This window comes from Labeo rohita, chromosome 23 (assembly GCF_022985175.1).
Source record: "Labeo rohita strain BAU-BD-2019 chromosome 23, IGBB_LRoh.1.0, whole genome shotgun sequence".
Classification (NCBI taxonomy): Eukaryota; Metazoa; Chordata; class Actinopteri; order Cypriniformes; family Cyprinidae; genus Labeo; species Labeo rohita.
The window spans coordinates 1,651,175-1,795,353 of NC_066891.1; the positions used below are offsets into that span (position 1 = coordinate 1,651,175).

Genomic DNA, 144,179 nt, shown 5'->3' on the forward strand with positions numbered 1-144,179 from the left:
GATGTTTAAATCTCTTAACTGAATGAAACTGAATGTTTAAATCTCTTAACCTGAATAAAATAGACAAACATTTAAATCTCTTAACTAAACAAACCAACTAACGTTTAAATCTCTTAACTGAATGAAAACTGACCAGTGTTTAAATCTCTTAATTGAACAAAACCGACCAACGTTTAAATGTCTTAATGGAACCATTAAGCAAAACAAAACAGACTAATTTCTAAATCTCTTAACTGAACAAGACTAACCGACGTTTCAATCTGTTAATCAATAGACGTTTAAATCTCTTAAACTGAATGAAACGGACCAACATTTAAATCTCTTAATGGAACAAAACTGACCAATGTTTAAAATCTCTTAACCAAACAAAACCAACTGACGTTCAAATCTCTTAAAGCGGTCATCGGATCGGTCAAGTTCTGTACCTGTACTTGTAAATATCTTAACCAAACGAAACCCACCAACATTTAAATCTTTTAATGAAACAAAACAGGCCGACATTTAAATCTCTTAAAACTGGCCACAGTTTAAATCTCTTAATGGAAGGGAAACTCACCAATGTTTAAATCTCTTAAACGAGCAAAACCGACTGAGTCTCTGAATAGAACAAAACTAACCAAAATTTAAATGTGTTACTTAAACGAAACCGACAAATATTTGAATCTCTTAACGGAACAAAACCAAACGACATTTAAATCTCTTAATCAAACATAACCGACAAACATTTAAATCACATAACAAATGAATCGGTTGGATAATCAAATTCAAATCCTCTTATGTGTCGTTCATCAGATGATTGAAGTAAACTGGTTTGTGGAAAACATTTCATGCTGACTTTGAGGCCTGCGTCTGCGTCACGAACGATAACAATCCGTCTGTCGGCACGTCGGAGATAGAGAGACGTGTAAAGATAAACATGCCATCTCAGTGGCTGTGATCACAATGTGGCCAGGGGTTACATTCGACCTTTGACCTTTGACATTTAACCGCTTCCACAGTATTGTTCACTGAGATGATGTTGTGATGGTGACATGTGTTTGACAGACCAACAGACCGCCAGTGGTCGTCACACACACACATCTGTGGCAGAATAGGAATTAAAGGGATCGTTCACCCAAAAATGAAAAAAAAAAAAAGTTGTTCTGCTCTGTGCGTTTTCATGTATCTTCACTATTTAAGTGAGGTTAAGGGGGGGTTGTGGTTGCCGTGGCGACATACCTGGATGACCTCATGCTTGGCGACAGCCGCGAGGGGAAGCAGAGTCCGCGGTGACCTCACCGCCAGATATCGCCGTGGAAACACTGATTCATGCTGTAAAAAAACAGAGCCTCGAGCGCCGACCCCCGAGAGCCGCTAAAACAGCCCGTAAACCTCACGCACGCACACCTCGCTGTCCGCCCCGCGCTGTTTTCGAGCGTTCATCTTATCCAGCAGGTCACTTCCTCTAAATCTTTTCTCCTCATAAAAGTTTTTACGTTTCCTTCAGCATTACATCACCCTCGGCCCCTGCTGATGATGTCATCCACGGGTCCTGGCAGTGTCTGAAATGCACTTTCTCCTTACGGGCCAACATTCGCCTCCTGGACTGGATTTACAGAAGCACTTTTACTCTTACGAGGGCAGAGTTTGATTTTACGCAACCGTGATCACTTTTTTTTCCACTATTACTCAATAAATTCTCATGAAAGTGACTCAGATTGTCATTTCGAGTTCATTTCCATTGGGATGTGACTGAAAGTGGTGTGTACTGTGTAATTAGTTCATTTCCATCAGTTTGACATGTTCATGTCAGTTAGAGGACTGATTGTGAACATGATTGGCTGGCATTATCAGATTGACAGGCTGATCAGCCAATCACAGCACACTAGACGCACCGCATCCCATTTTTAATTGATTCCTCAGAAACTTTAGAATTAATGAATGTTGTATTTGGTTTATTAAGAAAAAAATGATCAGAATGGTGTAATGCACTACTGGGAGATATTTTGCCCTCACGTTGTAAATATCTAGAACATTTTTTATTTCTTTCAATGGCATTTTTCCCTTTAAATCCTTGTTAATTTCTGCCCCTGGTTCTTGGACGGGATGAGAGCATGTTGTAATTCAGAGAAACTCAATCCAGGTCCGGATGTCTCTCTCTGACTCTCTCTCACCTCTATAAATGTGTAATGTGAACACAACTGTTGCATTTAGCTCTTAAGTGACTATAAACACGTTTAATTATTGCATCATAATGTTTGACCACCAAGTGTCAGACAGCCAACGGCTCTCGCTTCAGATTTCAATTTTAAGCCAGTCCTCTCGGTTTAAAATTCCCTGGATAAATTTCAGTGGTGAAGTCACATACTGTTTTGCTGTACAGTTGCTAGGGTGTTGCTAAGTGGTTGCTAGGGTGTTCTGTTTGGTATATTCTTTGCTATATAGTTGCTAAGGAGTTCTGGGTTGTTTCTAGGGTTTTGCTATATCATTCACATTGTGTTCTGGGCAGTTGGCAGGTGTTGCTATGTTGTTGCTAGGGTGTTCTGATCGGTGTATACTTTGTTTTCAGTTGATATGGTGTTGTGGGTAGTTTCTAGGGAGTCACTATATTGTTGCCAGGGTGTTGCTATGCGGTTACTAGGGTGTTTTGATTGGTATATACTTTGCTACAGTTGCTACAATGTTCTGGGTAGTTGCTAGGGTGTTGCTATATGGTTAAAAGATTGTTCTGGCCAGATGCCAGGGTGTTGCTAAGGTGTTCTTTATGGTACATACTTTGATATATAGTCATTAAGGAGTTCTGTGTAGTTTCTAGGGTTTCTATATGGTGCGTGAGTGTTCTGGCCAGTTGGTAGAATGGTTTGGCTAGTTGCCAGGGTGTTGGTATGTGGTTGCTGGGGTGTTTTGAATGGTATATACTTGCTGCAGTAGTTGCTAAGGATTTCTGGGTAGCTTCTAGGGTGTCGCTATATCATTCAAATTGTGTTCTGAGCAGTTGGCAGGTGTTGCTATGTTGTTGCTAGGGTGTTCTGGTCAGTGAATACTTTGCTTAGCAGTTGCTATGGTGTTCTGGGTAGTTTCTAGGTTGTCGCTATATTGTTGCCAGGGTGTTGCTATGTGGTTGCTAGGCTGTTCTGATTGGTGTATATGTTTGCTACAGTTGCTAAGATGTTCTGGCTAGTTGCTAGTGCATTGCTGTGTGGTTTAAAGATTGTTCTGGTCAGTTGCCACGGTGTTGCTTAAGGTGTCTAAATAGTATATAGTTTGATATACAGTTGCTAAGGAGTTCTGGGTAGTTTCTAGGGTTTTTCTATGTATTTGAAATTGTGTTGTGGCCAGTTGCCACAACACATTAAGGTGTTGTGATCAGTGTATACTTTGTTTTACAGTTGCTACTGTGTTCTAGGTAGTTTCTAGGGTGTTGCTTTATTGTTGCCGAGGTGTTGCTATGTTGTTGCTTGTTTTGATTGGTATATACTTTGCTACAGTTGCTAAGGTGTTCTGGTCGGTTGCCAGGGTGTTGCTATGTTGCTAAGGTATTCTGAGTGGTGAATACTTTGTTGTTATACAGTTTCTAGGGTGTTCTGGGTAGTTTCTAGGGTGTTGCTATATGGTTGAAGTAGTGCTCTGGCCAGTTGCTATGGGGTTGCTAAGGTGTTTTGAGTTCTATGCTCTTTGTTTCTATACAGTTGCTAGGGTGTTCTGGCCAGTTGCCAGGGTGTTGCTAAGGTGTTCTAAATTGTACAGTATATAGTTTGATATACAGTTGCTGTTGAGTTCTGGGTAGTTTCCAGGATGTTGCTATGTTGCTAAGGTATTCTGAGTGGTGAATACTTCGTTTTTATACAGTTTCTAGGGTGTTCTGGGTGGTTTCTAGGGTGTTGCTATATGGTTGAAATAGTGCTCTGGCCAGTCACCAGAGTGCTGCTATGGGGTTGCCAAGGTATTTTGAGTGGTATGTTCTGTTTCTATACAGTTGCTAGGGTGATCTGGCCAGTTGCCAGGTTGTTGCTAATGTGTTCTAAATTGTATATACTTTGATATAGAGTTGCTAAGGAGTTCTGGGTATTTTCTAGTTTGTTTCTATATGGTGCAGAAGTATTCTGGCCGGTTGCCAGGGTGTTGCTATGTTGCTAAGGTATTCAGAGTGGTGAATACTTTGTTGTTATGCAATTTCTAGTGTGTTGCTATATGGTTGGAGTAGTGATCTGGCCAGTTACCAGAGTGTTGCATTGGGGGTTGCTAAGGTGTTTTGAGTGGTATGCTCTTTGTTTTTATACAGTTGCTAGGGTGTTCTGGCCAGTTACCAGGGTGTTGCTAAGGTGTTCTAAATGGTATATACTTTGATATACAGTTTCTGTTGAGTTCTGGGTAGTTTCTACAGTGTTTTTATATGGTGCAAGAGTGTTCTGGCCGGTCGCCATGGTGTTGCTATGTTGCCAAGGTATTCAGAGTGGTGAATACTTTATTGTAATACAGTTTCTAGGGTGTTATGGGTAGTTTCTAGGGTGTTGCTATGTGGTTGAAGTAGTGCTCTGACCAGTTTCCAGAGTGTTGGTATGGGGTTGCTAAGGTGTTTTGAGTGGTATGTGCTTTGTTGCTTGGGTGTTCTATGTGGTTGCTAGGGTGTTGTGATGCATTTTTATGCAGTGTTTTTTTGTAAGTGGCTGCTAAATGAATAAATGTAAATGTTTTTCTGTTTCAGACAGAGGCCATGAAAACTGCGTTGACTGAGCTTGGCCTCAATATAGTGGAGATGACCGATGAATCGGCCACGCTGGATGGAGGAGACGTCCTGTTCACAGGTGCCAAATTTAATGCCTTTGTTAAACATAGACTGCCCTATTTGGCAGCAGCAGCCAAATCCATATGAGTACAGACATACAGACAAACCATATGAGACAAGCCAATCACAGATGATCATCTAGCAAAATATGTACAGAGGAGTCTGAAAGTCTAAAATCACTCATAAGAAGGTCTCTGTTTTGCATTTATTTATCTTTTAATGCCATATTATGTATACAAATTTAAGCAGCAGAACAATTTCGCAACAAGTTGAAACCTGATGTTCTCCAGCATGATTTTAAAGAGCATCTTGAGCATTGTTTGGTTAGTTTTGATTAGTCAACTACAATCAGAGCAGAAAATTAAATATTTTACTGTGTCTCATACTATTTGACCCCACTGACCAAAGATGCATGAAACTATGATGATTATTTTTGCCTTTTAACTCTTTTCCACCAGCATTTTTTAAAGACTACATTGATTGAATTCTGAACGATCAGCAAATCATAGATGGAGTAGATTGCTTCCATCAACACCCCCAAAGCATCACAGTCCAATGGTCCTGATGGTGGGGAAAGAGTTAACTATCAAAACACACTCATTCCTCTATGTTTACAAAAAGTCTCAACTGCACTTTTAAACAGTTCTTTCTAAAAAATCTGCAGCTGTGAATCAGCTTTACTTGCTGTGGAAATGTTCCTCCTACTAACGTTCATTGTGTCTGGTTGGTTCCCTGAATTCAATGTGGGTCACCTTTAGTGGTGGCTGGAAAACTGCAGCCGTACACCTAATTGGGTCTGGAGACGTTCGGCTGGAGTCGTTCCCGGCCAGAAACATTTCTTTCTGGCGTCACGAAGCTCGTATCTGCTGTGTAAAACGTTTAGTGGCTACTGTTCTGGATTCAAGCATCACGTTCCACTGTTCCCAGATCAGACCAGAGCTAATGATGCACAAACTTAAAACCGTTACACCAGAATATGTCAGAAATTGATTTCAGATCACTGTTTAAAAGAAACATACATTTTTACAGATAAATGTTGAAGCTTCTCACTGGCCTCAGATCAGAAGGTTCAGTGGCGGTGATATGGAGTTAAACCCAGTGAACTCAAAGTCATTAAGAAGCTTTAACTAATGTCTCTTTGCAAATTAGTTTGTTTTCCTTTGATCAGTCACGGAAACTAGATACAATCCAAATTGTTGTCTAGACCAGTCTCGTTAATGTCAATGAGCAGATCAGCTGCTGCAGATTCTTCTGGAAATTAATGTAAATGTTTGTCTGGTGTTAAGGTAGAGAATTCTTTGTTGGATTATCAAAGAGGACCAATCAGAGAGGAGCAGAGATCCTGGCCGACGTGTTTAAGGTGAGTCTGATCTATCTGTCTGCCTATATTATATCTGACTATGCCCATTTGTCTGTCTATATGTCTGTCTATACATCTCTCTATATGTCTGTCTATCCATCCGTCTATACATCTGTCCATCCATCCGTCTATACATCTGTCCCTCTGTCCGTCTGTCTATACATCTGTCTCTCCATCCACCTGTCTATACATCTATCCATCCGCCTGTCTATACATCTGTCTATCCATATGTCTGCCTATACATCTGTCTATCTGTCTGTCTGTCTGCCAGTACATCTGTCTATCAGTCTATCTGTCTATCCATTCACCTGTCTATACATCTGTCTCTCCGTCCGCCTGTCTATTCATCTGTCTCTCCGTCTGTCTATACATCTGTCTATCCGTCCGCCTGTCTATACATCAGTCTACATGCTGCCTGTCTATACATCTGTCTGTCCGTCCACCTGTGTGTACGTCTGTCTTTCCATCTGTCTGTCTATACATTTGTCTCTCCGTACACCTGTCTATACATCTGTCTGTCCGTCCGCCTGTCTGTACATCTGTCTACATATTGCCTGTCTATACATCTGTCTATCCGTCCGTCTGTCTGTACATCTGTCTCTCCGTCTGCCTGTCTATACATCGGTCTATCCATCTGCCTATCTGTACATCTGTCTATCTGTCTGTTTGCCTAGACATCTATCTGTCTGCCTGTACATCTGTCTATCCGTCCACCTGTCTATACATCTGTCTGTCTGTCCACCTGTCTGTACGTCTGTCTATCCGTCTGTTTGTCTATACATTTGTCTCTCCATCCGCCTGTCTATTCATCTGTCTCTCTGTCTGTCTGTCTGTCTGTCTATACATCTGTCTATCCGTCCACTTGTCTATACATCTGTCTGTCTGTCCACCTGTCTGTACGTCTGTCTATCCGTCTGTCTGTCTATACATTTGTCTCTCCATCCGCCTGTCTATTCATCTGTCTATCCGTCTGCCTGTCTATACATCTGTCTACATGCTACCTGTCTATACATCTGTCTATCCGTCCACCTGTCTATACACCTGTCTGTCCGTCCACCTGTCTGTACGTCTCTGTCTATCCCTCTGTCTGTCTATACATCTGTCTCTCCGTCCGCCTGTGTATACATCTGTCTCTCCGTCCCCCTGTCTATACATCTGTCTATCCGTCTGTCTGCCTAGACATCTGTCTGTCTGTCTGCCTATACATCTGTCTATCCATGTCTGCCTAGACATCTGTCTATCCGTCTGTCTGCCTATACATCTGTCTATCTGTCTGCCTAGACATCTGTCTATCCGTCTGTCTGCCTATACATCTGTCTATCTGTCTGTCTGCCTGTACATCTGTCTATCCGTCTGTCTGTCTATACATACATGTCCATCCGTCTGTCTATCTGTCTGTCTGCCTATGCATCTGTCTATCCGTCTGTCTGCCTAGACATCTGTCTATCTGTCTGCCTGTACATCTGTCTATCCGTCTATCCGTCTGTCTGTCTATCCATTCACCTGTCTATCCGTCTGTCTGCCTATACATCTGTCTATCTGTCTGTCTGCCTGTACATCTGTCTGTCTGTCTGTACATGTCCATCTGTCTGTCTATCCATCTGTTTGCCTATACATCTATCTGTCTGTCTGTCTATACATCTGTCTATCCGTCTGTCTGCCTATACATCTGTCTATCCGTCTGTCTGTCTATACATCTGTCTGTCTGCCTGTACATCTATCCGTCTGTCTGTCTATACATGTCCATCCGTCTGTCTATCCGTCTGTCTGCCTATGCATCTGTCTATCCGTCTGTCTGTCTATACATCTGTCCTGTCCGTCTGTCTGTCTGTACATGTCCATCCGTCTATCTATCCGTCTGTTTGCCTATACATCTGTCTATCCGTCTGTCTGCTTGTACATCTGTCCTGTCCGTCTGTTTGTCTGTACATGTCCATCCGTCTGTCTGTCCGTCTGTTTGCCTATACATCTGTCTATCTGTCTGTCCATCTGTCTGTCTATACATCTGTCTATCCATCTGTCTGTCTATATATCTGTCCGTCTGTCTTTATATGTCTTTCCATCTGTCTGTCAGACAGACAAAGAGACAATTAAATAGACAGATAGACAGATACATCTGTCTACACATCTGTCCATCCATCTGTCTATACATCTATTTATCTGTATACCGTATCTGTCTATCCGTCTCTCTGTATTTCTATCTGTCTATTTATCTGACTCTTCGTCTGTCTATACATCTGTCTGTCCTGTGTCCTGTGTTTGCTGTCTGCCTGTTTGTCTGTTTCAGGGCGTCTCTCTATCCTGTGTTTCTGTCCGTCTGTCTTTCCTCCTCTTCTCTTCGTTCCCAGTGTTTAGTGTGGATCAGTTTAAGCTCCGTCGAGGATGTTTATCTTCTGCAGCGCTGCTTCCACAGACCGAGAACCACGTCAGCCGCAGGCTTTGATTTCTGAATGAAAATCAAACGCTGGTTGTAAGAACAGAACATTCTTTGCTAATGTCACAGATGCTTCTAACGTCACAAGTTCGTAACGAGCCACAAACGAGCTTGAGGAAGCCTGCAGCTCCTTATAGTTCACATGCTGATGGTTTATGGAAACTCTTAATCAGTGCAAAATCGCACAGGTCGCTAAAGTGAAAGCAGAGCTGCTTATCGAAACGTGTTCATAGTACAACGGACAACAATGTTTATAAATACGTCCATACTTTCCACAAAAACATTCCCTTGTTCTCTCCTCAAGAATCTCTGGGCGCATTTTCTCCTCCCATCAAAGTCTGGAGCCCTTTCGGTGTCTTTTTCCAATAAGCAAACCATTTTTTCCTTTTTGATTACCCACTGAGCCAATGCGCTAGTAGTTTATTTGGAGTACACAATATTTTCATTCTGTTTTTATGAGCAAATGTTTCTCCAGTCGGAGCCAAAATGCTTTTGTGCTGATGTGCGTCCCAACTGGACTCTGTTGTACAGGACTACGCCGTGTCCACGGTTCCCGTTCAGGACAGACTTCATCTGAAGACTGTCTGCAGCATGGCCGCACCGGGTCTCATTGCCATCGGATCCAGCGAACCTGCGCAGAAAGTGCTGAAGGTATAAACAAACACAAATGTGTCCGAAAACCTACAACCCAAAAATATTCGTCAGAATTGCTTTCAACATGCTTTCATGCATATTAGAATGATTTCTGTAGGATCATGTGACACTGAAGACTGGAGTAATGATGCTGAAAATTCAGCGTTGATCACAGGAATAAATTACTTTTGAACAGATATTCACATAGTCAACAGTTATTTTAACTTGTAAAAATATTTAACATTTTTTACAGTTTTTCCTGTATTTTTAATCAAATAAATGCAGCCTTGGTGAGCCGAACAGACTTCAAAACCATTAAAAAAATATTCTAATTATTCCACACTTTTCCACAAAAGAAAACTCTTTTGCGTGCATTAAACATTCCAAAATCTGAATTCGACTTGATATTGTCCAGTAAAAGCAGTGAACAGTTAAATGTAATGAATCCAAAGTCTTGCTCCATCATTAATGCGCTTCATTCCTCCAGCGTGCGGATCTCCGGGTCTAATGATAACGGGCTGTTCTGTGACGCTGGTTCTTGCTCAGATTCAGATCAACAGTTGGCACTGGAATGCCTGGATTTGGTGGGATCAGGATAACTGCGAACTGCACAAACATGAAAAACTTCGTCATGGAAATCGGTCACATTGCGCCAAAGTTTCATTATCGCAAAAGCCGCTTCATCCATCCGCCTTTCTCTGTTGTTTTGGCTCATTCCCAGATTCCCAACAGGGGTTCTTAGCATTTTCCCTTCACGTTTGCAGGGATTTGGATGTGTGTCACCACAGTGTTTAATCACATGTGAATTTGGCCTAAATTTACAGAACCATAAATGAATATACATGCACATATGTAATGCACACATGCTAGTGATTTGAAATGCATAAAATTAATATCGATTTAACATAAGGTTTAACATAAACTTCATGTGATGAATATGTTTCATTCACACAAAAAATAAAAACAGATTTCTGCATTCAAATAAATCATGTCTATTTTTAAAATTTAGTTATAATTTTAATAACTATTTGATTTTATTTAAACTGTCATATATTTTTATATTTTTAAACATTTTATTTACTTTTTTATTTTCATATGAATTTGTATATGTTTCTTTATTTGTTTGCATGAATTTATGAATTTGGCATCTATTTTATTTTTAAATAATGATATTGTTATAGTTTTTGTTGTATTTTTAACCATGTTATTTAAATATAATATAATATTAATATTAAATATTTTAATATTGTTTTATTTTAATATTGTGTCAATCACACAAAACATAATGTTTCCATTAACTATGTTTGATTTTATTTAAATAGTCATATATTTTTATATTTTTAAGAATGTTATTTATTTTTTAATCCTTTATTTTTTAGAATTTTATTTTCATACTTTTATATGAATTTTTTTTTTATATTTTTTGTTTTTTTATTTGTTTGCATGAGTTTAGGAATTTGGCATCTATTTTATTTTTAAGTAATGATATTTGTATTTTCAGTCATTCTATTTAAATATTTATAATATAATATTAATATTAATTATTTTAATATTGTTTTATTTTTATATTGCGTCAATCACACACACACACACACACACACACACAAAACAGGCCAGATTTCTGCATTCAGATAAATCATGTATATTTTTTAATAATTTTTTCCATTAACTATTTGATTTTGTTTAAATAGTCATATAGTTTTCTATTTTTAAGAATGTTATTTATTTTTTAATTCTTTATTTTTTAGATTTTTATTTTCAGACTTTTATATGAATTTTTATATATATATATTATTTGTTTGCATGAATTTGGCATCTATTTTATTTTTAAATAATGATCTTGTTATATTTTTTGTTGTATTTTTAATCATTCTATTTAAATATTTCTAATATAATACTAATATTAAATATTTTAATATTGTTTTATTTTTATATTGCGTTAATCACACAAAAAATAAAAACAGGTCAGATTTCTGCGTTCAGATAAATCATGTCTATTTTTTAATAATTGTGTCCATTAACTGTTTTTTTTTTATTATATTTAAATAGTCATACATTTATTTATTTATAAACATTTGATTTATTTTTTACTTTTTCTTTATATATTTTTTTTCAGACTTTTTTTTTTTTTTTTTTTTTGCATGAATTTATAAATTTGGTGTCTATTTTATTTTTAAATAATGATATTTGTATTTTTAGTAATTCTATTTAAATATTTGTAATATAATATTAATATTAAATATTTTAATATTGTTTTATTTTCATAATTTTAAATATATTTTTCTATTATTTTTAGAATATATATATAGTTATAGTTAGTTCTATTTTATAAATATTTATAATATTTCTAATTGTATGTAATATGTTTATTATTTTATGTTAAACCTGTGAAATCCAAAAGGTTGGAAATATTAAATATATTCCAAATAGATAAATCTAGTTCTTTTTAAAATGTAGAATGGATACTATTTCTTCCTTTATATTGCAGAAAGAGTAAACACAATTTGCTATTCTGAACTCAAAACAGGGGATTCAGAGTTCAGTGTAATCAATCCATTGTGTCGTTCTTCTTTTTTCATGCATCACACAGACTGTTGTGTGTTCAGTGTCGCGTCGCCCTCTGCTGCTGTTTCAATGTATTACTGAGGGCATTTTTGACCGGTGACGCATTTTGGGCGGCAGTAATGCTTGTGGTTTTCTCCTCTGCGGTTCCTGCTTCATTCTCACTCTAAATTTAGAGATTTTAGGACGGTCATTTACAGACAATACAATAGTTCGCTGTTAAACGCTTCATTGTGTGTTGCGTCAGCCTCGCTGTAATTATGCTTGATTTTATAAGGCTGCAGATGGAGATTCGGGCAGATTTAATGTGTTCTGCTTTACTCATTAAAAGAGTTGCTTATTATAGATTACAGAAGAATTAGACGGAGAGCTGCGAGTGTGTGTGTGTGTGGTTTTGAACAGACGTGAGTGTTATTATGAACACTATTGTGTGTTTCTCTGTGTCAATCACAGGCTCAGCTGCTCTCGATGAACTCATTCTTCTAGAATAAACCAGTGTAGAGACCAAAAATGAGAGTTTCTTAACTTTTAGTTTAACATTTATTATTTTATTTTGTGTCAAAGCATAAATAGTATTTCATAAGTAGAAATAATCCGCTTCTAAATTCTCATCTAAATTAAATGATTCGCGAACCCACTGATCTGAATCAACCGATTCACGCTCCGAGTCCCGATCTAAATAATGATTCGCGAACCAGAATTTTGGATCAGGACTCGTAGCGCAGATCGCGAATCTTTCAGTTCGCAAAATGATTCGCGATCCCCGCTCCGAAACCCCGATTTCAATCAAAAGATTTGCGAACCCGAAGTCTGAATCTGGATAATGGATCGCGAATCATAATTTCAGATCATGACTCGGAGCGCGGATTGTGAATTATTCAATTCTCAAAATGATTCGCGAACCCGCTCTAAAGTCCCGATCGAAATCAAATGATTCGCGCAACGCGATCCGAAGTCCGGATCTGAATAATGATTCGCGAACCATAATTTCAGATCTTTACTCGAAGCCCGGATCGCGAATCTTTTAGTTCATTCGATCTAAATCAAATGATTCGCAAAGTTCCGATGTAAATCAAGTGATTCGCGAAGTTCCATTTGAAATCAAATGATTCGTGAAGTTCCGATCGAAATCAAATGATTCGCTAAGTTTCGATCGAAATCAAATGATTCGCACAACGCTATCCGAAGTCCGGATCTGAATAATGATTCACGAACCATAATTTCAGATCTCGATTCGAAGCGCGGATCGCGAATCTTTTAATTCATAAAATGATTAGTGAACCTGCTCCAAACCCCCCATCTAAATGATTCACAAACCTCCGATCTAAATCAAATGATTCGCTAAGTTCCAGTCGAAATCAAATGATTCGAAAAGTTCTGATCTAAATCAAATGATTCGCGAAGTTCCGATTGAAATTAAATTCTGAGTTCTAAATCAAATGATGATTCCGGATCTGAATAATGATTCGTGAAGTTCCGATCAAAATCAAATGACTTGCGAAGTTCCGATCAAAATCAAATGACTCGTGAAGTTCCGATCTAAATTAAATGATTCGGGAAGTTCCGATGGAAATGAAATGACTCGCGAAGTTCCAATCGAAATCAAATGATTAAATGAAATCAAATGACTCATGAAGTTCCGATCTAAATTAAATGATTCGGGAAGTTCCGATGGAAATGAAATGACTTGCGAAGTTCCGATCGAAATCAAATGATTCGCTAAGTTCCGATCGAAATCAAATGACTCATGAAGTTCCGATCGAAATCAAATGATTCGCTAAGTTCCGATCGAAATCAAATGACTCGTGAAGTTCCGATCGAAATTAAATGATTCGGGAAGTTCCAATCGAAATCAAATGACTTGTGAAGTTCCGATCTAAATAAAATAATTCGCTAAGTTCCGATTAGAATCACATGACTCGTTAAGTTTCGATTGAAATTAAATGATTCGGAAAGTCGAAATCAAATAACTCGCGGAACGCGATCCAAAGACCTGATCTGAATAATGATTCGCGAACCATAATTTCAGATCTTGACCCGAAACGCGGATCGCGAATCTTTCAGTTCGTAAAATGATTAGCGAACCCGCTCCAAACTCCCGATCTAAATCAAATGATTCGCGAAGTTGCGATCTGAATCAAATGATTCGAGAACCCGCTCTAAAGTCCAGATCTAAATTAAATGCTTGGCGAAGTTCCGATCTAAATCAAATGATTCGCGAAGTTCCGAAATGAATCAAATGATTTGCGATCCTGTTGGAGTGCTTCGAAACAGTGAATCGTTTGCTATGCAACTCCGTTTCACCCATATATGTGCATTTTAAAATCATTACAAGCGATGTCGAAAATGAACGGCTCTTTCTGATCTGGTTTTGGCTAGTGAATCGCTTGAACTGAATGATCGAAGGCATGTTTTTGAATCAGTCGGAGCGGTCCCAGCGTAAATGACTCACGCAATTGATTCGGTTTGTCTGTTTCTCTTTTCGCGTCTTCCGCCATGTTTACACGACACAGTCAGTACTACAACTAGCTTAGCTCGCTAGTTTTATGACATAAACTGAAATAAGCGAAAAAAGTATTATGTTTGCGAAGAAAATAACAATATTTCCACTCCAAAGATAATAGCTGCACAGCAAAATACAAGTTAGAAGGAAACATCGTGCTTTATGATGGAGTTTGTAGCTGAATTCACTATTTTTTAAATAGTTTGAGATCAATTGAATAATAGGAGATCAGTTGAAATCATCCAGTCATGTAAAACCATTGAAGTGAATGTTAAATTTATCAGTATATTTTGTAAAAAATATTTGAGAAATTATTGTTATATCTGATTTTATTGGTCTAGATAGAGTAATAGTGTGTAAAGAGCAAATAAGAAAAGCAGATGAACACAAAACAGCATAACAGTATAAAGTTAACAACATAAAGATGTAAGCCTTATCATTCAACTGAACTGTGCACATATTTTTAAAACACTTCGGCCACCTTATCTGTTCATTTCTCAGGTAATATCAATGGTATGAAATGTTTCAGATGCAGCAGAATTTACAACAACACTGTTTACATACACATATATTTAATTGTCTAATCAAATCTGCTCTAACTTTTGTATTTTCTGTCTGTTTCTGTAGATCATGCAGCAGATGAGTGATCATAAATATGATAAACTGACGGTTCCTGATGATTATGCTGCAAACTGCATCTACATGAACCTGCCGGGTAAAGGAGACGTCCTGCTGCACTGCACACCGGAGGAGTTTCCTGAGAGCGCCAAGGTCAGAAACACACAAACACACACACTCATGCACACATGATTATATAATTATGTAATGTTACTAATATCTAAATGTTGACAGCCATATATGAATGATTGCATTAGCAAACACCATTAGAATAGTGTTTCTAGTTATAAATACTTTAATGATATCTCCATGTGTCAGTCATGAGGTTTGGTCAGATCTCAGATTTTTCTGGGCACATCCTAAAATCTTGTTTTTTATCTTGTGTTTTGTCATATGAAGGACAGGCTGTTTACGGCATAGCCCTTTAACCTTTAAAATAAATCTAATTATATATTTATTAAAATAGAATATAACTAATATAATTATAGAGTTGTATAAAAAATAATTTATTAAAAACACACACATATATATATATATATACACTACCGTTCAAAAGTTTGGGGTCAGTACATTTTTATTGTTTTTTTTTTTTTTTTTTTTTTAAAGAAATTAATACTTTTATTCACCAAGGATGTATTAAGTTAATAATTAAAAGTTTCTTAAAAGTTAATAATAAATAATTTACATTGTTATAAAATATTTATATTTTGAATAAACACTGTACTTTTTAAACTCGTTATTCATGAAAGAATCCTGAAAAAAAAAATCACAGGTTCCAAAAAATATTTGGCAGCACAACTGTTGATATTATCCAACATTGATCATTCTAATAATAAATCTGCATATTAGAATGATTTCTGAAGGATCATGTGACACTTAAGACTGGAGTAACAGCTGATAAAAATTCAGCTTTTCATCACAGGAATAAATTCTATTTTAAAGTATGTTAAAATAAAAAAACGTTATTTTATATTGTAAAAACATTTTGCAATATTACTGTTTTTTTTCTATATTTTTAATCAAATAAATGCAGCCTTGATGAGCATAAGAGACTTCTTTAAAGACTATTACAAGTCTTACTGACCCCAAACTTTTGAACGGTAGTGTATATATATATATATATATATATATATATATGTTTGTTTTTTTGGAGTATATTTGCAAATGAAGAGTTTATCATATTTTTATTGTGTTTGTGTTTTTTTTTTTTAGTTATTTTTTAGGGGTTTTTTAACCTAATCAAAATGACCCAACTGCATTTTGATTGAGATTAACTGAAATGCACAACTTTTTTTTTTTTTTTTTTTTTTTGAAAATTGTTAAAAACTGAGTTATCTGTTTTTGCAAATGAACTCTTCATATATAGTTTAAAATACCAGTCTATCTAAAAATACTTGGTATATCGTGAAGTTTCCTGGTTTTTATATTTGTATTTTATAATATGAAGGACAGACTCACATATAGATTAATATAATAATAAATCTAAATTATTATATAAATAAAAATAAATTATTACATATTAATATAAATGATCGATTAATGCATTACGTACACTACCAGTCAAAAGTTTTTGAACAGTAAGATGTTTTAATGTTTTTAAAGAATTCTCTTTTCTCACCAAGCCTGCATTTCTCTGATCCAAAATACAGCAAAAGCAGTAATATTCTGAAATATTTTTTCCATTTAAAATTCTTACTTAAATTCTTACCATTTAAAATTCTTCTTAAAATACTTTCTATTTGAATATTTTTAAAAATGTAATTTATTTCTGTGATCAAAGCTGAATTTTCAGCATCATTACTCCAGTCTTCAGTGTCACATGATCCTTCAGAAATCATTCTAATATGCTGATTTGCTACTCAAGAAACATTTTTATTATTAATATTATTAATATTTAAAACAGTTGAGTACATTTTTTTCAGGATTTGTTAATAAATAGAAAGATCAGCATTTATCTGAAATAAATAGAGTCAGTGTAACTTATTTATTTATTAATTTATTTATTTATTTTTGGGGGAACGAAATTATAGAAATGAATACTTTCAGCAAGGATGCTTTAAATTGATCAAAAGTGAAGATAAAGACTTTTACAATGTTACAACAGATTTCCATTTCAGATAAATGCTGTTCTGAACTTTCTATTCACCAATGAAACCTTAAAAAACTTTCTACTCAGCTACTCAACATAATAATGAATGTTTTTTGAGCAGCAAGTCAGAATATTAGAATGATTTCTGAAGGCTCGTGACACTGAAGACTGGAGTAATGGTGCTGAATATTCAGCATTTCATCACAGAAATAAATTATATTTTAACAGATATTCAAATCGAAAGCAGTTATTTTAAATAGTAAAAATATTTCTCAATTTCACTGTTTTTGCTGTACTTTGGATTAAATAAATTTAAATAAATGCAGGCTTGGTGAGCAGAAAAGAATTCTTTAGAAAACATTTCTGATCTTACTGATCAAAAATTTTGACTGGTAGTATGTGTATATATATATATATATATATATATATATATATATATATAATTCGGTATAAGTAATTATTACTGATATTACTCAAATAATATCAGTTGAACTGTCTCTTTAAGCTCATGCGCGGCGTCTCGCGTTGATGTTGGCGTCACGCCGGGCTGTAATAGTTGAGCTGATTATCTGAAACAGAAAGAGATGCTTGCGGTTATTTTCAGACTTGTGTGCTGGAGGACTTTCAGGAAAACATGGCTGGGCTGTTGGAGCTCCTCCATCAAATGACACACATCTCTTTATGAGGCTTTTTTGAGATGGTGTAATGTTGCTCTCGCTTTTTTTGCCCCGCAGCGTCTGAGATCTGCTCGCGCGTTTGGATGTTAACGTCATGAGCTGTGGATTGCACAACACTTCTGTGTTCATTAAAACTAAAAAAAAAGTTAATGAAGAGCTTTACATTTCTGAAATTTTAGTTGATTATTTGGGTTTTGTTTCTATTTTCTATTAAATATAATAGTATTTTACTTAAAAAGATATAAAAATTCATGAGGTGCTCAGAATTTAGATTTTGTTTAGTAATCAGTAAATCATTATCATTAAATCTCATTAAGTATACATACATTCAAACTGTAGGTAGTATCTAATTTGTGAAATAATGTGTATATAATATTTATATATGTACAGTATTTCAAATGAAAAAACAGGTTAGTGTGCTCAGAATTTTGATTCAACTCATTTTAATTTATTATTTCTAATCATATTTATTAATTTATATATATATATATATATATATATATATATATATATAATATTATTTAATATATTAAATTTAAATTCTGAGCACATCATGAAATTGTCCCTCTTATGTGGCATTATATAATATTTGTTGATAAATATTATGTAAATATTTCACAAATAATGTGAAATAATATTTCTATAAATATGTATATAAAATAATTTAAAATATAACAAAATAAATAAAAAATATAATATATAATATTCGCATTTAAATATTTCACTAAATATTAATGCATTTAATAATTATAATAAAAATATAAATAAATATATAATAAAAATAAAATAATATGAAATGAATTACTTAATTAAATTGAAATTAAAACGAGCACATCATGAAATTGTCTATCTTATGTGCTATTATATATTTGTTGATAAATATTATATATGTATATATATATATATATATATATATATATAATTTTACAAATAATGAAAATATTTCCATTAATATGTATATAAAATAGTTTAAAATAGAATCAAATAAAAAGTCTAATAAAGATTATAATATATAATATTTACATATAAATGTTATTTCACTAAATATGAGTGCATTAATAAATATAAATAATATAATATTAAATTTAAATTAAAATTCTGAACACATCATACAATTGTCTCTGTTATGTCACATTATATAATATTTGTTGATAAATATTATATAAATATGTATATAAAATAATTTAAAACAATAAAATGAACAAATAGTCTACTAAAAATTATAATATATAACATTTACATATAAATATTATTTCACTAAATTAATAAATATAAATAATATAATATTAAACAAGTTACTTCATTAAATTGAAATTAAAACTTGAGCACATCATGAAATTCTATCTTATGTGCTATTATATAATATTTGTTGATAAATATTATATATATATATATATATATATATTATTTCACAAATAATGAAATAATTTTTCCATTAATATGTATAGAAAATAATTAAAAATAGAATTAATAAATATAGTCAACTAAAAATGATAATATATAATATTTACTGTAATATTATTTAATTAAACATGAATGTTTAAATAAATATTAATAATAATATTATATTAAATTAATTACTTAATTACATTTAAATAAAAATTCTGAGCACATGAAATTGTCTCTTATGTGACATTATATTTGTCAATAAAAAATTACATAAATATTATTTCACACATAATGTGAAATAATATTTCTATAAATATGTGTATAAAATATTTAAAATAGAATAAAATAATCTACTAAAAAATATATATTTACATATAACTATTTTACTAAATATGAATGCATTAACAAATAAAAGTAATATACTAAATAAATTATTTATTTAATTAAATTTGAAATTCTGAGTACATAAAATTGTCTCTTATGCGACATTATATAATATTTGTTTATAAATATTATTTCACAAATAATATGAAATAATATTTCTATAAATACTATGCATATAATTTAAAAGAGAATAATATAAACAAAAAGTCACCTAAAAATTATAACAAATAATATTTACATATAAATATTATTTCAGTAATAAAAAAGAGAATTTCAGAATGTGCTCAGAAAATTTTGTGGGTGGGGGGGTTGGATTTTTTGGGTTATGCTGTGAATCGCCTGATAATGATGATAAAACACTTAACACCATCACAATTATCAGTTTCCATAATAAATATCCAGTTTTAAATGTTAAATGGCCCTTTAGAGGTTTGATATCTGACGTTATCTTGCTCCACTGCAGGTGTTTGAGAAGCTGAAGGATCACATGCTCATCCCAGTGAACAATCAGGAGAAGGCAAAGGTGGACGGAGGGCTGACCTGCCTCTCAGTGCTCATCAACAAGAAGAACAACATCTAAGAGACGTGCAGAAACTTGTGTGTGTGCCCCACTCAAACAAAATAAATCAGATTTCAGTTTCATTTGCAGGGAAGACAATATAAAAACTTATTTCAGGTCTCAAACCAGATGCTTTATAATATGTGAGGAAAATAAAATACATTTATTTTTCTAACCACCAACAATGACTGGTTAAACTAGTCTCCAGGCCAGCCATCCTGACTAGTTCAACCAGTTCGGTCATGGTGGCCGTCCATCTATTGACCTTTTTTAGAAACAATCAGTCTTTTAAAAGTATTACAATTTTGATTGTTATAAAATCTAATTTGCGCTAAACCTCAAAATGTAGCTCTAAACTGCTTAAATCATCTGGATCCACTCAGAATGCCTGAACCGAAAGTGTTTATCACATTTAGCGTCTATCAAGCCCCATAAATGCCTGTTTTTAAACAATGAATGTTGATTTTGTGTTGCCTAGACTGCAGAGCATCACCTTCATAAATAGATTTATAGAGCATTTGAATTGTATTTTCTGCTGAAGCGATGGAATAAATATATTCGCCGACCGCGCAGTTGTGATGTGCAAAACAAGCCATAGTGAAAAGTGCTTTTATTGAGTAAATGAAGCAAAAAATAGTGTTTTATGGATTTATTTTTAAGTACAATTCGTGCATGTCCTGAGAACCCAGATAATAATAATTAAAAAAACAAAACAACTATGTGACCGTTTCAGAAAAAAACACTTCACTAGGGGAAAGTAGCGAACATTTTGGAAATGTTATTTTTGAAACTTCTCTGAAACTATTAAGTTGTAACATTTTAAAAAATGCCTAATTGAATTTGAATTCAAATTTGACTTCAAATACTGTTAATGTTACCGGAAGAACATTTGTTTGTAACTTTAAGAGAACCTTGCCAGAATGTTCTAAAAACGTTCTCTGTTAGTTTGAAAAGTGTTTGGAATAGAATACTAGTCAGCGCATATTGAATTTTTGTGTTTTAACCTAAAAAAAGAGGTTGATGTTGACAATCACCATTGATATTATTTGGTTAGTTTGGTTGCCGTTACAGGAAATAGAAGGTCAGCTGATGCAAAGTGCATTGTGGGATACAGTATTGCAGATGTAGCAGGTCATCCAGGTATTCCATACATGCAGAACATTTGCAGACTATGCAATCTTTACATACTGCGGAAGTAGAGTAGTACACCACTCGATTCATGATCCTCAGGTGCTGATTGGATGCTTTTCCTCACTGTGACATCAATCTAAACTGTGATGTCCAGTCAGACGTTTGCCAACACTTACACTATTAAAAAAAAAAAAAATTTGTTGAGTCAACTTAAAATATTTTGTTACACTGCTGCCTTAAAGGAGAAGTCCACTTCCAGAACAACAATTTACAAATAATTTACTCAACCCCTTGTCATCCAAGATGTTTACAAATAAAATTTGTATACTTTTTAAGCATAAAAGCTTGTGTGGCACAGGCTCTGGGATGCACTTCCACGGGTCGTTCTTGATCGATTCGTTCATTTTGAACGTGACTCGGGAAGAACGACTCATCTCGGGAAGTGATTCGTTCAGTCGCGCATGCGCAACAACCTGTTAGGTTCTGTACTGGAATTAGTTCACCTGTTTCGAGTCTTAGGGTTTTTCGAGTCATTCATTCATCTTATGGGGCTGTCACATGATGCTGATTTTGCCAAAATTAACGAAATGACTCAAAAAAAGATTTGATCCGAACTTCCCATCACTACTACGAATCACGTCTAAGTTCATCGTCTGTGTACTCCGGCTCAAAAAGGTAGAGTATGTCAAAAAACTTCATCTTATTTTCTCCTACAACTTCAGAATCGTCCGACATCGTTGTACCTTTTTGTTTGTAAACAGCATTTGACTTACGTGTACTTTCTTAGTCTTTGTACATTCGCTTTGTAAACACTGAGTCTGTGGTTCCGTCTACGTTCCACGTGACCTTTCGACGTGATTCAATAATAATACGTGAACGCACATCCCAGAACCTGTGCTACACGAGCTTTTGTGCTTAAAAAGTATACTAATTTTTATTTTCCAAAAAAAATGAGATCGTTTCGCTAAATATGACCCTTCTTCCTCGGCTGGGATCGTTTAGAGCCTTTGAAGCTGCATTTAAACTACATTTTGGAAGTTCAAAATCGGGAGTCCATTATGTTATCTGTATATCCATTATATGGAGAAAAATCCTGAAATGCTTTCCTCAAAAACCATAATTTCTTCACGACTGAAGACAGAAAGACATGAACATCTTGGATGACAAGGGGGTGAGTAAATTATTTGTGAATTGTTGTTCTGGAAGTGGACTTTTCCTTTAAAATTTTAAGTGAAGTCAACTTAAGTTTAGTCAACTTGAAATATTAAGTTGTACAAAGTCGCAACTTAAATATTTGAGTTCGCTAAAGTAAAAATTTGGTTTGTTCAACTTAAAAGCTGGGCTTGTTACCCAGCTGCCTTAAAATTTTAAGTTCAATCAGCTTTTTCTGAGTTGACTGAACTTAAAATTTTAAAGGCAGCCAGGTAACAAATTATTTTAAGTTGACTCAACACATTGTTTTTTACAGTGTATGTAATTAAACAGCATGCCAGTATTGGTGCATGCAACCTTGACACAGTGGATGGCTATGTTGTGTATTGGTACATTTGCATAGTATTAGCATACTTTAAATTCATTATTAGGCTATTTCACTTTTAGCTTCATATATTTAAAACCTGCTGTGGTGGCAGCATTGTTCTTCACAACTTTTCTTCAACTGTAAAAGTTTGTAAACTTGTCAAACACAATGAATTATGGGTAATATTCGCTTAATGGACAAGCACGGATGCGTTGTAGGATGATTTAAGACACTTATTCATAAACAATTCCTGTTTTTAGTTTTTTTGTGGGTTTTCTATGGAAGTGTTTCCTCCACCTTTTGTCTCACAATTTTTACTTGTCTTGCAATTTTTTGAAAAAAAAAGTCAAAATTGTGACATAATTCTGAAATAAACTCAATTGCTATATAAAAACGTTGCAAAATATAAACTCGCGATTCTGCGAAGTCAGGTTTAAGAGAAGTAAACTCGTAATTTGCAAGAAAAATGTCAGAATTTTGACTTTATAAATAGATTTATAGAGCATTTGAACTGTATTTTCTGCTGAAGCGATGGAATAAATATATTCGCCAACTGCGCATATGTGATGTGTGAAACAAGCCATAGTGAAAAGTGCTTTTATTGAGTAATTGAAGGAAAAAATAGTGGTTTTGTAGATTTATTTTTAAGTGCATTCGTTTGTCGTGCAGTTGTGAAAGCAGTACCCAGATAATAAAAAGAACGTTTAGCTAACATTCTCATGAAGTTATTAAAAAATATATTTTCTTTAAATGTTATGTATAAAAATATGTGAAAGTTAGAGAAAACATTAGGGGAAAGTTACACTGCGAACATTTTGCAAACGCAGTTTTGCTAAATATAAACTCGCGATTCTGAGAAGATCGCAAGAAAATGTCAAATTTAAAGAAAAAAAAATGGATTCAACTTCTTTATTTTGTGGAAGAAACAAAAAACAGAATAGCAAGATATAAACACTGGATTGCCAGAAAGTCAGAATTATGAGTTTATATTTAGCAACTTTTCTTCTCATAACTGTGAGTTTATATGAAAACAATTCGAAGAGAATATAAGGTAAAAAGAAAGAAAAGAAGTAGGCTATGTGGATAAAGCAGCGATTACCTTTTTTAGTTTAATTTACCTCAGTAGTTTTCCTGCCTGTGACAATTAGCTAAAGTTGCTAATCCACCTAGCTGTACCTTTAGATTCGACAAACAGCTCCTCAGTTTAACGGTTTTCAAGTGTTTTAGGATTCGCCGAATTGAAGAAACAGCGTTACTCTGTCGTAATGGTTGAGTTTATTTCTCCTCCTGAGGAGAAAATGAAGATTTAAGGTTCTGAGACGCGGGCTTGCGCCCATCAAACAATCCCCCCTGGTGAAAAAACCAGCATATGCTGGTAGGTATGTTTTGATGCTGGGATGCTGGTTAGGTAGGTTTTGATGCTGGTTTAAGCTGGTCCTTTGCTGGTTTATGCTGGTCCTTTGCTGGTTCATGCTGGTCCTTGACCAGCAAAAACCAGCAAAGGACCAGCTTAAACCAGCTAAGGACCAGCATAAACCAGCAAAGGACCAGCTTAAACCAGCATCAGAACCTACCTAACCAGCATCCCAGCATCAAAACATACCTACCAGCATATGCTGTTTTTTTCACCAGGGCCAACACTTTAATGATGTTCACAGATAAACACATCAGCTGCCTTTTATAACAAAGTGAATTATATGAAAGCGCAGGGCTGTCATTATTTCATATATCTGTCTCATTCTTCGTGTCCTGGAAGCTTTGCAAAATACCTTATCGTTAATTCTCTGCCAGAAGGACACTTGTAAAATATCCTGCACTTGTCGTAAGTCCCACTGTATGATATCACAGTCATAAAGAAGCCGGTGTTTACTAGCGATCTGCTCATCCAGAAAGAATGCCGTGTTACATCATGAACTTCAATTCACCCTGAGTTTTTCCTCTTATCATCTCACCAAATTCATGCCGAAATCTGTCATCATCCTAAAACAGAAACCGTCTCAGGTCTCCGGGATTCTTCTACCTGCAGTATTTTCTTTCTACTCTTGTATTTACTAAAAAGTAAATGATTTTTAAGGCGACACACTGGACTGGTCAATCAGTCCGTTGTTTTTTGTTGGGAAATGTTTGGTAGATGTGACTCAGGACTTTTTTTAGATGTGATTTGTATGTGCCATAATTCCTTTAAAACTGTGTCTTTGCTCTTTGTAATGTTTTTGTTGGATTTATTAAATAAAGTAGCTGGTGAATAAGTGTTTTGTTGTATTATTCTGTGATTGTGACTTGATACGTTCGCCATTCACATTCATTCAACCCCGTTTACATACACCTGCCGCTTATTTGTGTCGAATGCAGATGGAAATGAATTATAGAAATGAATAGGCTACTTTTATTTAGCAAGAATGCTTTCAAATGATCAAAAGTGATGATAAAAGCATTTATAATGTTACAAAAGATTTCTATTTCAAATAAATGCTGTTTTTCTGAACTTTCTATTCATCAAAAAAACCTGAAACAATTCTACTCAGCTGTTTTCAACATCATAATATTTTTTTAGCAGCAAATCAGAATATTATAATCATTTCTGAAGGATCATGTGACTGGAGTAATAATTCTAAAAATTCAGCTTTGAAATCACCGGAATAAATTACACTTTAAACTAGATGAGTAAAGTTTGAGAACAAACTTTAAGTTGGCTTGAGAAAGTCTAGCCTGAAAGTTTGAAGCAGTTGTAAAAGTATGAAAGCACCTAGCATGATTTAACACACTGCTTACATTATTTAACATGTTGTTAACATGTTTTAGCATGATTAGCTTGTTGCTTGTATTTTTATAGGCTGATTACAATGTTGTTAACATAATTAGCAAATTATTAGAATGTTGTTAGCATGATTAGCAAGTTACTAGCGTGTTTCTAGCCTGATTAGCATGTTGATAGCATGTTTCGCGCATGAGTAGCATGTTACTAACATGTCTCTAACATGGCTAACATGTTACTAGCTTGTTGTTAACATGTTTCTAGCATGATTAGCATTACTAGCATGTTGCTAGCATGTTTCTAACATGGTTAGCATGTTACTAGCATGTTGCTAGCATGATTAGCATTATACTAGCATGTTGTTAGCATGTTTCTAACATGGTTAGCATGCTGTTAACATAATTACCAATTTATTAGCATGTTGATAGCATGATTAGCATGTTAGTAGCATGTTGCTAGCATGATAGTGCTAGCATGATTAGCAAGTTACTAGCATGTTGTTAGCATGTTTCTAACATGATTAGCATGCTGTTAACATAATTAGCAATTTACTAGCATGTTGATAGCATGATTAGCATGTTACTAGCACGTTGCTAACATTTTTCTATCATGATTAGCATGTTGCTAGCATGATTAGCATGTTGATAGCATGTTTCGTGCATGAGTAGCATGTTACTAACATGTCTCTAACATGGCTAACATGTTACTAGCTTGTTGTTAACATGTTTCTAGCATGATTAGCAAGTTACTAGCATGTTGCTAGCATGTTTCTAACATGGTTAGCATGTTGCTATCATGATTAGCATTATACTAGCATGTTGTTAACATGTTTCTAACACGGTTAGCATGCTGTTAACATATTTAGCAATTTACTAGCATGTTGATAGCATGATTAGCATGCTACTAGCACGTTGCTAGCATTTTTCTATCATGATTAGCATGTTGCTAGCATGATTAGCAAGTTGCTAGCATGTTGGTAGCATGATTAGCATGTTACTAGCATGATTCGCAAGTTACTAGCATGTTGATAGCATGATTAGCATGTTATTAGTATGCTGTTAGCATGGTTCCAATATGATTAGCATGTAATTAACATGTTGCTAGCATTATTACCAAGTTACTATCATGTTTTTTAACATGATTAGCATGTTACTAGCATGTTGCTAACATGATTAACAAGTTACTAGCATGTTGCTGACATGATTAGCATGTTGTTAGCATGTTTCTAACACGATTAGCTTGTTACTAACATGTTTCTAACATGATTAGCATGTTGCTAACACAATTAGCATGTTACTAGCATGTTGTTAGCATGATTTAGATAGCTAGATAGGTTAGAAATATTAGAGTGGAAGCTTAAATGAGTTGATTAGAAATAGTACATAGAAGGGAAGCTTGATTGAGCCTCAAGGGATTCTGGGAGTTTAGATTTGAATTTTGTCAGTTGGAGTTTGAAGAGTGTTGCTCATTTGAACATTCCGTCAATGCAAGTCTATGGGATTTTTGGTGGCTTTTATAGTCTGGTTTATGAAAAACGTAAACCGGATCAGTCTGAAAAGATACAGCACACCGAGTCAGAGCAGTCTGAAGGTCTGGACCGAGTTTGGTGGTTCTAGCTTGAAAGCTCTAGGAGGAGACAGATACCGAAATTTGGCTCAGAAGAAGAAGAATAATAATATTCTTAAATAGTAGATCAGTAAGTTGGCTTTCTCAAGCCAACTTAAATATATTCAAATAGAAAACAGTTTTTTAAATAGTAAAATATTTCAAAATTGTACTGATTTTCCTGATTTTGATTACGTTATTACTGACCCACAACGATATAGTGCAGTAGACATTAGACATATTAATATACATTTTAAGTATCGTCTGCGTCCAAATACATTTTGCAGGATAGATAGCTATACATAAATAGAAGGGTAATTCAATGTAATGTAACTTTAAAATTAAGATGGAAAGCTTCGGATTTAGTTCAACTGGAAAGCGGAAAACTATTTCCGGTTATTCCGCCAGAGGGCGCGTAGTGACTCAAAAGCTGAATTCACCATTGAGCCGCATTCAAATCTTACGATGTGTTTTGTCTTAATGGAGATACTTGTACACTAAGAAGCATATTTGTTTAAATGCTTTAATTCCGCGTATTAGAATGTGGGATACACATCAAAATCCATCCAGCCATCTCTATAAAACGATTCATTTAAAATACCTCATCCAGTGATCGCAAATTATTCTGATTGGTCCGACCGACGAGCGCTGAGAAATGTAACTGGTAACACATGACATCGCTGTCTACTACAAAAGCGTTCTGAATCCTAATACTCAACAATAATACTATATCATGGCTCCTGATTTGAAAACGCACCGAATGGTAAAATTAAATTAAATATATGCATTTAATTAAACAGACAATTACCATTCACGCAGTTTGATTTAATTCTGCGATCCCGTTGTTTGGAGTATTGATTGGCCCTTTATACTTTACGTTCCGCCTGCGTTTACGTCATTAACGCGCGCCGAGTTCAACATGGCGGGTGTTGTTTAGTTGTTATTGATCTGCGGTTCCGAATAAACCCACAATCATTGAATCCGGTAGCCTTTCTCATCTCTATTCAACATGAGCGATGAGAAGCAATCAGAGGGTCGCAATTTCTTCATGGGTTATGATGATCTGAGCGACAGCAGCAGTGATTCGGACAGTCATGAGTCTGGTAAGAAGAACCAAAGCGCATCGGAACCCTCCGGATCATCTGATCCGCAAAGCCGCAAACGAGCCGCCGAACCGCTGCCGAAACCCGACGATCTGTTCCGATCCGTCAGTAAGCCCTCGTTCCTCTACAACCCGCTGAACAAAGTCATCGACTGGGACAGAAGAGCCGTCAAAGCGCCAGAAGAGGTCAGTCGACTCTCTCACACTCTCAATCGCTAGTCTATATTTCATTATTATGAAATATTAAAAAATAAAATAAAATAAAATAAAATAAAAAAACGTAGGCGCCAGAGAAACAAGTGTAGCCAAGTGAAGACTAATTAGCTGGTGATTAGCTTGTAACAAGTGTCACTAGATGGGGAAGATATTAAAAGGAGCAGTTCATTCATAAATTCGTACGACCTAGCCTTCTCGCTGTAGAAATTTTATACGGAAGACAGAAGACAACGAGCGCAGTACTGAAAAGGGGCGGGGCTACGTAAGGTTTATATAATAATTACATCTATTCAAATTAATTATTAAATGATACAATCTGAATAATATATATATTATTTGTTAAAGTATTTAATTTGTTAATTATCATATCTAAATGAATAATTTATCAAGCAGTATTTTTTAAACATATTTATGATTAAGTGTAACTTATAGGCCAATTTATGAAATGGTTCAATCTGGAAGATGTTTAGCGCTTACACTGATTGTTTGAATTTAAAACTCTGAAACGTTTCAGCCTCCAAAGGAGTTTAAGGTGTGGAAGAACAACGCCGTTCCTCCCCCACAGACGTATGTGACGGAGGAGAAGAAGAAAGGAGCTCCTGATGGAATGGACATGGCCATCAAATGGTCCAATGTGTACGAGGACAACGGAGACGACGCTCCTCAGGCCCACCGCGGCCCTGCCCGATTCCTACCAGAGGAGGAGGAGCAACAGCAGCCGCACTCTGGTAACATTCAACTCTCTATCTATCTGTCTATCTATCTGTCTAATTACTTACAAATTGTTGTCTGTTACTGATTTCTGATTAGATTACAAAAATCTATCTATCTGTCTGTCTATCTGTCTGTTTATCCATCTGTCTATCTATCAATCAATCCGTCTGTCTATCTATCCATCTGTCTATCTATCCGTCTGTCTATCTATCCATCTGTCTGTCCGTCCATCTATCTATCTATTTATCCATCTGTCTATCTATTTATCTATCTGTCTATCTAGCCTTCTTGCTGTAAAAATTTTATACGGAAGACTGTCTCTCTGTATATCTATTTATCATCTGTCTCTCTGTCTATCTATCTGTTTCCCTATCTATCTGTCTGTTTATCTATCCATCTGTCTGTCTATCTGTCCATCTGTCTATATCTATCTATCTATCTGTCTGTCTGTCCGTCTATCTATCTGTCATCTATCTATCCATCTATCTATCTGTCTATCTTTCCATCTGTCTGTCTGTGCCTATCTGTCATCTGTCTGTCCATCAGAATCCGTCTGTCCATCTGTCTATCCGTCTGTCCATCTGTCTATCCGTCTGTCCATCTATCTATCCGTCTGTCTGTCCGTCTATCTATCCATCTGTCTATGTCTATCTATCTGTCTGTCTATGTCTATCTGTCTGTCTGTCTATCCATCCAACCATCTCTCTGTCTATCTATCCATCTATCTGTCTGTCTATCTATCCATCTGTCTGTCTATCTATCTGTCTGTCTTTCCATCCATCCATCTTTCTGTCTATCCGTCTATCTGTCATCTATCTATCCATCTGTCTGTCCATCTGTCTATCCGCCTGTCCATCTATCTATCCGTTTGTCTGTCCGTCTATCTATCCATCTGTCTATATCTGTGTCTATCCATCTATCTGTCTGTCTATCCATCCAACCATCTCTCTGTCTATCTGTCTATCTATCTATCTATCTGTCTGTCTATCTGTCTATCTATCCGTTTGTCTGTCTATCTATCCATCTATTTGTCTGTCTATGTCTATCTGTCTGTCTATTCATCTGTCTGTCTGTCTTGAGGCTGTTTTGAAGTGTTTGACACTCTTTATCATCACAGATGACGATGACGCATCAGAAAAGCAGCAAAGGTCTGCTAAGAAGCGTCGCGTGGAAACGTTTCAGCAGAAGGAAAAGAGAAAGCGGGACATCGGACAGGCCACGTCAGATAAGAACTTTGTGGAAGAGGAGAAGCGAATCCTTCGCCAGTCTATCGAGTGAAGCGTCCGTCTACCCGGTCCGTTTGTTTTAACCCCCAAATCTTTAGCAGTCTGTGGATGTTGATGGGAACGCCACCACGAGTCTGGGACATTTTAAATTTAATATTCCAATATCACGTCCACGTAAAGGGAGAGAGTTTAGGACGATTCCCTGCAGGTTGCTTTACTGTGTGTTTGTGTTTGGACTTACTGTAAGTATGACTTCAGCTGTAAATTTGCAACCTGGAATATTCTCCATTGTTGTTTTGGTTTGATGTTTCTGATCATTTGTAGCTTCCCAAATGGATAAAGTGTTTCTCTCTGAGTCTCTGGTTGTGTTTATATCTTTCATATGTCTGTTTGTGTTTGTACAGATGCTGTACTGTCACTAGGTGGCGACACTTAATAAGATTTGATCCAAAGTTGCTTCGAAAGCTCATGGAAAACCTGGAAGCAATTTTAGAAATATTTAATAACATGCAGAAATTTCACTTTTTGTTTAGTTATGCTCTAAAATATTAACTTTCATAATACTGTATCTGGTTATAGTGTTTTTTAGTAATATACCATGGTAATATGATGGTTTTTAAACACACACAATGGTAAATCTGTGGTGAATGATCATTTGGTACATGCATTATCATAGTATATAAAGCTATAGTACTTTTTACGAGCTGTGTGATGTTTGAAATTAATTTTATGTCTCCATCTCATCATATCTTGTGAAATGTGTCGCTCCAGCAGTCATCCGAGGCACTTCGTGCAGCTGCGGCCACGGATCTGTTTTCCCGCAGGTTGAAGGATGTGAAAAAGTGTGTGTAATTTTTCTCCTGGGAGCATGAAATGATCAGAGGGATTCCAGGGAATTCTGTCGTCTCCTGTGGACAAGAAACAGGTAAAAATGCAGATGATAAGATTCCAGCGTGCAGGTATGTGCCCGGCCTTGTCTCGGAGCTCTGTGTGTGTTTGTGTTATCCTCACGCCTCGATGAACATCAGGAGATTCCAGCGGTGCGCTGTGATGCTGCAGCATTCAGAGGGATTATAATGCGCTTCATTTCCAGGACCTGAAATTCAGTACAAATCTGGAACATCTAGAACTTTTAAAAAAAAAAAAAATTTTTATCACTTGTTATTGACAGTTATGTGATCGTCTCTAATGTTAAGTATTAAAGTTTTAGTGTTTGTGTTGAATGATTCCTCAAAACATGACTATTTATTACTCTGTAAAAAATTATTTAATTTAATTACATTTTTATTTTATAATTTCTGTTTTCATTTTAAACGTATTATTCGGTCGAAAGAATTTTTATTTAATTGTACTGTTGGAAGAACTTCACTAAACCCTATGTACTATACTATATATTTGTGTGTTTATTAATATTTAGAATGTTTAATTTAATTTCATTTTAAAAATTTATTTTAAATTTTTTTTTTTGTATTTTTAAAAGTTCATATATGAAATAAACTAACATTAAATGAAGAAAATTATTTTACATAAATTGTTACTTAATTGTTAATATACATTTTTATTGGTTTTAATTTTAGTTGACTACAATAACCATAACCCATTTTTTGCATTAAACTTGTTATATTTACATAGTATATTAGTATGTTTTAGATTTCATTATTATTAATAATATAAATAAAATCTAAAATATTGTATAATATATTATTAAAGCAGTATATTATAAATATTATATATTTAATTTAATTTGATATAATTGTTATATTTATATGTAAATAAATAAATAAATAAATATATATAGATATATATATATATATACAGTGGGTACGGAAAGTATTCAGACCCACTTAAATTTTTCACTCTTTGTTATATTGCAGCCATTTGCTAAAATCATTTAAGTTCATTTTTTTCCCTCATTAATGTACACACAGCACCCCATATTGACAGAAAAACACAGAATTGTTGACATTTTTGCAGATTTATTAAAGAAGAAAAACTCAAATATCACATGGTCCTAAGTATTCAGAGCCTTTGCTCAGTATTTAGTAGAAGCACCCTTTTGATCTAATACAGCCATGAGTCTTTTTGGGAAAGATGCAACAAGTTTTTCACATCTGGATTTGGGGATCCTCTGCCATTCCTCCTTGCAGATCCTCTCCAGTTCTGTCCGGTTGGATGGTAAACGTTGGTGGACAGCCATTTTTAGGTCTCTCCAGAGATGCTCAATTGGGTTTAAGTCAGGGCTCTGGCTGGGCCATTCAAGAACAGTCACAGAGTTGTTGTGAAGCCACTCCTTCGTTACTTTAGCTGTGTGCTTAGGGTCATTGTCTTGTTGGAAGGTAAATCTTCGGCCCAGTCTGAGGTCCTGAGCACTCTGGAGAAGGTTTTCGTCCAGGATATCCCTGTACTTGGCCGCATTCATCTTTCCCTCGATTGCAACCAGTCGTCCTGTCCCTGCAGCTGAAAAACACCCCCACAGCATGATGCTGCCACCACCATGCTTCACTGTTGGGACTGTATTGGACAGGTGATGAGCAGTGCCTGGTTTTCTCCACACATACCGCTTAGAATTAAGGCCAAAAAGTTCTAGCCTGGTCTCATCAGACCAGAGAATCTTATTTCTCACCATCTTGGAGTCCTTCAGGTGTTTTTTAGCAAACTCCATGCGGGCTTTCATGTGTCTTGCACTGAGGAGAGGCTTCAGTCGGGCCACTCTGCCATAAAGCCCCGACTGGTGGAGGGCTGCAGTGATGGTTGACTTTCTACAACTTTCTCCCATCTCCCGACTGCATCTCTGGAGCTCAGCCAGAGTGATCTTTGGGTTCTTCTTTACCTCTCTCACCAAGGCTCTTCTCCCCCGATAGCTCAGTTTGGCCAGACGGCCAGCTCTAGGAAGGGCTCTGGTCGTCCCAAACGTCTTCCATTTAAGGATTATGGAGGCCACTGTGCTCTTAGGAACCTTAAGTGCAGCAGAAATTTTTTGTAACCTTGGCCAGATCTGTGCCTTGCCACAATTCTGTCTCTGAGCTCTTCAGGCAGTTCCTTTGACCTCATGATTCTCATTTGCTCTGACATGCACTGTGAGCTGTAAGGTCTTATATAGACAGGTGTGTGGCTTTCCTAATCAAGTCCAATCAGTATAATCAAACACAGCTGGACTCAAATGAAGGTGTAGAACCATCTCAAGGATGATCAGAAGAATTGGACAGCACCTGAGTTAAATATATGAGTGTCACAGCAAAGGGTCTGAATACTTAGGACCATTTCAGTTTTTCTTTTTTAATAAATCTGCAAAAATGTCAACAATTCTGTGTTTTTCTAATATGGGGCGCTGTGTGTACATTAATGAGGAAAAAAATGAACTTAAATGATTTTAGCAAATGGCTGCAATATAACAAAGAGTTAAAAAATTTAAGTGGGTCTGAATACTTTCCGTACCCACTGTATGTATATATATATATATATAGTATTTTGAATTATATATTTTCTATTTTCATTTTAATTTGTCATTAATTTATTTTTATTTGTTTTTTTTATCTGTCGTTTTTAGTTATCTTAGCACATCAAATTAAACTAAAAAACCCCGAAAAAGCTTAAATAAGGTTCAAACTTGTTTTTTTAATTAATATTACAATTTCAATTCATGTTTATTTCAGCAAGACATTGAAATAAAATAACATTAAATTTATTATAGAAAATGTATTAAATGTAATTAATTTTAATTAATAAATGTAATTATTTTTTATTAAATTTATTATACAAAATAAACAAATTAAGAAAATTCTTTTACATAAATTGTACATTAAAATACATTTTTACTGGTTTTAATTTTAGTTAACTAGAATAACCATAACCCTGATATATATTTCAAATATTGTATATATGTGCATTAATTTACGTCTCATGAGTGGATTTTTTTCTAGCAACTGTATAGCAACGCCCTGGTAATCATCCAGAGCAGCCCTAGCAACCACACCATTTTGTCATCGCAAAAACCTCTGTTTTTTTTTGGTTTTTTTTCTTCTGAAAATGTGAACAAAATTTTCATGGTTAACTTATTTAGCTGTCGTGTTTGACGTGTTCAGTGTCGCTGAATAAAGGCCGTTTATGTATTTGCTGAGCTCTTGTGGAAATGTGCAGTGATATTTGTGCGTTTAGTGAATGATTGACCATGTAAATGTGATTCACAGCGACCACAAACATGCATGTATTAAGCGTTTCCACAGAGCCTGACCTGAATTCCACCGCCTGCGTTTGCATCTTAAGACTAGACCGGAGTTTGTGGAAAACGAGCGGAAATGTCTGAATCATGCGTCTTTTAGTTTATGGAGACATATGGCCTTCATGCATATTCAGATGTGAGGTTTCCGTGGCGTTTGTGCGTTATGAATGGGCTCGGCTGACAGTATGTGTATTCATTAAAGGCAGAGCGCTCTTCACGGACTGTCCGTCACCATAGCGATGAGAAACCGGAAGCTGACCTTCAGTCAGCGGCTCTCTGCGGGAAAGCACATACTTGAGTTTGAGTATGTAGTAAGATAGGACACCACTATAGAGCACAAGAACAAACCCCCCCATGTTTCTCCATAGAGGAACTTATATTTTATAACAGACCTGGCGTGAGCTCTAAAGTTTTTTAAATTATGTAGAAACTAGAATTCATTCATTCATTCATTCATTTATTAATCATTTTTTGCATTACGCTTGTAATGTAATAGTTACAAATAGTGTATATTTGTATGTTTTAAAATAAAATAATTACAAAAATATAATCTAAAAAAACAGATTAAAAATATAATCTGTAATTTAGATTATATTTTTAGTAGTAGTAGTATAATTAATATAAATAAAATATTACAATAATATTTTATATTATTTAAAATGTATTATTATTATTGAACTTATTGTTTATAAAATCCAATTATGCACAATAAAGTTTTAACGTTAATAATTATTTTTTATATCTATATCTATCTATCTATATTATGTATACATAATTTTAGAATATATTATTATTTATATATTACAAATACTTGACTTATTGTCATTAAGATTATGCACAATATTTTATATTTATTTATTTATGCAATAAACCTGTTGTAAGTCATTGAAATTATATATATTATTTTAATAACTCACATTTATAGTTTATTGCCAAGAATGAATATATTTCTCTATGATATATCTGTTTATTACAAAACACTTATTTTCATTAAAATTACATACAATAAAATTGATCAAAGAATTAATATTTTATATTTATTTATTTGTTTTTGTTTATGCAATAAACCTGTTGTAAATCATTCAAATTATATATATTTTAATAATTCTAGTTTATAGTTTATTGCGAAGAATGAATTAATATTTCCATAAAATATGTATCTGTTTATATTTTTTTTTGCAAAAAAAAGTCAATAAATTATATTTAATGTAAATTTATTATATTTTATATATAATTTGAATAATAATTGCAATAATATATATATATATGTATATGTATATGTATGTATGCACAATAGTTTATCACAAAATTAATATTTTATATTAATTTATGCAATAAACCTTTTGTAAGCCATTGAAATTATATATATTATGTTAATAACTCATGTTTATTGCTAAGAATGAATACATTTCTATTTATTACAAATACTTAACTTATTTTTATTAAAAGTACACACAGTAAAGTTCACCAAAAAATGCTATTTTTATATGCAATAAACCTGTTTTTATTGCATAAACAAAAACAATATATATATATAATAAACTTATTGTCATTAAATTATATTATATAAATTATATAAAATGTTTATTTATAATTAAATGGTATATAATTTTAATCATTAGAACTTTTAAATAACTTTTGATAAAAAGAATTTTATATAGCATGTATTTTTGCAGTTTTAAGAATTATAAAGACTTTTAATAAGTTTATTGAAATAAATGTATTCTATAGCCATAAATAATAATTTATTTGATCATAAATTGCTACTTTTTTGACAATAAAAGCAGCTTTACTGTCACATTTCTCATTCTCGATCAACAACACATTCACATTGCTTGTAGGTAATAATAACTTAAGCATTTTATGTTCTCGTTTGCACTTCTAAAATCCGCCCTAAATAGTACGCCATCCCAACACATACTATGCTTTCAACACTTTACTACGCACACTTGTACTGTTACACTATAGCAAAATTCAATTCCTTCACTTTCAGGCTTCATCCAGACACCCATGAAGTGCTGTTTTCACTGATTTTCAGCAAATTAATTGTACTTTCAGACACTGTGTAGTTTGCTAATATGTGATTTGACAGACAGATTGAGCAGCTTTCATGATGTGTGTGGGACAGGAGTATTCATTCATCACAGATGGACGGCCGGAGCAGGAGACACACAGTCTGACCCTCGGCCCGAGAACCAGCGGGAGCAGAGACCGGTTTAATAAAGACCACAACAAACCACGTCACACCGGACTGACCTGCGAGTGTTCAGACTGAGAGGAGGCTACAAGGTGTTTGCATGATGCTAGGCTGTTATTAGCGTGTTGCCATGTGGTTGCTAGAGTGTTTTGGGTGGTTACTAGACCATTGCTAGGTGGTTTGCTCAACAAGTTATTGTACTTACTCGTTTGATCACTTGCACCAACGCCACAAGGTTCCAGCGACGCCAAAGAATCAATCAAAAATCACAGCCAATCAGAAGCGCGTGTGGGCGGAGCCTCTCTGCAAACGCACCGACTGCTCCCGCAACGGAATGGATAAGTACAAAATCTAATTTATAAATATTAAACCATTTTAACATTATTAAAAACACATACTGAGTGGCTCATATTATCTTTTTCATAAAATACACTTGTTTGTTCAGATAGATTTGACAGTTTGAACGTTTTTGTTGCCGTAAATTTATTTGTAAGATCTGAGGTAAATTATCTATGGTCGCTATGGCTATGAAGGTCATGCTAAATATATTCAAACTCACATTAGAAACTGTTTACATTAAATAAAGTACACAATTAGTACCTGCGATTTTCAGTGTCGTAGTTTCTATGTTCTTGTTCCAGCCGCGATGCTGCAGAAATAAAAAACCGTTAGAATTCGCTGGTCACCTGTTCTGGCGTCGCATCGTAGTCACGTGTCACGTGTTTTACGCAAAGCGTGAGCAATAGTAATAGTAAATTACTATTAATTTACTGTTTAATGATGTTCATTTTTAGGTAATGTTCTGTTTCTAAAACATTAGCATTGACATAACGTTTCAGGCTTATTTTGAATATCTTCAGCTAGTTGCTAAAGCAATATTTCTCACTTTCTTTTAGTTTAACTTGATGTACGCGGTTAACTGAAACTAAAACCGAAATAAAAATAAATAACACATATATATATATTACATTAAAAATTATACATGAATTAAAATTATATATATATATATATATATATATATATATATATATATATATATATATATATATATATACGTATATACACGTGTGTATATATATATATATATATATATATATATATATACATTTTTAAAGTCATGCAGTTATTTATTAACAAAATAATTTATTAAATAATGTATTAATAAAAATATTTATGATATTTTATAATAATATAAAAGATAATATTTAAGAATTTAATGTATTATGTTTTTCCTAATTATTATTATTATTATAAATATTATTATTATTATTATTATTATTATTTTGCCATATATATTTGATTCATTTCTGCTTTTAAAAAAATTGGTTAAAAATGTCTAGCTATTCAATCCAATTGAAGCATTTAAACGTCTCAATGCTGCAGCACGACACAAAAGCAGTAAAGTGAATGACGGCAGTGCGGTGATCAGCTGAGAGCGTCCGCTGTGATTTTCTGTCTCTTTCACCCCTGTCCCGCAGCAGACGGCAGAGGGGGTCCCGGCTAATTTACGTCCTTAGAAAGGGGTGCGGATCGCCCCCATAAATTTTGTTGCTGGGGTGCCAGAGACTCAAAGACACTGCAAAGACCCAGAAGACAATGAGGAGGGAGTCGCAGTGAACGCAGACAGCTGCACGACTGCACACACGCGCATCACTATCAATACAGCCGGAGAAACAGATGTTCCTCTTCACAAAAACAGAGAGAGACCGAGAGAAAGAAAGAGATTGGCTTATGTACACAGATCAGATTTCCTGCTGTTATAGTGCATTTGTTAAAATAGTAGTGCAATAAAAATATAAATTCTTTTAAATAAAATTTTTTAAATAAAAATTCAAATAACATTTTTTAAATATTTAATTTTTTAAAATTAAAATTAACTTTTTTTAAAATGTAAAAATATAATAACTAAAAACTTTTTGATTTTTTTTTTTTTTTTTAAGCAAAAATTGAAATAACTAAAATAAAAAACTCCGTAGACATATTTAAAACAACAGTACTGAAACTATCCATAATATTATAACATACATGCTACCGGTCAAGATTTTGAATGTTTTTTAAAGAAGTCTTTATTTGATCCAAAGTACAGCAAAAACAGTACATTTTTACATTATTTAAAATAACTGCTTTCTATTTGAATATATTTTAAAATATAATTTAATACCTGTGATCAAAGCTGTATTTTAGCATCATTACTCCAGTCACATTTCACATTTCACATTTCAGAAATCATTCTAATATTCTGATTGGCTGCTCAAAAAACAGTTATTATTGTTGTTGTTGTTGTTTTGTGTTGAAAACAGCTGAATATAATTTTTTCGGGTTTCTTTGATGAATATGAAGTTCAGAAGAACAGCATTTATCTAAAAATGGAAATCTTTTGTAACATTATAAATGTCTCTATCATCACTTTTGATCAATTTAGGGGATCCATGATAAATAAAACTATTAATTTATATAATTTTAAATTGAACTGACTACAAGCTTTTGAATAGTGTAGTGTATAATGTTACAAAAGCTTTTTATTTTAGATAAATGCTGAGCTTTGGCTCTTTCTATTCATCAAAGGATCCTGAAAAATGTACTGGTTTGTTCAACTGTTTTAAATACTGATAATAATAATAAAAATAAATGTTCGTTGAGCAGCAAATCAGCATATTAGAATGATTTCTAAAGGATCATGTGACTGGAGTAATGATGCTAAAAATTCAGCTTTGAAATCAGGAATAAATTGCATTTTAAAATATATTCAAATAGAAAGCAGCTATTTTGAATTTTATTTTTTTTTAAGTAAATTTTACTGCTTTTGCTGTGCTTTGGATCAAATAAATGCAGACTTGGTGAGCAGAAGAGACTAAAACATTAAAAATCTTAGTGTTCAAAAACTTTTGACTGCACTGTAAAAAACAATTTGTTGAGTTAACTTAAAATAATTTGTTACCCGGCTGCCTTCAAATTTTGAGTTCAGTGAACATCAAAGAGTTTAGTCAACTTGAAATGTTAAGTTGTACTAAGTGACAGCTTAGACATTTGAGTTGATTCAACTTAAAATTTTAAGACACCTAGGTAACAAGCCCAGCTTTGAAGTTTAACAGATCAATTTTTTTAGTAAATTCAAATATCAAAGTGGTCACTTAGTACAACTTAACCTTTCAAGTTAACTAAACTTATTTGAGTTGACTGAACTTAAAATTTTAAGGCAGCGGGGTAACAAATTATTTTAAGTTGACTCAACAAATTGTTTTTTTTTTTTTTTTTTACAGTGTGATAGTGTAAATAAAAACTAAATGTTGATTTAATAATTTTTAATTTATTAAATGTACAGGCCCAGGTTTGTGCATCTCTGCTGTAAATTGTCATTAAATTATGACAAATGTATTTTTGAAAGTATAATATTGCAACATATCCATCATCTTGACAAACTTCATGTTTGATTTCATTCTGCAGATCGGTGCATCTAATCTAACTCACAATGATAAAGCAACTAACTGAGGACTAGAGGTAAGAAAGCACACACACACACACACGTCACCCCGCATCCTTGTTTTTCACTGCTTGTGTTTTTGCTGCAGGCTGCGACATGCGCACAGATGCTCAGACAAGACAGGCATGTGCTGCTGCGCGCGTGTGTGTGTGTAGTTCAGGTATTCCTTACATTATGAGGACCAAATTTCCCCACAAGTATAGTAATACCAGTAAGTTTTGACACAGGAAATGTAGAAATGCAGAAAAGTTTCATGTGATGGTAAGACAGTACAGTTTGTACAATAGAAAAACCATTGCGCCTATGGAATGAACACATAATTATAGGAATACTGTGTGTGTGTGTGAGAGAGAGAGAGAGAGAGTTCAGGGGGCTTTTGGTTGTTTTTCCGATAAATTTCCCTGATTTCATAACTGAACATCCTAATCTGTTTCCTCAATCTGCCGTTGCAAAGCGTTCCTTATTAAGATGCACAGAATGCGACCCCAGTGCATGATGGGACAGGCAGGATCAGTGTTTGAGATGTTCAGATCCAGTGATGATTCAAATTATCTGCTTTATCTGCGACAGAAACGAGATAAACAAGAGATGAAGCTCGAATTACATCCTTTAAACTATTTCCAAACTTGGGGTTGAGGTATGTATGTTTTTATATATATACTATTTTCAAATTAGAAATGTTTATTTTCTTATTTTTTATGCATATTAATTAGTTCTGTATTCAAACATTGTATATTTTAATTTTATTTAGCTGCATTTATAGTATAGTTTTGATGCATTCATAAAAACTCTGAACGGAAATGTGTGAACTGCATTTATTGCTGAGGTAACTGATTCATAATGTGATTAACAATCATGTTAATCCTCAGGTGTTATTTATTTCTCTTGGCACTTGCTGTGTGATAATTGTCGAGTCTAAAATAAAAGCGTGAGTCAGTATTTTAATCGCAGGATCTTTAAGGGAAGCGCTGAAGCGGTTTGCCGGTTACTGACTGTCTTTCAGACAAAAATTCCCAATTATTCCCAGAAGCCGGAGGCTGCTGGGACATGCAGGCGTGTCGATGGGATCTCTGCGTGCTTCGGTCCGTCTCAGACGTGCACTGACAAGTTTGTAAACAAGAAGGCCAGAATATGAATGAGAAACACTTTCCCTTGCAGAGTGCAGAGGCTGTCATTTCTGTGATGATTATCCTATTGAGACATAATCAGCCTATTAGTCCAAATCAGTGTTGAGCTGTAATCTGTTTAAACAGGCCTGATCATTACCTGTAATATAAACCCATCGCCTACTCATCCAGTATGTTTGGATCATAAATTAATACTGTCATTATAGGACGAACATCGACCTTAATAACTCACAGATTAAAAATCTAATTAAGTTAATGGATTGTCATAATTGAATTTAAAATATGGCAAAGCTACAAGCATGAGTAAAAATTCAGGTGTGTTCTAGGTAACGTTATAATGCTTAACACTTCAGAAGTTTATAAAGATTAAAATGTAAAAAATTTCCCCCCAAAAAAGACAGAATATTATTTGTTTTTGCTATATTTGTATATTATTATTGTTATTATTTTAAATCTAGTTATATTATATAGTAACATATATAATGATTATATATCACATATAGATTAGGTTCAACTCAGGTAAACTGAGTCATTATATGTTATTTTGTCTCTATATACAATTTTAAATATAATAAATCATACATTTTAATTATAGGCAAGGCAAGGTAAGTTTATTTATATAGCACATTTCATACACAGAGGTAATTCAAAGTGCTTTACATAAAAGGAAGTACAATAATCATAAAAACAATAATCACAAAAAAGGAAGTAGAACAATCATAAAAACAATGATCACAGCAATAAAACAAAAAATGTAAAAAACTGATTGATATAATGATTTAAAAATGATTTAAAGATTGATTTAAAATAAATTTAAGACAGTTAAAAACAGAAAATGATTATACATTATGCAATCAGTTCGGACGAAGCACAGTGCTCATTCAGTAAATGCACAGCTAAACAGATGAGTTTTGAGTCTAGATTTAAATGTAGCTAATTAGCTAATCATATACATTTTATTTAAAATTCCTATGATCTGCATATAATATACAGTTTTACATATAGGTAGCATGAGTCTCAGAAAAATGATGTAAATTAAATGATATTTAATAAATTATATATAAATACTTTCATCAGAATATGAAAATATACTTTCATATATCTATATATAATATAAATATATTGTTCATACTTATCACTTAACATAAAAATGTATTTATTTATTTTAATATATTCTATGCACGATATATTGTGTGTATATATATATACATATATATATATATATATATGTATATATATATATTAAGGTCGGGTTAAGTTTATATATACGTAATATAAACTTAATTATATATATATATATATATGTATATACACTACCGTTCAAAAGTTTGGGGTCAGTAAGACTTGTAATAGTCTTTAAAAGTCTCTTATGCTCATCAAGGCTGCATTTATTTGATTAAAAATATAGAAAAAAAACAGTAATATTGCAAAATGTTTTTACAATATAAAATAATGTTTTTTATTTTAACATACTTTAAAATAGAATTTATTCCTGTGATGAAAAGCTGAATTTTTATCACACACTCCAGTCTTAAGTGTCACATGATCCTTCAGAAATCATTCTAATATGCGGATTTATTATTAGAATGATCAATGTTGGATAATATCAACAGTTGTGCTGCCAAATATTTTTTGGAACCTGTGATTTTTTTTTTTTTTTTTTTTTTTTTTTTTTTTCCAGGATTCTTTCGTGAATAACAAGTTTAAAAAGTACAGTGTTTATTCAAAATATAAATATTTTATAACAATGTAAATTATTTATTATTAACTTTTAAGAAACTTTTAATTATTAACTTAATACATCCTTGGTGAATAAAAGTATTAATTTCTTAAAAAAAAACAAACAAACAAAAAAAAAAACCCAATAAAAATGTACTGACCCCAAACTTGAATGGTAGTGTATATATATATATATGTGTGTGTGTATATATATTTTAATATTGTTAGGTGAAGTTTATATATACCTAATATAAATTTAATTTTATATAAACTTAATATTAGTGCTGGGCAACGATTAATCGTGATTAATCACATCCAAAATAACATTATGTGTACATAATGTGTGTACTGTGTATATTTATAATGTATATATAAATACACACACACACACATGCATATATATATTTAAGAAAAAATATGTTAATGTTATAAAAGTTTTTAAGTATATACACGTGTTAGTATATAGAATAATGTACAACACACTTGCATAGGCTAGTTAGAAGCTATCTGAGTTAAGTAGCTGCAGAGCTGCTGGTTGCATGTGGAGTTTGTTTGAGCTCCGCCTCTAAACCTTTAACCCCCACACAAACTATCTGAACTATTTCAACAGAGAGAGAGAGAGAGAGAGAGAGAGAGAGAGAGCGAGAGCGCGCAAGCAAGAGAGAGAATGTGTGTGCGTGTGATTTGACTTCAGTGGATCATGGAGCAGCGCTCTGACCGCGGTGTGTCGGAGTCTCCTGGCCGCACGGACGCGCTTCGAACACGGTTACTTTTGCTCCGGAGCGCCGCTGAACGGAACTAACGCTGGAGGATCGGATCGGTACCGATGGCTGATCCTCTGCGGAGGACAATTCTAGCCAAACTCAGGGGCAAGAAACCCAAAGGGAAAGACGCGAGCACCGCGAACCGGCCGAGAGAAGGTAAAGAAAAAGTTTCTCAAACGCAGACAGGGAGAGATTGCATTTCACATGCGATGAGGGGTAAACAGAGCTTTATGAACGCGGATCCGGTTTCCCGGTGCGCCGCGCACGGTAGCGGGTTCTCAGGGCCCGGGGGTCCCAGCGAACGGACCGAGCTGAAGCGGGTCCACACGCCGCGCGTCCGCGGCGACTCGATCGGCTTCGGCGGCTGCGATTTAAAACCGAGCCGAGAGGCTTTCAAGCCAACAGATGGTCAAGATCTAAAGAATAAAGAGCCAAATGTTACATTACTCGAGCAAAAGGCCGGGAAAAACATTACGGGCGACTTTAGAAACCCACAACCGCAACCTCACGTGTTTGATTATATAGATGCGGAAAGCGATTTAATTCAGGTCATAGAAAATGCGCTGGAGTATCATGGAGATTTTAGAATGCCCGCATTGCAAAGTCCGACTTTTTTCCCCACCGATCTGGAAATAACAGTGGCCCCCAGGCTGAGAGATGGGGCCCCTCGACACCACTCGGTTGACAGTGAGGACGACGATTATTATGATAACCAAATTCTGCCCTATTATGAGTCTTACGCTCAGATGAATGACCGAAATAAAAATATTGCAGAGTCGGTGTCAGGATCTAACAAAACCACGCAAGAAACAGACAGACTGAAGTCCCAACTCAAAGAAGCGTATTATTTGCTAATAAACACAATGCATAACATCAGTTTCGACGGTCAGGTTGAAGATAACGGATTTGTGGATCAGGCCAGTAGTGCAAGTCAATCCCACGATAGCGTTAGCACAGAAAGCGACGCGTGTTTGTCCGAAGAACGCAGGAACGATTCGGATTCGGCGTTTTTTGCGTTTCTCGAACGATGCGGGTTGGGATTGACTGGGTCTTCGCAAAGCCGAAGCTTGCAGAGTATTCGCAACGCGAATCCCAAACCCACGCTCCAGCGCTCGGTGAGCGATAGCAAGGTGAAGTACTCATCAAACTGCGAACCTGTGGTCGCATCAGGCCACGATGCTCAGCCACCAAACCCTACGGAAACCCTTCCAACGCCGACTTCAACGCGCCAGTCCAGTGACGATGCAACGGTGCCCAAACATCCCGGAGTCACCGTCAACAAGATGCAAGAGTGGATGCAGAAAGGTCGCGTGCTTTCATCCGAGATGAAGCAAAGGATCGCAGGTTCCTCGCTGAGGGCCAATCACGTGAGGCCGAAAGCGGCGTCACGGCAGCAGACAGGTATGGACGCCCGCTGGCGTGGAGGACCATCTCATTCATCTCTGGTGGAAAGCGTTGGGAGAGCTTCTGGGTGTCTTTTAACCGGTGCCGGGTTTTTTCCTCATCTTACTTCATGACTAATGCCGTTTCACGTAACACGTTTGGCAGGAGCGTGCCGGCGGGCCCCGAGCTCGATTGGTTCCTCTCCACTAACACACTCACTCTCTGAATAATTCATTTCACGCCTGTCGTCTTGGTGATGGTGGTGGTTTTGTGCTCATGTTAATTGCGAATGTTTATTGTGTTGACCGTGCGAGATGCTCAAACCCGTCTTCTGCTGATAAGACGTGAACCAGCAGATGGTCGGGTTATCTGTGTATTTTAAAGGTCACTCTGCAGCACTGTCAAGTTTATAACCAAGTCAAGACTTGGTGGCCTGAAAGGTTTGTTGTCTGAAGGAAAACAGCTGATTGACAGCTATCTTGAATCATGAAACCAAAAGGAATCGTTTTTGTTTTTTACTTGCATTAAAAATAAAGGTGCTTCACCTTCATAGAGGAACCTTTTTTGACTAAATGGTTCCATAAAGAACCTTTAACATCTGAAGAACCTTTGTTTCACAGAAGATTCTGTGTGGTGAACGAAGGTTCTTCAGAATATTAAAACGTAAGAACCTTTGGCATTCTTCTATGGCATCGCTATGAAGATCCTTTTAAAGCATCTTTATTTTTAAGAGTGTACTAAGTTTTCAGAACTTTTAGTTCCAGTGCAAACCACAGATCTGAAAGCATCAGGCTAAACTTTGGGACAGATATACAGTGCTGAAGATTTCATGCAAGTTTTGTTTGTGTGTAGAGCAGTAACTTTCTTGCATGTGAACAAATGTTTTTGACAGATGCGAGCATGCAGTCTCGTTTGTTTTTATGCACGCAGGCTTCAAATGCACTTTAAGGGGAGACACTGCAGGCAAAAACGCTGAGATTTTGGGCTTTTTGGTTTTTCATGAAGTGTTTTTTTCAAACTAGTGAAAAGAAAACATCTAAAAGACATTGTTAAGGGTTTATTTTATAGCACTTTATTTAATTTGTGTCAGTAGATTTCAATTACAATACTTATTTTTTAAAGGCAGTTTCTAAAAATGTAGCCATAAATCTTAACACACCAAACTTTACATTTTTATTCCTGTCTATATCCTGACGGTTTTTACAAAGGGATTGGTTCATATATAATTTAACCTTTTATTCTCCATTTTCATACTAAAATATGGAGCGACAAAATGAGACCCAAAATTCCCTCTGTAAAAACATTTGACTCTAATATGTCAAAAAAATTAAACAAGAATTTTGAAAGTTCACCAAGTGTTTAGATTTTTGTACTAGATGTGTGCAAATTAGCGCATATTTCATTATATAATGGCTCATTTGCATATTTAAAATTAAAATTTTCTAAAATGTTTGCAATTACTGGGTAAGTAAGGTGATAACTATTAGTTAAATTTTGTACCCTGTTCACCTGCTGTTTTTGTCTTTAAGAAAGAATTAGACCAAAACAGCCTTTCTAAATTGGTTTACAGGCCAGATTTGAGGATAAGCTATTAACACTAGTGGAGCTCATCTTGTGTGTTGAATGTGGCCTTTGGGCAGCTGGTGTAGAAATAATAGAGTTCAAACCAAATGCGCTTTACTGCCATGTGAGTCAGTGTTACTGAGATTCACAGTGCAGTTACATTTATGCATTTGGTGGATGCTTTTATCCAAATGGAAAAAATAGTTCACACAGAAATGCAAGTTGAAGATGAGCTAGTTTCTTTATCAGATTTGGAGAAATTAAGCATTGCATCACTTGCTCTCCAATAGGTCCTCTGCAGTGAATGGGTGCCGTCAGAATGAGAGCTGATAAAAACATCACAATAATCCACAAGTAATCCACACCCAGTGTTGCCAAGTGTGTGAATTTCCCGCGGAATTGGGCTACGTTAACACTGTTTCCGCGAGTTTTTTTCATGTCTGTGGGTTGAAGCGACCTCAATAATGTAATATTTAACCTCTAAAATTCTAATTTTACCAGGGAACCCCCTTGAAATTTGATTTGGCTACTTTTAGGCTAATTTTCAGTAGCAATCGAGCAGGTTTTGTTGAGAAAACTTGGCAACCCTGTCCACACCATTCCAGTCTGTCATTTAACATCTTGAGAAGACAAAAGCTGAAACAAATCAATCATTACGATGTTTTTAACTAAAATACAAGTCCGTAATCCATAATAATGCTTCCTCCAGTGAAAAAGTCCATCTCCTGTTGTTTCTCACATCAAAATCCAACTACATATTTGGTTAGAGCTGTTTTGGACTGTAAACTGTGCTTAATCTGTACAGATTTCTCTCCTGATTCAGACCACTTGTTCACTGTAGGAAGTGTTTTTATGGATTATGGACTTGTATTTTAGTTAAAATGTCTTTCTTACAAACACACAGATTTTTGCTTCTCAAGATGTTGTTTACTGGACTGGAGGGGTGTGGATTACTTGTGGATTATCGTGATGTTTTTATCATCTTTATCAGCTGTTTGGATTCTGCCGGCACCCATTCACTCCATTGGTGAGCAACTGATGACTGTGTTTTTAATTACTGCATGCGTTAGAAGCGATGACTTTGGCGTTGACAGCACATTTTCAGGGAGTGTGGCCAGGAAGCGTGTTTGTTTTTGAAAAGACAACTGTTGATTCACACACACTTGAACTGGCTTTGCATAAACATTGTGTGTGTGTGTGTGTGTGTGTGCGTCTCCCCTGACAACATTATGCTTAACAATTTAATAGAAAAATGTATCGCTGAAGGGCCAGTGATGTTTGTTTTGGGCCGGAGGGAGCCGTTTTCGAGCGAATTCCCGTCCCATGGAAACGCGGAGCCCCGGGGAGGGAATATTTGGAATGCCAAGGCCGTCGTTTCACTTGTTTGCACTCTGTTCCCGAGGGCTTGAATGCAGGCGGGGATTAGAAAAGAGACATTACACGTTCGTTAAGGTGGGATTAGTCCGTCCTGTTATCCACGGCTTATTTTAATCTTAGGTGTCTGAGATTTGAATGAGTAGACTGAACTTATTTTGGTAGCATTTGTGTGCTGATCTATTTAGATAGACAGGGTTTTATTTTTAGGAAAACGCTGGTTAATCTCACACAAATACTCTAGAACATGTGCAAATCATGTTTCACCCCTAATTCAAAAGGGGAAAAAGAAATTATATTCTGCAAAATTAAATGATACTTCTTTTTGTATCTTTAATATTATTTGCATTGTTGTGAAATTACTTTCTTGACATTTATGCATTAATTTGCCCTTCCCAAATTTTAATTACTGAAAATATTTGTATTTATTTGAAGAGAAAAAAAAGATAAATTATATTTTATTTTAAATTATAAATGTTATATTAATATTTACAATTTATTTACTATATATATATATATATATATATATATATATATGTATATGTGTATATATATATATTACTATAAAATGTTTCATTTAGAATAAAATAGAATTATAAAAAATATAAATGTATACATATAAATTTTATTTTTATTTATTTGATATTTATATATATTTTACTTATATATATATATATATATATATATACATATTACTTTACTTAAATGTATATAATTGTAAATTGTAATTTTTTTTTATTTTAAATAAAATGTAATTATAAAAAATATAAAGTTCCAACTGCTATGTGTAATTTATGCTACAATTTTATTACATTCATGCAGATTTTAATTATAAAAAATTTAATTATAATTTTCTTTAGTGTTACTGTATTTAAAATAATAAATATGTTTATATATTTATAATGATTTAAACATATAATATTATAATTTAAACACACACACACACACACACATATATATATATATATATATATATATATATATATACATAAACAAATTGTAAATATTAATATAAAATTATATTATAATATATATTATAATTATTGTTCCCAATTTTCTTTAGTGTTACTGTATTTAAAATAATAAATAAATAAATAAATATAAAAAAAGTACTGTTACTGTATTTATTTTATTTATTTATTTATTTATTTATTTTTAGGAAAACAGCTTTCAAATTATATTTCATCCTCAATTAAAAAGAAAAATAACTAGAAAAATAAATAAATTTGATCTTTTTTAATGTTTACAATATTACGATGTTATTATAATAATAATAATAAAACAATTTATTGACTTTTTTTTTGAATGTTATTTAATTAGTTTGATGAAAAATAATAACATTTTTTAATAAAATTGTACAAAAAGTGTATTATAAAAGTGTAGTCCCAACTACTACTACTACTGTTTGTTTTACTTCCTTTATTTTTTGCTGATTTTAATTTTTTAAAATACAGTTTTCTTTACTGTTTATTCAAAATAATGACAATGAGTTTTTTTCACATTATAGTAATAAAAAAGTGCATAATCATCCTTATAAATAATGTTACAACGAAAAAAACGTAAGCTTAAACTTTTATGCAAAACTCTTGATTTTAGGGTGAAATATTGGTATGTGAGATTCACACACGCACTCATAAGATACATTGTAACTGCAGTGATATATTGACAAACAGTGCAGTAACATTGTATCCAGTGCCGCTGTAACGCAGCGTTCTGATTGGCCGGTGGTGGCGATGACATCATAACGAGATAGAATGTCAGAATGTGGCGCTGTGTTAATGGAATGTCTGCAGTCTGGAGCTAAAGAGTGTCGGGATGTGGCTGCTGTAGTAATCATGGGAATACTCTCGGATGACAAAAAGCCAGAAACCGGAGCACAGGACGTGGAGGAGGGGGACGGTGGTTCCTCTCAAGCCCTGAGGTGCGCTTGCTTGTTTAAAAGCCCACGAAACAGCAAAGCAAACGTGTTTGTCCACTTACAGAACTCTTAAAATGTCTCAAAGTCATTGCATTAGATAGAAAAATATAAAAGCAGGCATCATTTTTTGTAAAGGGTGTACCTTTAGTCACACATTTGAGGGAAAAAGTAGTGTGTACAGATGATAAAACAATAGATCTAGTGTTATTGTTAGGAGAAATATTGACACTTTCTGTGTTTGTGAAGTGTTAGTGGAAAGAAAATATACTTGAACATTTAAAATATGAAAAAACAGACGCTTCATTTAATATTTTGTTATCTAATCTAATGACATTCAGTGGTGTTTACATTTATAAATACTTTTTCTCTGGGTTTTGGGTTGTTTTAAGACTTTTAAATGAGAAAATGTGTAAAAAAAAGTGTCCAAAATAGTGCTTTGTTTGGCTTTTATTACTTGTGTTTTAATTTCCTTGAAAGCAGTTCTTGGCAATTTTATTATAATACATGAATTTGTACAATTTTATTATAATAATTGATCATTTTCCCTTTGCGTGTCTCTCCTTTATTAATTTCTGTCTGAATTAACTGATTTTATTTATTTATTTAATTATTCATAGTTATTTTGTGGTTTTGTTTTTGCGTATTTGCATCAATCTCCATCATTTATTTTATTTTATTTTGTTTTATTTTATTGAATTTTATTTTATTATTTTTATTTTATTTTATTTTAGCTGTTTCCCTTGCATGTTTGAGTCAATCTCTGTCTCTCCTTTATTAATTTCAGTTTAAATTAACTGATTTTATTTATTTATTCATTCATTCATTCATTGTTATCGAGTGGTTTTGTTCTTGTTTATTTGCATCAATCTCCATCATTTATTTTATTTTATTTTATTTTATTTTATTTTATTTTATTTTATTTTATTTTATTTTATTTTATTTTAGCTGTTTCCCTTGCATGTTTGAGTCAATCTCTGTCTCTCCTTTATTAATTTCAGTTTAAATTAACTGATTTTATTTATTTATTTATTTATTTATTCATTCATTCATTCATTGTTATCGAGTGGTTTTGTTCTTGTTTATTTGCATCAATCTCCATCATTTATTTATTTTATTTTATTTTATTTTATTTTATTTTATTTTATTTTAGCTGTTTTTCCCTTGCGTGTTTGAGTCAATCTCAATCTCTCCTTTGTTAATTTCTGTCTAAATTAACTGATTTATTGTTATGAATTAATTAATTAATTTATTTATTTATTGTTATTTAGTGGTTTTGTTCTTGCATATCATTCATTTTATTTTTTATTTTTTTATTTACTTTATTTATTTTATTTATTTACACTTTTGCCACACATTTGAGGGGAAAAGTAGTTTGTACAGATGATAAAACAATAGATCTAGTTTATGTTTGGAAGAAATTTTGACAGTTTCTGTGTTTGTGAAGTGTTAGTGGATAGAAAAGATGCTTTAGCATTTGAGACATGAAAATACAGACACTTCATTTGATATTTTGTTACCTAATCTAATGACATTCAGTGGTGTTTACATATATAAATATTTTTCCTCTGGGTTTTGTGTTTTTTTTTTTTAGGACTTTCAAATGAGAAAGTGTGTTTAAAAAAAAAAAAAAAAAGTGTCCAAATAATTTTCTAGTGCTTTGTTGGGCTTTTATTACTTGTATTTTAATTTCCTTGAAAGCTGTTCTTGGCAGGCGTTTGCGTTTGAGTCAGTCGTTTTCTCCCGCTGTAATTGTTTGATACGACTCCCTTGAGCGACAGCTTTTGTAATCGAATCTGCTGCTCCATATTTAGACGTGTCTAAAGTTCACGCTTGTTTGTGCGTAAGTGTGCGGCTGATGTGCACGTGTGTGTGTGTGTGTGTGTAAATATTCAGAGGAAGGCGGTAAACGTCTGTCGCAGGAATCCTGGGCGTGTGAGAGCTCGTCCCCCGTCATGAAAGACCCTTTAACGGCGTCACAGCTGAGCTTTTAACTGCGTAACCTCGCCGTAACCCAAACCCGCAGCAGCAGCAGCACAGTCTGACTGAAGGCCACGAACAGCTCCATCAAACACACAAACACAGTCACGCATGTGTTGCACGTCTGCGCTCGGCCCTCTGGGATTCTGGAGGCTCTTGAAACGCTGTTTCTGTACATCAAGAACCGCTATGAAGTGGTTTTTAGCACAGCCTTGAGTGAACTTCATCAGTCCTTTAAAGTGTCTTTTGAGATCTAATTTAGTTTATTGTTTATGAACTACTTCATCTTTAGAACTTCAATTTTTGTTTTAATTGTAGTTAAAAGTTTTTTTTTGTTTTTTATATGTCTATGTAGGTGTATTTTTATTTCAGTTTTAGTTTATTTTAGTTAAACTAAGGTTAAACTAAATGAAAATAAACTAAGCCAACAAGTAAATTAACTTTATTTATTGTAATTATCATTTTGCTGTTTTATTGCATTTTTGAGTCTTATTTATGTATTTATTAGCTTATTTATTTATTTATTTAACTGTGTTTATTTCTTGCATTTTTGCACCAATTTCCATTTTATTTATTTATTTAGTGGTTTTGGTTTTGCATATTTGCATCAATCTCTTTATTTATTTATTTATTTATTTATTTATTTACTTATTTTATTTATTTAGTGTTTTTGTTTTTTGCATATCTGCATTAGTCTCATTTATTTATTTATTTATTTTATTTTATTTAAGTTCATTTCCATTTCTCATTTATTTAATAATGAATTAAGTTTGTTTATTATTATTATTATTATTATTATTATTAAGCAGTTTTTTGCGTGTTTAAAGCAAAATTTCCATCTCTCATTTTTTAATTTATTCATTTATTACTGAATTTATTTATTTGTGTGTATTTAGCTTTTTTCAGTTTCATGTTTGAATAAGTTTCTGCTTCCCATTTTATAAATATGTATATATTTACGTAATTAACTGAATTGATTTATTTCTTTATTTATTCCTGCATTTTCTGAGTCGTTCTCCAATTTCTAATTTATTTTTTAATTTATTATTATTATTATTATTAAATTTCCTTCTCTCATTTCATGTTTGAATCAATTTGTCTCTCATTTTTTAAATTTATATATTTTTTTATTTAATTAACTAATTTATTTATTTATTCCTAGCATGTATGAGTTAATCTCCATTTCTCATTAATTAATTAATTAATTAATTAATTAATTAATTAATTTATTTATTATTATTATTATTATTATTGTTGTTGTTGTTGTTAATTAGCCTTTTTCTTGCATGTTTAAAGCTAAATTTGCATCTCTTATTTTTTAATTAATTCATTTATTTCTGAATTAATTCATTAATTTATTTAGCTTTTTTCATTTCCTTTAAATCAACTTTTGTCTCATTTTTAACATATATATATATATATAAATTATTTCATTCATTTCTTGCATGTTTGAGTCAGTTTCTCATTTATTTATTAATGAATTTATTATTATTATTATTATTATTATTATTTAGTTGTTTTTTTTAATTTATTAATTTATTACAGAATTTATTTATTTAGTTTTATTTAGTTTTTTTTTTTCTTTTCATGTTTGAATAAATTTCTCTCTCATTTTTTAAATATATATATTTTCGACCTAATTAATTGAATTTATTTATTTATTTATTTGCACGTTTGAGTCAGACTCTCAATGAAACTGAACCTGTCACACAAACATCAAGACGTTGTGATGATTATTATGGCTTTAATGTGATGAATATTCAACACATTTGTATTGTCATGTAGTTTTGGAGAAAGAAATACAGCACCAAGCATTATAGAAACTTCTGAAGGTCATTTTGATCGTCTTTTATTGTCTGTCTTACCCTCCAGATGAAATCATAAAATGATTTAGTTTCTGATAAAGTCACTGGTTTACTAGTAGGATAAAAATTCACTCTGGTTTGTTGTTTGGTGATGGTTCATTCTGTGATTGTGAATGTTGTGCAGAAAATAGCAGTGGTGTGAATTACAAATGAACCAGGTTCATTTTCACCTCATGATCAGCGCTAATATGAACGCTGACAGAATGAATGAATCTGATAATGAGGCCTGTTTTTCAGCGGTTCTGTGAAACATATTTTGGAGTCGGGCGACTCTGACCCGTATTTTCAACACCTTGTTTTCCCTTTTCCACCCCGTTCTTAGAGGAAAATCATCCGAGCGGGAAAGAGCCGCTAAAGAGCTTAGCGAGAGGTTCAAATCCACCTTACATAAGTCCAGCATCACATGATTGTGTTGTTGGTAAATGCTTGAGCTGTAAGAACACATCTGAGCGGCTGTAATGATATACTGTCTGTTTTAGCAGTGAAAACGGCGCGGTATGTTTGGATTGACGTGCCCTCGTTCACCCGAGACCCGCTTTGACTCAAAGAAGGACAAACGGCGGAGAGGATCAGGCGTATCATAACAGTCTTTACTGTAGCGTGTCACAGCAAGCTGAAGAACATCAAACGTACATACAACAACATACAGATTAGATGCCTTTTAGTTATAAACTGAGAAAGTTGTTTTATTGCTTTTATAGAAGGTCGATTATTTAAATATTTATGTAAGCATTTTAAATATTTATATTTTTTTGTAATACTATATTTTAAAAATATTTATGTAAACATTTTAAGTATTTATTTGCATTTTAAAATATGTAATATTTTAAAAATATTTATTTAAATATTTAAATAAATGTTTAAATAACCATCCGTAAAAGCAAGAACATTTACATATTTAAATATTTGTCTAAATATTTGAAATATTTATTTACTTTAAGTAATTAAATATTTTAAAAATATTTTAATTATTTACTTTTTTGCATATTTTAAATTCTCTAAATATTTTAAATGTTCTTAAAAATATTGAATTATTTTAATAATTATGTAAATATTGTAATTTTTAAAACATTTCAAAATATAGATATTTTTTAAATGTGTATTTAATTTTTGCAAATATTTATTTAAATATTTAAATGAATGCCTAAATAAATAACCATGTCTAAAAGCAGGAACATATGTTTACGTATTTTAAATATTGGTTTAAATGTGTAAAAAAATTATTTACTTTAAATAAAAAAAAAATGTAAATATTTTAAATATTTATTTACTTTTTAACATATTTTAAATAATTGTCTAAATATTTGTAATATTCTTAAAAATATTGAATCATTAAAAAAAAATATGTAAATATTTTAATTTTTAAAATACAGATTTTTAAAAAAAGGGTATTTAATTTAAAAAATATGTATTTAAATATTTAAATAAATGTCTAAATAAATATCCATGTGTAAAAGCAGGAGCATTTATTTACATATTTTAAATAATTGTCAAAATATTTAAACTTTTTATTTACTTTTAAATAATGAAATATTTTAAACATTTCTGGACATATTTTAAATATTTATTTATGTACTTATTAACAATATTGAAATATTTTAATATTTATGTAAATGTTAACATTTGTGTATTTAATATTTTTAATATTTACTTTTTTATATAAATATAAATATTTTATGTAAAATATAAATAATTTAAAATATATATTTTATGTGTGTGTGTGTGTGTGTGTATGTATAAAATGTTTTAAATATTTATTTTAATATTTTCACATTTTATATATAAATTAATTTTGTTAATTATATACATTTATTTTTTTAATTTGCGATCCTTATTTTGTTTGGTAGTTTGATTATGCACCTACCAGAATTGTTGTCTTTTAAAATTCACTACGTTAATTTAAAATTGCTTGTGGTACCAACAAAAATGTTGAATTGTAATTTAAATAATTTAAATAAATAATAAAATTTAAATAAATAATAAAAATAAAAATGTAAAGAAATTCATATACAGTGACTGCTAAGTTATAATTATACATAGATATACTTCATTGTATTTAAAAAATGCAGTTTAGAAAAATATATTATAGATATGATCTTATTAGAATTAATTATAGAAAATCAGCATATTAGAATGATTTCTGAAGGATCATGTGACACTGAAGACTGGAGTAATGATGCTGAAAATTCAGCTTTGCATCACAGAAATAAATTACATTTTAACAGATATTCACACAGAAAACAGCTGTTTTGAACTGTAAAACTATTTCACAATTTTTAATGTGCAGAAAAGACTCTTTCAAAAACATTACAAAACCTTACTGACCCCAAACTGTTTCGAACACTAGTGTATGTTTATGTTTTGCAGTAGTAATGAAATGTTGTTTGTGACACTGGGAGAAATGTAAACTTCTTGAGCGGCTGTTGATTCCCGTATCCCAGAATGCCGTGGGGTGAGCGCCGGCCTCCGCCTGTTGGAATCCTCTGGCTCGTTGACAGAACAGCAGCTCTAATTAAGCGTTTGAGTTTTATTTTCAGGTCTCCTTTGACCTCTCCAAACACGCGCTGACCGAAGCGGCCGTGCGCTGGCCAGCGTTTCTCATCCTGGCATAATAACATGGTGCCGTCGCATTGTGGTCTTGCATTGTTTCGTGTGAAAGTGTCCGAGCGCCAGCCTGTCATCCACAAACACAAACCCGGCTTTATTCAGCGCTGCCGTTTCATGTGTTTGTGCGCTTTCCTGCAGACACTCCCTGAATCGACCACTTCAGTACGCCTGAAGGATTTTACACGCACTTTTCTAAGCCATATTATATTATGCACCTCATTTCAGATGCAGTTTTTGCAGATTGTTTTTACAAAGATTGATGTCTAAAATACAAACTACTGTAGCTTTGTAGCATTATGTTGATGCCCAGCTCATCTAACATGTTAAAATACTCCTAAATGTTGATTTAAAATGTTTTTTTTTTTAGTGAATGTAGGTATTTATTTTTATATTGTACATTTTCTTTTTAGTTTAATTTTTGTGCTTTTGTGAAAAAAAAATAAATAAATAAAAAAAAAAAAATTTCATTTCAGTTAGTAATTTTAGTACTGGGTTCATTAGTTCAGGGTTTATTTTTTTTGTAATTTTGCTATGCTTTTTTTTAAATAAAAAAAAAAAAAAAAAAAAGGTTTATATGGAGGGCCAAATTTATCAAAATGAAATCATTAAATAAATGTTGAAATATATAACTAAATCGTTAAATGCATAATTTGATGAAAATAATTTCATTATTTAAATTAATGAATGAATAAACAAACAAATACATTTATATTTATTTATACATTTATTTATGCTTTCAATAAATTATGCATTTAACGATTGATTTATATATTTCAACATTTATTTAATGATTTCATTTTGATAAATTTAATAGTTATATGAAAGTAGTAGTAGTTTTATATGAAATTTATTTTTAAAAATTATCTTTTATTTTTATATTTTCAGTTTTCATTTGAGTTATTTTTTAGTAATTTTGTTATGTTTTTGGTTATTCTTTTGTCATTATTTAATTTCTAAATAGTTTTTACATTTATTCAGCAATTTACAATTTACAAACTGCATTTGTTGACAAGGCAGTATTTATTTATATATTTATTTCAAATCTTTATATTTATATATATTTTTTTGTAATTTTGTTATGTAAAAAATTCACTCTTAAATGTAGTAGTTAAATTTTTATTTGAAATTTTATTTTTGAAAAATTATTTTTTTATTTTTATATTTTCAGTTTTCATTTGAGTTATTTTTTTTAGTTATCTTGTTATGTTTTGGGTTATTCTTTTGTCATTATTACAATTATTATTAAGTTATTATATTATTATTCAATTTCTAAATAGTTTTTAAAATTTTTTTATGTTTTCTAAATAGTAAAAAAAATCATAGTTCAATTTTTATTTGATTTTTGTTTTTAATTTGCTTTTATTTTTATATTTTCAGTTTTTATTTGAATTATTTTTAGTAATTCATTTTTTTTATTATTATTTTATTTTAAATTTTTTAATATAGTTTTTAAGTAATTTTAGCGCTTCAAATTACATTTATTTAGATTTGTTGCCAAGGCAGTATATTTCTAATGTATTTCTAATTCCTTTGTTTATTATTATGTCTTATTTAGAATTTTTATATTTGTAATTTTCAGTTGTTTAGTAATTTTATTATGTGAAAATATTATTTATTTTAATTATTTATTTAATTTATTTTTATTGCAGTTTTAGTTAAAAAATATTTCTATTATTTAATATTTATCTAATCTAATATTTTATCTAATAATTCTATTTTCTGTTTTTAAATTGGGTTTTATCTATATTATATTATATTATATTTCAGCTTAATTCAAAATAACAAAAATGTTTTTAATAGCTTTTATTGTAGTTGAGGATATCAGCACTGTTTGTGAATATGAAAGTGTAAATGTCCAGTGGTTTCATGATGAAAGATTCTGTCAGTCCTGTTTGCTGAAGGTTTTGAGATGCTTTCAAAAATGATGAATGACTTTGATGTTTTGACTTGTGTTTGATCTAACTGGATGTACTTGCATGTTTTGTGCTAATGGCAGCAGATGAGCTGAATTAGCTGTTAGTTTAGTGTTTGTTTTGTGACGCCGTTCGTTCGTTTGTGTTCGTAGCAGCGATGGAGTTCATCTCCGGCCCGTCTGCCATATGTCAGCGAGACTCCAGCGCACGTCAGACCCCGTTCAACCACATCACCGTCTCCAAAAAACGCCAGTGGCTCCAACAGAGCTACGCTCGGCCCGTCCTGCCGCCCGAGGACGTCACAGCGGCCCCTACAGCGGAGGAGGAGCACACGCATCCTCCATCGGCCACTAACTCATGTCTGACAGACAAAGGTGTGTACAGTTTATAATTTACACTTATGTTTTTCCTCATAGTGAATGTTTTTTAGATTTAATGATCAGCACTTCATATCTGCATGAACTGTGTACATCTGTCCCATTTTTTTCTTTTGTGTCAAAATAAATGTCAACAGTTTTATTTTTTATGTTTAAGTTAATTTTCAATTCTTAAGTTTTTGTTTTTTAAATTTATTTTTTGTGTGTTTTTTTTTTTATTTATAAATATTTTTATTTTACCTAGTTATTTTAGGACTCTGACTTCAGCATTTATATTTTACTTAATTTTAGTTTTATTTTAATTAAAGTAACTATAATAATTTTAGTTAATGATAACACTGATATAAGAATACAGTAAAAACACATAACAAAATTACTAAAATTTATCTAAAATTAAATTTTTTAAATAATTAATTTTGAAATAAAAATATTTGAATAAAAAAATGACAAACATAACAAAACAAAATATATTTCATAACAATTTAGTTATTTACTAAAAAGTTTTGTATTTGTAGTAATTTTGTTGTATGCTTTTATTATTTTTGTTCTTTTTTTATATTATTCTTATTTTAGTTTTGTTTTACTAAGTCATTTTTGTACTTTAGCACAAAGCAGTATTTCTAATTTTCGTTTACTTTTTTACATCTAATATTTATATTTTGTTTAATTTTATTTCAGCTTTTAATTTAAATTTTTAGTTAAGCTTATTTTTTAAGTGATTTTGTTATTGCTTTTGTCATTCTTATTAGTTTTTATATATATATTTCTAAATAGTTTTATTTATTTAATTTATTTTCACTTCAGCTTACATTTTATTTTCATTAGTTGCCAAGATATTTTATTGTTATATTTTCGGTTTTATTTTATTTTATTTTATTTTTAATGTAGTTTATTTTTTTAGTAATTTAGTGCTTTTGTCATTTTTAACTGTTTTATTTGATTTTTATTTTTTACTTTGTTTTTAATTCAGTTTTAGTTTTATTTCACTAATTTCCATTATAGCAACATTTCTAGTTAATGATAACACTGATATAAAAATACAGTATATAAAAATATAATGATATAAAAATAGCTAAAATTGAACTAAAATTAATATAAAAGCTAAAACTGAAATATTTTTTTAATTATTAATTGTTTTGAAATAAAAATATTTTTATATTTTTTTCATAATAATTGAGTAATTTATTTACTACATAAAATTTTGCAGTTGTAGTAATTTTGTTGTATGCTTTTATTATTTTTGTTTTTATATATTTCCAAACAGATTTAATTTATTACTATTTTACTTTTTATTTTAGTTAGTCATTTTAGTACTTTAGCACAATGCAATAGCTTTACATAATTTTTTTTAAGTAATTTTGTTATTGCTTTTATCATTTTAATTAGTTTTTATCAAATTTTTATTTCACTTCAACTTACATATATTTTCATTAGTTGCCAAGGTATTTTCAGTTTTATTTTATTTTACTTTTTCTATTTAGTTTTTTTTTTTTTTTTTGCTTTTGTATTTTTAAATTGTTTTATTTATTTTTATTTTTAAGTTTTATTTTATTTCACTGATTTCCATTATAGCAACATTTCTAATTGTCATTTACCTTAAATTTTACATCTAATACTTAAAATGACATTAATATTTTATATTTTAGTTAAAATTTATACTAATAAATGCTAGTATTTATACTGGTATTAATATTTGACTTCAGCTTTATTGTAAATAACACTGATGTTGCTGTTAATGTCCAGTGTTTTCATGGCGTTTTATTCACGTCTACAGAAGCGCCACCACGTCCTCGTCGTCTAGCACTACCCGCCGCTAACGTCAAACCTAGCCGAATCTCGCCGCATCCGCCCCGCCGGACGGACCCGGCCGAGGAAAACGACGCCGACGACGAAGGGGAGATCTGGTACAATCCCATCCCGGAGGATGAAGAGGCCGATCTGTCGCACCGCATCCCCGTCATCAGAGTCCAGACGGGACGGGCGAGCGGAGGACCGGACGGAGACGAAAGACAGACGCTCACGTGCAGGACGCAGGAGGAGAACAAAGCAACAGGTTTGTTCAGTTCATAACGGGATAACAAAACATGTCTGGAAAATAATTATTCATATCTGTGTTTGTTATTATTTTTAGTTTTTAAATGTTTGTGTTTTTGTGATTTTTGTAATTTTTCTTATTTCTATTCGTTGTAAGAAAATGTATATATATTTTTATATAGTAAAGTTTTTTTAATGATATTTTCAATTTAGCTTTTATTTTTATATTTTTAGTGTTTTTTTTTCATTTTGTTATGCTTTTCTAAATAGTAAAAAAAAAGTCTTAGTAGTGAAAATTTTATTTGAAATTTTATTTATTTCTATACAAAAGTTTTCAATGATATATTTTCAAATTAGCTTTTATATTTATATTTTCAAGGCTTTTTTCTTTTCTTTTTTGCTTTTCTAAATCATTTGCTGACCGTTTTTTTAAATTATTTTTATTATATTTTTAAAGATTTCAATAATTTTTATTTTTATTTTAGTTAGTCATTTTAAAACTTCAGCTTAAGCTTACTTCCATTCATTGTAAGACAATATTTTTGTTTATATACTATGGTTTTCAATGATATTATCAAATTAGCCTTTATTTGTACATTTTCAGGGCTTTTTTTTATTTTGTTATGCTTTTCTAAATAGTTAAAAATATATATCAGTCTTTGTAGTTCAAATTTTATTTGAAATGTATTTTTTAAATTTATCTTTTATTTTTAGATTTTCAGTTTTCATTTGAGTTATGTTTTTTCTTTTGTCATTATTATTATTATTATTATTATTATTATTATTTCAATTTCCAAATTGTTTTTAATTTTATTCAGTTAGTAATTTTAGTGCTTCAAATCACGGCAGAAATATACTGCCAAGGCAATATACTTCTAATTTTCATTTATTAATTATTATTTATTTTTTTGTTTATTCAGTTTTCATTTGAGTTATTTTCAGTAATTTTGTTATGTTTTTTTGTCATTTTTTGTCATTATTATTATTATTATTATTATTATTATTTTCAAATGGCTTTTAAATGTATTCATTTAGTAATTTTAGTGCTTCAAATTACATTTATTTGCATTTGTTGGCAAGGCAATATATTTCTAATTTTCATTTAATTATTATTATTTGTTTTGAATATGAATATGTAATATAAAAAATAATATATATATATTTTTAAATTATCTTAATTATTTAATTATCTATTATTTTTATATTTTCAGTTTTCATTTGAGTTATTTTTAGTAATTTAATATTTTTTTTTCTTCTTTTGTCATTATTATTATTTTTATTGTTATTGTAATTGGTTGCCAAGGCAGAATATAGTTTGAATATTTATATTGCTTTGTTAGGTTTTGCATTATAAAACTTTGGATCAATGTTGACTTGAATTATTTGCACATTTTCTGGTGGTCAGAATTTGCATTTGTGTGGCTGCATGATTTGGGGGGAAAAATCAAATTGTGATTTTTATTTTTTATTTTTTAGTGTCTGTTTTTGTAAGGCTGCACATTCATGCGTCTCTAGGCTGAAGGATAGTTGCAAATATTTTCTGGCTTGTATCTCAGGACTCTATATTTAGCGTCGTATGAATGTGTGACATTATTCACTGATGGAGTCGCGCCTATTAAAGACTCCTGTCAGCGAACTAGTGAAGCTGTCAGCGTAACGCTTCTCTTGAGGCTGAAACACAATTACGAACATGTCTCTGAGTTAATGTCTCTTAGCGGTTGCTAGCGTCTGCTCTGTTTGTTTGACTAGCGGTCGTGTGATGTGGTCACATTAGTTTAGCTGATCATGCTAAACCTGTAATTAACACTGCTAGGAACTGTGAAGGAGAACTTCTGCTTTGTAACGCAAAGTGACACGGAATAACATGCACTTTGTCTTGTGAAGCTCTTTGAATGTAAAAAGCACAACCTGATGCTTAAAGTCACGTGAATTGTGTAATTATGCTATTTTGACAAACTCACATTCTAGCATATTGCATACTTTATACTGATCACTGTTGTGAACTATTTCCATTACACTTATAAAATGTTAGTACACAAAACTGCTGTTGCATGCAGGGTTATTATTGTCAGCTAAAACTATTGAAAGGTTTTTGTTAATTGAAATGAAGCTGAAATAAAATAAAATAAGTGTTAATTAGTTAATTTTCATTTTGTTTAAATAGAAGGAATAAGATTAACAACTGAAAATAAACTGAATTAAAACTAAAATGCAGAAAATAAATGAAACTAAAACAGTAATATTTAAACTTAAAAAATAAATAAATAAATAAACAATAAAACAAAAATAAAAGCATACTCAAATGATACATAAAAACTATTATAAAACTTTTTTGTTAATTAAAATGAAGTTAAAATAAAATATAAATATTAAATAAAACACTTTAATTAGGAAAACTTAGAAAATGTTCTTATTTTCATTTAGTTCACACTAAAATTACCAACTGGGAATAAAATAAATAAAAACTAAAACTGTAATAATGGTAAATCAAACCTTAATAGTAATATTTAAAATAAACAAAAAATAATTAAATGCATAAAATTACTAAAAAAAACAACAAAACAAAACAAAAAAAATCCAAAATAAAAAATGAATATTAAAACTCCCAAAAAAAAAACCCTGTAATAAAACATTTTTGTTAATTGAAAATAAGTTAAAATAAAATATAAATATTAGATTAAAAAAAAATTTAACTTATTTTCTTATTTTCATTTAGTTTAAGTTGAAACGCTAAAATTACCAACTGGGAATAAAATAAATAAAAACTAAAACTGTAATAATGATAAATCAAACCTTAATAGTAATATTTAAAATAAACAAAAATTAATAAAATAATTAAGTACATAAAATTACTAAAAAAAAAAAAATCCCTTAAAATAAAAAATAAATATTTAAACAAAAAAAAAAAACTGTTATAAAACATTTGTTAATTAAAAGTTAAAATAAAATATAAATATTAGATGAAAAAATTCAGCTTAAGAAAAACTAGAAAATGTTCTTATTTTCATTTAGTTCACACTAAAATTACCAACTGGGAATAAAATAAATAAAAACTAAAACTGTAATAATGGTAAATCAAACCTTAATAGTAATATTTAAAATAAACAAAAATTAATCAAAATGACAAAACCACATCAAAATGAACTACAATTAAAGTAAAAACAAAGTATACAAATAAAAGATTATTAAAAATGTCAATAAGAACTGTAAAACATTTTTTAAACATTTTCATGAATAAAATAAAAATTAAATTTAGCTAAAACCAAAGTGCTAAAATAAAAATAAACTAAGCCTAGCAAAATTACTTTTACTTTACTTTACATTTGCTTTGTAAAGTAATTAAAAATTAAAGTAAAATTATTTTACATTTAACTAAAACCTGAAACTATTTAAAAAAGTACAGTATGTATAGTATAAATAACACTGGTCACATAACATATGATATTAAGTACATTGTATTTTGTTATATGTTGTATTGTGGGAAATGTAGTAACTCATCCAGGTTTTTGATGCATACTGTGGAAATAGCGCAGTAGTTGACTTTTTCACTTTACAAAGTAGGGCCATTTTAAAGATCATTTTTTTGTAACTTTTCAGTCAGTTGATGTAGTGTGTTGGTTGAGCTGACACATTTGTGTGAGGTGTGTGTGTGTGTGTGTGTGTGTGTTTTAGGCTCTGTTCTGAATGCTGTGTTGTGTTCCATTCCGGAACTTTCCTCATGTGCTGTTGACTTTAGCTCCCGTCCCAACACCCCTCCGAAACATGAGCGAGACAAACTGAGCGCTCGCTAGGCTTGTACATTAGTGATGACATAGAGAAGGTAATATTACCCACAATCCCGTGGGTGGCAGGTAACCGGATCCGAGTGTGGCGTTGCGAAAGGCAGCAGTCCACCCTGACCTTGTGTGTGTGCGCACATGTGTGCATGTTTGTGTGTGTGTGATTCAGGGTTGTGAAATGTTCAGAACTGAATTTCCAGTGGCTTGAATCGGAATTTAAATTTAAATTGTAACGTGATTTAGAATTGTAATTAAAATATGTAAATAAATAAGTAAAATTAAAATAGAATTAAAATTCAAATGTATTCATGTAACTGCTTTAAGTATAGTTTACATTTATAACTTTTTGAATATATTAAAAATATTTACAGTGAAATTAGAATTTAAGGGTTAGTATTTATTTGGCTGTGTGTGTGCGTGTTTATAAAGTACAATTAATATTAATTAATAATAATATTGATATGTTAATCCGGACTGTTCTAAATGTAATTTTTTGTATATATATACATATATATGTGTGTGTATGTAGGTGTGTGTGTGTGTATATATATATATATATATATATATATATATATATATATATATATATATATATATATATATATATATATATATATACACACTACCGTTCAAAAGTTTGGGGTCAGTAAGACTTGTAATAGTCTTTAAAGAAGTCTCTTATGCTCATCAAGGCTGCATTTATTTGATTAAAAATAAAAATAAAAAAACAGTAATATTGCAAAATGTTTTTACAATATAAAATAATGTTTTTTATTTTAACATACTTTAAAATAGAATTTATTCCTTTGATGAAAAGCTGAATTTTTATCAGCTGTTACTCCAGTCTTAAGTGTCACATGATCCTTCAGAAATCATTCTAATATGCGGATTTATTATTAGAATGATCAATGTTGGATAATATCAACAGTTGTGCTGCCAAATATTTTTTGGAACCTGTGATTTTTTTTTTTTTTTTTTTTTTCAGGATTCTTTCATGAATAACAAGTTTAAAAAGTACAGTGTTTATTCAAAATATAAATATTTTATAACAATGTAAATTATTTATTATTAACTTTTAATAAACGTTTAATTATTAACTTAATACATCCTTGGTGAATAAAAGTATTAATTTCTTTAAAAAAAAAAAAGAAACAATAAAAATGTACTGACCCCAAACTTTTGAACGGTAGTGTATATGTATATGTGTGTATATATATATATATACACACACGCGCACACACACGCACACACACACACACACATATATACATATACATATATATATATATATATATATATATATATATATATATACATTTGTGTGTGTGTGTGTGTGTGTATATATATATATATATATATATATATATAAATTTACAAATTTAACTTTCATTTTATAGATAATGGTGGATGATCACTTATTTTGGATTTCTCTATTGAATGAATTATATTTTTATGAATTTAAGGGGAAAAAGGAAAAATAACTTTGAATAAATAAATAACAGAGCATCTTTACATTGAAAGCACAGAAGCTAATTTAAATTTAATTTAAATGTATCAATACATATTATATCTTTATGTCTTGTCACATAAAGATATGTGGTATATAAAGATATGCATTGGAAAAAAACATTTTACTGTGTTCAAGAACTACTACTAATAAAAACAGACAAAATAATAATTATGAACTTCCAAATTTCCCTTCAAAATAAATTTAATCTAATTTTATAAAATTATCTGAAAACATTTTTTGATAGCTGTAAATGGTATTCCACTGAAACATAATCAAATGTATTCTACATACCTATTTAGGGAATAAAGCTTTAGAAATTAGTGATTAATTATTTACATTTTAGAGCTTGTTTTGAGCGAACAACAGTTCTTTATTGTGCGATTCTGTTTGAATTTCGTTCAGTTGTAATTCAGTAAATCCCTCTTCCTGTCGTTACTATTCAAATTCCAGTTTCAGTGTCCTGTGGGGTGTGAGCCGTTCAATTCAAATTCACACTCATGAATTTAACAAGAGCCTTAAACTATTAATGCCCTGTGTAATGAAGCTTTGTTCTGTGGCTTTAAATGAAGCTCTTGAATCATTTAAAGAGAGCAGATCTGCGATCAGTTCAACACACGGTCTATGACATCAGACTTCAGTATCTCAAACACTTTTTCTTCTGTCGCTAATGGCACAGTCTGAGAAACAGGCATTAGTGTGTGTGTGTGTGTGTGTGTGTGTAGGTTCTATTTTTTGAGTTTCTGTGTCTGTGTGACAGTTTTAAGGCTGTAAAATGTCTTCTGACACTCTATAATTAGTGTGACTAGTGACCAGATCGACCTACTCACCACCTGTCACAAACAAAAATGTAAAATAAACACACACGCTGTCAGTGAGCATTATTAACTCTTTCGTATACACACTGTATATACAAAAAAGTTACAGTATGTCAACAGAAATGAGATTTTTTTATGATATAAACCTTGAAATAAGTGTAGTGTTTTGATAAGAGATGCCATATTCTGAGTGGATGAGAGTGGGGTGTGTGTGTGTGTACTTGTTTTTGCTACATTGTGGGGACCAAATGTCCCCACAAGGATAGTAAAACCTGAAATTTTTGACATTGTGGGGACCAGCCTGCGGTCTCCATGGGTACAAAAGCTTATAAATCATACAGAATGAGATTTTTTGAAAAAGTAAAAATGCAGAAAGTTTTCTGTAAGGGTTAGGTTTAGGGCTAGGGTTAGGGTAAGGGGATAGAAAATACAGTGTGGACAGTATACAAACCATTGCGCCTATGGAGAGTCCCCACAAAGATAATAAACCAGACTGTGTGTGTGTTTTGGAATGCAACTTTGCCTCCTAATCTGGGCCCCTGAGACGCGTGTGTGTGTGAGGTGTTACATATTTACATCTGTAGGTTTTCAGTTGCATGTAGGGATGTATACCATTAAATTAATTAGTAGTTAAACTGATAATCAGTGTTTGGAAAAATTGATTTTAAAAGTAATGCATTACAATTTTGTGTTACTCCCTAAAAAAACTAGGGAGTAACTAATTATGTTACTTAGTTACTTTTTATGTAAAGTAATGTGTTATATTACTTTTGTGTTACTTTTTAAATCTGGGCAGGGCTTGATTGTTTGTTTTTAATGTAAAAAGTTCAATTTTTAGCACATGTAAAAGCCCTTTTACACCAAAAAATTAAATTAAATTAACTGAAGGAAAAGTAAATTCACATCTGTAGAACACAGGAGAAGAAAGTTTAACACTTGTTAGTTTATCTAAATGTTAGTTTATCTAAAGTCATTTTTCTTATTAGTATTGTTGAACTGGATCATCAAAGGTCAGCAGCAAAAATATTGGTTAATAAAAAGGGATTAAAGATATTTCTGTTATTTAACATTTAATTTTTGCAGGTTTGCATCATATTCTGAGTGTTTAATTCGTTTTGATGAATAACAAATCTCACTTTTGGCAAGTGAGATGAATAAATGCATTAACTCAGATATTTTCTTGTAAATTAAAAAGTAATGCGTTACTTTACTAGTTACTTACCACAAAACCATTCTTAAGTAGCATGGGTGTATTTGTTGCAATAGCCAAAAATACATTGTATGGTCCAAAATTGTAGATTTTTCTTTAATGGCAAAAATCACTAGGATTTTAAGTAAAGATCATGTTTCATGAAGATATTAAATTATGGTAAATTTCCTACCAAAACTTAATTATTGATTAGTAATATGCATTTCTAAGAACTTCATTTGGATAGCTTTAATGGCAGTTTTCTCAATATTTAGATTTTTTTGCACCCTCAGATTCCAGATTCAGATTCCAAACATCAATGGAAAGCTTATTTATTCAGCGTTTAGATGATGTATAAATCTCAGTTTAAAAAAATTGACCCTTATAACTGGTTTTGTGGTCCAGGGTCACATTTGTTAGCTCAAAAAAATACAGTAAAAACAGTAAAATTGTGACATATTATTACAATTCAAAATAGCTGTTTTCTGTGTGAATGTATTGTGAAATGTAATTTTTAGCTGTGATCAAAGCTGAATTTGCCTTGTATCAGGATAGGACAGTATTTCAAATAGGAAGCGAAGTTGGGGAGAGAGGGGGTTGGAATCAGGAAAGGTCCACGAGCCGGGACTCGAACTCGGGACGCCTGAAGCGCAACATCGCTATATGATCGGCGCGCTGCCCACGAGGCTATTGCTGCCGTCTCGTGTGGAATGATTTTATATTTACTCATACGTAAGTAATTGGTGACATTTGATTGGATTGTAAAAAGTGGGCTATAATATTATTGGTTAACATTATTGTTCTCCGCCCACGTGGCCTTGGTGACATCAGCAGAATGGAATGTTGTTTCAGAGGCAAAAAAGTTTTCTTTAGAATAACGTACATTGATAAACAACTATATTAATGTTACCTGTCTAGTTAAGCATTCAAAGGGTGCAAATGGACTCAGTGGGTCTTATAGAGTCCTGACCTACTCCAAAACACACAAGGAGGAATAAATGATGACAAAATCTTCAGATTTGCTTGAACTGTCTAATTAAAAATAAACAGGCACTTGCAACCCCAAAGTGTGAACCTCTGCCCCATCACCTCCACATCAGTCACTCTCAAAACAGTCTTTCTCTTTCTCCTTGCCTCTCTCTTTTTTGGTCTCTTCACACTGGCATGTCTCTCTCTTTAACAGAATCGGGTCTTTGTTTTATCTGGGCGGGTAAGTACCAGATCAAACGGCGGGTGTTGAAGGAGGTCCTGAACTGTGGCAACAGAGCCGCTGTTGTAGTAAAGCAGATGAACATGTGCCATGTGATCAGAGAGAAAGAGAGGGCGAAGTAGAGGAAGGAGAGACTGGTCTGGGTTGCATGTTCAAGGAATCTGATTTGTCAGCCGCTGCATAATGACTGCGGTAAACACGCTGTGAAGATAACTGCATCCTAGGTCCAGAAGTCTCTCGTAAAAGGAAATCTACTAATCGAGAGAGCAAGGGAAAATTACGCTGAGGCTGATGGAGTGATTTTACCACAGCGCTCTCGGCCAATGGAAGGTCTGGTTTATCGCTCTGCTCTGGAATGTTCCACAGATGTTCTGTGTGTTTGATGTGTGTGACTGAGCTGGAAAGGGACTTTTTGGGATATATGTAGTTATTATGGCATGTATGTGTGTAGAGTGAAGGGGAATCCTGAGGATTAAACAGGAACAAACAGGCCAGAAGGAATAGGAAAGAATTATGGATAATGGGCCAAATGGTTTAGTTATTGGGAACCCAACAAAGGTAGGTGAATAGCTGAAGATCTAAGAAGTGTTGAACTGTTACACCTTGTGCATGCATTATTTTTGGTTCGGAGTCAATTATTCTGCCTATTTTCTTGAGGACATGTCTATATAATGTGACATTTTTTTAAGTCTTTAAAGCACTCTTGTGTGTACAGCTTCTACCAGTTAGGTATCTTGCAAATCACTGTTACTTTTTGGAAAGAATTTGGCATGCAGTTATAAAAACTCACCTTGAAACCTTGGAGTATCTGTTAATTAATCTGAATTAATTTAATTATGTTAAGATTCACTTAAAATGTACACCCACAAGTGGTACTGAGTTCATCTGAGGCTTAGCCAAGATTAGCCAACACCCAGGGGCCTTTTTTTCATAGTGACTTGGGCTATTTACTAATTAAACCTTCCTCGTTCATTCCACAGATCCTTCAGAGCAGTCCACTGGTGGACTTTCTCCCTCTTCTAGTCCCAATCCTGTTAAACGGAGCACTGCTATCAACTGGTCTTTTCCTGATAAAATTAAGTCACCACGGACTGTCCGGAAACTCTCTATGAAGATGAAGAAACTGCCTGATCTGAGTCGTAAGCTTAGCGTTAAAGGGAACCCATCTAGCAACGTGGCCATCAACAGTGGCCAATTAGAACCCAGAGCTCACTCGCCTAGAGCCAATGGGATGGCAGAGCTGGGCCAGTCCCAGCCCAGACTGTCCCCGGCGGGTGTGACGACGGCATTGGCAAGTGGTAATGTGATTTGGCGGTACCATTTGGACAGCAGTGTTTCTACACAGCACAACTTTGATAAAAGAAGGAGCAACAGTGGTGGCGTTCCCAAATCGGCCAGTAAGGGAGGTTACCTAAGCGATGGAGATTCGCCTGAACTTGTAGCCAAGTCTGGAAAGCATGGAAACTCCGAAAGAAAGAATGGTAAAGCCCGGGACAGGGATCTCAATGGGAATGGCGGAAGTTCGAGGCTCCCTGGCCCGGAGCTGGATATCGACGCCTTCCGTTCGTACAGTTTCTCTGAGCAGCCAAAGTGCCTAACGTACATCTCTGGACTAATGAGTCTGCACTTCTACGGCGCAGAGGACCTAAAGCCACCGCGGGTTGATTCCCGCGACGTCTATTGTGCCATCCAGGTGGACTCTGTCAATAAAGCTCGTACGGCATTGCTGACCTGTCGGACGGCCTTCTTGGACATGGACCACACATTCAACATTGAGTTGGAGAATGCTCAGCATCTTAAACTTGTTGTCTTCAGTTGGGAGTCCACGCCACGAAGGAACCGGGTGTGCTGCCATGGAACTGTGGTTCTCCCAGCCTTGTTTCGTGTGAGTAAGACGCACCAGCTTGCGGTACGGCTGGAACCACGTGGAATGATTTATGTGAAGCTGAGCCTCATGGAGCAGAGGCAGAACTCTTTTGATGGCCATGAGGGGGATCACGAAATGCAGGTGTTTGGCATAGAGGCTCGGCGCGTGGTGGAACGGGAAGCTTCTGGATTGATGGTTCCACTGCTCATTGAGAAATGCATCTCTGAGATCGAGAGGAGGGGTTGTCAGGTGAGTGATTGGCACTGATCTTTATGGTTCTTTAACCTGCATGCAGTTCCAAACCAAGTCTCTCATTTAAAGGTGAAGTGTGTAATTCTTTTGATGACAAAATACTTCTATCTCAGTTAAATCTTCAACTGTAAGCTGTAAGTCCTAAAAGGGTTTAAGACGTTGACTTTCTGAAGAGTTTCACATTATGGCTTCTTCAAAAGAGTCTTAGAGGAGTTTGAAACATTGGCTTTCTGAAGAGTGTCACAATGAGGCACCTTCATAAGTGACCTATAAGAGTTTGAGAGACTGACGTTCTGAGGAGTGTCAAAATGTGGCACCTCCAAAAGAGTCCTAGAAGAGTTTGAGATGTTGATTTTTTGAAGAGTTTCACAATGTGGTATCTTTAAAAGGGTCCTAGAAGAGTTTGAGACATTGATTTTTTTAAAGAGTATCATACTGTGGCACCTTAAAAACAGTCCTAAAAGAGTTTGAAACATTGACTTTCTGAATAGTGTCACAATGTGGCACCTTCAAAAGGATCCTAGAAGAGTTTGAGATGTTGACTTTTTGAAGAGTGTCACAATGTGGCATCTTTAAAAGGGTGCTAGAAGAGTTTGAGACAGTGACTTTTTAAAGAGTATCACACTGTGGCACCTTCAAAAGAGTCCTAAAAGAGTTTGAGATGTTGACTTTCTGAAGTGTCTCACAATGTGGCACCTTCAAAAGGATCCTAGAAGAGTTCGAGACAGTGACCTTTTAGAGAATATCACACTGTGGCACCTTCAAAAGAGTCCTAAAAGAGTTTGAAACATTGACTTTCTGAAGAGTGTCACAATGTGGCACCTTCAAAAGGATCCTAGAAGAGTTTGAGATGTTGACTTTTTGAAGGGTATCACACTGTGGCACCTTCAAAACAGTCCTAAAAGAGTTTGAGACGTTGACTTTCTGAAGAGTGTCACAATGTGGCATCTTTAAAAGGGTCCTAGAAGTGTTTGAGACATTGACTCTCTGAAGAGTGTCACAACGTGGCACTTTCAAAAGGATCCTAGAAGAGTTTGAGACGTTGACTTTTTGAAGAGTGTCACAATATGGCATCTTTAAAAGTGTCCTAGAAGAGTTTGAGATGTTGATTTTCTGAAGACTGTCACAATGTGGCACCTTCAAAAGAGTCCTAGAAGAGTTTGAGACACTGACTATCTGAAGAGTGTCACAACGTGGCATCTTTTAAAAGGGTCCTAGACAAGTTTGGAACGTTGCCTTTCTGAAGTGTGTCACACTGTGGCACCTTCAAAGAGTGCTACAAGAGTTTGAGACAGTGACTTGAAGAGTGTCACACTGTGGTACCTTCAAAAGAATCCTAGAAGAGTTTAGGATGGGACTACCAATGATGGGCCAGAAAGAGCAGTAGGAATGTTTGGGGAAACTTGCTTGGTATTTAGCTTTTTTATTTGGTCCCACTAGTTGCCCAGAAATTACACACTTTGCCTTGAAGTGTATCTTCATGGCTACATTCAGACTGTAGCCAAAAGAGGACCAAAATTAGGTTTTTCACATATGTGCCTTAGAGCTGATTTTGGCAGAATGGTGTGTACAGCACAAACCGCATGGAATTTGATCTTTCCAGTTCTTATTTGGGCCACTTCCATATGTTATCCTAAATCCTAAGTCCAGTGTTTTGCAATGCGACCTCAGTCCTCAGTCATATCAGAATTCATAGAACGTTTTACGTCACTCCAGCTGACTGAAGTCATTCCAAAGATTTTACATACCAGTAGTTCCTTGGTCACTTGGTTAATATTGGCAGACAGCTGCAAAGGTAGGCAGTGGAGGGACAGTGATGTACACATAAGTATTATGATGACAGCTCTCTACAAGCAAAACTAGAGGGAAAGCTGTGTGGGAATAGCTTGGAATAGTGGCCTCCATGTTTACGTCCGTATGACAGTCTGCTGCGTGCCACCTTTGTTGTTCTTTTGCGCATGTGGGTCAGTTCAGGACTGTACCAGTTTGCACTTGAATCTCATATTGGCCACATTTAGCAAGTAATGTGAACAGCCAGATCTGAGCAATAAATCAAAACTGAGCACTAAGGCTTGGAGTGTGAACGTTGCCCATGAGTCTCTTCTGTCATTTGTTAGGCTTCGGTTAAAGTGAGCTCGCCAACCGTTCTAAAGTCCTTGTCCATGGACATTACACACTCACACAAACAAGCTTAGCAAGGCCTCTCGGTGGTTTGTGTGCACAGGCATATTGCCAAAATCCTAGCCATTCATCTCCGTTATACACACACACAATCTGTCTCTGTTACAGTGTCACCCAGAGTTTAATGCTGTTCTCGTCCATTCATCCCACAAAGTGTGTCTGCCGTCAACCCACAAAACAACTCTGACTGCTGTTCTCAGATCAGATTTACAACTGCAGCTTAATACACACACATGGAAAATCTGATTCTAGATCAGCTGAGAGAGACTTTCATCCCATTCAGTGTAAAAAGCCTGGTAGATCCTTTGGGAATGCTTTAAAGTTCTGCTAGGATCATAAGGGTGTTTTTCTCATTCTCTCTTAGACTGTTTTACCTCAGCTGACCCCTTTATTGAGTGCTAAATCTACAGCTAAAGCCTATATATTGGAATATTACATCCGCATAACAAATTTAGCATGGTTTTACTTATTCTTGTGCTACTCTGAAGTTGCACTTCTGTGCACGTTTTTAAGATAATGCAACCTAGCGAGATCATGTGACGACAGTGTAACTTACTACAAATGCACACTGTGTATTGTTTCACAGTATGCATTAAATACTGTGCAGTTTTACTTATTTAAATACAAACATCTACATTGATAGCCAAAAGTTGGATTCAATGTAGTGAGGTCACGTAACAAGTGCAGCATACTGATCATTCCATACTTCACACTTCTGAATATCTTTCATGCATTTATGCAATTATATATGTATGCATTTATACATTTATTTATGCACAAATAGTGACAAGTTAAGCATACTAGTTTACAACAATGATTATTGTATACCTCCTACTATAAAATACTGTTTTTAATTTTTTTATTTTTTTGATGCATTTATGCATTTATTTAGATATGCTCACTGAATATTTATATTTATTTATGCATTTGTGTATTTTTGCATTTTATTTATGCACAAATAGTGACAAGTTAAGTATACTAGTTTAAAACATTGATTATTGCATACCTCATACTATGAAATACAGTTTTTAATTTTAGAATTTTTTGATGTATGCATTTATTTATGCATATATTTATGCATTTGTGTATTTTTGCATTTATGTATGTGCAAATAGTGACAAGTTAAGCATACTAGTTTAAAATAATGATTATTGCATACTTCATACTATGAAATACTGTTTTTAATTGTTTAATTTTTTGATGTATGCATTAGTGTATTTTTGCATTTATTTATGTGCAAATAGTGACAAGTTAAGCATACTAGTTTAAAACAATGATTATTGCATACCTCATACTATGAAATACTGTTTTTAATTTTTTAAGCATACACTACTTGCTGTGCAGTACACTGAAAAAAAGTGTTTCATTGGATCAAAGTAAAAAATTTGCGTCAACTTGTTACATCTAATTACTTTACTTTTTATCAACTTTAAATTTTTACTTAGAAAAGAATTAACTATCCATTACTTAGCCAAAGCAAAAAGTTTCTTTGAATCAAATAAAGTTAAGTTTAAGAAAATCTCAAATTATACTTTGTTGTAATGTTTTCTCTTTGTATTAACTTAATTCTTTTACTTTACATCCAACCAAATACAACTAAAAATATTAATTTAATATAAAGAAATTTATTTACTTTCAGAATGTGTAATTTTATTAAGAAGAATGACTTCAAGCATCAAACTTTTGACAATTTATTTTGTCATAATACAATTTTTTTTTACAATGTGTACATTATCCTCATAACAATACATACTGTCTAACAATGTAAACGCATCATAAACTTGACAATTTTTGTCATAAAAATGTCTACAATGTGTATAGTATTGTTATAAAAACATACTGTATAACAGTTTTTAGAATCCATATACATAGACACACTGGATACAATGTAAATTCACCATAAGAATCAGTTACGGTTTCAAAGAGAAACATGCAATCTTTCCATGAACAGTCACTTAGAACTGACTACACAATAATTATTTATTGTATTGAATTCCTCTGAAGTTAAAACAAGTTTGACCCAAAAACTGGTTTATAATGGGGAGTGTAAAACCAAACACTTTTAACAAAACACCTACCAAATTAGTTAATGGTAAAAAGAAAAGAAAAGAAAAGAAAAGAAAAGAAAAAAAAAAAAAAAGGCTTTTCACATTCATGGAATAGTTTACCCCAAAATGAAACTTATCTCAAACTTATCAAAATGGTCATAAAATGTCTCTGAACCAAATTTAATTAAAGTTAAATACTTGAATAGCTTAAGGATGAGTAAACAATGTAAGAATTTTCATTTTTCGGTAAACTATTTAACTAACCCTAGATAAAACACAACTTAACCAAGATAAAACAAATCAGGTTTAGTAAACAGTAGTACAGTTAACTTTGTATAAAAGGCTTTATACAGTCCAACATCTTCAAAGAAATTTACCATCAGCAGAACATTGTAGCTGGGTCAAAGGAAACAAATATACTCCTGCAGCTTTGAAGAGAGGTTCTGCACCCTTCTGCTCATCTGCTTACTCTCTATGTCTATGATTATTTTTTGAAAGGCCTCAAAGGTATATTTGAGTCCTTCAGGATATTTTAAGTTCAGTGCATAAACATCATGGCACAGGCACATGCAACAGAGGGCAACTCATTTAGTACTTCCACACCGTCAATGACAATGGAAATGGAAATGCCCAGTGCACAACTAAGAGCATCACTTTCGCGGATCACAAAAAATGCCATGGTGGTCTTTTCAAATTCTCTCTCCGCTTCCTCCCTCTGGTCAGCCTAAAAACAAGAACAGAGAATAATTGAGGGACTTTGGAAGAAAAAAAAAAAAAAAAAAAAAAAAAAAAAAAAAAAAAACACTCCATCTGAAAATTTATTACAAAATTGTGTTATTATAGAGGCCAATGTAGAGCCCAAACGTCTGTTGCTAACTTTTATTAAAATATCTTCATTTGTGTTCAATGTAAAAATAAAATTTATACGGTTTATTACAAGAGTAGAGTAAGTGATGACAAAATTTTCATTTTTGGGTGAAGACGTACTTTTACACTCTCTTTGGCTTTGAAAATGCTTTTAAACACTTAAACACTTGTACAATCAAACGCTCCCATGTGTTGACCATTGTAGACAATTACAGACATATTTGTTGAGAGCAGTACCACAATGGCCAATCAGTGGCATTTATCAATAAACTCAACAGTGTACAAAATGCATTTTTGGGTGAACCAAACTCTTTTAAAGGAGTAGTTCACATTCAAAATTCTGTCATCATTTACACACCTTCTTGTCATTTCAAACCTGTATGAATTACTGTCCTCTGCAGAATTTTGAACAGTGTTGGTAACATAACAGCACAGCCCCCATTCACTATTATTGTATGGACACAAAACCAATGCAAGTGAATGGGGGGCTCTTAACAAGATTCTTCAAAATATATTCTTTTGTGTTCTGTGGAAGAAAGTCACACAGGCTGATGTGTAAATGATAACACAATTACTTGAACTACTTTAAAGCAATATGTCACTACCAAATCAAAATTTCCCCACGTTTGACTCACCCTCAAGGCTTGAGAAGACCTTTGTTAAGACCACATAGCCACGTCGAGCAGTTTCTTGATCAACGGATGAAATATTTGAAGCTTCAAAAAGCCAACAATTCACTCCCATTCTACCTCTTGGAAGTAAAATGATATATAGGATTATAACTTTCTCTATATTGTTCTTCAAGAACATAACCATATTCAGATAGGATGCCTTGAGGGCGAGTAAAACATGGGGAAATGTTGATTTGGCAGTGAAATATAACTTTAAGGCAAACATGGTTGGAGAAATGGTTTCAGTAGTCTGCATTGCCTACATTACCTGGTATTCTTTGATCAGACAGCTTGCATCTTCACCAAGGTACATGATCAGGCACTTCAGCAGGCACTCTCTTCTGATTTCTATGTCCAGACTCTACAAAATGGTCAAGGTGTATTGATTTTATTAAACCAAAACACTACTAAATTGATTGCCACAAGCAATTTTGTTTGCATGCAACCAATACCTGATCCATAGATTTAACGTTTTTTCATGGAGGACTCCACCTTTGCTCCTAATAACCTGGAGAAGCTGAGAGCTCTGTCTGTCCAAAGAGGCCATAATTCTCAACTGTAAATGTAAGGTCGTGATGTGCAAAAATTTGGCATTAATCTGTAAGAAAGAGAAACATAGACTTCTGAAAAATAAATGATTTCACTTTGAGAACTAATTGTAAAAATACATATACACACGAAGCATTAAACAACAAAAGGTATAATTAAGGCATCTAAGACATTTTCAAAAACACTACATACTAAAATCCCATGGTAAAAACAATGGAAATTCAGGATTAGTCACTTACATTTTAACATTTTTCAATAAAGCAATAATTAAAAGGTGCAAATTACTTACGTTTTTCATGTGACTGGATTATTCAAAACCTGTCCTAACTGTTGTTCAGCTGTACCCCATCCTACAAAAGACAAAGAGAAATAACAAACTGGCTTACATAAAAGTAAGCAGATGACTTCTTTCCTGGGTAAGCTGGTCGACGCGATACGTTAAAGTGTTTAGGCATATCACTAAAGACGTGTTTGGTTAAGCTAACGTTATGTGTTAACATTAATCATAAATGAGAGACTATACAAGTAAGGAGAGCGAATACCTTGCGAACGCGAGCTTCATAATAAATCATTCTAATAATAAAGCTTCCGCTTCAGCTTCCGAATCTTTTTTAAATAAAGATTCCGCTTCAGACAAAGCGTCTGAAGCGTCTGAAGAGTGCATGTACGTTATACATGGCTGCGCCATGTATAAAGTACATGCACGCTGATGTATCGCACTCCAGCATACCCGAAACAGTCTTTATACTACATTTCAATATCAATCCATCTCACCTCTAGCAGTTTACTTGTATTATTATTACTTTATTTACACTCGGTTTAACATCGTGATGAGGGAAACTTGTAAACCTTCTAGCCGAGTTAGAGCCGTCAAACTAGTAATACTAACTGTATATAAAACAACAGTACAACATAATATTTTATAAAATCATACATGTATAATGTTAATAATAAGCCCAAACGTATGTTTAAAATTACTTACCAATTTTCTTGATTCCCGTTGTACCACGCCGAGTTCATCCATGCGGTGTAACAAGATGGCGGAAAACTGAACGTCGACACGCACGACCACGGATGACGTTAGAAGTCACGTGACAATGGAAACCAATATTTTTAATTTAATTTACAGAAATGTATTTACTTTACACTAACAAGACTTACTTTTAATTTAAATCAACCAAACTTTTTACATTACACTGATGGCTAGACAGAAAATTAAATGTTTTGCGTTAGATCAAGTATAACAATTTCTTTAGAGTAATGACATGCCTTGTGCACTTTTTTCAGTGTATGTACAGTAAGTGCTGTTCGCCTCCAAAAAAACTACACTACTGAAACTGACGTTTTTCAGAAGCTCTAGTCTGTGGTATTCCTGTGGTATTCCTGCTACCAGTGATGCACAAATGTGCAATTATTGCATTTATTTCTGAGATGATAATTGGATGCTTCTTACCAATGTAAATATTCTTGGTCATGTGACGGCAACATAGCACACTGCTGTTTAAGGCAGTAATTATGTACTGTACACTGCAGTATTTACAGTGGAATTTGCAGTAGCCAAGCTCAGTGGTTGTTCTATATTGTTTTATATTCAGTTCACTGAATTAGCATTTCTCTAGTGTTCTTGAAAGAAGTGAACTTGCTTTAAGATCAGAGCTTAGCTGCTCACTGTGTGGAGTTCTTTACTAAAACCTGAAGTCAGTATAGTTTGTCTTGAGAAAACACGACATGCGCAGCTCACGTATGCTTAAGGAATGTTTCTTATGAACTATGGCCGCGGGAAAACCACCAACCTGTGTGGGTAAATGATTAGCCGTGTGCCGTGAGGGTTTTTCCGCACCCCTTCGTGTCTGCTTAAAGGAATAATTCACCTAATTTTCATTCTAAAATACAGAGTGTTTATTTTTCCATGCAACAAAGTTGCAATTTAGCTTTTCAGTTCATTTTTGAGTGAACTTTTCCTTTGAATCTGTAACAGAAAATACTGGCTCAGCATTTTGAATTATGAGGCTCTTTTCTAACAGTGTTATTTTTACAAATTAGCCTGTGACCTCTACAGTTTGACCTACTGAAGAGCAGCTCCGGAGACCAAGCGTTGAGTCTTTGTGGAGACGTTTGGCTTGTGCCCAAATGAAAAATTCCTCTTTGGGTTTAATGCACATCACTTTAGCGGTAGCGTGGAATCTGTGGTCACGTGCACAGTTACAGGCAAAGCTAAAAATGACCAACCCAGATCCAGGATGTGTCCTTTACTAGGGGAAAAAAGAGGAAGGTTTTAGTGGATTCAGGAAACTCTTCAGCTGTTTTTAACAAGACTGTGGTCAAGCTATTATTTCCTCTGGGTGACATTTTTAGAGTTGCACACACACTCACACATGCACACATATCACTGCTCTGAATTGAGCTGCTGTTTCACAATGCCGGGAATTTCTTCTGTTTATTGGGTCCCATGCTGCTAAATCATTGCAGAATGTGCTAGGCTGTGTTTGAGATAAAAAAAAAAGTAGCTTGCTGCCTACTAAATTCTGTGCAGTATATACTGTTTGTTTGTTTATGCATTCATTTATGCATTTGTTTATTTTTGCTTTTTTCCATTTATTTATGCATTTGTTTATTTATGGATGTATGCATTTGTTTTTGCATTTATTTATGCATCTATGCATTTTTTATTATGCATTTATTTATGCATTGATTAATGTTTAAAATAGCAGATGTTGTTACTTCTAATTCTTTTAATAAAAATATGCATATAGGAAATTAGCAGACTGTGCACAGCATTCATATAAAAATATAGCTGATTGCCACGGTATGAAGTATAAGAACCACAATGCATGACACCAAATTTGACTTTTCATTTCATTAAAAATAACCAGTGAATAATGACGTATAAACGAATTAAAAATTCTAAATAGTTTTATTTATGAGATGATGGTAGTGTCATTCACCATGTTATTATGTGACAGTAATGTTTGTCATTGCATATTATATAGTATGCATTATAGTGTAGCATGCATTAGGCAGTTGCGATGAGTGTTGAATTTGATTGGCTCCCTCTGTTCTTAACTCCGCCCACAGCCGGCTTAACTCATCTCTGAATGAATGTGTTGTGTACAGAATGTACAGGTTTGTACTACAGTTGTTTTGCCAAACTCCGTGTTGAGCAGGGTTGCAGGTGTGAGCTGGTCCAGATCCAAGCCGGTAAAGACTCCGGATCTTTTCTTACCTGCAGTCTTTCCGACAGCCAACAGGAAATGTTTTTTAAGAACTAGATAATAAGGAGATGTGCTCCTGCGTGCAAGCTGTCATATTTTTACATCTTGTGCAACAAAGAGGAGGCTTAAGTTAAAGACCTTTGCTAACCCATCTTGTATTGGTACTGTACTTAAATTGATATGTAGATGGAGATAGAAATGAGTTTTGTAATCTTTCATGATACGTCTGACCAGGGTCCACATTTTTTTAGATTTTCAAAAGATTAGATTTTCAAAAGAAAAAATAAACCAGAGAAACAAACACTGTCAGCACTGCCTACATATAAGATGAATACTTACGTGACATAGTAATACCCTAGATATGAGTACTTCACTATTCTAAGGAGATACTCTACGCAATAAATCAGTCACAAATAGATTGTACAACTCTTTGCCAGGCCTGTACCTTTCTTGGTTTAGCTTTATTAAATCTAGCTAAAGAGCTTTCCACATTAACTATATATTGCACAACCAGGGTCCACATTTCACTTTTTGTCCGATATTTATTTATTTATTTATTTATTTATTTAAATTTTTTTTTTACGACTCCTACTACAAATATATTAAAAACAATATGTAACTAGTAATGTGTTAAAAATTATTATTATTATTATTATATAAAAATATGTAACAACAGATACAAATATGCTAAAAGAATATCTCAGTAATATTAGTAGAAGCAGTAGTAGTAGTAGTAGTAGTAGTAGTAGTAGTAGTAATAATAATAATAATAATAATAATAATAATAATGGATTGAATTAAATTAATAATTGCATTTTAAACTAATTATTAAACTAATATTGTTAATCAAATATTATTATTTTTATTATATTTTAATAAAAATATGTAACATACAGATACAAATATGTGCTAAAATAATATCTCAGTAATAGTAATAATGATAATAGTAATAATAATAATAATAATAGATTGAATTAAAGTAATAATTAAATTTAAAAATAATTAAATTAATATTATTAATCAAATTTTGTAATTGTTGTTATTATTATGATTATTTAATAATTAATTTGACAATTATTCTTTTTTAAACTGCTGATGATTGATTGTTGTAATAATTTACTAATAATTTATAAGTTGTATTGTCATTAGTATCATTGTTATATTATTACTGTATTTTGATGACAAACATGCAACACAGATATGAATGAGCACTACATTTTCTCAATATTATGATACTCACAAATTAATAATTAAATAAAAATTATTATTAAATGTTATAGTTTTAGTTATTATCATTAGTTATTATTTAATTATTAGTTTATGATGCTGTTATGTATAGTATAGTTATGTATAGTCTTGTTGTTGATGATGATGATGGTTATTTTTTAAATGTATTATTATTTATTTATTATTATTATTTTAATAAAATATACAAAATAAAGATAAAAATGTGTGCTAAAATATAGAATAATTGGCTAATCAGTAGCTAAATTAAGTAAATCAAATATTATTATTATTATTATTATTATTATTATTAACATTATTGATATAGTTTTTGTTTATAAAGTTTATAAAATGTTTATACCTTTCCTGCACTTTCTCTCTCTCTTTATATATATGTGTGTGTGTGTGTGTCCATTTTCTAACTAACCATATACAATGAAAATATAATAAAGTAAAATGCAATGGTGATTTTAATATCGCATTGCATAATATTTTTAGGTGTTATTGATTAGTGCTGATTCTCTAAAGGTTGTGTGTTTGTGTGTGATTGACAGGTGGTGGGTCTGTATCGTCTGTGCGGTTCTGCTGCGGTGAAGAAGGAGCTGCGGGAAGCGTTTGAGAGGGACAGTCACTCCATCGAGCTCTCAGAAAACAACTACCCAGATATTAACGTCATTACAGGTACTGCACATCTGCTAAAATCATCTTTTTAGAGCATTAAGATGAAATGTGAATGGACCTGTGTGTGTGTGTGTGTGTGTGTGTGTGTGTATCATATGGCCTTTGTGAATGAGATTAAGCAGAGGTTGGAGGTCAACACAAAGCTTGCAAAACACACACCGTAACAAGGCCAGCAGCTTCTTTGTGTTCAGCTCTATGAGTGTCACAACACACACACATTAAAAAACACACACACTCACACACATGTAAGGAACAGAGTCCAATGTACATGTTTAGGATTTAGTGGAAAAACCAGTTCAGTGTTGTAATGACGACTGAAACAGGTAATTTATTTTCAAGCCATTAATACTTTTATTCAGCAAGGATGCATTAAATTAAAAGTGTCAGTAAGGACATTTATGATGTTACACAGGATTTCTGTTTTAAATAAATGCTGTTCTTTTGAACTTTATATTCATCAAATGATCCTGAAAAATAAAATGTATCACAGTTTTAACAAAAATATTGTGCAGCACAACTGTATTCAACATGGCTAATAAACAGAAATGTTTCTTGAGCAGCAAATCAGCATATTAGATTGATTTCTGAAGAATCATGTGACACTGAAGACTGGAGTAATGATGCTGAAAATTCAGATTTGCATCACAGGAATAAATTACATTTTACAATATATTCACATGAAAAACAGCTCTTTTAAATTGTAGTAATATTTCACATTTTTACTGATTTTCCTGTATTTTTAATCAAATAAATGCCTCTGTGAACACAGGTTTTCTGTTGATGTAAAACAGTGTGCAGTTGATGAAGAGCAGCTGTATGTAATTAGTCTCAGTGGTGTGTTAAACACACTGAAGCTTCTGTGTCGTATTTCACAGTGTTTAGCGTGCGAGTGTGCGTGAGGTTGTTGCCCGCTGTGTAATATTGCATGAGCAGGTGATGTTTATTTGCCTTTAAAACTAACATGTAGCTCAAAGTCCCGTCATGCACCTGGCCACCAGCCAACCAATCAGCATCTGTCTTTGCTACTATATCTTTAAGACTATAAGTAAATGACCCGTGTCATAATTAGCTAATACTGATCTCTCTATCTATCTATCTATATACATATATATACATACATACATATATATAGTCATAGATTATTATGACAAATTTTTAGTGTTTTTTTTTTTTTTTTTTTTTTTTTTTTTTTACAGAATTCTTATATGCTCATCAAGGCTGCATTTACTTGATCAAAAGTACAAAAAAATGTAATATTGTTACAGTTTAAAATAATGGTTTTCTATTTTTTTTTTTTAAATAATTTATTCCTGTGATCCAGCGCTGGATTTTTATTAGAGCTGTAGCTGTTGATTATTTTTGTAATCAAGTATTCTACCGATTATTCCATCGATTAATCGAGTAATCGGATAAAAAGCAATTTCCTTTATTAAAGAGCATTACTAAATATACAAGAGAAAATAAGATGGGTCTCTTAAAATAAACAACTAATTTGTTTCCTTTTTTAGAAAAATGAACATTTTTATTACTGAAATTGCATTCATTAATAACCATGAAAACTAAACCCATTTACTGCATTTATATGCCAAATTACATTCAAAATGCAAATACAAATATATATATATATATATATATATATATATATAATAAATAAAAATACAAAAATCAATTTCACATTACTTTAGAAAAAGGTAAACATTACAACCTAATGGGGGGCAGTTAAGGGGTTAATTTCTTTAAAAAAAAAAAAAAAAAAAGAGAGAGAGAGTAAAAATTGACTAAGCACAAACTTTTAAATGGTAGTTTTATATTGTTACAAAATATTTGTTTTAATTAAATGATGTTCTTTTTATTTTAAAAGAGTATTACAGGTTCTAACAAAATATAAAGCAGCACAATTGTTTTTAACATTGATAATAAATCAGCATATTAGAATGATTTCTGAAGGATCATATGACACTGAAGACTGGAGTAATGATGCTGAAAATTCAGCTTTGGGTCACAGGAATAAATTACATTTTAAAATATATTCACATAGAAAACAGTTATTTTACACTGTAATAATATTTCACAATATTACTGAATTTTTGGTTAAATAAAAGCAGCCTTGATGAGCATATATATATGTATGTATGTATGTATATGTATATTCTGGAGCTGGAGGACTAAAGTCAGTCCATCAGTCCTGTTATTCATGTGCTCTTCCCTTCCCCCATCCACTCTGTGTGTGTGTGTGTGTGTGTGTGTGTGTGTGTGTGTGTGTGTTTCTCACCCTGAAAAGAAAAGACATGCAAAGTCATTAACAAGTGTGTGTCTTTGTGTGTGAACTCACACAGATGGTGTTTGACTCACAGCTGTGAGATTAACTGAACCCACAACACGCACTCAGATTGATATGCCTTTCCTTCTGCATTCAAGTGTTGTGAAAATATGAAAAAGTGTTTTAAAATGCCACCGGGTCACAACCTTGTTGTACAAACAGTGCAGAAAGACGCTGATTCAGAACAACATAATCACACACACGCTTGACCATACAGAAAAAATAGACAGGCTGTGTGTGTGTGAATATTCTGGTCTGTTTTCTTTAGTTGCTCATGACATACCGCTGTCACATACACTTCCTAGGTCAAAGGTCATGTCGGACTGAATTAGCGCTTCTATTTACAGTCTGTTAATTGGCCTGTGAAAAACTCTGTCTGTGACTTATAGAAAATACAGCAGAATCAGCACTGGCTTTTGAGCCTTTTTCAAAGATTTGTTAACGTTTGTGAAAGTCTCTTCTGCTCACCAGGACTGCATGTGTGTGATCATAAACACAGTAAAAATTGTTAAATATTATTACTATATAAAACAGCTGTTTTCTATGTGAATATCGGTTAAAGTGTAATTTACTTCTGTGATGCAAATCTGAATTTTCAGCATCATTACTCCAGTCTTCAGTGTCACATGATCTTCAGAAATCATTCTAATATGCTGATTTGCTTCTCAAGAAACATTTCTGATTATTATCAGTGTTGAAAACAGTTGTACAGCACAGTATTTTGGTGGAAACTGATGCATTTTATTTTTTCAGGATTTACAGATAAATAAAAAGTTCAAAAGAACAGCTTTTATTTGAAATGGAAATCTTTTGCAACATTATAAATGCATTTACTGTCACTTTTGATTAATTTAATGCCTCCTTGATGAATGGAAGTAGTAATTTCTTTTGCTCAGGCTCAGCGTGTAGTTGCTCAGGTGTGAATTTTGCGTCTGGATCCGTTCGCGCTCTCTTTGTTCCCAACCTCAACATTCCAGGCCAAATTCCAACACCTCCACAAAGAAACACAACAATAGCACTTCCTCTGGCTCCGGGACACTGATCCCAGGCCTGTAGAGACGGAATAAATCTGAACTGTCAGAGCCCTGGAGAAACAGACTCCAGATGATATTTCCTTTAATTTGTCAGTTTGTTTAATCTCACTGAATCAGCAGATCTTAGTACTTTCATATCTACAGGATATAAAATACTCAGATTGACAAATTAAATTTCTATGAAAGTATAAAAAACTCAAATTGACTTCCTTTTCTTTCAAAACATTGATCTGTTCTATTGAGCGGCCTGATGTATCAACTTCAGGCTTGACAATGGTGAGAGTTTGGGGGCGGGACTATCTGTCTGACTGACCAATAGCGGACTGTCACCACCTCAGACCTCGTAATATCTCCCCAGCAGCAGATAAATGAAAATGTATCACTATAGTTTCCAATCTTTTAGATGCTATAGACACCCAAATGTGATCCCCATGCAAGGAACGAGTATAAAGTACCTTTATCTTGTATAAACCCCTAGTGTATAAATGTTAAAATATTATTTTTAAAAAAGTACTTTCTATTAAGTTACATTAAAGTTATTAAATGGTTTTCTACACATTATAGTACTTTATTGTTGGATGTCTTATTTATTTATTAAGATTATTTTACATTTATGCTTTTATTTTGTTTTACTATTTACTATCTAAATCTTTTTTTATTTATTATAATATTATTTTTACATTTCACAACATTAGTTTTACACTTCTCCTTTATATTTTTATATTTTTAATTATATTTAAATCTCTGTTTATTTTTAATTTTATATTTATTTATTTATTTGTTGTCTTTATTTTAATTTTTGTCATTTGTTTTATGTATTTTCTTAATATTCTTATATTCTTTTTCTTATATTCTTAATTTTTATGTATTGTAATCTTATATTACTTGATTTTTTTACAGTTTTTTTTTTGTTTTACAATTTTTTTTAAATGTTTTTGTAATATTGTAAATTTTTACATTTTTTTTATTTTATTTGTACATGTTTTAATGTATTATTTTAGATTTAGTTGTTTTATTTATTTATTTATTTATTTTTCAAATATTTTATTTTTGTTCTCATTTATTAATTTTATTTATTTTCAGCCTATTTTGTACTGATTTTATGTATTTTCTTAGTCTTAATTTCTAATCTATATCCTATGTAAATATTTTATTTATTTATTATAATCTTATTTTACTTTTATTTATTTTACATTTAGTTATTATATATATTTACTTATTTTAATTGTTTTGTTTTTATTTTTCAAATAATTTATTTTTGTTCTCATTTATTTTATTTTATTTATTTTCTGCCTGTTTTTACTTATTGTATGTATTTTCTTATTCTTAATCATAATTTCTAGTCTACATCCTATTTAAATATTTTTACATTTATTATAATGTTTTTTTTTTTACTTTTATTTATTGTACGGTTTGTTTATTATTTTGATATTTTTTTTATTGATAATAATATACTTTTATTAATTTATTTACTTATTTATTTTTCAAATTTATTTATTTTTATTCTCATTTGTTCTCATACACTATTTTATTTTGCAGCTCCATAAGATCACAGTGACAGTGTGTTTGTCTCTCTGCAGGCGTGTTGAAGGACTACCTCCGTGAACTTCCTCATCCTCTCATCACCAAGCAGCTGTACGAATCCGTTCTGGACTCAATGGCCAAGAGGCCGCTGCAGATGGGAAGCGGCGGCTGCGAGAACGACTCAGCCGACACGGATCACGCCGTCAGCTTGCTAGAGATCCTGCCGGAGGTTGAGAAGGTACTAGAACGTTCTGGAAGGAAACGTCCTCATAGGAATCATCAGTTGTCCATTTCTGATATCTAACAAGTCTGTTTGTGTGTCAGGTGACCCTGAGGAAGCTTCTGGATCACCTGAAGCGTGTGGCGTCCCACCACGAGGTGAATAAAATGACCTGTCAGAATCTGGCGGTGTGTTTCGGGCCAGTTCTGCTCAGCCAGAGACAGGAGGCGTCCTGCCACGGGAACCGGGTCTTTATCGACTCTGAGGAGCTGGCCAGCGCTCTGCACTTCAAGAAACACATCGAGGTCCTTCATTATCTGCTCCAGCTCTGGCCAGGTGAGACTCACACCACACAGTTTCACTAGCGTGAAGCTTAGAGCTTTAAAACACAAGTGTGTCATGATTGGCAGATTGTTCCTTTAAGGCTCTGTCGAGTGTCTTGTGGTCGTCTCATAAACCTCATCTCGGGCTTAAATCACACTCTTGCTGCCCATCCTGACACGTCCTGCCACAGGCCGTGTTTTTAGACAGATTTCTGCCCCGCTGTGTGCGTGACTTCCTCCAGCAGGCGGGAACGGTACAGTAAACCTCAGTCTATAATTACGCGCATTCCTGTCTTAACCTTCAACTCCGGCCGACCCGCCTGCCTCACCCTCAGAACAATCAGCCCGTTTAGAGGGGCCTCTCGCTGCAAAAGAGCCTCCGTCAGGCGTGGAGAAACTCCCATGAGGCCAGCTGCACTTGTCCTGCGCTGGGACGGCTGTGTTTTTGTCTGCTTGTGTGTCAAACTGTGTGTGTCTCCACATGGACACATGATATGTTGATGCATATTTTGTTTCTTGCATTATGTGCACAAAGATTTTTTGAAAGGGTTTTTTTTTTTGTCTGAATTACATTAACAATGAGGCTTTACTAATCTAAAAAAAACATTCAAAGGTAGCCTACCATATTTTTGGACAGTGCACCATGATAATGATAACAATTCTTAAAAAATAAAGAAATAAAGTAATTCATTAAATTTTTTAATCAAGTTTTTATCTTGTTTTTCCAGTAAAATTTCAGAATTTGAAACTTTAAGAAATTATATAATGTATGGATTATATAAATTATACTTATTTTAATCTATTTTTAATCACTTTTTCATTAAATTTGTAATTATTTATTTGAATTATTTTTAATTTAATTATTTATTTAAATATTTTTTCCTGTAAAAATATCTGAACATCATCATTTTTAAATATTTCTTATTTAATTTAATTTAATTTTATTTTATTTTATTTATCAAAACCCTGCTTCTAAAACAAGTCTGTCTATTTTAAACAGATTAACTACTACAAATGATGTCAGGTGATTAACTAAGTTAAGTTAAATGTTAAAACCAGCTTAACAGTTTGTGCGTATTTAGAAATTCTAGCCTAAAGCCTGCTTTAACATTCTTAAAGTATTTTTATTGTAAAAACATTTTAGTTTGTTATGGTTAAGAGCTACAAAGCTAATTGTATAGATCATGTTTGTATTCTGTAATTTAATTGTGCTTGTTTGTTTGTTTATATTACTTGTCCCATCACATGTGGGGCGCAGCTAAAATCCTGAGGGTTTAAAGGGCAGATCGGGACAGGTAAACAGGATTAAACGGGTGTGTTTTGTGTGTCCTCCACTAGCCCTTCATGACACAATCTCAGTATCTTGCTAGCACGTAGATTTGTTCGAATAGGAGCTAAAAATAATGATATCTTGCCACCGTTCTGCTGCTTTCCTGGCCGTCACCAGATCTACCGGGATTACGACTTCTGTGGCAAGTTTAGTAGGTTTTATAGAGTTTGGCTGAGTTCAACAACAACATTTGAGGTTTAGCCAGCACCAACTGGGTTGGTGTCAGTAGTTAGGATTTTTGAGTTTGTTTGGGGTTTTGAGGCATGTATCTCATTTGTTCTGCATGTTTTGAGTTTTTCATAATAAACTGCATATATTATTGCCAGTTTTGGGGAATAACTAAATAAATTTTAATATCATCTTATAGCAGGGGTGTCAAACTTCGGTCCTGGAGGGCTGCAGCCCTGCAGAGTTTATATGCAACCCTAATTAAACACACCTGATCGAACTAATTAAGTCCTTTAGGCTTAATTGAAAACTGCATAGTATGTGTGTTGGAGCAAGGTTGGAACAAAACTCTGCAGGGCTGCGGTCCTCCAGGAACTGGGTTTGACACCCCTGTCTTACAGTAAGATGCTATTTGTTAGTAGCTTACAAGTTTCAAATTTGAGTAGCTTTTAGCAGTTTCAAAGTACTTTCCCCAACACTGGTTATTTCATATATTCTCTCATTATCATTATTTGTTGTTAATTTGTACTCAAATGATCAAACCCATTGTTTGTTGTCTTCATCTTGCAGTTGTGGACGCTCAGGGCAAATCTTCATCTCCAGTTCCTGCCCCAGTGGACTCGCTTCCAGCGGTAACAGCAGCCGTAAGGAGGAGGAAAGAGCGTCCACAGGTGTTGAATCTAACCGAGGCGGACATGGCAGGTGTTTTGCGGCCCAGAGCTGGCCGTCTGGACAGTCCCAGTAACCGTTATGCGGGGGACTGGAGTGGATGCCGGGAAACGTACCTCCAACCAAGTTGCCTGGAGGAGGCAGACTATGATGACGTTCCCAGCGAAGAGCCTTCAAATGTGGGACAGGAGGACTTACAGAAGAGTACTGGAGATGTAGTCTCCGAACAAGAGTTGCCTGAAGTGGACGAGGCAGTGGAGAGGGTTGAGGAAATGCAGATAGAGGAGGAAGAGAGCGAGGACGAGAATACAGTTGTTTTGGAAAAGCTACAAGTGGAGGAACCTCTACTCATCAGCCCCTGCGATCAGATACTCCCAGATCAGGAGGAGCACCGACCCAAAGAGCACACCTACCAGGCCTACATGAAGATCCAGGAGATCAGCCCAGTCCTAAGCAACAGGGTCAACTTGCGGGACTTGCAGGAGAGCATTGACACTCTAATCGGCAACCTGGAGAGGGAGCTCAACAAGAACAAGCTCAACATAGGGTACTGACTCTTTACCAGAACAGTCAAAATATGACGGTGATTCCCTAGAGACATTAGCGCTATGGAACATTCTTGCTCCCATGCGCACTTGGGATGCATGTACAAGAAGACATTCCTCATGTCTGATTTGTGTTTTTTGTTTGTCTCCTGGTATCCATGTTGTTGATCTCGTCATTGTTTTTCTTCTTATGAGAAGAACTCATTGAACCCTGAGGGGTGCACCAGGTGCCTTCATTGTGTTAAGGTGGTGCTTACGACAGTGAGAGCTTTTTACTTTCTACGGAGGTACAAGACATTACGATGAAAACCAATGCACTTATGGGGCCTGCCAATAGAGGCACGGCCAGTTCAGGTACAGGTGTGAAGCCTTATGATGGGAGAACTAGGTACTACAGATAAATCCCTAAACCGGGGTACTCAGTCCTGCTCATGGAGATCCAGCTTCCTAAACCCTTCAAACACCAGATAATCAAGGTCTTGGGGTTCGCTTTAAGAGGTAGATTACAGGAGCAGGATTGAGTACCTGACCCTAACTTTATGACCCCGAACCCCACATCAGGGATATCAAATACAAATTACTCATTGAGGAGGCAGTGTTACACGGTTGTTTGGGATCCCGGTGCCCTACTCCCTAAACTCTGAATGTTATATTCTGATCCTTACACCCTAAATAAGGGGTGTCCAGTCCTGCTCCTGGAAAGCCATTCTCATCTCCAGCTGTAATTTAAACACACTTTATCCAGTTAATCAAGGTTGTGAGGTTCACTTAGAGACAGATTGGGATGGCGGATCATCAAGAGCGGAATTAAGCACCCAACCTTGAACCCTACTTCAGGGGTCTTGAACGCAAATTACTTAGTGAGGTGGTGTCAGTCTGTACTTTAGGATCCCTGCACTCTACTCTCCTATCCTAAACCATACACCCTTAATCAGGTTGTTTGAGCCTGCTCCTGGAGATCTGGTTTCCTGTAGTCTTTGGTTCCAGCCCTCCAAACAAACTTGAACCTGCTAAACAAGGCTTTGGGATTCATTTAAAGAAAAGGTGGATGAGCAGGAATGGGATTGAGCACCCCAACCAAACGACCCTGAACCCTACGTCACAGTTCTCAACTCTGGCCCTTATAATCCACTTTCCTGCAGAGTTTGGCTCCAACCCTAATTAAACACACCTGAACTAGCTAATCAAGGTCTTCAGGATTCCTAGGAAGTCACAGGCAGATGACTTTGATCAAGGTTGAAACAAAAATCTGCAAGAAAAGTGGATCTCGAGGGCCAGAGTCGAGAATGACATTGCTTATCCCTGCCTTACACCCTTCCCAGGGGGGTTTATTCCTGTTCCTATAGATCCAGCATCCTGAAAGCTCCAAACAAACTTGAACTAGCTAATCAAGGTCTTAGGGTTCACTTAAAGAGGAGGGTAGATCACCAAAAGCAGAACTAAACACCCAACCCTAAACCCTACATCAGGGGTCTTGAACGCAACCTACCTAGTAAAGCGGTGTTAGTTGGTAGTTTGAGATCCCTGCACCCTACTCCCTAAACTCTGAATGTTATAGCCTAACCCTATCTTAAACCTTACACCCTTCCCAGGGGGTTTCACTCCTGCTTCTGCAGATCCAGCATCCTGTAACCCTACAAACAAACTTGAACTAGCTTTTCAAGGTCTTGAGATTCACTTAAAGAGGAGGGTAGGTCACCAAGAGCGGAATTGAGCACCTGATCCTGAACCCTAAATCAGGGGGTCTTGAACACAACAAACCTAGTGAAGTGGTGTTAGTTGGTAGTTTAAGATCCCTGCACTCTACTCCCCTATCCTAAACCTTATGTCCTTAACCAGGGTGTTCAGTCCTGCTCTTGGAGATCTGACCTCCTCTAGTCTTCGGTTTCAACCCCACAAACACACTTAGCAAATCAAGGTTTTGGGATTCACTTAAAGAGGAGTGTGGATCACTAGGAGAGGAACTGAGCACCCCAACTAAATGACCCTGAACCCTACATCAGGGTTCTTGAATGCAGATTACCTAGTGAGGTGGTGTTAGCCGGTAATTTCCCTGCACCCTACTCCCTAAACTGAATGGTATAGTCTAACCCTATCCTAAGCCTTACACCCTTACCGGGGGGTTCGTTCCTGCTCCTGGAGATCCATGGTCCTATAACATCCAAACACACTATAGCTAGTTAATCAAGGTCTTGGGGTTCACTTAAAGAGGAGGGTTGATCAGCAAGAGCGGAATTGAACACCTGGTGAAGTGGTGTTAATTGGTAGTTTAGGATTCCTGCACTCTACTCCCCTATCCTAATCTTTAGTCCTGGAGATCTGGCTTCCAATAGTCTTGACTTCCAAACCTCCAAACACACTTAGCAAATCAAGGTCTTGGAGTTCACTTAAAGAGGAGGGAGTGGGACTGAACACCCCAGCCCTACAACTCTGAACCCTACATCAGTGGTCTCGAATGCAATTTATCTAGTGAGGTGGTGTTAGCCAGTAGTTTGAGATCCCTGCACCCTGCTCCCTAAACTCTGAATGGTATAGCCTTATAACTCTATTCTAAACCTTACAACCTTACTGGAGGGTTCATTCCTACTCCTGGAGATCCAGTGTCCTGTAACCTCCAAACACACTAGCTAGCTAATCAAGGTCTTGGGGTTCACATAAAGAGGAGGTTTGATCACTAGGAGCCTAACCCTATCACCAGGGGGGTTCTTAGGGTCTTAGGGTTCATTTAAATGGATGGTGGATCACCAGGAGTGGGACTGAACACCCTAAACCCAACCCTGCGACTCTAAACCCTACATCAGGGGTCTCAAACGCAATTCCCTAAACTCTGTAATGTTATAACCTTACTCTAACCCTATCCTAAACCTTTCATTCTAAACAAGGGATGTGCAGTTCTGTTCATGGAAGGCCACCTTCAGCTCCAGTTCTAATCAACGTCTTTTAACTTTCAGGCAGGTGTGTTAAAGATGATCTTTGCATAATGGTGGCTCTTCAAGAGCAGTATCGGACATCCAATACCCTTTCCATTCAGGGAGCGACTAACGCTGCTGGTCTAGTTGAGGCTGTGGACGTATGAGATTAAAAAAGTGACTGTTTGAGGTTTTTTCCTTGAAAAATACTTAAAACGTCTTTCTAAACAAGCTATGGACAGCTAAACATGAATATGCTTGTAGTAAGTAGTAAAATTAATATTTAATAATAGTTAGACAGATCTTTAATGCAAGTTTTTAAGATGGAATTTTAAAAATAACTTAAATTTGATGTTTATTTTGCTTTGGTGCCCCTTAAACATACTGAATGAGTACGATTTCACTTAAAACTAAAAGAGCAATCTAAGTGACCTCAGTGGTAACTCTGATCATTTTGTTTGTAAATACATCACTCAGCAGTCCAGGGATACAAACTCATCAGTATTTGACAGACACATGTATGTAAGTATGAATATAGTCAGAATATGTATTTTCAATGACGTACACTTCAGTTTGTGCATATTTAAATGTTCGTCAGCTACCTTGTAGTATTTGGCCTGTAGATCAGCCTTAAATAAAATATATATATATATTTTGTTGGATCTATGTAATGATATAACCCACAGTCACAGAACAGGGAGGGATTCTGGGTATTTTATGGTCACGAAAGTGCAGGAAATTTGAGCATTGCATGGTCAAAAGCTTTACGGTCAAAAATAAAGTGTTTCTCAGTGTCTCCTACAGCGGGATGTATTTATGCGTGTAGATAGAGATTATTTTAATTACAGTGAAATTCTGTTTTTCTCCATTTGGCAGCTGCTCACGTGTATGGCTTGCTTGTAAATGTGCAGGTCTTGTGAATGTGAGACTGAACCTTTACACGAGCCGTTCATTTTCTGATTGTGCTTCTCGCCTGACAATGCTACAGTCTGGTTGAAAATCTCATTTAAGCTCTAAATAAAGGATTTGTAACACAGCAAATAGAAAATAGTAACAATGAAATAATTTAGGTTAAGAAAGCGATTTAAAAACAATCGACTGAAAGTTTGATTGGTTACCGTAGCCTCTGTTTCCTCTCAGTGGGGACGGTCACACTAGATTTTAAGTATACAAGAGTATGAACTTTTTTTGTATGTTTTTGCAAAATAAATATAAACAACAGGATATGATGTCTTGCATATAGATTTGTCATTTGAATGCATTATGAATAATAATAATACATTCTGAATATTAACTGTCGATTTCAGTGTGCATGCTTTTAAATGTGTATTGATGTGAATCTAGTGTGACTGCACCTTTGGAGTGTTTGATCTGGATTCCTGAAGCCTGATTTGGGATCATACAGCTACTGATCCTCAATCAGCAAGAAGGAAACTTGTGAGCTGCTTTGATAAACATTCCTCTGTTTTTCTTTTCTCTTCTGCGGTTTTTATAAAAGTTTGGTTGTGCAAAAATGAACGTATGACTAAAGCAGAAATTCTTTGTACTGATATTGAGAAGTATATGATCACATTAAAGTTTATGTTTCATGCAGCCATGATGACTCGACTGTTCTTCGTCAAATATCTGGATATATTTAGCAGCGTATCTTTGCAGACAGCCATGTGAATCGAAGGTCAGCCTAGGCTACAATGAGTCACGCCTGTCCTCCACGGATTCACGTTTCGGTTCCAAACGTTCCTGTAATTTGTCACTGGAACATGAGCTGCTGATCTGTCATGTGATGACTGATGAATCAACATCAGTCTGATATGTCAGGTTAGTCCCTGTCCAAAAAAGAACAAAAGTCTGAGAACACTTGCGAAATTTTTTCCATTATCCATTTTTATCATTTCTAATTTCATTGCTCAGAGTATAGAACACAATTCTGACTTTCCTTCTCTTTTCTGAAACCCATGAGGAGGTGCATGTGAGATTACCGGCCTAATTTCCCCACATTCTTCTGCTGGTTAAATGTCATTTTGTAGGTTGATTTCTCCAGCAGCGCAGATGTGCGTCTTCAGTGACACCTGCTCTCTGTGATAAACATCCAGAGCGTCTGTCAACGTTTGGCTGCAGCTCAGACGTGCGATTGGCCCAGTCACGTCCCAAAGACCCTTTGATGTCAAGCAGAGCCTTCTGACTGGCTGCCTGGACGAGATGACCTTTGATTGGCCGGCTTTTCATAGAGGTGATTGTGCTGATGTCATCATTGTACGTTTAGCGCTTATACCGTAAAATCTGCAGCTGACGCTCGTAAATGGCTGTAAAATTACACGTCTATCAGAGTATCAAATGGAGCTTAAAAGAGAAAAAAGGTTTATCATTGCTGAAACGCAGCCAGATTTAGTCAAAACTGCCTTTGTTTGCCCAACAGGAACAGATTAAAGAAAGAAAACCTTGAGATAGATGTCTAATGCACTGGATGATGAGAGTTACAGAGGCAGAACAGAAGATGTGATTGTTTGGTTCATAAAGACATGCAGCTTCATGCAATAGAGACAAAAAAAGCAAGATTAACCAGAGTTTGTGAATTAGTGTTATTGCACACAAAGCATCTTAAATATATTACAACTGAAAATATGTGAAGAATATGAAAAAAAAACAGCATCCCACAATGCATCACGCTCAATTTGACCTTCATTTCCAATGACGAATGTATTATAAATGACATCAACTGGGATTTCTCTTCTTGAATCACTGTCTGCAAAGAGTTCAAACATTTGTTTGCAAAACTCAAATGCAAATAACTTTTATTTTAGAGATAATAATGCTATTCATGCAGTATGATGCAAACATAATGTTGTGTACTACTTTTTACTATAAAAAGCCTGTTTCTGCTACAGAGTTTAAAAAGGTAATTGTGACTTCTCACAATTCTGATATTTTTTTTGCGATTCTGAGTTTATATCTCACAATTCAGATTTTTTTTCCTCGCAATTTGGAATTGCTCAGAATTGCAAGATTTAAATGTAAAATTGTGAGTTGTAAACTCAGAATGTCAGAATTGCACATTATCATTGTTTATATCTTGCAATTCTAATTTTTTTATTAGAATTGCAAAAAAAACATCAGAACTGTGAATTTATATCTTGCTATTCTGAGTTTTTAACATTGCAATTATGACGGTTTTCTCAGAATTGCAAATCTCACAATTCTGATTTTGTTCTCCTCGCAATTCTGAGAAAACTAAATAGTCAGAACTGCAATATCTCGCAATTATGACTTTTTTCTCAGAATTGTGAGATTTAAACGTAAAATTGTGGGATGTAAACTCAGAATGTCAGAATTGCAAATTATCATTTAGTTTATATCTTGCAATTATAATTTTTTCCTCAATATTACAAGATATAAACTCAATTGCAAATTGCAAAAAAACATCAGAATTGTGAATTTATATCTTGCAATTCTGAGTTTGAATGAATTTAAGAATGAATTTATGTGTAATCTATGTAAAATCATAATATATATATAAGTACTGTAATTGGTTCAGTGGGACAATTTAAGTTTTTAAGTTGTAGACAATAAAGAGTACTTTAAATGGATAAATAAAAAAAATACATTAATCACTTACTCTAGGACAAACAAAACCCTTACTTTGCCTCATAGTTACCCATAGAAATGCATTTTATAAATTTGACTTGAAAAATCATACTTTGCATTGTATAAAGTTTTCCTGTAAGTCACTGTATGTTTGCCAAACCTGCTTTTCATGTGAATTCTTGTCACGTACGCTGCTTAATAAAAGATGTTTAGTATCTATTCAGTCAATATGAGTCGGGCTGAACTTGATCAATATTGTACATTAGTGGCTGAATGTGTCCGTATGAAACCAGATAAGCTGTTATAGATTAGCTGTCGGAGGTGAAGCCGCTGAATTAAAAGTGTGTTTGATTACAGCGCCGAGGGGAAACGAAGATGAACTCAGAACTCGAGTAACCAGAGGAAAAATCAATCTTCAAGGTCAGAGCACATGCAGCTTACAGGAACAAAACACCCTGTCTGCCCTGCTTTAAAAAAGGGATTTTAATGTTTTACATTTAGAAAACATTTCATACACAACACAAAAGTTGCTGTAGCTACAGTAGTCAAATACCTAGAAGACTTCTAATACGTTGCTAATGGAATTTTGATCATAATTTGGAACTAATCAAATGAAAAGAATCTATTTCTGACCTCATCTGACTTATTTGATCTGATTTCAAATTGTTATTCTTTTGAAATGAAGAAATTCCATTTGCATTCCATTAAGTATTTTCGAAAAGCAAGTTGTTGAATAACACTGACTTACATCATTCTAATTAGAATGACTTAAGCTACATTTTTTTTCCCAAGAACAGAACTAAATTAAACGTCCAGTGGTAATGTCGTCATAAGTTAAAGCAGAACTCTTGTTATTAGATAATTAAGTAAGTTCTTGATTCTTGGTTGTTTTACAGTGTGATGCTGATGATGCATCAATGTGTTACATGTCTGAACTGTCCTCTGTTTCATTCAGGAGGCCCATATTCTTCAAAATGTCCTTCTCCAGAGCAAGAAACTGTTCGTATTCCTTCAGCGCTTCTGCCTCCAGTTCCTCTTCCTGTTTCAGTGGCATCACCAGCTCCTAATGAACAACAAATCACATCAAGTAATCAAACACTTCAAACCACTTTTGATATGGATCAGTCATCAGAGCGTTCAGACAAATAATCAAATCAAGTGTGCACTGCAAAAAAAAAAAAAAAAAGTATTTTTGTCTTGTTTTCCAAAACAAATTTTAAAACTATAAATTAAGATATATTTACTTGAGATGCCAAATGACTTTTTTTTCTTTAAAAAATAAATAAATAAATAAAATAGAGTTTGTGCATAAAACAAGGATCAGATATTTTTCTTGTTTAAAACTCACCTAATTTTGATACATTTTTCCAAAAAAAAAATACTTAAAATCTTGTCATTTTTGCATCACAAATGCATCTTGATTTAATAAAGTTTAAAAATTTGTTCCAAAAAACCAAAAAATACAGAGGATATCACGTGTCTTCTGACGTATTATGTTTAAATACACAAATTATGCATTTTATAATTAAATATACACTAATTTGCAACTTCCAGAAGATAATTCTGAACATTGGATAACGCTAGATTCAAAATCTTTGTTTGATTTTGTTGACATATTAGAGTTAACGGTTTTTATAGTGGGGATTTTGGATATCTCTTTTTATTACATAAAAAATACTGTCAATAGACACAAATATGCATTTTTACGATGTTTTTACAAAAAAAAAAAAAGTTACAGAAATCAGTGTGAATTATATATTAACAAACCCCTCTGTAAAAATCTTATGAATATAAACAAGAATAAAACTGTCAAGTTTGGTGTATGTAAGTGCTGCTAAAGTGGAGGAAAAACTTTTAAAGATATGTATCGTAATTGAAATCTACATATACAAATAGATAAAGTGTGATGATAAACTCAGGTGAATTTTATATATACAAACCCTTCAGTGAAAACCTTCAGAATATAGAGAGGAATAAAACTGCTAAGTTTGGTGTTTGTAAGTGCTGCTGAAGTGGAGGAAAAACTTTAAAGAAAAGTACTGTAATTCAAATCTACATATACAAATAGATAAAGTGCATTAATAAATTCAGGTGAATTTTATATGAACAAACCCTTCAGTGAAAACCCTCAGAATATAGAGAGGAATAAATCTGCTAAGTTTGGTGTATGCAAGTGCTGCTGAAGTGGAGGAAAAACTTTTAAAGAAAAGTACTATAATTCAAATCTACAGATCCAAACAGATAAAGTGCATTAATAAACTCTGGTGAATTTTATATGAACAAACCCTTTATTAAAAACCTTCAGAATATAGAGAGGAATAAAACAGCTAAGTTTAGTCATGTAAGTGCTGATAATGTGGAGGAAAACCTTTTTAAATATATGTATCACAATTGAAATCTACAGACGCAAATAGATAAAGTTCAACAAAATAAACACAAATACGCATTTTGGAGTTTCTTTTCACTAGTCTAAAACAACATGTTATGAAAAGCTAAATAGCTCCAAATCTCAAAATTGACCAGTGCATGAAAAAAACACTGGTTTTGCCTGTAGCGTCTTGCCTTACATCAGAAACATCAAGTGTTTGTCTTGAAATCCTTCCAGAAAGCCTCCAGCATCATGTGTCCGCAGGCGTCAGCGGGGTGTGAAACACAAACGTTTGTGTTTCAGACCCTCGGAGAGACAGACGGCAGCATACTTTCATATTTAGTAAATATATATTCAGCAAGTCTGAGCGGATCTGGAATCACTCAAACACACATTCCAGCCAAACTACAGCTGCTCAAGCGGGTTTCATCTGTGTTTGCCATCAGCTTAAACACACACACACACGTTTACTCTAAATGGGGGGCGTTTCATAGACTTCTATTGTTTTTAGATATAGCTAGCTGAAATAAAATAAGCTTTTTTTCACATCTAATTTAATTTCAGTCAGTATTTTATGTCTTGTAATTAAAATGGTTTCTTTTGTGGTTTTGGTTTCATTTAACTATAATAACCCTGGTAAATGTTCCTTTAAATGAGTGTTTGCTCTCTCACCGTCTTCTTCCTCTGTTCTTCAGCTTCCATCTCTTTCTTTTTCTTCTCGTGTTTGATCTGACGTTTCTCGAAATACTCCAGCCGTTCCTCTTCCTTCTCGAAGTACTTCCTCACAATCTGCCTCTGCAAGGAACATACTGGGTTATACATCCTGTTATACATGCGGGTCTGTTCCAAACCCTAGTGCGCTGCACTTTTAAGCATCATAAAGGAGGAATAGTTCAGCCAGAAATTAAAGTTTTCTGACAATCTGCTCACCATCTGTAGATGAGTTTGTTTGTTCGTCAAATTTGGAGAAATGTAGCATTTCATCACTTTCAATGAATGTGAATGGGTGCCGTCAGAATGAGAGTCCAAACAGCTGATAAAAACATCACAATAATCCACAAGTAATCCACACCACTCCAGTCCATAAATTAACATCTTGAGAAGCCAAAATCTGTGTTTGTAAGAAACAAATCCATTTTTGGACTGAAATAGTCCATATCCATAGCTGCATTATGGGCAAATCCAAGTAATTTACCATAGAAATATGTTGTTTTTTAACATTTATGACTGCTATAGTGCCAGCCGTGGTCCGATCTCCATAAAGACTTGCATGCTTATTTAGAATCACAAGGTTTTGTGAAATTTTGAGTTTTTATTTTGGCTTTGTAGGCTTTTGGTTAAATTTGGACAGGACCGTTTTCTTAACCCTCTGGTTGTGTTCGGGTCAAATTGATCTTTTCCCCGACAATACTAGATAATGTTATCACATTGGACTCAAACTTACTGACTTTGTTCACACAGGGTATAAGTACTTCTCTGATTTTTTTTTTTTTTTTTTTTTTTTTTAATTTTCTTAATTTTTTGTGGGTTTTATTTCACCTAGTCATACTTGTGGTGATTTAACTGGTTATAAATCACTAAAGACTGGATTCATTTTTTTGTCAACTTGTTTTCTTTCATTTAGGACTGGTTTTGTGTTTCTGTTTGCATCAGATTAATCCTAGACCTCATTTTTTCTGAGAGAAGATACCTCGTTTTTTTGAGTGAAAAATTTTTTTATGAATAATTTTCACACCTACTCTCAGACAAAATGAGGCCTATGATTAATCAGATGCAAATAGAAACACAAAACTAGTCCTAAATGAAAGAAAACAAGCTGACAAAAAGAATGAATCCAATATTGGTAACAATATAGCATAATGAGAGATTTATAAGCACTTGTTTGGTCCAGTCATTTTTGACCACAAGTGTGACAAGAATCCGAACACAACCAGAGGGTTCATAACCCCGTTATAGCTTCCTAAGGGTAAATTTTAAACATCTTTTATGTTATTAATATTTCAAATTTCAAAGTCAAACAGGCCCACTGAGTTTTGACCGACCCCTGTTAACCAGATAGGTTCTCAAAATTCATCGGCCAATGGCGGCCATGTTTTTTTGAGATACGCAAAGGTCCTTATAGACACTTGTGGCACTTCGTACCATGACTGTGCATAGCGATTTTCATGTTAATAGAACAAACGGTTCCATATTTATAGCCTTTTTTATGCTTTTTCCTTCTTATAACAACCAAGTGGCCAAGCTCTGTAAATAAAAAATCCAAAATACCATCCATAATAATATCTTCCTCCAGTGAAAAAGTGGTCTTATCTGAATCAGGAGAGAAATCTGCACAGATCAAGCACACATTTTTAAGTGCGAAACAACTGAAAATTGACTTTTTTTTTTACTGGAGGAAGCGTTATGACGGATTATGGACTTATGGATTATGGACTAAAAATGTCTTAAAGGAGAAGTCCACTTCCAGAACAACAATTTACAAATAATTTACTCACCCCCTTGTCATCCAAGATGTTCATGTCTTTTTGTTTTCAGTCGTGAGGAAATTATGGTTTTTAAGGAAAGCATTCAGGATTTTTCTCCATATGATGGTCTTCACTGGTGCCCCGAATTTGAACTTCTAAAATGTAGTTTAAATGCAGCTTCAAAGGGCTCTAAACGATCCCAGCCGAGGAAGAAGGGTCTTATCTAGCGAAACAATCGCTCATTTTTTTCAGATTTTTTTTTTATACTTTTTAAGCACAAAAGCTTGTGTAGCACAGGCTCTGGGATGCGCGTTCACGTACTATTGAATCAGGTCGAAAGGTCACGCGGAACGTAGGCGGAACTACAGACCCAGTGTTTACAAAAAAGTAAAAAAATGTTGGACAATTCTGAAGTTGTAGGAGAAAATGAGATGAAGTTTTTCGCCATACTCGACCTTTTTGAGCCAGAGTACACAGGCAATAAACTTAGACGTGATTTGTTCCTTCTTCCTTGCCTGGGATCGTTTAGAGCCTTTGAAGCTGCATTTAAACTGCATTTTGGAAGTTCAAAATCAGGGGCACAATTGAAGTCCATTATATGCAGAAAAATCCTGAAATGTTTTCCTCAAAAACCATAATTTCCTTACGACTGAAGACAGAAAGACATGAACATCTTGGATGACAAGGGGGTGAGTAAATTATTTGTAAATTGTTGTTCTGGAAGTGGACTTCTACTTTAACAATGGATTTGTTTCTTAGAAACATGCAGCTTTTGTCTTAAGAAGACGTTAATCGATGGACTAGAGTGGAGTGGATTACTTGTGTATTATTGTGATGTTTTTATCAGCTGTTTGGACTCTCATTCTGACGGCACCCATTCACATCCATTGGTAAGCAAGTGATGCAATGCTACATTTCTCCAAATCTGATGAAGAAATAAACTCATCTACATCTTGGATGGCCTGAGGGTGAGTATACTGTCAGCAAATATTCATTTCTGGCTGAACTATTCCATTAAATATGTCTTTTAAGGCTATCCCAGAATCCATTGCAATGTATTGATGAAAAGTTGATTCTAAATATTTTATTTTGTACATTTCACAGCAGCAACAGGACAGTGGTGTTCTCACCTCGCTGTTGGAGGATCTGCGCAGGGTCCAGGGGATCTGTAGGATGTGTAGGGTGCCAAGACGGTCTGAAACCGCCAGAAGATGCTGCTTCGCTATGTGTGAGAAACGTTACACGTTAGTATACTGTGCTGACCTCTGTGTTTCGCATCAGTAGACGAGTTTCTGTCTTACAGGAGATGCAGCTGGTTCTGATGCAGGTGATGGCGGCGCTGCTAATGTTCTGACTCTGCGAAGGCTCGTGGGTGTTTTGCAGCAGGTCCCAAATCTCGATGCTTCCGTCCTCCTTCCCGATGAAGAAGACCGCTGGACGAGACAGGGACCAGTGACCCACCGTACGCATCGTTCTGGAGAAGGCTGACATGAGGATCGGCCCGTTCTGAAACAAATGGAAGAAAAACAGGTGAAACTCAGTTCTGATTTGAGTTGGAGCATATGTGATTTTGTCGTGACCTCACCGTGACCCCTTCCTTCCAGATGGCGAAGCTGAAGCTGCCCACCGTCAGGATGATGTCCTTGAAGAACGGAGAGCGGGTGACGGTGTTGACCAGAGTGTCGTGTACGAGGAACCGATGGATGGGTTTCGTGCCTGACAGAAAACACTCCAGAAACTCAACTTCTGCACAAAACAAACCCTTTAAGGTCTAAAACACACATTCTGTAAGTGATAGTTCACCCAAAAATGATGTTGTTTCAAGCCTGTATGACTTAGTTTGTATGTATTGTATGCTTCACATTAATGAAAAATGAATAATTAATCAAATCATAAATACATTTTGAAACATTTTGATTGTTTTTATTTTAAACTATTTATTTATATATTTTGATTTTTAACATTTATTTTAAGTTAAATATTTAATTTCTTTTTAGTAATTGTTTTATTTTGATTGTTTTTATGCTAAAAACATTGCTTATTTTAAACTTATTGCAAATAAAATATTTCATCTTTTTAGATGATTTATTTTGAGTGTTTTTTAATTATTATTTATTTTAACTGATTTATTTTATGTTTAGTAAGTGGTTTATTTTTGATTGTTTTTATGCTACTAACTTATTTCTAATAAAATATTTCATCTTTTTAATAATTGTTTTATTTTGATTGTTTTAATTTTAAAATGATTGATTATTTAATTTTTTTTAGCATTGTATTAATATTTTTACTATTTAATATTTTTTATTGTAACTTATGTAACTTATTACAATTATTTGTTTATTTTATTTATTTTAATTTGTACAATTTATTTCAAGTGACATTTTTATTTTTGTTTTCCTTTTTTAGTATTAGAGTTAATATTTTCAGTATTTAATATTTTTAATATTATTAATTTGAACTTATTTCAAATAAAATATTTCATCTTTTTTAAAAATGGTATTAGTTTTCATTTTAAAATGATTCTTTTAATTTTAATTTATTTTAATTTTTAAAATGTATTTTAATTTAAGGAATTTCATATTTTTTATTTTTTTGGTATTGTATTAATATTTTTAGTATTTAATATTTTTTTAAATTTTAATTGTATCTTATTTAATTACAATTATTTGATTTTAATTTTTAAAAAATATTTTAAGTGACATTTAATATTTTTTGTTTTTAGTATTAGTATTAATATCTTCTGTATTTAATATTTTAATATTAATAATTTTAACTTATTTATAATAAATTATTTCCACTTTTTTATTTGTAAAATTATTTATTTATTAATTTTAATTTATTTAAAATATTCCAGCTTTTTTTTAGTAAGTGGTTTATTTTGATTGTTTTTTATTATTGTATTATTTTGTTTTATTATTAAATCTGATAAAAAATTAAACACTTTAAAAACTCAATAAAAGATTAAATATGCTATTTGTTGACCTGCATGTCAAGTGAACATTAATCGACGTCAGAAAAACCATGAACGTGTGTTGTTAAATTATTGAAATACTAATTTAAAATCTTAAAAGGGGACTTACAGTAAATATTTTAACTCAAACTGCTTTGACTAACAAAAACATTTGCCGATCAATGTTGATGTAGGCTGCAAACCGAAAGTTGAATGTTATTTTAGCAACACCAAGGTCACAGGTTTTAATCTTTGATGAAAAAAATGTATAGCTTGAATGCAATAGATAAAAGCAGCTGCCAAAAGCATATATATAAATATAATAGTATGTTACTAGGCAGCCAGCAAAATAGTACACTAGGGTGCGAAAAGCAAGTGCTAAAAGCTAATTTTGAAGGAAAAAAGGATCAATGCAACAGGAGTTACAGAAAAAAAATTAGACATGTGTCTGAGATCCCAGTAAGAGCCTTGATCAACATCAAACGCTCACAGTTCAGACACGCTGCTTTTGCCCCTCAGCACTAATGAAACTCAATATGCTGTAATATTATGGAAATCACGCCGGTGTAATTGGCTTGTTTAACAAGCTGAAGGTGGTGGTTTGGTGAAATTAGGTTCGATCTTTGCCAAAAGCCTGCGTGATGAGCTCAGTGTTTGTCTGATGCCTGTGGGAAACCGCATGAACAATGAAACTGATGGATCTGAAGTCCTGTTTTATTGACTTATTACACACACCCGTCACTGTCTGAGAAGCACAGCTACCTGACAGACTCATTATAATGCCGTAATTGTGTGGTTTTCTCATTAACGATGATTGCTTTAGTGTTGTTTGGTTTGTTTAAAGCTTCTACAATGAGTTTCGGGAGTTAATCTTGCTTTATGCAGTTTTTGTCTCTCGAAAATTCTTATATATATTTTACATACAAAAATAGATATTGTTTCAATAATTTAACATTTATGCATGTTCACGTTTCTCTAATGGCAGTTAATGGACACGCGGGTAAAACAAAAATGATATACTTTAGTAAAGATGACATTTTTTTTAGTGATGGTATTTTTCATTTTTATTCAAAAATTTAATTTTAATTTATTTAAAAAAGTCATCTTTTTATGTTTTATTGTGATTGTTTTTTTCCAGTTATTTCTTTATTATACTTTTATATTTTTAGAATGCATTTTATTTAAAAAAGAATTTAATAAACTAATTAAACTTATTTTTTTAAATACGTATTTATTTAAAATATTTTACAGTGAGTATTTTGATTGTGTTTATTAGAAGTATTTCTTCATATTTGTTTTAATTGTTTATATATGTTGAAAATGTAATCTTTTGTTTTTATTTTAAAAATAATTTTAAATTTATTTGAAATAAAATATTACAGTTTTTACTGTTTTGATTGTTTTAATTTTAAAATTATTTATTTTATTTAAAATAAAATTTTCAACTTTTTATTTTGTACTTTATTTTTATTTGTAAATTAAGTAATTATTTATTTAAAATAAAATGTTTAATCTTTTTAAAGTTTTATTTTGACTGCTTCTGTTTTCAAATGATTGCTTTCCCTAAATATTTTTTAAGTAAATAATTAAATTTTTTTAGTAAGTGTTTTGTTTTGATTGATTTATTTTAATCTTATTTATTTTATTTCAAATAAAATGTTCATCTTTTTATTTTGTACTGTATTTCGTATTTGTAAATTAATTAATTATTAAAATGAATTATATTTAAAATAAAATGTTTAATCTTTTTAAAGTTTTGACTGCTTTTGTTTTCAAATGATTGCTTTCCCTAAATATTTTTCAAGTAAATTATTATTTTTAATTTAGTGTTTTGTTTTGATTGATTGATTTATTTTAAAATTATGTTATTTAAAATAAAATGTTCATTTTTTTATTTTGTAATGTATTTTGCATTTGTAAATTATTTATTTATTTAAAATGAAATATTTAATCTTTTTAAAGTTATATTTTGACTGCTTTTGTTTTCAAATTATTACATTATTTAATTTTTTTTCAAGTAAATGATTTAATCTTTTTAGTAAGAATTTTGTTTTGACTGATTTTATCTAAAAAAAAAAAAAATGTATTTATTTATTTCAAATAAAATATTTCATCTTGTAAGTAAGTTTTAAATATAAATTTAAATCTAAAATGATTTACTTTTTACTTTCTACAGGGCAGGATCCTCAGGAGCAGCCGGAGGTTCAGGTTCTTGATCAAGAGTACAATATTGATAGAACCCAACTATCACTAATGAAGTTTAAACCTTTTACCATAATTCAAATCCATGTACGTGTGTCAAATTGTTTTGTTTGGCTGTTTTCTAGTGTCTTACTCAGCAGACGTCCGGAGTCATTGTCCTTTTCCATTTTCCAGTCAGTGTAAACAAGTTCACCATCCTGAGAGAGATGCATGCACAAACAGAACAACAGTACATAAAAATACATTCATAATAGGCTTAGAATATGGCTCATGCATTCATATAGTAGAGCTGGAAACTGTTTTCTAAAACATTTTTTGACCATTATGTCATTGAAATGCACAGATGAGCGTCTCACCTCTGTCCCCACGTACAGTTTAGTGCTGATGTTCTCCATTGGTTTCTGTTGTTTGGCTGACGGCACCCGGAGCTGTGCAAACCCACAGCCTTCTTCACGCTCTGCATTCTGTAAAGGTTTGTCTCCTACAGTGAAGACGGATACAAGGAGAAACTGAAAAGTTGGATGGTAACATTTTTCCTTAGTCACACAAGTATTGCATTATGTCTTCTAATGCAGTTGTTCCCAAACTTTTTTTTTTTTTGGTCAGCCAAAACCCATAATCAGCTGCACCTCATGTGGAATGAGCTGATGTAGAGTCAGTGTTTGTACAGCAGTGGTGTGATGGTGAATGTTGTTTCAGAGCTCTGCTTATTTAACAGAGAGGCGTCATGCTGACTGCATTATCATCACTGCGTGGCCTCTGTTTGTAGAGGTAAACTTGCGTTTTGTAGGTCTCACCAAGCCAAATACATGTGTGTCTTTCAGAGCTGGTGTCTCACCTGAAGGACAGTCCACTGTGTTGTCCCTCAAGCTGAACTTCAGAGGACTGTATTCACCGCTAGAGCCAAGCTTTGGTAAGGAGACCTGCGGCAGATGGAATCCAGGGTTATCTTGCGTCAAGTTTTACATCGCTCATAATTTACCCATGGTTAACTATTAATCCTGGGTAATTGTATTCATGAACTTATGTTTCACGCTGTCCTAAACTTTGGGTTAACATTCTTATTTGTGGTGTCAGTGGCATTGATTGGATAAATGCAGCATGCAACCTGTTTATGGATGCTGTTTCTGCCACAGAATAAAACAAAATATAGTAATTGTGACTTTTAATTTTATAATTGAAAAAAAAAAAAAATTATATATATATATATGAATTCTAAATTTACATCTCAAAATTTTGACTTTTTTCCCCCTCAGAATTCTGTTTACATATTGCAATTCAGAATGTTGTTCTCAGATTTCTAAGTTCACATCTCACAATTCTGACTTTTCTCAGAATTCTAAGTTTACATCTTGCAATATAGAATTTTGTTCTCAGAATTCTTAGTTTACATCTCACAATTCTGATTTTTCTTGGAATTCTAAATGTACATCTTGCATTTCAGACTTTTTTTCTCGAAAATCTAACTTTACATTCCAAAATTTTGACTTTTTTTTCCTCAGAATTGTAAGTTTACACATTGCAATTCAGATTTTTGCTCTCTGAATTCTAAGCTTACATCTCACAATTCAGATTTTTCTTGGAATTCTAAATGTACATCTTGCAATTCAGACTTTTTTCTCTGAATTCTAACTTTATATCTTTCAATTCTGACTTTTTTTTCAGAATTCTAAATTTACATCTCACAACTGACTTTTCTCAGAATTCTAAGTTTATATCTGTCAATTTCGACGTTGTTTCTCAGAAATATAAGTTTGCATCTTGCAACTTTTATATTTTTTTACAAAATTCTAATTTTACATTTCAAAATTTTGACTCTTTCCTCAAAATTCTAAGTTTACATATTGCAATTCAGAGTTTTTTCTCGGAATTCTAACTTTACATCTCACAACTGACTTTTCTCAGAATTCTAAGTTTACATCTGTCAATTTTGACTTTGTTTCTCAGAATTCTATTTACATCTAAGTTTTACATTTTTTCACAAAATTCTAAGTTTACATTTCAAAATTTTGACTTTTTTCTCGAAATTCTAAGTTTATGGCTCACTATTCTGATTTTTCTTGGAATTATAAGTTTACATCTGTCGATTTTGACTTTATTTCTCAGAATTCTAAGTTTTAAAATTTAAATTTTCCACTAAATTCTAAGTTTATATCTCTCAGTTTTGACTTTTTTCTCAGCATTCTAAGTTAACATTTCAAAAATTTGACTTTTTTTTACTCAATTCTAAGTTGTCACAGTTCTGACTTTTCTCAGAATTCTAAGTCTTGCAAATTTTTTTTCTCAGAATTTGAAGTTTACATTTTGCAATTTCTAAATTTTTCCTCACCTTAAAGTTTACATCCCACAATTTTGACTTTTTCACAGGATTCTAAGATATTTTCTCTGAATTCTAAATTCACATCAATTCAGACTCTTTTTCTCTGAATTCTACTTTGCATCTCATAATTCTGACTTTTCTTAGAATTCTAAGTTTACATCTTTACATCAGAATTTTTTTCTCGTAATTCTGAATTCTCACAATTAAAATTTTTTTTGTGTGTGTCTCACAACTTTTTGTTACTTTTCTTGCAGTTGCGAGTTTATATCTCATTGTCTTCAGAGTTTTCTTCTCAGAATCATGAGTTTATATCTTGCACATTCTCATTGCACATTACTGACTACAGTACCACGTTTTTCTGAATGGACATTTCAGACTATAACGGTCAGAATAAAAGGATCCCTTCTTCAATCCACGTGACGCATTTTTGTCACCATTTGACATTTGTCCCCTCAAACAGTGAAGCACTGTGTTTCCGTTACTTTTATTGGCTTATTGCCATTTATTGGCAGTATTCCATTACTGTTACTGGCTACACTGTACAAGTTTGTAAAACGTATGTTTACCAGTTAAAATGCATGATTTAGGACAATGATAACCTGGGTTTAGCTCAGTGTGAAAAACCCTAGAGATTCGGTCTTAAAACCGTGTTTGTGTGCGTCACATACTCGGATAAATGGTTTCCAGGTCAGGTTGAGGTGTTTAAACGTATTGGGAACACCGTGAGGATTTTCCAGAGGCTTTTCCTCCGATTTCTGTTTCACCTCCGTGAGGGAATGAGACACAACACGAGGAGGCCGAAGGTCCCAGAATAACACACAGCTAAAATATATATACACACACACACAGTGAGGAGAGAGTTTGATACTAAACTAGAACATCAACATAAATGTGTGCATCTAGTGTAGATATCAGCACCAGTCAGGAGCACATGTGACCAGTTGAACGGAGACACGACTTGCATTTTCCACAGGGATCCCCAATTTGGACAGCTGAGTGAGACATTAATGAACATATAACTAATATTTAGTGTGTACATGAGCAGTACAAATAAATGTTTAACTTTTGAAGGTACAGTTTTCTGTATTTTGAGACAGGACAGTTAACCCTTTGTGTACCTCAAAGGTTTCCGGCAGCCACTGGATGTCTGTGATCGGAGCTTTGTGTCCGTTCTCTATCCCAGACACAGCACAGTACCGGACCACTGGAGTCTCGTTTTTGTCCTGGAATAACAGGAATAATAATTAGTGAAATTTACAGTAAAAATTGGCAGCTGTGATTGCCAGAACTTTACTATATTTTTATTTTAATTTTACATATTTAAATAGATCTAACATTTACAGTAAAAAAATATTTCGTAAACTGAAATATGGTAAAATACCAAATAATTTACCTTTATAATATAAAAAGTAAGGGAAAAAATCTGTGAAATTTACAATAAAAAGTTAGCATGCAGCTGCCAGAACTTTACCATGATCTGTTAGTTTAACAGACTGAAATTTACAGAACAAAAAAATGTACTTCATACCAAATGTTTTACCTTTATAATATACTCACAACCATCTGTTAAAAAAATTACAGTACATTATAAGATTACTTCTTTTTAACTTCCAAAAACAGTACATTTCACAAGAATTACATGAAATATCCCATTAGATCTATTATAGAGTATGGGAACTTACTGTACCCATTAAAATTGCAATATTTTACAGTGTATCGAATAAGCACATATCATAACCAATTTTTTTTTTTATACATAAATCTATTAATAATGACTAGAGACTGACACAATCTTTATTTATATATAATTTTTACATCTGAGAATGTAATGAAAGTCAGGTTTTAGCTCACATCTGGACAGAAATGGTGGTACACGCAAAGTAAACAGTTGTAAACACACACGCGTTCTCAATAACCGCAGGTTTATTCTTGTGTGATTGTATGTGTGTTTGTAGAAGGTATCAGTTAAACATCACTTAATTAAATGAGCTCTAAATAGATCATCTGGACAGTTGGACAGTTGCTTGTTTAAACACACAACAGCTGTGTGTGTGTAACAGAGTGTGTGTGTAACTCACTAATTTGTTTGAGATGTTTTTGCCGCCGCTGCGCGTGTCCTGCAGTCTCTCCACATGTGCTGAGATATCCCATAATACTATCTGTAAACACAAAACAAGCTAATGAATATGTTACATGTCATGAGTTAATAGTGTCACAGCATGTTAACATGTCACAGATGATGCACGTACCGGTACTTATACTGAACAAAAATGTAACCAAAACATAATGTGATTGGTATGTTTTAGGCCGATGTGAAGACAAACTTCCAGAGATGAGGATTGTAAATCATCGAAAGCCATTTAAAAATAATCCAGTTTGACCATTTAAAGGAACAAAAAGGAAGAAATAAAATTTCTGCTGAAAGTGCATCATAAGGCAAGTAAGTTTATTTATTCAGCATGTTTTATACACAATAGTAAATCAAAGTGCTAAAAAACACATGCACTGGTTAATTTTAAGATTTTGGGTTTCTTTTGCTTTCATACACTGTCTTTCAGACTAGTGGAAAGAAAACATCCAAATTACACATGTTTTATTGCGGTTAATTTATTTACATCTGTAGATTCCAATTGCAATACATTTCTTTAAAAGTTTGTTTCTCTACTTAAGCGGTACTTACATACACCAAACTTAGCAGTTTTATTCCTCTCTATATTCTGAAGGTTTTTACTGAAGGGTTTGTCTATGTGTCATTCACATGATGTTTTGCACTTTATGAATTTGTGTCTGTAAATTTCAATTACAATATATTCTTAAAAGTTTGTTTCTCCACTTCAGCACATCTTACATAGACCAAACTTAGCAGTTTTATTCCTCTCTATATTCTGAAAGTTTTCACTGAAGGGTTTGTTCATATATAATTCACCTGATTTTATTTTTGCACTTTATGTATTTGTGTCTGTAAATTTTAATTACAATATATTCTTAAAAGTTTGTTTCTCCACTTCAGCACATCTTACATAGACCAAACTTAGCAGATTTATTCCTCTCTATATTCTGAAAGTTTTCACTGAAGGGTTTGTTCATATATAATTCATCTGATTTTATTTTTGCACTTTATGTATTTGTGTCTGTAAATTTTTATTACAATAAGTATCTTTAAAAGTTTTTTCCTCCACTTCAGCACAACTTACATAGACCAAACTTAGCAGTTTTATTCCTCTCCATATTCTGAAGGTTTTTACTAAAGGTTTTGTTCATATATAATTTACCTAAATTTCACTTTATCTATTCGTGTCTGTAAATTTTAATTACAATAAATGTCATTAAACGTTTTTTCCTCCACTTCAACAACTCTTATATACACCAAACTTAACAGTTTTATTCCTCTGTATATTTTAAAGGTTTTTACTGATGGGTTTTTCTATATGTCATTCATTTTTTTCTAATTTTTGCAGATGTTCAAACATGGTGATATCAGTTAGTTAACATTTTCCCTATTCACCTGTAGTGTCTTACCTTCAAAAATCAGAAAATAATCAAAACAGATGTGCAAGAGATAAAATTAACAATAAAAAGTTAAAAACAAAGGGCAAACAGTTTAAAGAAGAGACTGAGAAAGAAAAGACATTTTTTCTGATCTAATTCTGCACCTGGCCATTCATGCAGCCGCCAGCGATGATATTTGGGTCGGACGGACAGAACTGGAAGCACAGAACATCATCAGGACATTCCAGCTGCAACTGCAACGCAAACAAAGGACGGATTCAGTTCAAAACAGCTCTTCTGCTTACGTCTGCAGAATGCACAGTTATCAGATTTCACCTTCTACACTGAATCTCATCAGATTCATAGATAAAATCATCTGCTGAAACACTGAAATTTTATTCAGGTGTATTGGGTTTCTGCTTCTATTTAAAGTGATGCACAGTACAAAGCTGTTATTTATGCTGATTATGATGTCTTCATCATGAACTGCCTATTTGCATAAACAGTTTGGGCATGTTCAGAATAAACCATTTCATTGTGTATTTTGTACTTCACATGCTATTTACTTACTGCACAGTATACAATATACTTAATATGTACTGGTAATTTTGATGATGATTACTTGTGGATTTATAGGATCAGTGAAATTCCAGAAGAGAATGTAGGATGGGTTTAAAAGAAGTTTAGTGGAGTTATCAATCCGTTCTTCAAGAGAAAGTCTTTCCGTCATGGCCACAGCGATCACACCTGCCATACACACACAAAACACACATTTATTATGCAGAATAATGGTAAAGATGCAGTATAAATTGATCACATTTGATTACAAATAAAAATTCAGACAAACACATAATCATTTATGCATTTTCCAACTTGTTTTATCTTTTTAGTGGAAGTACAGTGTTATTTAAATTTTGTTGAATGTTCATTTATTGTATTATTTTGCACTTATTTATTTATTGGCACTATGTTTATTTTATTTATATCCTAGATTTTTGTAGTTTCATTTTGTGTCATTTTATTTATTATTAATTGTGCACTAAAGGTTTTATCATTTTATTATTTTATTTTTTTTATTGGTGTTTTATAGTACTATGTATAATTTATTTATTTTTATTTTGGACTATAGAACTTTATTTTGTTATTTTATTTTAGAATTTATTATAAAACACTTCAGGTGTTTTATTTTCTTTTAGCACTGTGGACATTTTTTTTATTCTGCGCTATTTTATTTTATTATTTTATACTGCACTATGACTATTTTGTTCATTAAAATATTTATCAAATATTTATTACATTTATTAAAACTTTACTATTGCTTACTTATTTACTTTACTTATTTACAAAAAAGATATATTAATCCTAATACGTCCACAGTGAAGCTCATGCTGACCGCTGATGGTAGGATGCCAATGGACGTGGCTGATTGTTTTCTCTTTGCTGAAGTGAAGATCCATGAAGGACTGATATTCCTTCAGCTGTGTCTCCGTTTTCCCCGTCAGCGCGCCCTCGTCTTCACACAGCGCCGTCCAGTCGTCACAGAAAACATCTGTGATGTAATTCTGCTGCAAGGAGATTTCAAACCTGCAAAACATCAGGTGAGTTCAGAATACATTAACACAGAAGAGCGGCAATTGGTGTTAGACTAATGAAATGAGTTGTGTGAGCTCAGAGACATCACGTTAACCTCATCCTACCTTATCAGTACAGATGTGATGAAGTTCTTCAGGTTTTTCGATCTTAGGTGATGTTCTTTCTCCTCCAGACTGAACTCTCGAGGCTCATACTGGGTCCAGATGTTCTTTGGGTGCTTCCTGTAACACATGAGCCTCTCTCAGTGCATTGTTGGATTTAAATATGTTTTATCTGCTAACTTAACTTTCAGAACAAATTTCAGAGAGAGCTGAGACGATGTGAATGTCTTGAAGTGTTTGTACCACAGTGTCTGGGTGGATGAGTTTTTGGTGTCACTGGAGGCCTGAATGGCCGTGTGTTTCTCCATCTCTCTGATGCTGAAGCTCTTGTCCTGGTACGACGGGCACTCCACGAATCCTTCCTTCCCGTCCTGAGCACTGCGGTCAGAGAAACACACCGGAGCACCACAGCGCCGCTGAAGAGGAGAGATCTTATACCTGAGCTGGACAGAGAGAGAGATAGGTGAGGTAATGCCCATAAATGACATCAGGAATGGCTTTGATAAATATCCCATGATGCATCTCTCTTACTCTGGGTCTGGACTCTGTGACCGACTCTTCCTTGATCTCCTGCTCGCTTCCCAGTGAGATCCATGGATGAGACTCTGGAGTTTTTGGCACGATCATCTCCTCCTCCTTCTCTTCATGCTCCATCTGCTCTTCATCACCCTCTACTGATGGCTACAAACACAACTGGTAAACATCCATCCACTCATCTGCCCATCAACCATCCTGTTTCCTCACCTTCAGTATGTTCTCTTTGGCCTCTACTGTGAGCACCAGATAGAAGCTCTGTCCATATGTGAAGTCTCTGTCGAACACCAGCAGAAGTTCATCTTCAGGGTAGTCCTGCAGAAAACGAATAGAATTTTGGGGTCTAAACATTCTGAACCAGATTTTTAACCACTAGGTTACTCTAAACAAGCTGCATTTGTAAAGGTTTGGATCTTCTTGGGTTCAGAATGTGTTTGTGAACCTCACCAGCACTAATTGTTTAACAGGGCTGAAGTCAGACACAGATGCTCTGGTTTTCATGTCTTTTATGATGTCTTCTTTTTTCAGCAGCTTGTAAGGATTTTCTCCGGTTACATCCTCATCTGCCTGGCAACCAAATAGCTCCTGTGTGGCGGAGGTCAGGACCAGTGGGAAGATATAGTCCGGATGGCCTGTGGGGGATGGAGTCACTGTGATCAGGTATATATTACTGAATATACAGTTTGAGTGGTTGCCAGGGGGTTGCTATGCAATTGGTAGAGCATTGTAGGTGGTTGCTATACAGTTGCTAGAGTGTTGTGGGTGGTTGCCAGGGAGTTGCTATGCAGTTGCTAGAGTGTTGTGGGTAGCTGCCAGGGGGTTGATATACAGTCGCTAGAGTGTTGTGGGTGGTTGCCAGGGGGTTTCTATGCAGTTACTAGAATGTTGTGGATTGCTGCCAGGGGGTTGCTGTGCAGTCGCTAGAGTGTTGTGGGTGGTTTATAGGGGGCTGCTATGCAGTTTGGTAGCTGAAGTGTTGTAGGTTGTTGCCAGAGGGTTGCTATGTAGCCACTAAAATGTTTTGGGTGGTTGCCAGGGAGTTGCTCTGCAGTCACTAGAGTGTTGTGGTTGGTTGCCAAGGGGGTTGCTATACAGTTCAGTTGCTAGAGTGTTGTGGGTGGTTGCCAGAAGGTTGCTATGCAGCTGCTCAAGTGTTTTGGGTGGTTGCCAGGGGGTTGCTATGCAGTCGCTAGAAGGTTGTGGGTCACTGCCAGGGGGGTCGCTATACAGTTCAGTTGCTAAAGTGCTGCAGGTGGTTACTAGGTGGAGACTCACCAAAATTCTCCAATTGCTCTTCATTTAATCTCAGCGCTGATAATAAAGTGATCTAATTTGAGACTTTTCTTGCTTTTTAAGGCTAAGAGAGACAAATACATTATTGGGAGATTAAGTGCTGTATTTAACAAAACGATTTGGTAAATTTCCAGCATCTTGCATTGAGGATTTTTACTGTTTTTATCTTACAGGTGTGATACAACCAAAAGTGTTTTACTGACAGATGTGTTCTTGAATGAGTGTGTTATACAAACAGAGCTGTCAGCTTCCCTTTAAAGCGATATCTGTGACGCAACTGAACCTGAACTGACGTCTGAAAGACTTCCAATGGACGTGAGACCCAGCTGTTATAGTAAGTACACACAGCATACACTGGTAATGAATGGTGACTGGAGCTGTCGAGAACCAACAATGACAAAATATGCAGTGTTTGGGTGAGCTATTCCTATTTATATAAAATTGTGTGTACATGTTGTGTTCTCTGTTTGACATAACAGGTTTGGACACCTTAGGGAAATCAAGACATCATTAGTAAAGTCTCTCTCAACAGGAACCAGTTGAACATGCTGAAGCTGGTAACATCTGATACAAGCGACAGCGTTCAGGTCATTTAATCCAGAGGAGCCGCTGGCGCTTTACTGCAATGGAAACTCATATGGTTTTATAGCCCGTATAATTACATAATTGCGCTTTCTCTACTAACCAAACACACGTGCCCTTTAGAAAACCTAGAACGGAAGCTATCTGGGATATTGAACAAGCTGTGTTAGAATTTAATGAGGGTTTATGACAGTACAAGCCCTAATTTCAGTGACCGAAGCCGTTTGTTATGATGCTGCATGGCCTCTTTTTCCCAGAAGCAGTCAGGCTATCCTAAATAAATATGAGGTTTTGATGGCTTTATTATTTTTTTTTTTTAAATGTATCAACCTAAACAGTGAAGGTGTGATTTTGTCCACATTTCAGCGCTTATGTCCAAACACAAACAGAATACAAAAGGGTATCGAGATATATTTTTATGATGTAGTAACAGGTCCTGGCACTGCTGTAGTGTCTTAATATGTAGCCTACCATAAAGTATGTACTTCTACATGTTGTGAGAAGGACAAGTATTGAAACTGGACTTTGGGAACAAAAGACGAGAGAAAGGAGGTTTGGCTATGTGCCTCCAGACATGTTGTTTGTATCTCATCATCTTTAATCTGATTACAGCTCCTGGATGGGAAAAGTACTTTCATTATTTTTAACTGCAGAAAAAACAAAGAAAATGAAAAAAGACAATAAAATAAAATGCTATGAAAGTGTTAAATATGAAACTGTAAAATGATATGAGATACTAAACAATGATTTGGTCCATCTTATAAAATTATTTTTAAGCTATAAACTGGAAAATGATAATAAACAATGATTTGGTGTTATAAAATTATAGTTATAAATAGTGATAATGCTGCAACCACATTTGTCTTATGAGTGAAATAATAATAATAATAATTATTATTATTGTTATTATTAACCATAATAATATTATTAACAATAAATATATATAATAATTAACTATTTTAAAAATAATACAATATTTTTTTCTTGATTTGGACAGAATATTTGTACCTTTTCCTTTGATTTTACTGGCTTCTTTGCTCTTGGGTCTCTTTGAACTCATGTCTGCCGGTGAAAAAGACTATAAAAGAGAGATTTCATTAAGATTATTGGATTTATTCAACTGAAACAAGGTCTATATCTGGAGTAGCATACTAATATACTACTCTTTATCTTTTTCTGCAGTACGTATACTGTGCACGGTATGTGAATTTACTGAATGCATGGAATAGGCTGGATTACATAATTTTATTTTTTTTTTTCCAATTGCAATTTCCTCAAGGTTCTCAACTTAGCTTTCCATTGAGCGATTGTTTTTAGATTAACACAAATTTGCATTAAAATTCAATATAATTAATTATGCATCAATTTTCTATTGTTTTTATTACTGAGATAATCTTAGATAACGTAGTATACAATATTTACAGTAGTAGTAAGCAGTGCACTTCTATTTGGAATCCAACACAAAAAATACATGGGCGACATCTGGTGATGAAAAGTAATATGACAAACAGTTTAAAAGTAGTCTTGTAACTTTATTCTGTTTTTATTTATTATTATTTACGATTTAATGTTTTTAACATGATTGAAAAGTTTCAGATTACGAGATCATCTTTGGAAAAATTGTGTAAAATTAAACAAAAACCTGAATTAAATTTACTTAACGTCCTTAACATATAATTGTGTTATAAATTTATGTCAAAAAACTTAAGTGGAATTAGTTAATTGAAAAAACAATTCTCATTCCAGACAATTAAAATGTAAAAAATATGACATACAAGCAAATTAAATACTACAGCTGCAGGAAATAATGCACATAATATCATCATGGCACTATAAATGATCTTCTAGACGAAAAAGTATATAAATATATTACAAAGTATTTTATATATTTGTCATAAAATATTAATATTTAAAAGTACACAACAGATGTAAAACTGTAAGGCAAAAATGTATGTAAATATTTGTATTTAAAAGTGCAAAAAACGTAGAAATTGTATACAAATATTTATATTTATAAGTGCACAATCCAGAAATGTATGTCAATATTTGCTCAAAATATCTAAAAAAATGAATATACATATTTATACTTTAAAAAGCAAAAATGTATGTAAATATTTAGATTTAAAAAGTGAACAAAAGAAGAAAAATGTATAAAAAGATTTATAATTTAAAAAGTACACAAAAGATGCAAAAATGTATGTAAATATTTGTATTTAAAAGTGCATAAAAGATACAAATTGTATACAAATATTTATATTTAGAAGTGCACAATGCAAAAATGTATGTCAATATTTTTTTAAATATATATATATAAAGGTATATACATATTTATATTTAGAAAAGTTATAAAAGATAAAACTGTGAGGCAAAAATGTAAATATTTGGATTTAAAAGTGCACAAAAGATCTTTTTAACATGACTGTAAAGTTTCAGATTACGAGATCATCTTTAGAATAATTGTGTAAAATTAAACACAAACCTGAATTAAATTTACTTAACGTCCTTAACATACAAAAAAAAAACATACAAAATGATGATGATGATAATAATAAAGAAAAAGAAAAAAATAAACATTATTGTGAGAGTACTGTTACAGTAATGGTATCAGAAGTTAATACCATGGTACTGAATGATTACCATGGTATTTATATTAAACGTCAAAGAATATCGCACTTTTTTTGTTTTTGCTTAGTTTAATCAAAACATTGATGTCAATATCTCTGTCAATTTAAGCGTATAATATAAAAAGGCCCAAAACATGTAAATACACAGACGAGCGAGATATAACTGTCGTACTGTAACGAACCGTTTTATTCTCATTCTACTACATACAACATTTTCAAAGTTTAAATATATGTTTATAAGTATTCTCAGTATGATTCATAAATCTTACCTTTCATTAAACGCGTTATGGCGTTATTTTAAAGAATAAAAACTTTATTTCGATTAAGCATTAACTGCATCCAAACACAAGTTTCCGGCATCATAGCCGGTTGCTATTGGTTTCAGAGGCGGGGATTAATTTGATTGACAGGCCGCACACGCAATCCTCACGTAGTTTCATTTTAGCCCCGCCCCTTCACCTGTTCACTCTCAGGGCAGAGCGCGTCTGATACACAACGTGGGACTTTTCAGCCGCAATGCTGTTTAATCCGGATTGACTTCTGCATTTTTGTGGATTTTATGGAAGTTACTTGGGATTTAAGACATTAATGTGCTCTTCTGATGTCAACTTCAGCTCCTGATTGAGAAGTAATCGATTATATTGATCTGCGGGTGAGTTACTGATGAAATCATTTGTGATTTCATTGAGCTCTTCTGGTTAAAATGCAATAAACAGTTGCATTAAGGTTTGATATTGCATGTGATAGTTTGATTATGGAGCACTTCAGATACTGATAAATAAGAAAAACTTGTTTTTCATGAGAAATTGGCATCACAAGGTGTTGTAGTTTGTGATGGCACAGGTGTGATGGAGTCACATGAGAGTCATATGACACAAAACAAAATTACAGTCAGGAATGTGGGTCAGTTCATCAGTGACATCTGATCTGGATTCAGTCCATTGGTCTTTGAGAAGTGGAAGAGCCACATTGCTGCACGTCTTTGATTTTCTCTGTTAATACTGTGAAGAACTTCTCTCTTTAGAGAAATGATGCAGAAAAAGGTGTAGGTGGAGTGGGTTGTTTTTAGTTTATGTCCACTTAAGCTGGCAAAACCATTACATGGTTTATGAAACGGTTTTAGAAATATTTTATGAAACTGTCAGAAGAGGTTTTGTCTTTGTCTGCTGATTCAAAGATTTTTACTGAAGCAACAAAGCTAGATTTATATATGTATATGTATACATAAGTAGCACCAGCTAAACATTGCTTGTTTCCAGCATAAATTAATATTTGCATCCTGATATTTTTTTAGTTATTTTTTTTCCCCTTTTTTAACTATATATATATAAAACAGACATGATGCCAGATGCTTTTAGATTTTGTATGCAACTGCATGTAAATGCAAGACATTTATGCCTTTATAAATACTTTTAACTTTGATATGTCAGATATATATTAAGGAAATATTAATTTAACTTGTATATAACGTATACAATAAATATAGAATTGATTTTAAGAGGTCTTTGTATTGCTGGTTGTGTTATAAATTTATGTCAAATAACTTAAGTGGAATTAGTTAATTGAAAAAAATTCTCATTCCAGACAATTAAAATGTAAAAAAATATGACATACAAGCAAATTAAACACCACAGCTGCAGGAAATAATGCACATAATATCATCACGGCACTATAAATGATCTTCTAGATGAAAAAGTATATAAAAATATGTATATTAAAAAGTGTTTTATATATTTGTCTTAAAATATTAATATTTAAAAGTACACAAAAGATGTAAAACTGTAAGGCAAAAATGTATGTAAATATTTGTATTTAAAAGTGCAGAAAAGGTACAAATTGTATGCAAATATTTATATTTAGAAGTGCGCAATCCAGAAATGTGTGTAAATGTTTGCTCAAAATATCTAAAAAAATTAATATACATAATTATATTTTAAAAGGTTACGATAAAGATAAAACTGAGGCAAAAATGTATGTAAATATTTAGATTTAAAAAGTGCACAGAAGAAGATAAATGTATAAAAATATTTATAATTTAAAAAGTACACAAAAGATGCAAAAGTCTATGTAAATATTTGTATTTAAAAGTGCATAAAAGATACAAATTGTATACAAATATTTATATTTAGATGTGCGCAATACAAAAATGCATGTAAATATTTACTCAAAATATCTAAAAATGTATATACATTTATATTTAGAAAAGTTATAAAAGATAAAACTGAGGCAAATGTAAATATTTACATTTTTTAAAAGTGCACAAAAGATCTAATAATGTATATTTATATTTAAAACATGCACAAAAGAAGACAAATGTATAAAAAGATATATAATTAAAAAGTACACAAAAGATGCAAAAAATTATGTCGCTATTTATATTTAAATTGCACAAAAGATCTTAAAATGTATATACATATTTATATTTCAAAAGTGCACAAATGATAAAACAGTATGCAAATATTTGTATTAAAAAGTGCACAATGAAAAAGTTGTATTGCTGATTGTGTTATGAACTGTCAAAATACTTCAGTGCAATCAGTTAATTGAAAAATTGAATCAGTACAATTTAAGAAAATTAATTGAAATCAATACAAAATTTAAAAATGACACATACGAGCAAATTAAATACAACAGTTGCATATATGCAAATAACGCACAAAATATCATCATAACATCTTCTAGAATACACAACTTAAAACGCAAGTCATGAAATAGACCTGCAATAAAATATTTTTAACTATATTTCAGAAATTAAAGATGGATGAATACACTTTAGGTGGAGACTAATGTTATTTTAGTGTCACTGATGTACTGTTATAGTCTTTGTTAATAATATAGATTTTATTTTTATTTTTTCTGCTGTTTCCACTTTATTTTTTAACTTTTAGTTTTAAGTTTTTGTCGTGTTTTTGTCAATTTAATTATTTGTAATAGTTTTATTTCTTAGTTTTAGTTGAAGTTATTTTAGTACTTTAAGTTAGACTTAGATTTTACATTATTTATTTATTTATTTATTTATTTATAAATGGCTCTAATCACTCTGGTCCATCCTCAATCCAATCTTGGATACTGAGTATACAGCAAACTTTGCAGTTTATTATAGTTTCTTCAGGTAAGAATGTGTCTGATGAATGATGGTTTTAATGCAAATGCTTGCTTGATTTTTCCAGATATGGATGACTCCAGTGAGGCCTATTTATGCATAAACGATCCCAATGGCAACAGAACCAGCCACTGGCCCGAATCCCACGCTCTCCTGGAGCAGGAGGAGGAGAAGTTCAGGAGGAAGCTCAAGTATTTCTTCATGAGCCCCTGCGACAAGTACAAAGCTCGCCGAAGAAAACCCTGGAAACTGATGCTGCAGATCATCAAAGTCGCTGTGGTCACCATACAGGTATGAAGAGTCACTGCAGGAGAAAATACAGTCAGAAATGTTGGTCTAAGGAGAATCAAATTCAGACTGTTCTCCCCTTGTGTGTGCAGCTGGTGTCGTTTGGTCTCAGTAATCAGATGGTGGTTCAGTTTAAAGAGGAGAATCTGATGGCGTTCAAGCATATGTTCCTGAAGAGCTTCACCGACAGCAGCACTGACACTTACGCCATTTACACGCAGCAAGACGTCTACACGCACATCGTCTACACCGTGGAGCAGGTGAGGCCTCAGATGACGTGTGAATGCGATGTTTCTTCTGAAACTCGTGGCTTTTTCATACCTCATAGAAGAGTAACCAGCCACAAGTATAATTAATTTATATATAATTTGCAGAATGTATTTTAAATTGCATGCCATTAATAATCAAGTGCACATAGAAAATTAGATTAAATATATATTTTTTAAAGTTATATTTAAAATTTTTTTATAAATATTATATTAAAAATATGCACAAAAAATGTTAAAATATATTTTAAAATACAAAATCTAAAATTATATTTTAAATGGCATCCTGTTGTAGGATTTACTATGAAACAATTTTCACTCATGAACTGCTAGTAAATTTCACAAAAATTGCAAAGAAATGGCATGCAACACACTGAAATAGAAAGACTGAAATAGAATTTTATTGCAAAATTGTATTTAATTATCTATGTTTTATTTACAGCTTTTATTTTTACATTGTGCATGTATATATATATATATATATTTTTTATTGAATTATGCACAAAATATGAAAAAGTATATCAATATTTATATTTAAAATTGCACACAAATGTTTTATATATTTGCCATATAAAATATTTATATTATTTGTGCATAAAAGATGCAAAAATGTCTGAAAAGAGTTATATTTAAAAAGAGTACAAAAAGATTGTAAAAATTTAAATTGAAAGTACACAAAAGACACACCTTAAAAATACATTTTAAACAAAGATTTTTAAACTGTATTTAAAAATGTATTTTAAATATTTATTTATGTTTATAAATGCACAAAAAATTAATTCATACTTGAAAGAAAACTAGTGTAGGATTTACTATGAAACAATTTTTGCTCAGAAAATGCTAGTAAATTTGACAAATAATAACAAAAAAACAGCATGTATAACATTGAAATAGAAAGACTGAAATAGAATTTTCTTGTAAAACTTCATGCATATAAATATTTTTATTTAATCATGGCCAAAGAAAGAAAAAGTATATAAATATTTATATTTAAAAGTACACAAAAGATGCAAAAAAGATTTATATTTAAAAAGTGTACACAATTAAAAAATGTATTTATATTTAAAGTACGTAGAAGACACATTTAAAAAATACATTTAATTTTTGTAAAATGTATTAAAACATTATTTTAATATATATTTGTTTATAAATGCACAAAAATACAAATTTATATCTTAAACTGTATTGTACGGAAACTGGTGTAAGGTTTACTGTAAAAAAAAATTTAGCTCAGAAATTGCTTGTAAAATTCTCAAATAATTACAAAGAAGCGGCATGTAAAACATTAAAATAGGCTGAAATAGAATTTTCTTCTGAAATTGTGTTCAATTATCTTTGTTTTATTTACAACTTAAAAGAAGAATATATAAATATTTTTAGTCATACACAAACGATGAAAAAGTATATAAATACTTGTATTTAAAGGTGCACAAAAGTTGCAAATATATTTAAAAGTGCATATCAGTATTTTATATATTTGCCATATAAAATAGATATACATATACATGCATACATGTACATACATATTTATATTTAAAAGGTGCACAAAAGGTGCAAACATGTTAATAAATAATAATATTCAAGGTGTACAAAAGATGCAAAAAAATTGATAAATATTAATATTTAAATATGCACAAAAGAATGGAATAAGTTGCACAAGTGTATTTTTTAAAACATGTCATATGGTATTTAAATTAGTATAAATTTCGAAGTCAGTATAAATGATGTGTGTAGATACTTGATGCCAAACCTAAAGAAATGTATCTTTACACTGGTTTTTCAAAGTTCAAATTTCAAAACAAACTGTGTTTTTCCTCTCAGTTTCTGATGTTACCAAGCATAACGGTGGGCAACCATGAATATGAGAAGAAAGGTGACGTTTACGCTCCGCTCACCATATGCCAGCAGTTCTACCGCAACGGCAGCATCTCACCTGCCAATGAGACTTTTGACATTGACGCTCAGGTGAAGGAAGGTGACGTATGTGTTTTTAATGAGTCCATGCTCAGAAAACCTTTGCTTCGCAGTGCCGCTGCACATGTAACTGCACGTCTGATCTTCTGTTGGTTTCTTTCAGAGTGTTTGCAGATTTACCCAGTAAAGCCCTTCTCGACTTTCACAGCAAACCCGCTGAACTTTACTCTGCACTTTGAGAGGTATAGCATGTATATTAATATTAATAACAACTAAACAATGTAACACAGTGCTTGACACATCTTTAGAAAGTGCACAAATGTCATTTGTTGAATGTTTTTGTGTTCGTCAGGTTATTGACGGTGACTGTAAACTTCACTCTGAAAGCCATTAACCTGGAGACGGTTCAGTATCACGAGCTTCCAGACTGTTACGAATTTGACATTATGGTATGTCACATGAACTTTCAGCATATTATTGGTCATCTATGACTCTTGTCTCCATTTCCTCTTATATTTTTAAACCTGTGAGTGTGATAAAAAGGGAAGGATTCACAGCTGGAAAAGTTGGCAGGTTTTTTCCCTGAACACATGATCATCATCCTGTTATGACTTCTCTTCTGCAAATAACAGCTGCAATTGTTTGATCAAAAATACTGTATAAATTGTGAAATATTATTACTATTTAAAAACAACTGGTTTCTTTGTAAATATATAGTAAAATGTAATTTATTTCTGTGATCAAAGCTGAATTTTCAGCATCATTACTCCAGTCTTTAGTGTCCTTCAGAAATAATATATATATATATATATATGTATACTGATTTGCTGCTTTACATTACTGGTTTTATTGTATTTTTGATCAAATAAATGCAGCTTGGGCAAGCAGAAGAGAGAGAAACATTAAATCTTACAGACCCCAAACTTTTGACTGCTAGTGTAGATAAAGTATAAAGTCAAAGGTCAAAAAGACGAAGATGAAGCTATAAACTATAACTGTTATTTATTTATTCATTTATTTTGTATTTCTGAGAGCAGATCACCTTTGACAACAGGGCCCACAGCGGCAGAATCACAGTCGACCTAGACAATGATGTGCACATCTATGAATGCAGAGACTGGAGTTTTACCGGTGCTTGTGAGTGTTTCCTATAAGTCTCCACTATTTACAAATCCCTCTAAGAGTAATTTCTGCTGTGAAAAACGTCATCTTTTACTTGTAATAAATGAATATGTTAATGTTGTCATTTAAGGATGTATTATGTCAAGTAGATACACAGAAATTTGCTTTGGTGGTTAAGTTGCTTTAGCTTTAATAATCATAACATGATTATTTACAGAGTGAAAAGAAAATAAACATGATGAAAAGAGTTAAAGAGCTAATTTTAATGTGACAGAAATGAACACCAACTTAATGAGAGTGATGTAAAATTTATTTGATTGTGATCACAAATCTGACTAATAGCATTTTTAAGACACTACAGGGTGCAAAAAAGTTAAATAATCATCACCATATATACTATATATTTCTTCAACTTATTGGTAACTTTAAGAATTGCAAACATTTTTTATTACAAGATTTCTAAAATGTGTTTTAAATACGCAAATGAGCCATAGTGTAATTAAATCTACACTAATCTGCATTAATTTCCAGAGGATAAATCTGACCATTGGATGAAGCAAGTTTCAAAATTCTTGTTTGATTTTGTTGACATATTAGAGTTAAATGTTTTTATAGTGGGGATTTTGAATATCTCTTTTTATTATTCCATAAATAAGAAAATGCTGTCAACAGTCTGGAAAATATACATTTTCACCATGTTTTTAGAAAAAAAAATGTTATATAAATCATTGTGAATGATGTATGAACAAACCCCTTAGTAAAAACCTTCAGAATATAGAGAGGAATACAACGGCTAAGTTTGGTGTATGTAAGTGCTGCTGAAGTGGAGAAAAACCTTTTAAAGATATGTATTGTAATTGAAATGTATAGACACATAGATAAAGTGCAGTAATAACTCAGGTAAATTTTAAATGAACAAACCCTTCAGTAAAAACCTTCAAAATATAGAGAGGAATAAAACTGCTAAGTTTGGTGTTTGTAAGTGCTAGTGAAGTAGAGAAAAAACTTTTAAAGGTATGCATTGTAATTGAAATGTACAGACACAAATAGATAAAGTTCAATAAAAAACTCAGGTGAACGATATATGAACAAACCCCTCAGTAAAAACCTTCAGAACACAGAGAGGAATAAAACTGCTAAGTTTGGTGCATGTAAATGCTGCTGAAGTTGAGAAACAAATTCATTTTGAGGAAATGGCCTTTAAAGACATTCATCGTAAATGAAATGTACAGATGCAAATAGTGTAAAAAATAAAACCAAGTGAATGATATATAAACAAACCCCTCAGTAAAAACCTTCAGAATATAGAGAGGAATAAAACTGCAAAGTTTGGTGTATATAAGTGCTGCTGAAGTGGAGAAAAAACTTTTAAAGATATGTATTGTAATTGAAATCTACAGATACAAATAAAGATAAAAATGCATATAATAAAACTCAGGTGGAGAAAAAATTTTATATGAACAACCCCTTCAGTAAAAACCTTCAAAATATAGAGAGGAATAAAACTGCAAAGTTTGGTGTATATAAGTGCTGCTGAAGTGGAGAAAAAACTTTTAAAGATATGTATTGTAATTGAAATGTATAGACACATAGATAAAGTGCAGTAATAACTCAGGTAAATTTTAAATGAACAAACCCTTCAGTAAAAACCTTCAAAATATAGAGAGGAATAAAACTGCTAAGTTTGGTGTTTGTAAGTGCTAGTGAAGTAGAGAAAAAACTTTTAAAGGTATGCATTGTAATTGAAATGTACAGACACAAATAGATAAAGTTCAATAAAAAACTCAGGTGAACGATATATGAACAAACCCCTCAGTAAAAACCTTCAGAACACAGAGAGGAATAAAACTGCTAAGTTTGGTGCATGTAAATGCTGCTGAAGTTGAGAAACAAATTCATTTTGAGGAAATGGCCTGTATCATGACATGTATCGTAAATGAAATGTACAGATGCCAATAGTGTAAAAAATAAAACCAGGTGAATGATATATAAACAAACCCCTCAGTAAAAACCTTCAGAATATAGAGAGGAATAAAACTGCTAAGTTTGGTGTTTGTAAGTGCTGCTGAAATGGAGAATTTTTTTTTTTTGAAAGGTATGGACTTAAACGTATATTCACATTTACATTTATTTATTTAGACCAAAAAGTATATTTAGATGTAGAAATGTATATTTAGCATGCTTTCTTTCCACTAGTCTGAAAGAAGACACGTTATGAAAATCTAAATACCATAAAATGTTATAATTGATCAGTGCATAGAATTTTTTTTCTCAATGTTTTGTTTTAAAAAAGATTCACTGCAGATTTATGCGAAGTGTTTATGCCCCTCAGTCTGATTGTAATTAATGTTTTTACTGTTTATAGCCCCGAGGAACATGTACATGCTGGTTCTGTTTGATGTGGTGGTCATTGTGATTCTTGTGCTGTCGCTGCTGCTCTGCATGCGTTCGGTCAAAACTGGAGTCCAGCTACAGTTTGTGAGTTTATGTGTGTTGTGCTTGTTCTTTCTGTGATATTGGTGCAAGTAATTATTTTTGTTACCAAAAAGCACTTTTTCCTCACTGTTTCTCACACAAAACATGTTGGAACGTCTGAGCTACTGTTTTCAAAACAAACTTTTCCAAAAGTGGAAGTTGATTTATGCGGTCAAGCTCCAAAACATGCCATATAAGTATCATAAAAGTTTATAGTCCTAATCCTCTGAAATCATGTGATGTTTTCCATGAGCTTCCATGAACTTTGAATATAGACCTAAAAAATGTAGGTCAAACGTAATTTCTTTTGCGGAAAACTATCGTCATATAATAAAAACCCTAAAGGTTTTCACAGCAACCCATCAAAATAAAAGTTCACTTTAACTTGACAGTCAGAAATATATTAATATATTACGTAATGTAAAGTTAGAAGTAGTACTACTAATAAAAATATTATTAAAGCCATGTTTAAGGAATATTTAGCAGAAAAAAATATTTACCAGAATTTATTTACCAGAACATTTGTAAATGCACAACACAGTATTTCTGAAAAAAGAAAGAAATAGCCTATAATAAAGTTTTTATCACATGTAATTATTAAAAAAATCATTAGACATGTTATTGATTATTAAAATGTAATGAAAAGATTAAAATAGAATCCAGAAAATTAATGCAAAACAGATTCATAAACAAAACTGAATTTGAGAAAAATCTGAGGCCTTAAAAATGTAATTTTTGTTAAACTCTTAATAAATTGCTGTTAAATTTGGCAAGTTTCATGGTTTCAATTAATTAGACATGCTTTTTGATACATTTTTTTATGTAACCATTAAAGTAGAGTCTAGAAAAATTAAAATAGAATTTAGGAAAAATAAAACAGATTTCATAGGGCCCTCTTTATTTCATTTGTGTCTTTGTTTTATTGTAGTTGTCCTTTAGTTTGTCAGTTGCATCTGGGTTCTTATTATTAATAACAAAGATAAAATAACCAAAAATGACTATGTCATGATATAAATTGTTGTTGTGAAATGACTTTATTATGAAAGAAGATTTGGCTTTATCCTTTAAGCTAACTTACCAATATAGCAAAGATCTCTACATACCCGTTAACATATGCATGCAGATTGTAATTAATTTGAATTTTTGAATTTGAAAAATCTATTTCAAAAAAATCAAGTTGATGCAAATATGTAATCATAAACTAATCATGTTTAAATCATAAACATGATTTTTTTTGAGCGTTTTCATTTATGCATGAGTAACAAATACACACCACATTAAGTTTAGTTTTTATGTTAAAACTGTATCATCCAGATGGATGGAAATTTGATATGCAATTCAAATACATAAATCTTAAATAAAATGTTGTTTATGAGTTGTGTGGAAAACCTTTATGATGCTCTCATTTATATGCAATCAATCAAAATTCCGACAGCAATGACATGTTTATCCTTTCTGCAGGAATATGCAGAATTCTTCTCCGTTCGTTACGGCAAACAAGTGTCCCTCTCTGACCGTATGGAGTTCATTAACGGCTGGTACATCCTCATCATCGTTAGTGACATTCTCACCATCACAGGCTCTCTGCTCAAGATCATCATCCAGCTAAAAGTGAGTCAAATCAGCATTTTTGAAGCCATGCAATGTTTTTCTTTCTCTTTTAGTAATTAATGTCATTCTCTTGTAATAATGGTCTAATGGTGTAGATACAGTGTCAGTTAGCGCCCTCTGTTGGTCATTGGACTAAAAGCATTTGTCTTTTTTAATAAAAATATTACTAACCCCAAAGTTCTGAATGGTAGTGGACTGCTAAAATAAACAGAGTAATAGTAATAGATTCACAGTATTTGAAAATAATAAAGGTGCAGTCTGAAGTTTTTACTGTTGATGGCATCAGTCCTGATGTGGTTTATTTAAAGTCCATGAAATGAATCTTTGAAGGTGTTTGTGTGAGTTGTTGGGTAATGAGTGACTCTGTTTCTGTCTGTCAGGCTCTGGCGAGTTATGATCTGTGCAGTATCCTGCTGGGCACCGGCACAATGCTCGTCTGGATTGGCGTCTTACGTTACATGGGATACTTCAAAAAATACAATGTAAGACCTGCTCGCTCTCACCAGTCACATCTGAATGCACATAGTCCAACAGGAGAGACTGACTTACACACGTTAACACTGCATATGCTTAATATTAATTGTTTAGTATTGTATATTATGATGAAAAAATATTTTTTTTTGTAATTTTTTGAATTATTATAATTGAATGTTTGAGTAGTAAAAATAGTTATTTTATGGTATTTTGTCCAACTGCTATTTTTAGTAATTAGTTTCAACACACAATATGATGTGTTACAAAAACAACCAAAATGGCAGTATGTTCATCTTTTAACTGCCTGTAGTTCTACACAAAGTAGCCATGTGTGTATCCTTTTATTTTAGCAGATATTGCCTGGTGTAGTTTGTAAGTGCATGTAAAGGTGAATGTTTAATAATTATATGTATTTATTAGATGATTTTTATAAGTATTCATTTTTAAATAATGTTGATTTTTATTTTGAAAAAATGTAAAATAACTTATTTTTATGTTTTTATAGACTTTTGATTTTGCATTATTTACTTTTATTGCAGTGTACTTTTGCATTCATTCCTTTAGCAAAAGCAGATGTTTTTTTTTTTTTTTGTTTGTTTGTTTTTTTTTTGTGGTCAGTGACTGTTGGAGAGCGCCCTCTGTTGACTGTGACATGTAAATGGCTGTGTTTTATTTCTTTTGCTCAGATTCTCATCATCACTCTGCGAGCGGCGTTACCAAATGTCATCCGCTTTACGTGTTGTGCGGCCATGATTTACCTCGGCTACTGTTTCTGTGGATGGATCGTACTGGGACCCTACCACACCAAGGCATGTCACTGCTAATTATACCACAATAAAGTAAAAAATAATAATAATAATAATAATAATAATACACACATTTTTTAATTAGTTTATTTATGCATCTACTTATTTATTTAATTAAATTATTTTATATATTTTAAATCTTTGCACACAAATACTTTGCAGATAAAAACCCAAAGTTGTGAGATGAAAAAAATTCTCCCAATTGACTTTTTAGTGAAATCTTGTGGCCCAAATTTTGCCTTTGCAACTAATTGAAGTAAAATAAGTGGGGAAAAAAAAGAAAAAAAAAAGGTCTGAAGTTCATTGTAAAATTGAGAAATTGTAAAAATTGTAAAATTAGTCAAGCTAAATAACTGAAATAAATAAAGCTATATAAAAAATAAAGAAAAACACAGTAAAACTAAAATAAAAATAGTCTAAAACTTAAAATGAGCAAAAGAAAATATGAAAATTTGTCAAAATATTTTTTGTTTCATTTGTGATGTAAAAAGTAGGAAAATGTGCATAATTTATTGCGTGAAATGTGAAATGCATGACGTCCTTAGGTGTATATTTGTAAATGTAAAATCTGTTTTATTTTTTATGTATTTATTTTATATATTTTAAATCTTTGCACACAAATACTTTATTTCTCATAAAGTCAAAATGATGAGGAAAAAACCCTCTGAATTGTGAGATTAAAAACAATGGCCAATTGACTTTTCAAAAATGTATTTATTTAAATCCTGTGGCAGCAATAGGCTCTTATAAGATAAGTAATTGAAATAAAAATGTGTGAAGTTAATAAAATTGTAAAATTAGTCAAAATAAATAAATAACTGGAATAAATAAAGCTATATAAAGAAACAAAGAAAAACATAGAAAATTAAAATTAAAATGAGCCACAAAAAATATGAAAAGAATATATTGACTTGTATTTAAGTGAAAATATATATATATTTTTCATTTGTGATGTAATTTGTGCATTTTTCCACCAAAAAAACAAAAACAAACAAAACCTAAATGTAGAATGTATCTATTTATTTATTTTTATTTAATTATTTAATATATTCTAAATTTCAAATACTTTATATACTACTTTATATGAGAGATAAACTCAAAATTGTAATACACTCAGAATTGAGACATATAAACTAAAAGTTATGAGGTAAAAACCCCTCTGATTTGTGAGATTTAATAAAAAAAAAGTCCTAATTGACTTTTGAAATATTTATTTAAATCCTGTGGCGAAGTAGGCTTTCATAAATGTTGCCTTTGCAAATAATTGAAATAAAATAAGGACAAATAAATTAATAAAGTTAATAAAAGTGTAAAATTGCTCCAAACTGAAATAAGGTATATAAAGAAAGAAAGAAAAACAAAAGTAAAAGTAAAAAAAAAAAGAAAACTAAAACTTAAAATGAAAATGACCAAAAAGAGAAAATATGCAAATGTGATGATCATTTTTTAGTTTTTATGATTTAAAAAATAGGAAAATGTACATAATTCACTGTGTGAAATGGGAAACGCATGACTTTCTCTAATGTATGTTTGTGTTGTCCATCAGTTCCGGACGCTGAACGTTGTTTCCGAGAGTCTGTTTTCCCTCATCAATGGAGACGACATGTTCGCCACCTTCAAGAACATGCAGCAAAAGAGTTACGTGGTGTGGCTCTTCAGCCGTCTGTATCTCTACACGTTTGTGTCTCTGTTCATCTACATGGTGCTCAGTCTGTTCATCACGCTCATCACCGACACATACGACACCATCAAGGTGAGAGGAGAGACAAAGACTGCAAATAGTGATTAGTGAAGTGTGGCTGAGGATTGAATGTTTTTTGTGTCTGTGTGTCAGCATCAACAGCTGGACGGGGAGCCCATGTCAGATCTCCAGGCGTTCATCATGCAGTGTAAAGATCCTCCAGAGTCGGGCTGCTTCAGTGCGGACGAGAGCAGCGGTTGTGGATGTCTGATGTGCTGCTGCTTACACAGGTCAGCAAACATACGTATGCATTCAATGCTGTTCAGATGTCATTGAAATATTTGTATTGTTAATGTTATATTGGTGTGTTTGTGATGCAGGACACACGACTCTGATGAAGATAAAGAGTGATCTGGATGCTCACATGGAGACCTGTGATTGTGAAGAGCAGTGTGTATGTAAGTGAGGATTGAAAGTGAGAATATCTGTATGTTTGGTTATGAGGTGTATATAAATGTACAAAAGAGAAGTGCAGCTGAACTGTGTAAAGCTGTTTTGTTCATCACAGACAGACAGAACACAGAGTGTAATAATAATGGTCTTCAGGCCTAGTTCTGTGGAGGTGAAAGAAAGCAAGAGCATTGTCTGTTAGTGCTGTAATAATAGGATATTGGTGGAAAAGATCTGGCAAACTGTCCAGTCTGTATTAGTGTTGTGGAGCATCAAAGGTTTCCGTTTACAGTGTGTTTTAGGAGCACTGAGCAATGAGGCCAATCACAGACCTTTTGATTTATTGATCCCAATCGTGCTGAGTTTAGCAAGCTGGAGAATCATCATTTTATAGCAAAGTGTAGATATGATGTAAATAAGATATGAATTGTGCAGTAGAAAGCTTCACATGTGCCTGGTCATCTTGTAGGAGATATAATTCCTTTATTTGCAAAAATCTAAAACAAGCTGTTTACATGTATAAAAACACACTTGTATGTGAGAAATATTAGGCATCAGATTTTATGTGTAAGTGAAGATTTCAGTTTGAAAAACATAGTAGTTTTGAGATGTTTGACATAATTGTTTTTGTCCTTTTAAAAGTAGCATTTTTATGAGGCTCCTATGTTTAGGTTCAGTAAGTTCACTTTAATGGTAAAGAAAGGTTATTAGTAGGTTATTGAATGGCTTTTTCCCCAAATGTTCAAAGTCCCTTTTGTAGGAGCCTGAAAAAGTGCTCATTTAAAAGAAAACTCAGATGGACCTTGAGGTTTATACATGTTAAAATGTGAAATGTAAAGTCTAACTTAAATAATAGGCTTGCCAGGAAAAGAAGAAAATATATGTCATTATGAAATTATGGTTTTCTACCCACTTGTATAAAAAGCTGAATTGTATTAAAATCTGATTGAACTGTAAAGCACTTTTCAAAAATGAATGTATTTGCAAAGCAACATTTTGAAATTATAGTCATATAGAAGTGTAATGTGGTCAACAAACCTAGAGGTACATAAGCTGGGCAATATCTGAAGATGAACCTGTCAGCCAATTTTAGAGTGCACTGTATTTATATGACTATATATAGTATTAATAAAGCAATAACAGAGAAATATGTATTTGTATTGTATTGTTTTAGTGTGTAGTGATTTGGATGTTTTTGTTGACACTACTGATTTCCTATAAAAGCATAAGATGAGATGAATTAGCAGTTAAATAACATGTTGAAATTTGAGCAAGTGATTGAAATTAAAGCAATGTCCCTTTTTTTGTAAATTAATTGAAAACGTTATTGCAAGTGTTGAAAGGAAAAAAATGGATAACCAACTGTGAATAGTTGTGTATGTAATAGGTATTTATAGAAGTTTGGAAGAAGTAGGTTTGAAATAATTGTTATTATATATATATAGTAGTTGTGATTATATTTGACTAACATGAGTTGTCTTCAAAAGACTGAAGGTCTGTTGCATGAAGCAGGTTTTTGTTTTTACTCAGGTAAGATTGCCTTTAGTTTAAGCAAAGTCAGATTGTAGTGGCTGAAGATGGGTTGGTGTTGAGTGAGTTTTGAGGCCATGGTAACTTATGCTACATGGCAACACTTCTCCAGAGCAGGTTTTATTTGAAGTTAGAGATAGCAAGCTTAAGGGAGAAGTCCACTTCCAGAAGAACAATTTGCAGATAATGTACTCATCCAAGATGTTCATGTGTGTTTTGTTGTTCAGCTGTAAAGAAATTGTTTTTTTGAGTTAAACATTTGTGGATTTTTCTCTATATAATGGAGTGGTATGGTGCCCTGATTTTAAACTTCCAGAATGCAATTTAAATGTGTCTTGAAACAATCCTGACTGAAACGTTTGGATGACAAGGGCTGAGTACATTATCTGTCAATTTTTGTTCTGGAAGTGGGCTTCTCCTTTAACACAGACCAATGAGCTGTGAGCAAAGTGACATATATGTGATGCAAGAAAGCCAAATGAAAGCAGTTTACAGTGCAAGAAATGTAGAGATAATCATATGGTGTTTGTGCTGCCTTTGTAAATGCATTGAAAAATGTTATTTGTACTAATGATGTGCCTGAATCTTCAGCAGGAATGTGAGTGAAAGTGATGCTGTCCATGTCCCATGTGATTGGCTGTTTGTTGCAGCTTTGAGGTACATATGCTGTAGAGGTCATGACAAACTGTGGATGAAACTCCTGAGTTGACAGTTGACTGGTGTTTATAGTGAGTTTTGTGAGGCAACTGAACCTGATGAGAAGCTAGTTGTTTTGTGAAGTTGATTTAAAACTGTTTGTTGAGGTAGCTTCTTGCAACAGGCCACTAGTTTGAAGTAGTAGTAGTAAAAATAGTCCAATTGTTAGGTTTTATAATGAAATGAATATGATTGTAATAGTAATATGTAAAGAAGATACAGTAATTTGTATTGGTTAATGTTTTATTGTAGTACTGTCAATTAAATAGTTGTAGGTTGTTTGAAATAATGAAGTGCAGGTGTTTTTGTGAAGATGCTGAAAGTAATGGAAAGGGAAAATGAATCCAAAAACAGGTTTACTTGGAATGACAGTGCCACAAATAGTTGAAAGAATCATTTTTATGAATTGTTGGTGTAGTACAAATGACAAAAGTAATTTCTATGAATAAAATATAGAAAGAAAGCTACAAAAACATACAGCAAACAGAACTCATTGAAGAGGTATGAAACAGTAGCAGCTCCATATTGCCATATCTATGTAATGTGAACTATCAGGAATGTAAGGCAAACAGCAATTTGAAGAGAAATGTTTGGTGTAGAAGGTAGAGATAAATGAACCTGAGCAAAGTCAATATTTGAGGTGTTGGTTTGTCTGTAAGATGTGTATTTGTATGATTTCCTTTTGCATATGGTGATTGAGTGTTTGATTAGCCAGTGTGTGTAATATGTTGGGTTTGGTGGATGTTGTGGGAGTGTGTGAGGATGAGCATGAGTGTGTTTAGGTGAATTTTTTGATGAAGCGCAGCTTGAGGTAAGCGATGATGAGGAAGATGAGGGTCATGATTCCCAGAGCCAAATGATTTTGCCACAAACCCCAGGTTGAGTACTCAATGCCCTGTTCACTCAGAAAGTCCTCGCCTGTGGAACAGCTGCAATGAGAAATGATGAAAACATTATCTGAAAGTGTTGAGCATCATTACATGTTGTGTAGATGGAAATGTGTTGGAAAGTGTGTTTTGGAACTAAAGTGAACAATACATGTGACCACAAAAGCAGTGTTACGTAACATTTGTAGCAATAGCCAACAATACAGTGTATGGGAAAGAAGTCTTGCAATATCTTTATATGCATTGCTAACTTAAAAGGTGATGTTGTTAAGATGTAGAATATGTTTGCACCCTCAGAAGACAAATTTGAAGTAGTTGTATGTGGGCCAAATATTGTTCTATTCTGACAAACTGTATGTAATAGGAAAGCTTATGTATGTGTAAGTAAATCAGAAATATAAGACTTGATGTGTAAATGGACCCTTATGACTGGGTTTGTGGTCCAGGGTGACATGTGGCAAAGAAATGTGGTAGATGTGGTCTAAATTGATGGAAGGATCTTATTGGCTGTGGGTTGTTAATTGATGAGGTGTGTGAGCTGTGATTTGCCGGTGAAGCAGTATGTAAGCAGTCATTGTGACTGGAGCGGCAGCGGAAGCGGCAGTCCTTGTGCGGCAGTCCTCGTGTTCATCCCTCCTTGTGTGAAGACCAACGAGTGTAAAGACCTGCGACTCTACCTGCGACTCCACCGAGGAACGACACCGCCAACGCACGGCACGCTGCTTCTCTGTAAGTCCGTTTCTCCACATTCCCTTTGTTCTAGCCATCAGGCTTCTTTCCTAACTCTGCTTACTTTCCCTGCCACCTGAATCTTCAAGCTGCAGATGCTCCACAGTCAGGCTCTCCACCCACAAACTACTATGTAAGTGTGTTTCTTTTTGCATCTACATCTTCACTTCACTAACACTCATGCAACCACATGCACACCTCCTCAAACACTTTCCTCAAGGCCTTGATGAGCTGCCCAGGTGTTTCATTATCACTCTTCTTTTAGTTGCACTCACATACTGCTACATTTACTTCAAATCTTAGCTTTGCTGGTTTCACACTCTTTTATTCCATTTTCTTTTTACTAGTCTCTTTTCTTTTGCAGAGGTCTTCAACCCTGCCACTGAGGACCCACTCTCCTGGAAAGTTTCTTTCCAACTTGCCTGCAATTTTCAGGCAGCCTTGAGCAACTTGACTGGACACTTCAGGTGTGTTCGCTTAGTGTTGCAGCTAAACAATTCAACATAGTGGATTTAACACCTCTACTCTACAATAACACTCCATTAGTTAACAACATTTCATTTGCTTTTATTTCAACAAACTTTGCATTTCAGCACCATTTCAGTACTTCTAATAAGTGCCAAGCTTTCCACTTTACTTTTGCCCCCCTGTTCATTAATTAGTCACATCCTGTTTCATACTCACACTTCTCCTACGGTGCCACTTATGTTCCTCAGGTCACAGAACCTCAGCCCAGTGAACTCATTGATTTCCAAAGCCTGGAACAACATTCAACAACATCATCATCTACAAATCAGCTGTTTTCTCTTCTGTTTTTAATCACCGATTGCATGTTTACTTTAAATGTTATACTTCACTAAAACTACAACTGGCATCCAAATGCACATCTAACTTAAAAAAGAAAATACTACAATAACAACACCACACTTACACATGTATAAACAATGCCTCATGATCTTAACTATTAACTCTAAACCATCACACTGCTTTGTTTCAATGAACCATCAAGTCACTCCATTATAACTAGTCTTCATAACAATTACATACTACAGCATTAACACAGTTCCACTCACAGCAAGACCATAACGAGGAATACTCAGATACTTCAACCAGTTCAACCAGGCAGCAATACTGGGCAGATTCACCAGCAACCCTGAGAAGATCTAAAGACAAAAAAATTATTACATTATACATGCAGTTCTTCAATTGGATCACACTCAATAAGCCACTTTGTAACTATTACACAAATACACAATTAGTTACAAAAACGTACATCTATATTACATACTTATTACCACATTATTTACATCTTTACATACAGTATACTGCATATACACATGCAAATATTCTGCTAATAACTATGTAATATATATCTATATAGGCCACAGCTTGCACTACACTTTAACACTGTCTGTCATTTTCACCAATTCTGTCATGATCTATAGTTAATCGCTCATTTTCATATTTTAATTACAAGTACACATTTCATTGCTTTTTGGTTTACATTTTCATTTCTAATCATGAACCTACAGGACGACAGCACAGTGTTTAAAAAATTATACACTAGGGCTGGGTACAAATATTAAAACATTAACCAAAGAAAAACAAATTCTCAATATTAATACATTCTCTTTTTAATCAAACAATACCCATTCTTAAATCACAATACATCTGCTCTATGATGTTTTCAGTTGATGAATAAACAGTACTTAGTGCATCCGTCCTTCCAATAAATATCAATAGGCTAAGCTTTCTGTTACTTTTCATATAAAACAATTTCATTAGGAAATTCAAGCAATAAATATCATTTTGCCACTCTTTAAGGTGCCATGATACATCATTATAGCTTCCGTGTACTCACCTGTGCATAATCAAACGCATAGGAACACATTCGTGACAGTTTCATTTTTGTTCTGGATCCAGTGCTCTGCTGCTACACTGGAGTGCACTCACCAACAACTACACAGGGGTGGGAATTACAGCTAAAATTTTACTATAGATCACCCTCAGTGTAATCTGTCAAAATGACGGACAGCCTTCAGATTGTACCATCACTGATAACAAAAAAAATCTGCAAATGACAGACAATTTTTGCTTAACGCAACCTCTGATATATGCCAGCACAGCATTAACTGAAGCAGCCATTAAATCCTCCAACTCAGACGCTGTGGCAAACATTACATTACACTAAATAAACGTTACACTTCATTTATTCAGATGTGATCTTACCACATCTGTGTCTGCTTTAAAAGTTGCTAGAATTTTATTTGTGCTTGGATGTGTATGAGATTGTGTTCATTTACCATCATAAAGACAAAGCTGATGGTCATGAAGATGTTAGCGATGGCTACCACCGTCTGACCAGCAGAGATGGCCAGAGTCATGGACGTGGCCGTGTACGACACCAGAATGATGGAGAACAGGAACATGAAGAACGCCTCCACTGTCGCCTTTAATCCTGCACAGGAAACATCAAACATCAGACCTCATGTTCCGTATCAGACAAATATGAATGACGACATGATGGCAGCACGAGTCTGACCGATCATCCAGTACGCCACGCAGCTGAAGATGATGGCCGGGATAGTGCGTAGAGTCAGGATGTCAGACAGGATCTTACACAGGAAGTACACCGACACTCTGTAGTAGCCGCTGATGTACTCGTGCCTGAGGACACAAACACCACAACATCAATAATCAATCAAATAGCTACATTACAATTTACTGCAAATTATACAATTACTGTGTGTGTGTGTCTGTCTGTGTTTACTCACACAAACAGTTTCCTCTCTGTGATGAAGAGTTCAGCTGAGGAAGCAGAGCTGAAGCACTGATTGGTGGTGATGAAGAACAGTGCACCCATCCTGAAACACAAACACACACTAGTGTTATCATGATACCAACATTTTCACTTTCATACCTGACTACAATATTATGATACTACTACACCAATACTACAAAAATAAATAAATAAATAAATAAATAAAAATACAAAACACAACAACAGGAAAAGCAATAGATCCAAATGGAGATCATAGTTATTTTAATCTATTAAAACAAAACAATTCATCCTTCCTTTCCAAAAAAAAAACAAAAAAAAAATAATAATAATAAAATAGAAATAAAATAACACATGCCAATGCCACTACACATGATTATGGTGAACAACTACCTACAGGTATAAAGGATAAATCCAAATCTTACTTCATGATATATAATTTTATTTCACAACAACAATTTCATAAACTCATTTTTGGTTCTTTTATCTTTCTTATTAATAACAAGAACCTACATGCAAGTAACAAATTAGTGGACAACTCAATGAAATAAAGAGGGCCCTATGAAATCTGTTTTCTTTTTCCACATTTTTTTATATACTTTAATAATGGTTACATATTTTTTTTTTCAAAAAGCATTTCGAATTAATTGAAATCAGGAAACTTGCAGAACAGCAATTCCTTAATTCCTGAAAATTTACATGTTTTTAAGGCCCTATCAAATAAATATTTATTTATTTATTTTTTTTTTTTTCACAAATTCAGTTCTTTGTCAATCTCTGTTTTCCATTTATTTTCTGGATTCCATTTCATTACTTTTTTAATAATCAAAAGAATGTCTTATGAATTTATAAAGGATAATTACATTTGATAAATTAATTTATTCTAGGATATTTATTTCTCTTTTTTTTTTTTTTCAGAAATACTGTGTATTTACAATTGTCTGGTCAATAAATTCTGGTAAATATTCCTAAAACATTGTTTTAGTAATATTTCTATTATTAGTGCTACTACTATCTTTACATTAAGTAACATATTAATATATTTCTGATTATCAAGTTAAACCAAACTTTTATTTTCACAGGCTGCTGTGAAGACCTTTAAGGTCTTCATTATATGACAATAGTTATATTATATTATACCGCAAAAGAAATGGTAAAATGCTCATGAAATGACTCGCACAGCAGTTCTACAGATGATGTTCATGTGTTCATGTTCTCATAAATTGAGGCGGCAGAGGCTGAAAACACTGCAAGCATCACGCATATGTGTGTAGTAAACAATACTGCACATCTGCACCATTCACTAACACAAACACGCAGAAATCCGGGTCTTACTAAACATTCTTAAAGTACCAGTACTAGTAAAATGCAGAAATGTACCGTTTTTAGAAGCAGGGTATCGCCATACTTTTTAAGTACCGGTATATCGTGCAACACTAACACACACACACAAACCACTAATTGCAGACAACCAACGGGAGATTTTTTTTGTTTTTTTACAATTTATGAGATGTACACAAAGTTGCAACCAGGGCTCTGAACCGGTTCATGGAACAAAAATGAAAAAAACAAAATTAACACAATTTTCAAAGGAACAGAAAAAGAAACAATCACATTTTATAGTTCCAAACAGAACCGAAAATTTGAAATGCCCATTAACTGCTTAATAACATTATTTTATGGTTCCATTTATTAATAGAAATTACATTTCAGCCAATCAAGAATTCAAGTAGTACGACCTATGCACATGAGAGCTGATGCATCCAACGACTGAAATGGCACTCAGCTGTGAGCTCATCATAGGTAATTCCCGGTCCTCCCATAAGCATTAGGGACACCCCATAAAACCCAAAATATATACTTGGGGGGATCCCCCGGTTTTTCAATAAAAATATAATACTTCAAACATAAAACTAGTGAAAATGAAATGAAAAGATTTGATTGCTGTATTACATTTAGACCTGCTCACATTAAATCATATTTCTTTTTTACGCGTTTTTACACACAACTCTGTTGACTTTAAAATGCAGTGGCCAATCAGAGGTGTTCAGAACAGTCATTGCTGAAACCTGAAGTTTTGTTAGGATTGAACTCGCAAATTCCCTCATCGTAAGCAACGAAGTGCAGAGGTACGAGGTATGTAAGTAAAGCAGTTCTTACATACAGTGTATGGACAGCTTCACTGATTACAAGAGGAGTTATGAGTGCTTAAACTCTAGCTACACTGAATGTGAGTAATGGAATGTAATAACAGTATATTTTGTGATTAAATAGCATTTATGCATTTAAACAATGTATTTAGACTACTGTTTTTTATACAAATACCTACAAACCATATTACATTTTTACCATGGTACTGAAGTGCTACATTTGTTGTTTTAACTGTTATCATCATGATCTGTGGATAATACTATGGAAGAGCAATGGTTAAAAAAAAAAAAAAAAAAAAAAAAAAAAAAAAAAAATATATATATATATATATATATATATATATATATATATATATATATATATATATATAAAAATAAAAATCAGTCACAATAATTACATTTCACCATATAAAAATAAGCTTGCTACAGTTTTGACAGATATTACTGATGTTGCTAATGAAAATAAATCTACATCTGCATCCTCAAGCTACTATCAAATGTGTATTTCTAATAAACAAACAAACAAAAATTAGGAAACCTGTTTCCTGATTTCACAATATTACTCAAAACATGCAAAGTTAAAAAACAACAACAACAAAAAAATTCAGTTAAGATATTTATTTTGTTAAGAACAAATTATTGGAAAAAGTGAAGAATTAAAAAAAAATGTGTTTGTCATGTTCTGACCATAAAGAAGATTTTAAAGCCACATTTAACCATCTTTCACACTGTAGCAAAAATCTGCCTTTCAACTTAAAATAAATAAAAAATGGACAATTATCATGATAATTATTAATATCGACTGATATGAAAAAAAATTCTTGTGATAATTTTTTGCCCATATCGCCCAGCCATATTTCTGAATGTAAAAATAAAATGCAACATGAGCGACTTATGTTTTTTCCCCTCTCAAAATGCAATTTTATACGAATAGCACTTTTTAAACGATGCATCAAAATTTAATGTCTTTAATGCATTAACAGATTTTTTTTTTCTTTTGTTTAGTAGCCTACATTTGGCCAAAATATACAAAAGATGATGCTGTATTGGCTATGTTTTTTTTCCTTCTCTTTTTGAGTAAAGAAAAAGCTATTATTATTATTATTATTATTATTATTATTATTATTATTATAATAATATGCAAATCATTTTTTTTAACCAGTTTTGGAATGATAATAATACAAAAGAACAATGTTCATGTCAAAATGTCGATTCCTGCTCTGAATAAACCAACTGATTTCTTTCTTTCTTTTTTTTTT

General features: G+C 33.0%; 6 protein-coding genes across 10 annotated transcripts in view; 4 read left to right on the forward strand and 2 right to left on the reverse strand.

Moving 5' to 3' along the window:
* Nucleotides 1-22,656, forward strand: part of ddah1 (dimethylarginine dimethylaminohydrolase 1) — a 98,765-nt gene extending 76,109 nt beyond the window's left edge. For both annotated transcript variants that reach the window (XM_051095788.1, XM_051095787.1), the window contains exons 2-6: nt 4,685-4,784; nt 6,052-6,125; nt 9,091-9,210; nt 14,885-15,028; nt 19,878-22,656. In XM_051095788.1, coding sequence (XP_050951745.1) covers nt 4,694-4,784; nt 6,052-6,125; nt 9,091-9,210; nt 14,885-15,028; nt 19,878-19,994 — 546 coding nt within the window. In that variant the 5' untranslated portion in view covers nt 4,685-4,693 and the 3' untranslated portion in view covers nt 19,995-22,656. The remainder of the gene's footprint in view (nt 1-4,684; nt 4,785-6,051; nt 6,126-9,090; nt 9,211-14,884; nt 15,029-19,877) is intronic.
* A 5,212-nt stretch (nt 22,657-27,868) lies between these two features.
* c23h1orf52 (chromosome 23 C1orf52 homolog) lies at nt 27,869-30,599 on the forward strand. Its single transcript, XM_051095723.1, has 3 exons — nt 27,869-28,271; nt 28,816-29,029; nt 30,133-30,599. The coding sequence occupies exons 1-3, from the start codon at nt 27,993-27,995 to the stop codon at nt 30,291-30,293; spliced, it is 654 nt and encodes a 217-aa protein (XP_050951680.1). The 5' UTR covers nt 27,869-27,992; the 3' UTR covers nt 30,294-30,599.
* Nucleotides 30,600-43,633: 13,034 nt separating this feature from the next.
* syde2 (synapse defective 1, Rho GTPase, homolog 2 (C. elegans)) lies at nt 43,634-95,449 on the forward strand. Of its 4 annotated transcripts, none has more exons than XM_051096398.1 (8): nt 43,634-45,149; nt 58,501-58,722; nt 60,500-60,778; nt 70,243-71,378; nt 82,688-82,814; nt 87,749-87,930; nt 88,017-88,248; nt 90,304-95,449. In XM_051096398.1, the coding sequence occupies exons 1-8, from the start codon at nt 43,811-43,813 to the stop codon at nt 90,954-90,956; spliced, it is 4,170 nt and encodes a 1,389-aa protein (XP_050952355.1). In that variant the 5' UTR covers nt 43,634-43,810; the 3' UTR covers nt 90,957-95,449. The 4 variants fall into 4 exon arrangements, with proteins under 4 accessions (XP_050952355.1, XP_050952356.1, XP_050952357.1 ...); XM_051096399.1 differs by having other exon boundaries at nt 58,504-58,722; XM_051096400.1 differs by having other exon boundaries at nt 43,634-43,904.
* Nucleotides 95,450-97,988: 2,539 nt separating this feature from the next.
* Nucleotides 97,989-116,759, reverse strand: dnai3 (dynein axonemal intermediate chain 3). The gene is made up of 21 exons (XM_051096758.1): nt 116,736-116,759; nt 115,908-116,165; nt 115,671-115,775; nt 115,458-115,607; nt 115,170-115,369; nt 114,930-115,046; nt 114,626-114,816; nt 113,855-113,979; nt 113,397-113,486; nt 111,822-111,902; nt 110,862-110,966; nt 110,662-110,735; nt 110,412-110,565; nt 108,262-108,346; nt 107,780-107,904; nt 107,557-107,620; nt 103,857-103,987; nt 103,573-103,777; nt 103,402-103,493; nt 100,479-100,601; nt 97,989-98,501 (listed from the first exon to the last, which is right to left on the reverse strand). Exons 1-21 carry the CDS (start codon nt 116,757-116,759, stop codon nt 98,361-98,363), a joined length of 2,640 nt encoding a protein of 879 aa, XP_050952715.1. The 3' UTR covers nt 97,989-98,360.
* A 3,667-nt stretch (nt 116,760-120,426) lies between these two features.
* On the forward strand, nt 120,427-135,436 carry mcoln3b (mucolipin TRP cation channel 3b). Its single transcript, XM_051095766.1, has 14 exons — nt 120,427-120,611; nt 123,130-123,353; nt 123,443-123,610; nt 125,438-125,591; nt 125,694-125,772; nt 125,883-125,979; nt 126,568-126,667; nt 129,018-129,130; nt 130,589-130,738; nt 131,119-131,220; nt 131,899-132,021; nt 133,565-133,771; nt 133,853-133,989; nt 134,080-135,436. Exons 2-14 carry the CDS (start codon nt 123,132-123,134, stop codon nt 134,108-134,110), a joined length of 1,683 nt encoding a protein of 560 aa, XP_050951723.1. The 5' UTR covers nt 120,427-120,611; nt 123,130-123,131; the 3' UTR covers nt 134,111-135,436.
* A 1,320-nt stretch (nt 135,437-136,756) lies between these two features.
* Nucleotides 136,757-144,179, reverse strand: part of LOC127155072 (broad substrate specificity ATP-binding cassette transporter ABCG2) — a 13,995-nt gene continuing 6,572 nt past the window's right edge. Inside the window, exons 9-14 of the mRNA XM_051097033.1 lie at nt 140,766-140,855; nt 140,534-140,658; nt 140,295-140,449; nt 139,065-139,154; nt 138,676-138,749; nt 136,757-137,304 (exon numbers count right to left, since the gene is read on the reverse strand). Coding sequence (XP_050952990.1) covers nt 137,154-137,304; nt 138,676-138,749; nt 139,065-139,154; nt 140,295-140,449; nt 140,534-140,658; nt 140,766-140,855 — 685 coding nt within the window. The 3' untranslated portion in view covers nt 136,757-137,153. The remainder of the gene's footprint in view (nt 137,305-138,675; nt 138,750-139,064; nt 139,155-140,294; nt 140,450-140,533; nt 140,659-140,765; nt 140,856-144,179) is intronic.

Coding starts and splice junctions, on each gene's coding strand:
- c23h1orf52 (XM_051095723.1), top strand. CDS start 27,993: ATGAGCGATGAGAAGCAATCAGAGGGTCGCAATTTCTTCATGGGTTAT. Junction 28,272..28,815: donor CCGTCAAAGCGCCAGAAGAG/GTCAGTCGACTC, acceptor GAAACGTTTCAG/CCTCCAAAGGAGTTTAAGGT. Junction 29,030..30,132: donor GCAACAGCAGCCGCACTCTG/GTAACATTCAAC, acceptor TTATCATCACAG/ATGACGATGACGCATCAGAA.
- syde2 (XM_051096398.1), top strand. CDS start 43,811: ATGGCTGATCCTCTGCGGAGGACAATTCTAGCCAAACTCAGGGGCAAG. Junction 71,379..82,687: donor TCGAGAGGAGGGGTTGTCAG/GTGAGTGATTGG, acceptor TGTGATTGACAG/GTGGTGGGTCTGTATCGTCT. Junction 88,249..90,303: donor TCTGCTCCAGCTCTGGCCAG/GTGAGACTCACA, acceptor TTCATCTTGCAG/TTGTGGACGCTCAGGGCAAA.
- dnai3 (XM_051096758.1), bottom strand. CDS start 116,759: ATGAAGAGCAATTGGAGAATTTTG. Junction 115,370..115,457: donor TCACAGAGTCCAGACCCAGA/GTAAGAGAGATG, acceptor CTCTCTGTCCAG/CTCAGGTATAAGATCTCTCC. Junction 114,817..114,929: donor ATCACATCTGTACTGATAAG/GTAGGATGAGGT, acceptor GATGTTTTGCAG/GTTTGAAATCTCCTTGCAGC.
- mcoln3b (XM_051095766.1), top strand. CDS start 123,132: ATGGATGACTCCAGTGAGGCCTATTTATGCATAAACGATCCCAATGGC. Junction 125,773..125,882: donor TTTACTCTGCACTTTGAGAG/GTATAGCATGTA, acceptor TGTGTTCGTCAG/GTTATTGACGGTGACTGTAA. Junction 130,739..131,118: donor AGATCATCATCCAGCTAAAA/GTGAGTCAAATC, acceptor TCTGTCTGTCAG/GCTCTGGCGAGTTATGATCT.